The sequence below is a fragment of the Lepeophtheirus salmonis genome, chromosome 3, assembly GCF_016086655.4.
Source record: "Lepeophtheirus salmonis chromosome 3, UVic_Lsal_1.4, whole genome shotgun sequence".
In the NCBI taxonomy this organism is placed as follows: Eukaryota; Metazoa; Arthropoda; class Copepoda; order Siphonostomatoida; family Caligidae; genus Lepeophtheirus; species Lepeophtheirus salmonis.
In genome coordinates, this window is record NC_052133.2 from 40,321,292 (window position 1) to 40,465,470 (window position 144,179).

At 31.7% G+C, this 144,179-nt stretch overlaps 1 protein-coding gene and 1 long non-coding RNA gene across 2 annotated transcripts; one reads left to right on the top strand and one right to left on the bottom strand.

Annotated features, from left to right (window-relative positions):
• Window positions 1–26,011: 26,011 nt before the first annotated feature.
• Window positions 26,012–64,545, bottom strand: LOC121115111 (tetraspanin-18). The gene is made up of 7 exons (XM_040709276.2): window positions 64,385–64,545; window positions 36,932–37,178; window positions 29,657–29,758; window positions 29,541–29,570; window positions 29,165–29,476; window positions 28,265–28,465; window positions 26,012–26,999 (listed from the first exon to the last, which is right to left on the bottom strand). Exons 2-7 carry the CDS (start codon window positions 36,995–36,997, stop codon window positions 26,835–26,837), a joined length of 876 nt encoding a protein of 291 aa, XP_040565210.1. The 5' UTR covers window positions 36,998–37,178; window positions 64,385–64,545; the 3' UTR covers window positions 26,012–26,834.
• A 2,225-nt stretch (window positions 64,546–66,770) lies between these two features.
• LOC121115494 (uncharacterized) lies at window positions 66,771–67,306 on the top strand. Its single transcript, XR_005863544.2, has 2 exons — window positions 66,771–66,956; window positions 67,009–67,306. It is a non-coding gene; the product is annotated as an uncharacterized lncRNA (long non-coding RNA).
• Window positions 67,307–144,179: the final 76,873 nt, after the last annotated feature.

Below are 144,179 nucleotides of genomic sequence, written 5' to 3' on the forward strand. Positions count from 1 at the left end.
GAGGTTATGTTTTTGCCTCTGTTTGTATGTTAACAATGTTAACTTGGTCAAGCCTGACGAGACAAAATCATTTGGTGAACGATTTTTTTTTTAATGAAGAAGACGAAACTCCGACGAAGATGAGACGAAGACAAAATAAAAAACGACGAAACAATGACGATGTCTATAAGGATAAAATGACACTGACAAAACTCAAACTTAAACTTATAACATACCATTACGAAGACAAAAATATAAATTATATTACTGATGGTTCTTGCAACCTACCCTAATGGCCTTACAACAAACTCATAACTCAAAACTTTTGTTAATGCAGATAAAATTTAATTAATAATTAAGTGACAGTGTGTTTATGTATATATTTCATCAGCCTACAAGTTGTGCAATATGTCAGTATGACCCGGAGTAGGTTCATAACCCACCGTCAAATCATTTTAATTGACCAAGGAACCCCTTATTCGAGACTACAGGTTGTGCAATATACCAGCAAGGTGCGTAGTGGGCTCCTTACCCAAATCCAATTCACTATTTTTTGTTATGAGCTCTAGAGTATAAGAAACTTTTTACTTATATGATCCATTAGACTTCCTAGTTCTAATATGAAAAGGCTGTCAGTATTCAGAATGGGGGACTCAGCCTTAGAAACTTCTATATACCATAACTATAAATTGCAAAATAGCACTTGCTCTAGTTAAAAAGTAAGATATTCAAAATCTGTTAAATTTTAGTACCCTGCGAATCATTTATGAATATGTGAGAAAAAATATTGGTTAAGACTAATGACTGACGATGACTATTTGTTGATGAAGAGACGAGACGGAACTGAAAAGAGCTGACGAAGTTAACACTGTATATTAGTCACTATGATTATTCCAAAAGTTCGGCTCGATTTAGCTTAAACTTGGTACGAGGATTATATATGGTCATAGTAGGAGAAATCCAGGTCAAGGTAACACAAAACGTAAAAAAATGCATAATCAACCATAACTTTGAAACTTTGATAATTGAGATCCTTAACTCAATTTTGATTTTAAGCGGAGGTTTTGCACTCTGCCGAGTGCCCATTTTAGTTTAAGTTATTGTGTTTGCATATTTAATTATTTAGAACTAAGCTCGGCACTTTTTTTAATACTCTACCTATTTTGATCGGATACCAAATTGCAATACATTAATTCTAGATTATGAAACAGGAAAATTTATGATAATATATTATATACTATTGAGATGTCAGAATATTGCTTGTATCAATATTTAATTATGAATATTAATTTAAAAACATATTCAGTATAGCCATATTTTGCCCTAACAACAAGCCTGAACTTCTTGAAGGCACTAGTGTATTTGGACCTCATCTTTTCTTACATGATACCTCAGCCAAGGTCATCTACTGATACTTATTGTCCCCATGAATGCACCATACTTTACATTGCAAAATCCAAGGGATTACAGTCTCGTAATAAAGGAGGCCAAAAGTCCTTAAATTTGTCAGCTGCCATTTATTCCTTTTTGAAAGGTTTATGAAGCGTTTTATGTAGTGGTAAAACTCTTAATTTAATTGATGAGCATAATCAGCCAATAATTTTATAAAGACAAAAATACATGTGCATCAAAATTTCGAATTGGACTCCAACCAATTTGATTTTTGAACTCATTTAATTATAATCAATTATTTAAATGTAATCTATTTTTTATTTTCTAAGTGTATTGTATGAAATTGTGATTTGAAAGAGTTTACTCATATATTTAATATTTAAAGAATAAGTGAAGTTCTTTTTTTTTACATTGAATGTATTGTGAAATATTAACTTTTTAAGTGAATTCTTAATAAATATAATAAAACCAAATATTAGCAGTTATTTAATTAAAAAAATAACAATTTGAAGTCACTAATGAACGATACCTACCAATCGGTACAATAAGTATATAAGGAACTTATTTATTCACCTTTAATTAATGTTGCTGATGTTAATTTTTTGTCGGTGCACTTTTCCATTTTAGGGCTTTAGTATTCTGTATCTATCTTATGAATAAAATTTAATTTTATAGCCTGATATAATTATATCTTAGGATTTAATATGGAAAAAAATAAACTAAAGGTTTTTTCACATACAAAAATAATATTGAAAGGTTTTGTTGTAATTAATACTATACACAACCAAAAAAAAAAAAAAAAATCAAATGCTATAACAGATTAGTAAGATCCATATAAATTTTCTAAATGTTTAATACAAGGTACAAACATATGTAGTCAGTTACTTACGAGTAGTAGCCAGATAAAATAGGTCAAGTGTGGTGTGGAGAAATATGGCACAATCCTACAGAACTAATTCATTATTTATATGAATAAACATGAAGGGTGGGAACAAATGTGCCCACTCGGCGTTAACATAATGCTGCAGCTAAAATTCGTGTTTTGTTTTACATCATAGTTACTATTCTTGTGAACTCGTTATTGATGTTGTACCAATTTATTGTTTTGAGGAATATATGTGGCGAATAATAAGTATCGATAATTTTGAGTGCCTTTTATTTTATTAAATTTTTTGAGATTGTCTTTGGAAGAAATACAATCTTTGCTTCAAGAAGAAGATTTTGACTGTGAAACTGATTGCACTCAAGTTTTAACCATTGAAGAAGCATCAGCAGACTCCGAATATGACTCTGATTTTTCTGACAATGAGGTGACATGTAATCCAGATCATTTTCCAAGAAGAATTTTGTTTTCTAAAGTCGTACCAAATTAAATTGAATCAGAAACATCTTATGATCATTTATTATATAGTAAAAATGATATTTTTCTAGTTAAAATTCACTGTTATGTGATAAATTCAATATTTGTTATCTTATTCCCGAGTGGGAACATATATACTGGCCAATATTTCTTTAGTTATGAGTAAATTTTGAAATTTTATAGTTTTAATATCATCAATAATATATATATACCTTAGAAAATAGATATAGAAAAAAGAAGATACATCAGGAAAAAATTATTGTGAATATCGAAAAAAAACATACGGGTTTTTGAATATTGGGGGTTCCAAATACCCCAAAAGGGGAATTATTATTTTTTATTCTGACATCTATTAATGAGATAATGAATCAATCTTGGTCCTAAAGGGACATTTGCCCCAGTCCTGTGGGAAATTATATTATTCATAAAATATTCGAATAAAAAAATATTCAAATTTAAAAAGAGGAAAGAAAGGGCCTTACACATGTATCTTTACCCTAAGCCCTCTTCACGGTAAAGACAACTCTCCACGTGGTTTTGACTTTTGAACAAAATTTTGGTATTTCATATAACCAAAATATAAATTTCGGGGTGCATAGTTTGATAAACGTTGATGTAGACCAATAGTTCCGTATGTGGTCTATATTGACTCCTAGCTGTCAAGATATTACTGCCAGGATTCTATGGTAGGAAAATAAACATTTTTTGGATATATCCATATTAATGCAAGTCACGAAATTACATAAAATGCAATTGTTTTCGTTCATAATTATAATAATAAATTAATATTCTGCCTATTTATCATAAATATTAATAACGAATAATAAAATTATTGAAATGCCTAAAGTATTTGTGATGGCTTACGTGGCAGCCTTTCTTGGTCAAATTGATTTGACGAAGCAAAAAATAGAGAATACCTTAATTCCCCAACTTATTGTAGACAAGCGTTGAGTATGATAAAGTTTTGATCTATATCCAAACTTTCATTATCCTTCATGCAGATTTTAAAACCAGGTTTTGGTGATGTTTTTCCATACGATGAAATTGAAATTTTTTCTTAATAAAAAACAAAATCAATGACTTGAGAATAAATCTAAATAATTTGAAGTCAATTCTTGTGAGATCATTTTTTTCTTGTAATTATATATATATAGAACAATCTCCGCCAACGAAGGTCACAAAAAGGGGCCATTGAATTTTTAGGGATCATTATCAAAGGTCAAGGTAGCACAAAATGCTAAAAGTACCTAATGGACAATGACTTTGCAACATATAGAAATACAGAGCTCCAATTGATGTCATTATTAGTGATGGAACGATTCCAAAAATAATCCCGATGCCAATTCTCATTCTTTAATATTTTAAATAATAGTGAAAAAATACAATTTTGCTATAAATTTCAAAGAATTAATATTTGATAAAATACAATAGCCTTCATATATTTATTGTAAATAATACTCACATTAAAGAAAGGAAAGTGATTCCTTTGTCCGACCAGCTTTTTCCAAGGCGAGTTTTTCCAAGGCGAGTAATCCCACGGCAAACTTTCCAAATGTAAATTTTGCAAAGGTGAGCTTTCCTAGATCCCTTTACAAAACTTAGTCTACTAAAATAATAATATCTGCACCAACCACATGTGTTTAGAATACTTTTGTTCACGTTTAGTTTGTGTTCAATTTGTTTTTACTCAATTTATACCTTGACGGATATATTTAATATCTTTTTATAACTTAGAAAAGTAATAAATAATAATACATAAGAATTGGAATCGCAAATTAAACATTATTTTCTTGATGCCGATTCCAGAAGAAACACCCGATTCTCCGATTCCGATCAATATCCCCATTACTAGTCATTATGTAAGTTTAATAATAAAAAATGAAGGTCAAAGACACAAATAAGGTCAAAAACGCATAATCGACCATCACTTTTGATCAAATGAGATACAGAGAGGAAATCATACCTTGAACAAAGAAATGGTGCTGACTCAGCATGCTGTCATCATCACAACAACAAAGGAATACTCTCATCATCCCTAAAGTAAATTGTTATTGTTATAAATAAGTTTGAATAAAATTCATATGGTTAAAAAATAATTATGAACTTCTTTGGACTTTGTGGGAGACAATACATATATAACACATACCAAAGTATGAATGCAATAGATGTTATAAACTTATAAAACTACTTATAAAAAATTGGCAAAACAAAACTTTTTAAAATTTATATTTCCCGCTTCCAGATCCATTTTTAACTTTTATTTAACCTAATTAAGTTTTCTATTATCTTTTTAAATTAAATTAGACTTTTTGTTTGCATATTTTTGTATATATCACTAATGAAAAGTTAATTAAAGAATATTCATTGCCTTAATAAATTTCAAGTAAATAAATACTGTACTTTTGCAAGTGACTTATTCCTAATACATAAATAAAGGCTCTTCACGAGGAAAAATACTCAAATCACGACCAAAAAAAATGGTTAGAGCAAAGTAAGTTTACATCATGAAAAAGATATTTGTGTAACATTAAGCCATTAACACACCCTTGATTCATACATAGGGAGGAACTAACAAATTTGACTTGAGATTAGGGTTTTGCTGGAATGTACGATTCTAAAAGTCTGTTTCTATTTAAGTAATATGTTTGTAAAATATAATCCGTAGTAAGGGTGATCAGGGGTAGTTGCAACACGGGACAGTTGCACAAAATGTAAAATGAAATCGAAGTAGGTAGTTCAATGATGCCAGCTCAATAGCCCACAGCGCAGTGCGGGTTAAGGACGGAGAGATAGTCGAAGATGGCGCTTTGCTAAGGAAACCTGTATGAACGTACAGTTGAAAACACTCAAAGAAGTAGTGAAGAGATGTAATGAATGTAATTCAATAGACCCTGAAACTAAGAAAAGAGACAAGAGATCGCTATCAGTAGATATGAATTGGAGAAGACTTGCGGTGGACAATACCCACGTAGAAACGAAAAAGTTTCCCACTATTGTTGATTGTGGGCCAAGTAGATTTGCCACATGGAGGAAGTTGTGAAGTGAAAGCAAAGAGGAAGTGTGTCAAAAGATGGGAGAACTATTTAGTCAAATGTTTCCCCCAGAATAATTACTTTGTGAAAATGGAAAGACTTTTAGATCAAGAAAATTTAGTACAACCCTCAGTCATTGGTGTATAACACTCAAATTTCGATGTGGCTACAGACCATCAGACAACGGAATCGTGGAACGAAACCATCGTACAATCAAGGCTATGGCCGCATGGACAAGGAAATCAGTTAACTAATGCGCCAACATGTGTCCTCGAAGTGAAGATGGCGGGATCAATAGAGTCATATATCCTTTTGGTTACCTATATTAGGTTGGGAAAAAAGTAATTTCGTATTTCTCGCCTTTTTTTAAAACTAAATATAACTTCTTGAATTGCATCGGATCATCCCATAAATTGTTGTCAAGGTGTGAGTGTATACTAAAAACGCTTTTCAAACAAAATTGCCCTTTGCCGGCTGAGTAGTAAATTATCGTATTATTGATATGGAGGTCTCAAAGAAAGAAATTCGCCATATTTTATTTTTTTACTACTTGAAATTTAAAAACGCGTTGAAAGCCACCAAGAAAATTTGCAAAGTATACGGGGCCGATACTCTTTCTTTTGTAGTTGCAATAATAAAGTTTTGCAGGCGTGTGCATATAGCATCAAGTGTGTATACTGTAATTAATGTAATGAGTGATGTAAATCATAAAAATATTTTTGATATAAGAAATAATCATGTAGTCGTATTAATAAAATATTGCAGAGATTTAAATAAAATAAAAACATTGGCATGTTAAAATGAATTTTGTTTGTTTTTATTAGTGAGCGCTCGGAAGCCTAAAGTACTCATCAGTTATCCCAACATGTTTTTTTTTGTTTGTTTTTTTCGAACTCTTATCGCTATTTTTGAGGCAAAACACGTCATAAGAATAGATGTAATATTATTGTATTAAGTACTTACGGGTGAGTTTACTCATAAAGGACGGAGGATTTCTTGGGGGGGGTTAACTTCAATAATATTAAAGAAAAAATTGTCTCTTAGCCGACACCTAATTACTTAGGACAATGCCGGGACCCACCACTAATGTTATGACAAGTGTCAATTTGACAGATTTAAGTTTTTGTGTTTTACCAAATGAGTATCATTATTTTTATAAGAGTTTTTTGACTTTTCCTTATCTAGCCTCATGTTCTTTGAACACTCTGAAAAGTAGTAATTGGCTGTGCATTATTTGTGCACAAATATTTTTTTATGGATCTACGACATAACAAAAAATACAGTTGCAGCAACAGTTTCATTTTTAAGAAGGTTTACCAAATCTACCGTGCGTGTGGACGTAAACGTGTATATATATTATATTGGGAGAAGAATTGCTCTGAAGGAGACTTCCTTTAATCAACTAATAAGAATTAATATTAGTGTTGACACTCGGTCCAGCACCGATTTTTTTTTTTCGATTCAGTCTTAAGTGATTTTTATACACCAATTTGGACCGAATTTTCGGTCCAGACCGCGGTCTCAGACCGCAGAAAGATTTTTGTTGGTCTCGCTTTGTAGACCGATTTTGATTGGATCTCACTTTATTGGCCGATTTTTTTTTCGGTCTCAATTTATTGACCATTTTTTTTCTGTCTCATATATCATGAGAGACCATACTAATTCGGTCCAACAAAAAATATAACAGTCTCAGACCGGTCTAGGATTTCTAGACCGAAACCCAACACTAGTTAATATATATATATATACTTTACGTCTACACTCACGATAGATGTGGTAACCCTCCTTTATTTCATATTATTACACAGCCCATCTAGCATGTTTTTAGCCCGAGCAGGACCTTGAAGAGTTATTCAAGGGTGTATTTATCCGATCAATAATAGTAATCAGTGCTCTATAATATAAATCGGATTATTACATGTTAATATACTAAAATACATTGGACCTTAATAACTTAAATACATAAAAAGTATAATTATTTATTCAAAAAATATAGAAGGGATATGTTGCGATATAAGAGTTGGAAAAACTAAAATGTCTCTCAAAATTTCTCAATTGTTTAGATTGCGACTTTTTAAAGTATACAAACGAGGCCCTTTATAAAAAAATAAACACCTTTTGCCAGAAAAATGTATTTTCAAGAGATAGATAGAAATATTACTTATTTACAAGGCTCATGTGGATTCAAGACTCAGGGACTTGCCATGTTGTCAAAACAGTCATGCATTACCTCAACAGCCAGTTCCACGTTGTTATTAAAGCTGATGAGTGGCCTTCCAACAGCCTTGACCTTAACCCGTGGGATTTCTATTTGTAATCAGAGCCTCCGCACAGCTCTTTGAGATCCCTGAAGCTCTCTGAGAAGAAGAACATGTCCCGATTCAACAAGAAAGATATAATAAAGGCCAGCTCAGCCTTTATGTCCCGTTTATAGTTGGTGATCAATGCGAAAGTTATCATATTGAATAGTACAACAGCTAATTTAAATTTCATAAGTACTAAATTTTTCTTAAAAGGCCATCTACTACTATTTAAACTCACTAGTTGCCCGGATAATTATGTGTCTAAGTTTAACCAACTTGGAGAAATTGTTTTAAAAGCAAAAGATCCTGCAACTATTCCGGTCTCCCCTACGGAATAATTGCTACTATGGAGATATGTTCCAATTTAAAGTTGCAAGTATATATTTTTTTCATCAATGGTAATTTATTCGGGGAAAAAAGTCTTGTTTTTTTCTAATTGTCAATTGCAACATTTGAATACTCGCTTTAACTTTTATTTTAGTTTTAAAGTTGTGCTAGGTTATAAATATATGCATACATACATAAATTCATTTTATCCATTTTCAAATATTAACATTGTTTTGTTTTTCCCATCCCTTTTTTAATGGTCTTAAGTCATGCAATGTTATTTTTAAAATAAACAAAAAATCTAATTTCATGCAGTATAAACTTTTTTCAAAACATTGCAATAATTAATGAGTAAGTAATTTATTCAATTACAGTAATACCCTGAGAAACGAGTTCCTCAACATACGAGGTTTTTTTAGATACAAGCTGGGATTTGAGCCCAAAAATTGTTTTTTCAGACGATTTTTTTTTCATGCAAGAGCCGAAAAAAGGGCAATTTTATATTTTTATTTATTGTTGGATCAATAGTGCATGAGCAGAGTTGGGATTTTTGTAGAAGTGCGAGGTCAAGGAGGGAGCGACGCATATGGTATTACTGAATTAGACTCATGTTAATATCAGCTGTCTGTTATATATGATTTTGAAGGAAGGAAATGAATTAATTCATTAAAGAGGAGAACCCTCTACATTTAAATTAGCATTCGTGAAGGAAACATATTATAATTATGTTTAAATTCATATCTACTTATTTAATTTTGCCTTTTTTAGACCATTTACACCAAAGAAAGGCAGGAATTCTTACTTCAGAGGGATATGTTAACACATCCACGACATAATAAAATAATGAACAAAAAAAGAAACAACATGCAACAACTTTTTTTCCTTTTACTTAATCATTAAACTTTTTTTTTATCTTTACACAAATCCCTTCTTTAGGCATGAGTAGTAATGAAAGAGTTTGTATTGTTTCTCTCATTAGGCTAAGCTGTCGTCATTATTATTTAACTCCTAAGTGGTCAACGTCCTTTTCTACTTCACTACATTCTATTCAAAAATAGACTGAACATTTGTGGATACTCATAAAAGACGGAAAGTAACCTTGATGTTTTGTTACTGAGGTATAATTGTAAGTCCTGCTGGACATCCGAGTAATTCTGGCCTATGTCCTTGTTTATTTCCTTCTCCACCTCCTTCATCTTCACAACTGATTGACGCTGATCTAATTAAATATCTTGAAATCTAAGCTACTCTCCTTCAAAACATTCTTCAAATTATCAGGGTTACCATTTTAATTTGGTATTTCTTTTCATTTTTTAATATGCCAAAAATACACAAAATTTTCGACAATAGGTATAAGCGATGTTTAATTATATAAATTTGTAAGGAAAGCGACAAAGAGTGGCGTCGCCTTGCGGCAAAATAATACAACTTCCTAAATGAAAATACAAAAAATAGGTCTGCTACATTAAAAATTACGAAGGAGTTATCTGCTTGATTTATATATGTTACGAGCCAAAGTTGCAAACAGACCCCCTAGCGGAAATAAATGTTTGATTTTTTTACTTTTGCTCATGCCCTATTGCCTATTACTTACGAGCTCCGACCAGGAACGAATTGAACTTGTATCTATTTATTAACAGTAAGTGCACATACCTTTGAAATTATTTAATAAATTCCATAACGCCTCAAGGTATTTCCTCTTCAGTTTGCATCAGTGTGGATAAATGTCTTTTTTCACGGTTGAGATTTTACTCTGCATTACATGACAAACAATAAGAACTTTTGTTGTTGTTTTTTTTTGCACCTTTGATGCCGTGTTTGATCAATTGATTTAATTTTTTTAATTAAGAGTATTGTTTTTTATTACTTACGATTTTTGCTTATAATTTAGCAAATACATATACGGATATTTTGCATCGAAAAAAAAACTTAAAGTATTTTAAGATAATCCAATTTTGACTTCCTTATAGGAAGTGAAGTGCTTCTTGGACGGGCCAAAAGTAATAAATATGGACAAGTTATAATATCGCATTGGCTGAAAAGTTCACACATAGATGGCGATATTTATGTTTTTAATTCACCTCATTTTCAGTGTGTACCAACCTTCAAAAGACAGTTGTCACAATTTCATAAGAATCTGTTCTTTAGTGTGTGAGTTATTGTGCCAAGAACGATTTTGTTAATTCCAAAACAATGGATCAAAAAAACATCGTGGTTTAATTTTACACTGCTCCTTGAGGGGAAAAATACTGTTTAAGCTAAGCAATGGCTTGAAAAGTGTTATGGGAACTCCGCTCCATAAAGCGAATAAAAAATAAATAAGTAATTATAATAATTAAAAAAAACAATTTTGAACAGAAAAATCAAACATGTTTTATTCTTTTAAAGCCCGAGACTTTTCAGCCCATGCGTCAATCCGAATGAAATATGATTTTTTTTTACCTTTATACAATTATATTGATTATTTTTATAAAAAGTCATATAGATCACTTTTTTTCTAAAATGCATACTTTTTGAGTGAACTTCAATATAAAAAGGCACGTCTTTTCATTATCTTTATTAATAAAAGACATTTTACTCAATATTCTAAAATTTTGACAACGACCGGTATCTTTAGAACATTAAATTTAATTTTTTGACTAACATTTCCATGTAAGGGTGCCCCATCGGTATGGGCCTGATCAAAAAAGGACAGTATATTGTCAATAGATAATGTTGCATAGGATAGGGGTACCCACTCAAGCACCTAAAGCATGTTTATGACGATTTTAATATTATGGTTGATTAAAACTGTTGTACTTGGAGATGTTGGAGGTAATACAGACAGTAATCACATAGGAGTCTTCATTTTTGAAGAAGCTAAAAGGTTTCTTAATATAGATGGATAAAAAAATATTTTAGACTATTTTCATAATATATATTTTTAAATATTAAAATACAATTTTTTTTTTTTTCAACAAAAAAAAAAATCTGATTTGTTGTGAGATAAGAACGGTATCTTTCTTCAAAAATTATTTTTTTAGTTTTAGCTTTATCAAAAGATTATTCAAGGTTGTACTACAGTCCCAAACGTGATCAATGTATACATTAATTGGTCTAAGTCTGATGGATGCATACACTATAATGTATATAAAGTAATGATACTGTTTTAAAATCTTTATGGCTTGTCAAATTGTGAAGTACACTTCCTATGTAAGGTGTGCAACAACTCCTGGTATTAAAATATTTTCAATAAATATCCATCTTTTAAAAAGATATTGAAAATTCCCTTTTTATTTGGTAGGAGTGCAAGCAAAAAGTTTGAGAAGCATCGGCATATGCTAAGGACCAAAGGTATATTTATACTAAAAGTCCAAGTTGATTCTCAAGTATTTGCTTCCAAATCATATCCAAGTATTTGAATACTTTCCTCGAGTCGAGTTCGAGTCCTCAGAAAAAAATACTGTAAAGAGTATTAAATGTCAATTAAAAAAATGGAATCGACTATGAGAAAAAATTTCTGTTGGAAAAATATATTCTAAGTATTTACAATTCCAACTTTATATACGAAGTTTTCGACCTAACAAAGATACAAGGCATTTTTTCTGAATTTTAATGTTCAACATAGTCCCTTGGTAGCCCTACAAACTTCCCCAAGAGATCTCTGTAATCCCTCCAAATTAGTATTCGGTGTGTTTTTTTTCTGCAAAATAACTGTTGACGTAGGTGAAAGACTCTTCATATGACGAAAATATTTTACTCCACGATTTGGACTATTTTTTTTTTTTTTTTCGAGCGTACAATAGTGTATCCAAGTTTCATTTAAAGTAACTAATTGGCGCCAAAACTTGAATTTATTACGCCTAACCGTGCCAACAGAGTGATAATCGATTTTTTCCATTTTTCACAATAGCACTCACATCAACTTAATCAAATTATTGTTACATAGCAACTGTGCGTTCAAAATGGCTGAAACTTTGGTGAGTAAATGTCAACAGATGCTAGATAGATGTGACTAGTGTATATTTACGAGCCCTGTCATCATGAGTTGAAGTAGGAAACTTTGCAAACCACCTTCGTATATATATATATACGAAAAATATAGGGAAAAAAAGGGAATGAAAAAAATAAAAAAATCGAAATTATCCGTAAGGTGGTGTGCCATTATATAGCTTGTTGTTTAAAAAAAGCGAATGCTCATTATTTTCCCATAAAACACCTTTGTTTACAAAGGCATATTTGTAACTAACGCTCATCCTCCATTAAAAAAAACGTGAGAAAATTAGTTAAAAAAATGTTTTGAAATCTATTTTAGTCCTCCAACAAGAAAAAAAGCAAAGTGTCCGAAATTTCTTAACTCTAAACGTCCTATCTTTTGAGTGCCAGTTTTGTGCTCGAGTCTTTGATTCGGATATTTAGTCAATTTACATGTCTTCAAAACATGACTCAATTGTAAGCCCAGTTGCAAGTCTCGATCTTAAACTAATCTTAAGAATCAATTTTTAACTTTTTGCAGACTATCAAGTTTGGATTCAAATCACACAGTATACTCGAAAAAACAATTACCCGGACGAGTTTTTGGGATATTGCTATATTTAAAATCGTATTTTTTCTCCTCGACTACCTACACAAATGGTTATGTTCATATTTGTAGCTTTTACATCTTTATATCATCGATGGCTGAAAGGGTTAGTGACTCCTATATTTATAGATATATAGCGAGTAAGGCTGAAGGTCACAAAAGAAATAGAAACAAAGATATAATTAATCACACTAATAAACTTATAAAATGCATAAATAATTGACTCGAAGTCAAAGGTGGATTTTTTGGTTAATGACTATAATTAATTTCTATGGAGAGTATATTGACGAGAAAAGATAAAGAGGGGGAAGTTGTTGTATCAACTAAACATAATTTTGATTGTACTTGCATTTATAACTTTTATCATTTTGTTTTATCTTTATTCATATCATACTTGTAGATATATACAAAACATAAAATAATAGTATATAACTTGCTTGAAGGAATTTCGCTACAATAACATGAATAAGCATTATGGCATAAAATTAAACATCTTATCCAAAACCTACAACTAAAAAGAATCATACATTTCAATACTATGAGCAAATAATTATATAAAACAATTACATACTAAATATTTCGAAACAAAGTAATAAAACCATACCTATGAAAGCGTTCATACCTCCAAACAGTTCTAGTCATGTGTCTAGCTGAATCTGACGGTTTATATTTGACAATGTTAATAACATGATCCCCGGAATAACCACCGTTTCATGGTATTTTAATGAAAAAATAGCATATATAGCTGTAGAGGACAAAACTATTGACCTCAAGTTGTCTCTATAAATTGACTCTCTACACTTCAATTTATTGACAATAAGAGATTTGGAACTCAAAAGAGTGAAATGTATTGCCCGTATTTTAGAGCTTTTTCGTCTTTCCTTTGTCGGCAAGCCGAAAAAAGTAGTTGTCTTTAAGGTATTAAGGGCACTCGACAAAAACATGCAAGATATTATTAAAAACTTATATATTAAATATAAATAATGACGAAGTCTCTAAAGAAATCCTAATTAAATACATTGTATATGAACCATTTTAAATTGGGCCTAATCTCTGAGCCTCTAAGCGGTGGTAGGGAAACATTGGTAAATTGCCCTACATGGGGTAATTTAGAAATTTTTGGAGTAATATTTCCTGTTGTTAAATGAAATAAACAATATACCACTATAGGCAGGGGCTGGAAGGGCTATACCCCACCCCAAAAAAAAAAAAAAATAATAAAGGAATTTTTGTTGTTTTACTAGAATTTTTTTGGACAAGATGAAAAATTTTTAAGCAAAACTAGTTGTAAAAATTATGGCTTTTTGAAGTTTTTTCACAAAATTTAACTTTTTGTCAATAGCTGAGGATTTTTGTAAAAAACTTTCAAAAAATGTAATATAACAAATTTAATTTTTGAAATTTTGTTCCAAAAAAATGAAATATTTTGCTAACAGATGTGGAATTTTGAAATTTTCCCCTCCAAAAAATAAAAATTTTTGCTAACTGATGTGGAATTTTGAAATTTTCCCCTCAAAAAAATGTAATCATGCGCACGCCCTTGCGCTAGTTTGGAGTAAATTTAGTTTTACTACAAGCTCTTTTGGGGTAAGCTAAAAAAAGTTACCCGACCTCTACTTAGGTATTGATTATTTATTACAGTTAGTCAAATAATGATATTTAATTTCTGAACAATTATCACGCAACCTTACATTACTTATTTGTTTAACATTATATAAGAAAATTAAAAGTTAAACAATAAAAAAAACAAGCCAAATCGACGTTGTAATATAAGGTATATTCCTTAGTTTTAGCTATAATATTAAGCAATTGAAAAAAATACTAAAAAATAGTCTCTTCCAAATAAAATCCTTGATATTCCTTGCATGATTAGACACATTTTAGGAATTGTAATCAAGATACCAATAAATAAACAATCTTGTATATTATGCAATGTTTTTATCAACTGATTTTAACTTTTATATCCATCAATATATATTTATTTTGCCTCGAACTATGGGTCTGAATTGAAATTATATCATAAAAACTTGATTTTTTTAAAAGACTGATAAGGGTAAATCTATGAAGTTTTAAGGGTTATTTTGTTTTACGGCTTAAATAACAATAGTAATAGTAAGTTTCAGGCGTCAGGTAAAATTTTGTTGCACAGTAGCTTCAGTTTAATTTAGTTATACATAGGGCCCAGGAAGATGAGCTCATTCTTTATCATGCTAGACAATCAAGCTGTTAATGTAGTAGCTGGAAGGGGTGTAGTTTCATCAAGATGATAAATTATAAAGTTTTCTTCATAAACCATTCAGTTTCTTTCGTGCGTTAGAGAAGTGAGGAACGTGTGCTTGCCGTCAAAAATAAATGTATAAATATTGCCAAAAAATGATTTAATAGAACAGGGGCGTCCGCATGATTATATATATATATATATATTGTTTTCGGGGGAAAAGGGATAGGTTTTTGAATTTTTTTTGAAAAAAAATTCAAAAATTAAATTTTTACAGAACAAATTTGAAAAGTTAACAATAAATAGTAAACTATTTTAAGAAAATACTAAATTTTTTGGATAAAAATTTTCAACCCTAAACTTTTTGCATAAAAATTTAAAAATCCACAGCTGCTCAAAAAAAATTAATTATATGGAAACAATTTGAAAAATTTAATATATGGAAACAATGTCAAAAATTGAATTTTTCCTAAAAAAATTCAAAAACCCACAACTACAAACAAAATTTTTTTTTTTTTTCAATATTCAGATATTAAATTTTTGTGAAAAAAATTCAAATATTACATTTTAAGGAGAAGAATTTCATAAAACTAGAGTTATTTAAAGGATATTTAAAAAATTAAATAATTTAATTTAAGATATAAAAAAATATTAATTTTTATAGCAAAAAAAAAAAAAATAATATATAAAATTGCTGTAGCTCATGGACAACGCGCTCAAGAGATGTTATTCCCTTAAAATTAATGTGTGTATGTTCGCTCTCCAGTCATTCCTAGATAAAGAAATGTACATTATGTATATGTACTTCAAAGAAGATTCCTGGGTCAGATAGAGTAAATGTTATAATATAATATTTACTTATACTCAATCAGTGCAACTCCATCTAACTAATTAAAGGAACATGAACAAAAATAATTGTAAGAGTTAATTCTTCAATTTCTAAAATACGAAAAACGATTTTTTTAATTAATTTTCAAAATTTTATATTGCCAATAATTTCATGGATAATGATGCTAAAGAGCTAAATTTAGTGCCATCCGATCAGGTGTCATACAAGGATTCTATTTTAGGAGTGTACAAATGAAGTAATTGGATCCAAATTTGTTTAAAAAAACAATAGCACTTTTTATACATTAAAAAACTGTCAATAACTAATTATGCAATCAGCTAATCATGCACAATTATGAAATAAGATATGTAATTAATTGAATTGTGCATTTTTTCCATAAAAAATTTATCCCTTTAAAACCTCCTAATCAAAAGTAATTTAAAGAGAAACAAAAAGTTAAAAAATTACGGGTATTAAAATATCACTGAGTGGTCCATTAAAATCTGGACAATTTGAATTTTAAAATATTCATTAAAAATAGAATTTCAATAGAATTAATACTAAAAATAGAAGTTTATCTGTACTATATTATCATTAATGTAGCTACCCTTATTTGCTATGATGGCTTCTTTGGAGCGTCGGAAGTCTTGGCAGGATGTAGTCATCTGCCATGGCGTCCCAGACTAGCTTACAGTGGCTTTAAGGACCAAGATGTCTGGAAGAAGGACACTGCAGGCCTTCTCCTCGACATCAAATCAAAAGGTGTAGTAAAGGGGGTTGACAAAAAATAATTCAAAAGAGTTTTGTAACGGAAGAGATTTCTTTCATTTCTGGTGTCAAAAGTGGCTTCTCCACCCCGACAAGGATATTTCCACCACCTTTTTGGTATCTCTGTGGAGATTTTGGTGTAACACCCCCAAATCTCTTGCATGATACCCTCATGGACATGAGATTGTTTTTTTTTTACTCCTCAAGATCCAGTTTGACCTTTTGACATAGCCCTTCTTCCTCTACAATGTTTTGGACTTGCTGAAGATATCAATGGAGGCATCGAATGGAAATTCACCAATCACGTTAAAGTGTGATTTTCTCAACTTGTATATCAGTTAGCGAGTGCATTTTTTTTGTTTTGTAACAAATTCTGTATGCTTTAATATATCGGAATATGAAGGAATTTCAATTTCTGAACTTGCATTAAATATTGAATGAGTATGTGTTTGTATTTCAATGGGCCATCCGCTACCGGCAGTGGGAGGCGTCACCTATCTGATATGATTTTTAAGACTTTGTAAAACAATACTTTAAAGGTGTGGTATATTTATGCAACAAAGCATAAGTTTTCTGATTTATAAAATTTGTGTTTTCTTTTACAAAAAGGAGTTGATGTTGCTACTACCTGTATATTTCTAAAGAAATTACCCTATTTTTTTTTAAATCTTTTATTTTTTTGCGAGCGGGATTGTGTTATGGAATATAAAAAAGCTCTTAGGAAACAATCAGGGGAATATTCATTGGTGTCCACAGGAAGATATATTTTATATTTGGGGGAGGGGGCTTGTTTTTAAGAATTTTTTTGGAAAAAAAAGTTCAAAAATTTAAAAATCATACAAACATATTAAATTTTGTGGAAAAAAATTCAAAAAACCATAATTACTCACAAAAAAATTTCAAAATCCATCACTGTTCACAAAAAAACTAAATTTAAAAAAAAAAAAAAATTCAAATATTATCATTTTAAAATCTATAGATATTCACAGAAAGTTAATTTAAAAAAAAATCAATGATCTAAAGTTGGTAACAAAAAATTATTTTTTTTGGAAAAAAAAATTCAAACTTTAAATTTTTTGGAACTTTTTTTTTTCAAAAATCCATAACTATGAACAAAAAATTAGTTTTTTTTGGAAAAGAAATGTAAATATTATATTTTTGCTCTTCTATATAATTTTTTGATCCATAACTATGAAAAAAATTAGTTTTTTTTAAAAAAAATAAATTTTTTCTTTGCATAATTTAATCTTTTTTAAAGAAAATAAATCTTTTTAAAAAAATTACCCCTATTTTCGCGAAATTTTTATATCCTGACACAAAAAATTTCTAGTCAAATAGAAAAAATCCTTAACTTGGGGGAGGGGGGCTATAGCCCTCCAAACCACCCTCTGCATACGCCCCTGCCGTTATTAACAACTATAAAAAAGAACATGAGAATTGAGAATATATTATTGGTTGAAATCCAGGATATTTTAATGTATATTTTCCTAAAATGTATTGTTCATACATAAATTATATCGTATACACCATTTTTGTTGTTTATGAATAGAATTCCTATAGTATAATTCTTCCTAATGAGGTCGGATTGAAGTTAATCCTTAGAACGTGCCCCACTCATTGATATTTTTTATCATCATATTGTTATGGTTACTATGGTACAGAAGAGTTTATCTCCTGATATCCCATTTTACCGGGATTTATAGGGGTTTACACCACTGGGAAATTCCCGGGATATCCAGTATTTAATTATTTCGTAACATAAGCATAATTTAAGTATCAAAAAATGTCCTTGAAAGTCGGAATAGTTTTTACAAGTTGGCAATCTCAAAAGTTTTTATTTTTAATTTACAATGCTTCTATTATTAAATTTATGCGAAAGGAACATCGAAGTATAAAGTAATGACTAGTACGTGTGTTCATGAATGATAGAGAGTAACAATAAGGCTTTGCTCATGAGTTATAAGTCCTTGTTAGACTTGGAGTAGAATTGAGTATCCACATCCGAGTAATCAGGATGACCACGTTCATTTTCGGTTCTCTTTTATTTTTAAGTAATGGGAGGACATGTTTTATACATCACTATTAATTATGCAGTCAAATACAGTCTAAGGGTCACCTATTTCTGCGTGTCACTGCACTAAGTGGCCATATCCTGTTTTTAAATTATTTTATCCACTATTTTCAAATATAAAATTGTTCCAAACCCTTTTTCAAAAGGGCACCTCCACTAGGCAGTCACTTGTTCTGTTACCCTTAATATAGGTCTGACTGTAATTCATTTAATTAAACGTTTAAACGTTGAATAAAATGATTAAATGAAGAATCCCTCGGTTTATAGTTTTTGCAGTTTATGTTTTGCAAATGATGTAGTGCGAGCATCGATAATTAGCACATTCATCACTTAATATTTAAGTTTTTGTATAGCGGGTCGCTTCGGATTACAGAATTCAAAAAAGCATGACTCTAAAAACAACCTATGCACTAAAAGTTACAATGATAAAGTGAAGTAAATGATTGAAAATACATGGGTACTTGTTTAAAATTTATTCTTTGTTCCTAAAATAAAATAAAAAATATTTAAGTTTCACAGTAATTGTTATTTACTAATGGTATCTCGGTAAATAAGAGGCCATGGTTTGGGTTTTCTATATACATATGTATATATATTGTGTATTTCGAACATATAATTTGCAAATCCTTATGTTGGAAATATATGCACGAGGGAATTAAAGAATATTATATAAATATTTAATATTCTTAAGATAATTTCAATAGGACTAATCTTCATTGTATCTCACAACCAATGAAATGAAAAGAAAAAACAGTTTGAAATTATTTAATATTTAGATTAATTCTTTCATTATAATCAATCTATTATTTGGTTAGTGGTGTGTCAGTTAATATTTATTCGGTCCAGTCTTAGGACCGGTCCTATAAGTCTTTTGGACCGTTACTTAAGACCGTCATTCCTTCTTACAGTCATTACTAGAACTTATTAAAAAATAAAGTTAAGAGACGTCATCAAGGACCAAACGTTATAAGTTTTAGGACTGATTTGCAAGACTGAACTGGACAAGAATGAGACTGAACTCTACGGGACTGGAGTGTTCAGTCCAAAATGAAGATCAACACAACACTAATTAGTAGAGTCACTGTTTAGCAAATATAATTATAATTCGTCAGATCGCCATTCGGGATTAGAGGTGTATAAAAACATGTTTTGGAAAGCGGAAGCATGGTTGTACTCAGAGTAGAACTGAAGATGGATATCGAAGTAATAATTGTCCATGTCTTTGTTAAATACGGATTGGGGTTTGTATTTATTTATTTTCTCTCACGACTGCAGGCGGTTGATCTAATGGAACGGCATTACACCTAAGATGCTCTCCTCCCAAGACATTATTCAAATTGCCAAGGTGACCACGTTAAATTTCTGTTGCTTTCATCTTTTATACCTAGGTTGACACTTAAATATAAACTGTTGGATGCCTCCCACATTGTAGGGGTTGTTCTCAGAAATGTTTAGCATTATAAATTGTCGTAAATGAAATTAAAGTTGTCAAAAAAAAAAAAATTGACAAGAAAATATATCTTATATAAAAACAAAAATACCATCACCATGAAATTACTTTACAAGACATTCTCTCGAAAATGTCAAATTTCACATTCAAATAATAAAAACCCTAATTTAATGTTTATTCTAACAAAAAATTAATCAATTTTTTTAAAATCATAAAATGGATCATAATATCCATTTATTTCACCTATTCTTCACACGTCGTTATTTTGATTATATCTCGCAGCCTTTCTTTAAAAAAATAAAAAAGACCCAAAATCAGTTGGTAGCTATGAAATTCTTCTCAACAATGGAACTATTATTCAAAAATTGTTATGAATTGTTCACAGCTAAACAAGAGCTAATTCAAATTCAACCATCAACGTTCAAAACACGGATAAGGCGGGAGAAAACCAACACATTCAACAGTTGTCAATCAAATAAACTGTTAATGTTTTGGGTATGTGAGATAACGCCGTGATATCGATTCCTTAATATTTATCAGTAGAGAATATTAAAAAGAGAGCACTTTCTTTCTTACCTTTATTGTATTTGTATCTTGTAACCCTTTCTCAAAAACTTCGATAGCTGACAACAAAATACAGAGTACATGTATTTTTTTGTTACAAAGTAACACCATGATTGATTATATCGTTAACTTCATTGCATCACGTAACATTTCATACAAAAAGATACAGAAAAAAGGCCCAATATCAGTTAGTAGTAAGCCAATTTTTCCCTAGTATGAAATATTGATTCAATAATTGTAGAGAATTCTTCACTGTTGAAAAAGAGCTTATTCAACCAGTCATCAACGTTTTTGTAAACGGATAAGAATTAGAAAGATCGACAGCTGACCATAAATTACAATGTAAATTTTAAATAATATTAAAGTAATGACAATTGTATTTACATATATTATATAAGACACTATGGTTCCTAAACAAAACATCTATGACTTCTCCACCAATAGGGATCATAGATTTTTGAATTAATATTCAAGTGAAGACAACGAGTCGTAATGTATTCAAAAATCACTCTGTAAGTTAATATTTATAACTCTAATCATCTCGTAGTAAATTGTAATGTAAATATGATTATTTTAATATGTCATTGCCTATAAGTATAATTATATTACAATGCATTTTGTGAATAACTTTCATACAAAAAATTACTTTGCTCCACTTTTTATGTTAAATATTAATTTATATTGGATTTAAATATACTCAAATAAATAATTTGATTTTTCTTCAATTTGAAATAATTACATCTTGAATTTGAAATTGAAGGTAAATCCTAAATAATAAGATCATATAATTATAGTAAACCTAATTGATTCATAGTATTAAAATTGAGAGGATTTGAGATTCCAAAGAATCTTTAATCGGAATCGATTCCAAATTAGATTAAATCTTCTACACAAGAATCGATGTCAACGTCCGACAGAGGTTGTGTCTTCTATTCGACTTGGACATGATTCAATATTTTGAAGACTTGAGAATCGACTTGATCTCACAATCAAGAACTAATGACTTAACTTGGATTCGATAATTAAGACTACTGACTAGACTTTGACAAGGAAGTTAGTTCATACTGAACTCAAGAAAGCCTTAATAGGTGTAATATTTTATAATTATGGATTTGAAAGGAGATCAACCAAATTTGAGAACTCGAATGGGACTTTATGAAATATACAAGGACTCGAACTAGACTTGATGAAAATATTCAAATACTTGGTTGGACTTGTGACCAAAGACTTGAGACTCGAGTTGGATTTGCAGTATAAGAACTTTTTCTCACCTCTGATGGTAGATGAATTGATTTCAAATTTGAGTAAATTCATATTGTGACTGAGAAGATTCACGATCCTAAAAAATAATTTATCGAAACCGATTTCAAATTTGAGTACACTTTCAACACAATACTGAAGAATTGATCCCAATGTTAGAAGAACCGATTTCATGAATCTGTTAAATCTATTTTTTAGATTAATAATTTATAGCTATTGACACAATTTATAATTTAAATATTAGCACATGGGTCAACCATTAAAATTATTTTCTTAAAATACAAATGTGTATGAGTAACATTCATCAAAATTGTCTTAGCAAATAGGTTAAATATTATAAAAGTAGATAATTCTTATAGTTTTAAGATAAAACAAAATGACGGTACGATATCACATGATGGATTCTGTTACTTCCAACACTTTAACAACTTTCTTAAAAAAAATTATGCATAAAGAAAACAAAGAATGATCCAAAAATATAATTTATAAATAAATGTAGCCAAATAACTCGACTTTAATATGGATTTAATATTTTTAAAGGGAACAGGACACCTATGTCCTGGATGACTACCCATCAACCTTATGATTATTATTGAAAAGTACAGTTAGCAAATGATAGAAGGCCAAACTCATAAACTAATGTCATAGTTGTTTGGTGCAGTTGTTGGACGATGCAACGTTCAAGTTCGAATCGAAAACAAATTATGAGTTCTATAAATCATCAAAGTTTTAATACTAAAACATTTTTCAATAAAAATAGATATCTAGCCTGATTGTTTCGCCATAGGCATGACATATAGGCTTCAATAAATATTTCTACTTAGACCCGTTACAAAAAATTGGCAAAATATTGTATTTTATTTGGTTATTTTATACGATAAATTTAGGGATCCATTTCTGAAGGAGTATGTACATTATGTTATAATAACATATTTGAGAAGAGATTTTCGGATAACTCCTTAAATACACGGAAATTAAGTCTTGAATATCAAAAATAAATATTTAAAAAGCTTAGTTATAACTAATTTTTAATATAGGTATCATTTCAAAATCACAAAAGTCAAACTTGTAAAATTCAATATCATGTTAAATCAAAAATCGTTTCAAATATACAGAAAATTAAATTTTTTTGTAAAAAAATTTGAAAAATTGTATTAAATTTCTTGAAGAAAGAAATTCAAATATTTTAATTTTTAGTAAAGGCAAAAATTTTCTATTTTTTTTTTTTTTTTCTTTGGGGGAGGAGCTCCTCCAGACCACCACTTGCGGACGCCTCTGGTAATTGGAGGCAAAATACTGGGGGGGAGTGATAGTTCAGAGGGTAAATGTCTAAGGGAGTGAATTGCTAGGGGGAACAAGGACTGGGAGTACTCGCTCGGAGATGAAATAACGGGGGTAGTCCCTAGGGGGCACCATTTTTAAATTTGGCTTATGAATAATAAATGTTTCATCACCCAAAAAAATTGCAAGTGCACGAACTCAACCGGTATACCCTACGAGTATAATGTGAAAAAAATATATATTTATAATTAATTATTTTTAGAGTCTTACTGTTTTTTTTTTTAAATAGGATGGAACACATGGTACTTACAAACTCAATTATAAACGAGTGAGAGAAAAAGGCAAGTAAGTTGTAAGAATCTGGAAGAAAGCCAAAATGAGACTAAGTACATGGATTTTCTATTAAACTAGGAATTCATTTTGGGGTTTGTAGTAAAGAGATGTGATAATTAACAGCTATTTTTTTAAATCCATAAAAATATACTTATATATTTACCGCCTACAACTTTCATGACATAAATCATATAACTATGCATAATTAGGTGTAACACTTTCCCTCTAAAAAACAATAGTTAATTAGCCATTTAAATCATTTTTCCCAATTGTTGAACTATTAATGATCTATTCAACACGACATTATTTTGATTGTATTTCTCAAACTTTTCTCCTTCAAAAATGCCTAAAAACAGTTGTAAGCAATAGGTCAATTTGTCCCAAGGTTAATAATTTTAATAAACTAAACTACTTTCAAGCCATAAAATAAGTCCATTGGGCAGACATTTACGAGAATCTAATTTTACAGAATATAAATGTTCTTTAACTCTCTCTTTTCAATAAATGTTGAGGAATTATGTATAGCTCAACCAAAGCTCATTTGGATACAACCAATCAATGTGAAGAACACTTCTAAGGACCATAAACAGCAGAAAAATCGACATCTGACAAAAAGTAGGGGGTAAAGATGGGTTTCCCATTTCTATCAAAAGTGTATCATTCTGGAACGAACCAAGGTAAAATTTATTCATTAGAAATACTTTGGACATGTAGAATCCAAAACAGTTGAGCAGATTTTTAAGATATGAACTCCTTAGATCACTTTGCTTATGACAGACAGCATTATTGTCCTCCACACTGTTTAATACAATGTTTTTCTAATTATAGTTCTTACCTGAAATTTATGGGGTTTAGCTTGAAAAATGAGATCACTAGGCCTTAATGAGTGCTTTGGTCAGGGATTCATGGCAAAACAGGGCTAGATACAGTATTTAATAATGGAATAAAAATTGTTTAGCCTATTGTTTCACTCAGAATAGATGATTGATTCTCCCTGCCCCAAGCGCCAGGGCGTTTATAAATCCAATATTTGTGTACAACACAAATTTTTTTAGTAAAATCTCACAGATAATACATTAATTTGTATAATAACTTAATTTACAGATGGACCAAAGATTATTGTGTGATTGAGCCAATATTCCATTGGAAATCTATTATTTTTTTTAATTTTTTTTTTTGCACCTGAAAAAAAGGTGCAGTTTTCGCCCATTTCTTTTAGTTCCAATAACTTTTTGGTTTTAAATATATTTAGAAAACATCTTTATTCGTATAGTTGCTTTTTGGGACGACAGTCACTTTTTGATTTATAAGTCAACTACCTATCTAGTCACTTTGAGCTCCTCCAAAAAAAAAACAGTTTTGGTGCCAGGGCATTTATGAAGCCAACATATAAACACCACACAATTTTTATAGTAAAACCTAAGAGGTACTGCATAAATTTGTATAAAAACTGGACTTACATACAGCCTAAAGTTTATCGGGCGTATGTAAATAATAGTTTAAATATAAATTATCCTTTTAAATAGATAAAATACACCAAAAAAGTTTTTATAAATCAATTTTATACAAAAGAATATAAAGAGCTCAGTTAGTTATAGATAAACCAACAGGTAATAAGAAAATACATGTCTAATCTTCAGTTCCTAGGCAATGGAATAAGTGCACAAATGCCGATCCAACTCTGACGATTTCCGTTATTTTACATACATTTTCGACATCCATATTACCAGAACAGAATCGTTGGAACCACCACTTTTCTGTTGCATTCGATACTGTATTAGGCCCATAAACAGGACAACTTATTTTTAGCGACCTGCTCTGCCTTTTCACCTTGGTTGTAGTTATACTGAAGAATATATCAAATTTTCTCTTTTTTTTACTTCCATTTTGGAAGGCTAAAACACACAATTGGCTTCACCAAATACAACTGTGAGTGAGTCTTTTTTAAAGTGCACGCTTAACCTTTAAGCATACTTAAAGCTTCTTTTGATGGAATGTATGAATCGTGAGATATGGCTCACTAAAGACATTTTTATCTAACCTAATATAAAAGGGGACCTATTCGAAAGCAGTATTGAGTATCAAATCAAAGCAACTGAAATATAATTCATATAAATTTTCTTTGCTTTCTCAGAATCAATGTTGGAAGAAGAAGAAAAAATGCCCCCATTTTATCTTTTTTTCTTAGCTCTAAGTCTTAAAGAAATACTCTCTAAAAAGGGGCACAATAATATTTATGTACAATAGACATAAATAAATCCACTCAATAATAATAATTCTTCGTTTAATATAGGTACATATATTTATTAATATTTTTACATCTCAAGTTTCGTACACGATAATAATAATAATTATAAAAAAAAATACATGGATTTTGCCAATAAAAGGATTTTTAAAATTATAATTAATAATAAAACTGTTCTATAAAATAATGATTTTTTTGTACATCTATTTTATGTCGTATATGAATAAATATATATATATATTTATTTATTTTAAATTTGTTACTTATTGAATACAAAATGATTTGCAAATTTTCTATATATCTCTCTCCATACAAAGAACCACCAAATGATGTGAGAGAAAATATATAGTTATAAAAATTCAATAGGCAAAAATGCTTAAATAAAATCTTTTTACATTTGATAAAAATCCAAATAGTATCAAACTACCCTAGTAGAATCATTTCTTTTAAATAAAATATTTTACAACATTCGCTCATGCAGTAGTATTATTATCGATAGCAACGTACGTAAATGCCCAAATCCTTGTCGTCGGTAATGAATTTAAAAACTTTTGGCTACAATAAGTATTGCTCATGGATGAAGTCAGTGATGACACAACAACTTTCCGGTATTTTTATATCAACCAAATGTTCTCCAATTTATAGCACACAGCTACTAGAGTGTCTCTCTATGACATAAATGAATTTAATACGGGGATTCCATATAATAATTTATGATGATTATTACAAATATAATCTGGTTGTTCCGGAACTTTCCTTACACAATAGTTTGTTTTGTCTTCTGTATATATATTTTGAAAAAAAAATTGGAATGTTGTTTATGAGTGAATTGTGAAAAGTTTATCATATCCAATAGTATGATTATTTGTGAGGATATTCTGAATAGTCTGCAAAGTGTCCAACAGCTTTACAAAGGCAGAACGCAAAAATAATTCCGATTAGTTGCACTCCCAAAATACCTATTGCCACTCCTATAACTATCCGTAGATTCGACGAGATCCAGTCATTAATCACGTTGAAGCAGCCCTATTGAAAGAAAATAAAAGATATTTTAGTTTTTTGGTGTTTTTTTTTGCTAAAAACAACAATTAATACTCATGTTGACTAAAAATAATCTAAGGGAAGGAGGGGGGAGATTTAGTGGTGTATCGGTGCTTATTTAGGACTGAAGACTCTAGTACGGTCCAGTTCAGTCCCAAAACATATAATATTCGGTCATTGAATACGTCACTCCACTTGATTTCTATAGTTATACTACTAACAAGTCATCATTTATTCGATCCAGTCCAGTCTTAGGACCGATTCTATCGGTCCTTCGATCATTGGGACCATTGAATTTTTGATAAAATTATGAATGGTTTATTAAGCCAAATAAGACATATGAAATATGTATTAAGATTATTGCACATATCTTGCAAAAAATATGATGTTTTTCATTATAATACAATATGATACGAACATATATATATGTGTACCTTAGTTGTATAAATTATTCAATTATATAACAGAATAATTAAAAAAAGGAAAAACAGAAGAACACCCTCATTGACATCACGAGTGATCGATTTTACCTTCTTTAAGGACCAACAAATGCGATTGGACTGGACCGTAGTCCTAAATAAGATCCGACACATCATTAGTACCTGACATTCCGAAGGGAATGGTCCAAAGGACTGATAGGTCCGATCTCAAGACTGGACTGGGCCAAAAAATATGGACTGACACAACACTAGCAACAAGGATATCAATGGAGAGAGAAAAAATTACATTGAATTATGATAGGTTTAAAAATGTTTACTGTGCTAGGTTCATCTGTTGCCTCGTGTGTCATTGTTAGGGATAGGATTATTATAGAGAAAAAATTTAATTTTATGGAAAATAAAACTATAATTTTGCACTCAGCAACTAAGGTTTATTCCAAGTGATTATTATTCGATTTATTGATCGATATTACGTGAATGGGTGAACATGGTTTGGAAAAATAGATGCTTCTTGTTTAATTATTATTTTAAATGTTTTGCAGACTTTTCATTGGAGTCTCTTTAATATAGTGTGACCGTATTTTGACACAATCAGTGTCGGTCTTAGGGATGGGGTATTTTGATATAAATAATGTTGTTTTTCCCTTTTTTTTCAAATTAAAAAAAAATACTATTTTTATTCGTCTATATTTTTATTGAATGCCTTTTCATTGTGGACTCCCGACTCTTTTCTCCATAACACCGGACATTTCATAAATATATATATAAACATGGGCAAAAGAGTGTCACCCTACTGTAATGCTGACTTACTTGTTTCATGTAGGAATTAAGAGGGGTTGGATCAAGAGTACATTGATCATCTGCAGGTTTGAAAAATGCAACATCAACATTTGGATCCAATTTGCAACAGGACTCTGGAATGACTTGTTTATTTCCATTAGCATTCACCATTTGCATGAATTTGACCGCAGAGCGGAAATCCTCGGAATTATCAACACCACAGCAATGAAGCTAAAAAATAACCAGAAAACTAACCATAAAAATCATGCAAATAGATTGTTGTATAAAATATGACAATGCAGTACGCTTAAAAATATCGAAAAATAATATGGTAACTCTGATAATTTGAAGAAAGTTTGAGAGTAAAAGTTTGTCAAATTTGTCGAAAAGAAAACGTATTTTATCAATTTGTTGTGACAATTTTTTAATTTTAATTTTTAATTTGCCTTAGTTTTAAAAATATATAGAGATATTCGATCAAATTTTGTCTCATTCAAAAATATTTAACCCTTTAAAAGTTTCTCAAAAAGTTAATGTATTTTCTAATAAAAAAGTTACTTGTCAAAATTAATCTTTCCTCACTTTTCTGTAATTTTATTTTCAAATTTGGCATGTTTTAAATAAACATTTTCTGAAAAGATTTGTCAAAAATCTCTCCCCCTACAAAATAAAAAATCATAGTAATTTGCCTGAGAGGTCGAGACGTTTAATTGCTCCTCAATTATATTCCAAGTCCAACAAGGAAACAAATCGTCAATGTTACTCTCAATCATTCCCCAATGCCTTAAATCTTTTCTCATTAATAATTACAGAATAGTTACCACAGCTTTTTAAAATTAAAAGAAAATGGTTTAGGTTGCAACTACAAATAACAATCGAGCATACATTTTGATCATATTTTCTACAACACTACAAATAGATATTCATTACCTCTGCCATCATAAAGTCCCAAGTGATGGTGACAGCGTCCCTTTGACCTTTAACAGTGTAATATTTTTGAATTGTATGTTTGAAGAATTTTTTTGTGTGATCCTCGGCATGATTCTTATAGAGAACAACCAATACAATGGCTGCAATCTGAAGTAGTGTAATGATGATGATAAAGATACCATAGGCAGTTAAAAGGACCTTTGACTCTTTGATTGCTCCACAATACCCCAAGAAACTAATGATGAATATAAATGCACCAGCAGCTATGAGTATATAAGCTCCTTGTTCGATTACTGTTGGTTCCGTTAGTTCCTAGTTAAATATAGTTAAATGAATTAGTAATGGTTAGGCCGGAAAATGGAGATGCAAAACTTACTCTAATGATACCCCTAACCTCTTCTTGAGTCTGAAATTATAAAAAGAAAAAAATGATGCGACAAACGTAGAATAATAATTGATTTTTTTTTTTTTTTTGCCTTGATTTTTCCTTACCTCAAACTCATTGTTTAATTGACTGAACTTGGTTAACTGAATGAATGAAGTCTTGTCAATTGCTAGCCATACTCCAATACAAATGACGGCTGAGCCAACAATCTAAATAAAAAAATAAGAAAGAAAAGTTATGGAAATTTGTAAAAAAATGTGGAACCAAATGAAAATATGTTTAATATATATGGATGTAAAACTTCAATTTTGAGCGTAAGGAAATGTATGGACTTTTAGTGGGAGCTCTGAACTAACACCTTTTAAATTAATTCTCTTTTTTTCTTTCTCCTTTTCTAATTTATCGACTCCAGCCAAGAGTTACTTTATGATTCAAATTAAGCCGATACGGCACCAGGAGCGTTGGTAGATGTTTTTATTGGGAGGCTTGGCCCCAAAAATTATGAACTCTATTAATAATTACTTATATAAACAGGTTTATTTTATCTATATACCAGCAGAGGGTGACCGCGTTGCAGGATGAATAGAAACAAAGAATGAAGGTAGAAGGAAAGAGAAAATGAGAGAGAAGAGGGAACAGGCAAGGAGAAGGAAAGAGACATAGAAAGATAGAAGGAAAAAGAGATTTTATTTTGGTATAAAAAAAAGACTTCGGAGGCCCAAAAAAATATCAGAGAAACACGCTTGTTCATTTTATTTGTCTACATTCAAATTTCCGACTGATTAGTTCGACCATATAAAATAATATAATACTTGTATGTTATTCCGCTCATAAAAACACATAACCAGGGTATTTATTTCAAAAACAGAGAGAGATAGATGCCTTAGACACGAAATCAATGTTGTTCAGAATTCTGAGTTACGTACAAACGGATATGTTTCATTCTGATCAGACCAGATTCCTCGGCTCTGTAAAGCAAGTTTGATTTTTCGCTAATAAGTCGATCTTTTTTCACAAAAAAAGATCGATTCTCCGTACCTCAGAGTTTTTTAAGGTATAGGTTGTAGATTCGACAATGAACCCAAAAAAGTTAAAATTCAAAAAAATGAATTAATATATCGGAAAAAAGGAGAACGTATATTAAATACGATTTAAAAAACGGAATTAGGAAGAGGATTAGCAGGTTTGTCTTAGTACATATCTTCATTATGGTTGAAGAAGGAACAAACTTCTAATTACTCTAATTATAAAGGTCGAAGGGATAGAAGAACTTCGAGTGTTTTATATTGACAAGTTTTACTAAATTCTGGAGTTATTTAAAGCATTAATAAAATATACAATACGGGTACATCCTAGTATATGTAAGATATGATCCCACCCCCCAACAACAATATAACCTAAAAGAATAAGTACATGAAATGTTTTAGGGATGAAAATCACGTGCTCCTCATAAATACAATGTATACCCATCTTCCCGATTGAATGCAATATTTGTTTGTATTAACCTGGATAGAAATAATGAAAAAAAAATCCCCAAAAAAGACCCGGTTGTTTATGTTGTATCAGTAAAGAGAATTAACCTTGAAGATAGATGTACACACACTTTTTATCTTCCTAAATAATAGCATTGTTTTGAACTTTTGCAAAGTTTATCCATATAATTAATACAAGGAAATCTGTGTCTTTAAGCAAAAAACGTTATGCCAAAGGTACAGTTATACTTATCTATAACTTGCCAAAGGAAGTGTATATTGTACACAAAAGACTTGTGACTAATTGCGTGTATAAACTTTGCACCTTAATGCATTTTATATTGGCTGTATACATATGCAGGAGAGTCTGCAAGATTACATATATATAAATATTTTTTTGAAAAAAAAATCCAATAATCCACAGTTATTCACAAAAAATTATTCGAAAAAAAGTTTCAAATAATAAATTTTTGGAAAACAAAATTCCAAAAATACACAGTTGTTCACAAATAATTAAATTTTTATGGAAAAAAAAATTAAAAATCCATAGTTAATTAATGCAAATTACTTTTTTGTTCGGAATCCACAGCTGTTTAGAAAAAATTAAATTTTTTGAGAAATATTTCAAAAATCAATAGATATTCACAGAAAATTAATTTTTTTGAAAAAAAAATTGAAAAATATAAATTATATTTCAAATATTAAATTTTCTAGTAAAAAGTAACAATTCCTTAACTTTTTTTTTCGGTTGGGGGGGGGGGGGATACAAATCCTCTAGCAATGGATTTTTTAACTTTTTGTGAAAGCAAAGGATTTTTAATATTTTGTGAAAATCCAAAGTTAATAGAAGTACATGGTTGGACCATCATATAATTGGCTTGCTTGAATTTTCAATTTGATGTACTGTAGAGACTGCTGTTTAATATAGGCAGATTTTGACAAAACACGCAACCACTCATAGTTTATGACATCACTACTGCTAGAATTTTCAATTTTATTTATGGTACTGACTGATGAAAGAAAAACAGATTTTGAGAAATCACACAAGCACTAATACACTATGACGTCACTAATAAACAGATGGTGGAAGTCAAACATTAGTCGTACACGCGTTATGGTATAAACTTATACTTCTATTAACCTTGGTGAAAATCTAACGATTTAAAAAAAAATCGAAAAATTTAATATTTTAAATGTTTTTCTAAATATATAGGTGTGGATTTTTCAAATATTTTTCCAAAAATATAGAATTCGGAAATGTTTTCCAAAAAATATAATATTTGAATTTTTTTCCAAAACATTAAATTTTTTGTTAACAGCTGTAAATTTTTGAAATTTTTTTCCAATAAATTTAATTATTTTAGAATAGAATGGATTTTTAATTTTTTTTGTGAAAAGCTGAGGATAAAAAATTCAAAAAAATTATATTTTAAATTTTTTTGAAAAAAACTAGCAGTGGATTTTTGAATTTATTTCCTAAATAAATTAATTTTTTGTGAATACGAGTAAATTTTTAAAAATCTACAAAATAATTTCATTTTATAATTTATAAATTTATTTTAGGGTGGGGGCCCCCCACCCTAAAATAAAAATGGCTAATCCTGCAGATGCCCCGATATTTACATCATGTATATTTTTCTACTACTAGAATCCCTTGACTCAAATTACCCGTAAAGTACAACATTATTTCGTACAAAAAACCCCAAAATATCACTTAATTAATATAGTAACTTCATTAGAGAAGGCTTATTAAATAGTTGTTGATGCCTACATAACTTCTAATAAGAATAAAGTAAGAAACTTAATATTCCAATATATTGATATAAATATTATTTTTCAAAACATTATATGTTGAACGATAACAAAAATTGTTATAACATATATAGATATTATATTCTGTATGTTATGTAACTCAATATAAGTAGATAAAATGCAAAAAAAAACAAAAAAACTCTTTGCAAACAGGTTAAATATGTGTTATTGATATTAATGTAGAAACTCGGTCCGAGACCGAATTTTTTTGTTAAGTATATTTTTGCATAAAAAATAAAACTTTATGAACAGTAGTGAATATTAGAAAAAAAAAAATTTAATATTTCAAATTTTTTTCTATAAAATTTAATTTAATGTGAACAGCTGTGGATTTTATCATTTTTTTCCAAAAACTTTAAAATTTTGAGAGAGCAGTGGATTTTATAATTAATTTTTTTCCAAAAATTTAATTTTTTGTTAATAGCAAAGTATTTTTTATATTTTTTTTCAAAAAATATAATTTTTTTTAAACAGATGTGGATTTTTGAAATGTTTTCCCAAAAAATGTAATATTTTGGTAACAATTCTGGATTTAAAAAAAAAATCCCAAAAATTTAATATTTTAAAATTGTTTCCATAAAAGAGATATGGATTTTCGAACTTTTTTAGAATATTTTTTGAGAACAGCTATGGAGTTTTGAAATTTACTTCCAAAAAATAAAATATTTTCAGAATAGCCATGGATTTCACAATTTTTTTTGTATGATTAGCTAAGAATGATTTTAATTATTTTCCAAAAAATTTAATTTTTCTTAATTGCTAAGTATATTTGAAATTTTTTGGAAGAAAATTAAATATTTTAATGAAAGTTATCTTTTCGGAGTAGAATTGAAAATCAACATTGGAGAAATTATTGACAATGCCCTTGTTTATTTCTTTCTCTCCTTCGTCCCTAGTCACAGCTGATTGTAGCTGATTTTTTATCAGATGAGGGAAATAAATACAAATTCCACTCTGTATCTTACAATGATATCGGCAAGAATTACAACAATGTTGATCCTCAATTCTACTCCAAGTACAACAAGGATTGGGATTTATGTTTATTTTCTTTCCTCTCATGCTTGCTTGCAGCTGATGTAATGTAACGTCATGGCAGCTCAGCTGTTTTCCTCCCAAGCATTCTTCAAATTGTCAGAGTTACACCACGTTCATTTTCAGTTGAACATGTTGTATGCTTAACTAATTATAGTTCGTGTTCTCAATTTCAAAATTCTTACTCTCCTACATGCCAACGTTCATCATCAGAGATGAAAATCCAGTGTAGAATGGGCATGTTAAAAAAGAAATCGAAAATCAACATGGTAACCCCGACGATTTGAAGAATGTTTTGGAGGAGAGAAAGAATCATGCTCATGACTTTTCATTAGATCAGCTGTGACAATAGAAAAGAGAGAAAAGTATATAAACAAGGACATATGATCGAATTACTACAATGTCGATCCCCAATTACACTCTGAGTCCAACAAGTACTTAAAATTATAACTCTTCTACAATTCCTCAGGGTTATGTTCCGTCTTTTATGAGCATACACGAACGTTAAAACAGGTTTTGAATAGAATTGAATCTATTTATAAAAGGATGTTCACTACTCAGGAATTGAATAATAATGACAAAAGCTGCTAAGGAAAAGAAAATTCCTTCTTTATATTACCAATTCCAAAAAAAAAAAAAACTTACCAGCTGAAAAATACAAGGGTTTTCATTATTGATTATTGTACATGGCCCCTTTAATAAGTGATTTTTTATACAGATCCAGAACAAAATTCAGATAGTGCACCAAAATTAAAATCATAAACCAAAACTTCCTTTCTAAAAAAATGTCGCACGTAAAAGAAAATCACTTTAGACGCGGTAACATGATGAAGAGCGGTTTTTTTTTCATAGAACAAATTTAACTACAGATCGGTCCAAACCGAAATTCGACCAAATAAGTTAAAATTATAATGCTTTCAGACTGCTCTAGGATTTTCGGACCAAGACAAATCCCTAGTGTGCATTTAATAGATATTTGACTCGTCTAAAAATATAAAGAGAAACACAGATCGAATTTTACAACAAGATCAGTCCAGACAAAAGTTGGACCGAGTTATTATTTTTTAAATTACAACAGATCTCATACTGCTATAAGATTTCAAGACAAAACCCCAATGCAAGTAGATATACTGTATGCTGAATATCGTAGATCTTCATAAATAATAATTTTTTTGTGTTATGCCTTTGATAATATATATTAATGAATAGGTACAATGTTGATATAATCAAAATAAAATTATCTAATATCATCTAAGAGAAATAAAATAACATTTCTTCCTATCTTTCTCATTCTATACAAAAATATGTATACCTATATATGTTAGCCTGTCCCTATAATCTTAGACTGATGCTATATTAAAATAATATTTAAAAAAAAGGATACTATTGATGTGATATCTTTTATGGAATAAATCCAACTTATTTAAAGATTAATTATTTAAATGGTTGAATATAAATTAAACGGATTTATTATATATTTAAATTTCCCATTTTTGGTATATATTGTTTTTTTTTTCTGCAAAAGGATTTTTTTTTTTTTGGAAACCATTATAAAACTTACTTTGGCAAAGTTTGAGGCCGCTCAGGACATTTTTCGTGAAGTAAAGGCCATTTAAGTTGGAATAAAATGTGATTGCTAAGTAGAAATGGGGCATTGTTTAGCTTCTTCTGACATCTTTCTAAGTCTGACGATGCTTTAAATCCAAAATTGTACTTTTTATATTTAAAAGTATTTAGTGTAAGACTAACAACTTTTCTACACCCTGTTTTATTAATTTAAAGGATCTACTAATATGTGCTCAATGATTAGCGGTTAACCATGTTACATCAAACATAAAATAGCAAGGGCCTATTGTTTGAAGTGATATTAGTTGAACAAAAAGATGGAATATTATATTTGATAGAGGCATATAAATGGCCAATCTTGAACCAAAAATTTGGGGTTTTATTTTTTTTTTTTTCAAATTATACTTGCTTATAACATTCGTTAAACAACCTTGTATGCCTCAAATTTGATCAAAATTAGTTTTTTCATTATCCCGAGAAGAATAGATCCATGTATATGAGAGAACAATGTTAATCCGAAAACGGGACAATCTACAGTAGTGTTGTCACGGCAGTTATATTTCAGTTCTGGTTCCGGTACAAAAATAGGTATCGGTATTTAAGTACACTTTGATACTTTTTCGACTAAAATAATTTAAACATAAATGTCGTTGATTGCCATTTATAGGCACTTATAGGAACGTCAATATAATTTTTGTTTGGGGCGAAGGTTAAGCTTAGAAATTAGAGGACCTTTCGTATAAAAGACAATTTTGTTTGAGGCGGGGGCTCATTTTTGAGTGTGCTCTTCCTATCTTAGAAATTGCTTAACAAATTGATCTAAGAAATAATAATGTAGCAACGAGCGTGAGTAACTAAAGCTCAGTGCAACATATAAAAAAGAAAAGAAAAAAGAATACATGTAATCTATATTACTTAAGCAAAATTTGATTTGTCTTAAAGCATAATAACTCCGAGCAATACCGGGTACTTCAGAGAGTGTTTGATAAAATAAAGAGACGGCAATTATTAGTTGAGTGCGTCTTAGAGCACCCTTTATATGATTAAAAACAAGGGGCATCATATTTTTTTACTCAGATATAATATCGATATAAGTACAATATTTGAGTCATGGCATCATATTTGGGAAGACTGTACAAGAGGGTAAAAATTGTCAATGTGGGCCCAAAAATCCCTTCCCTTTAAGATAAAATGACCTATACCATGTCAAAAGTTGCACTAGAGGCCTCAAACTTTGGCAAGGTGATTTTTTGTTCTTTTGAGCGGGAAAGTTCTTTGTGTAGGGAAAAAATATATTCACTCAAAAACGGAACAGTCTAATGGATATAAGTATATTATATACAATCCTATATTTATTTACCATACACCACCACAGTGTAAAACAAAACAAGAAATTATGTCTCCATCTTAGTTCTACTTTCTCAACACTCCCCCCCCCCCTCCAAATTAAAATAAAAACCAACTTAATAAAGAACTAAAAAAAAAAAAAAGAAGACTTACAAAGAATATAAAATTAAAAAGACAAAGAAGGTATTTAGCGAACGTTGCTCCACAGTCTGCCACCATTTTTATCTTTTCATATGATGAGGATAGAATGAGTAATGATGCTACAAAATAATACAATAAGCACGGCTCACGACTATTTTTGGATATGTGTATATGAATGTATTTGTTTCTTCAATCGTTTGATAAGTCGGGGGATTTAACAACAAAAGAATGTTAAATGCTCATCCTTTTCTTGAATAGCCTGAAAAATAAAATGGATGATTCATTAATTAAGAAGTACATGATAAATATTGTAATTAAAATTTATTGAGGTAAAAGCACGCCAAAATTAAATATCTAATTAATATCGAACACTCCTTTGAAACAGGTTTTTACTTACATCCCAGCTTTAAACCGCAAAACACTCCTGATAGCTAATTGTGTAGATGTTCTTGGCTACGTGAGCACTAATCACCACCCCCTGCAAGAAAATATGTCGCTTTTATGATGCAATCTCACAGATGAGTTCATCACTCATTGAATTTCCCCTATTGACGTACGCAATTTTGTCTTCCCTTGGCAAAATTCATATTGTTAATTCAATTAGAAGGGTGAATTCATGGAGGTTGCATATAGTTAGTTATAGAGTAATATTCATGGCAATTACATTAATCCACAGCTATTCACAAAAACCATAGCTACAAACTAAAATTAATTTTTTTTGGAAAAAAATTTCAAAAATCCCCAACTCTTGAAAAATAAAAAAAATCCATATACTTGTGCCGTACGATTTTTACTAACCATGCATACCTTATAATAATTCAAATGATTTGTTTAATTAAAATATGTCTTTCAAGAAATGTTTTTGTTTTTTTTTAAAGTTTGGGAACCAGTGTCTTAGGGGACAGGTATTTACCAAGTTTCGTGCAGTATCATCCAGTCAAGCCTGATAGTTAGCTTGAGCTTCAACAAAGGTTTCTCATGTTTTTAAACATAGGCTTGCGTGAGATTTTGACATCTTATGTTAATTGACTACATTTAAATATAAGAAAATCGTATTTCAGTTAGGAAAATTCCTTTACAAAAAATAAAGATATATGTTCGAACGGTATTTCCACAAAGGAAGGAGCTGACCGTGTCTCTGGGAAAAAATATATCGAAGTCTTCTTAAAGTGGTCAATTACATGAGAGGCAAACTCGTGACCCGAAAACGCACAGATACAGCATGGGGAAAAAAATCTAGCTTATCTTGAGATATTACTTCAACTGTCTATTCTTGCAATCTTTAAAATGATTCTTTATTTTTCAAATCAAATTTGATGTTATCTCATAAGAGGTAGAAACAGTAAAAGTACATAATACATACAAACTTATATAAATGCACGAAAATTTGAGTGAAGTTATCGCTCTTCCAAAATAATACGCGCACTCTCGCTCTTTGTTTAAGATAATGAGCGCGCTCCCTCTCAAGAATTTTAAGCGCCGTTCACTAATGCTTTCCCTATATATTATTAAAGCTAAGTTTGTCCGTTCGTTGACACCGAAAAACTCCGAGTAATGTCGGATATTACTGCTAGTACAAATATATATATATATATGATATTTACGGCCGATAATTATTATCTAACCCGTCTTTGTCATGGTTCAATCATTCGCCTTTCAGTGAAAAAAGCTTGATCACTCCTGTCCTAGAGGAATTAGGAATTGTGTTGTCCTAAGGGTTTTTTTTTTGTAGATATGTATTGTTGATGAAAAGATGTTTCAAAAGATACAACCTTAACAATGGGCACAAAGCAATCAAATTGTAAATTAAATTTATCTTTCATTGTCAATATTTGCACTACCTACATATAAATAAAATAAGAAATAATTCTCAAGAGACTTTCATTTAATCTAATTTTTTTTAATGGAAAAAATTGAAGAAAAGATTTTATAAATAGTTTCTTCTACAAAATTACAAAAAAAATAAAGCGAATGACAGGAATGGATTTGCAACATTACTTAGAATTATTGCTCTGCTAACAGATTCCCATAATACAAAACCTTAGGAGGACCCAAGCAATTCAATGATAAAGTAGGTATGCAGTTACTTAAATACCCACATGAAACCCCTAGTAGCAAACGCATGTTACAACAATTACACGAACATACAAAAAATCATTATTCAAGAAAAGATCTGTAAAAAAATCTCGATAACAGTTCATCATTTACATTGAGAGAGGATTTGACAGACATGCAATATGATGATTTATAATTGTGCCTACTTTTCAATTTTAAGTACCAACAAAGGTATGTATACTAGTGTTGAGACTCGTTTCGGGACGGGAGTTTTCCTGGTTCACTCTTAGATGGATTTTAATAATCCAATTTGAATGTATATTTAATCCATGTCAAATAGTGTACGGATTTTCTACTCATCACAGTGATTCAAATTGTGAATCTACAATTTATTGTATCTCGCAACCTTGCATACGAAAAAAAGGACATCAAATCCGTTGGACGATAGCAAATTCTTCCACACGAAGTAATTATTAGTCAGTAGTGTTGTGTCGATGATTATATAAGGCTGCAGTCCTGTACAGTTCAGTATCAGTCCGGTCCAGGTCAGTCTAGCATATCAGTCCTAAAACTTATAAAGTTCGGGTTTTGACGACATCAGCGAACTATTCATAACTGAGCAAGAACTCATTCTAATTCCACCAATCAACGTTGAGAACACTGATTAATGGAAAATAAGTAAAAACATCGATAGTTCACAACAAAATACAATATTTTTGTCAGTAAAGGAACGCTAGCGGGATTCATAAAAATAAAAGAAACTAAAAATGAACGTGGTAACCCTGACAATTTGAATAAACAAAAATCCTTATTTTTATACACGGCTCCCTTATTGAAGTAAACAAAGATTTTCCTTTATGCTGTTTTCTTAAGTTGACTCTTGTATGATTCAAAGCAGCTGGTTCTACGTATTAGGAACTCAGAAACTATTAAGATAGAATTTAGATTTTTATATCAATCAAGGGCATTCGTGTAGAATTCGCATCATTTCATACTCGAGTCATAGATACTGATTTGGATAAAATTATGAATTCTATATAAATAGTAACTAATGACTATTCCTAACTTATTAATTAACCGTGGGCAACAAGAAAAATACAGAAGACTAGCTACCATATGTTATTTTTCTAATTTTTCCTTTTCCTTCTGACAGTCGAGGCTGAGAATAGATAAAAAAGATGGTCGTGCTATAGAAAAACATATATTCATAAAGCCCAATATTTCATAGACAAATTTCAGTCAATTATAGGTTTATTATTCAAACTTATGGCATGAGTTGAGATATTCATGAGCAGTGATGAAAATCCTGTGTATCATGAGCATGTTAAAAGAAGGAAACCGAAAATCTAACCCTGGCAATTTGACAAATGCTTTGGAGGAGATCAGATAAACTCAGTTGTGACAAGGAAGGGGGGCAAAGAAAGAAATAAAGAAGGACATTGACAAGAATGACTCAAATGTCGATTCTCAATTCTACTCTGAGTCCAACAAGGACTTACCATTATAACTCTGCAACAAATCTTCAAGGTTACTCTCTATCTTTTATGAACGAACACGTGTATTTTGAATAAACCGTCCCAACCACGTCTTCCTCAAGGCCCTAGTCTTCTACCCTATGACCTTCTAGGACAATCCTGCGCGGAAGACCTCTGCTATCTCTATCCTCTTCTCGTGTTGTGTGCTCATGGTAGCGACTAAGACAATGTTTATCTTAGCAATCGACAGCTAATTATGTGTTCTACAGCATTGCTTATAGGAAAATTGTAAAAAAAAAAATACTCTTAAACTCTCCAAATTTGCATTATAGAGATTACTCAATAATAAATAAGTTCTCTACTCAGGCATTAAATAATAATGACAACTGCGAAGGAAAAGAAAATTCATTATTCTGATTACCAATTCCAAAAAAACGGGCAGTTAAAAAATTCACAGGATTTACATCACTGTGTTACTACTGTTTAAAACCTTCATTTGATTTATTAGACCTAATTTGTCCCTCCGGTACGTCTTTTCAAAATAAAATACATATCAATTTCTTTCATTAAATCAATGAATATTTGCAGCTTCAAGTATAAGCTGGATCATCTTCAAAGGATTAATTCAAAGGACAGAAATTGTCGATAATTCGCGGAAGAATACAAATACAATCTACTATCAATTTGAGAAAAATCCTTGTAGCTTGTTTTTGTGTTGATATTATGTGTTACAGTAAAATGAATCATATAGATCTATTTGCACCAACCCAATCTAAATTTCAACTAGGAACTTAATCCAAGCTGCATTGAAACTGAATCAAATTTAAGTCGAGTTGGTGCAACAGGGCCCAAATGAACTTCTTTATCACAGTGGGGAACTCTCAATTATGGATAACGTTTATGTAGTAATGATGACTATTTGAGTGAGTTTGAGGAATATGTATTTCCTTCATTTGAAGAATGATCAATCATCTTCTTTTTTCTTTTTTATCCTATGATGAGATTTATGTAGATTTAGGTATATACATACATAAATAAGTGATCCAACATCGTCAGGCAGTACTATATAAATAACTTTTTCCCAAAACAAAAAAAACAGGGTACTCGTAGTAACACACTTTTAAAAAACTAAGTCTACCCCGACATGTAAAAAAATGGCCGGTAGCAAACGAATGAAAAAAACAAAGCCTAGATATATACATATATGTACATACAATAAGTACGATTTCCTTGTCTCTGACAACAAAAAAACCTAAGGGGATATAGACTGAAAGAGTTTTTTAACGCTCTTTTAATTATTGTATCATTATTACACATAGAAAGAAGTATATTAAATCGTTCCCAAAGTTACATGAATCTAGAATGCATTTTGATATATGTATGTCTACATATGCAAGTGGTAATTCAACACAAAAACAGTCTTGAACAAAAGTCAAGAAAAGGAGATATATATCCTTTTTTACATAATAAATAGTAAATAACGGGCGCGGAGACATTTGCCGAAACGCCATTTTCCCAGAAAAATTATTAAAATTATATGTTATGATTTATGTTACAATACTATTAGGCTTGTTACGGTACGGGGGGTTAACGTGGTTTTACCCTCGTTGCCGTTTACAAATTTATAATCACATATTACATAATTGATATTGTACAATTTTGGTTATTATTTTTTTTATTCATAGATTTAGATAGTGAGGTAAGATTTTAATGCATAAGCATTCATTTATATTAAAAATAACTTAGGTATTTGCTTATACAAAAAGAAATATTGACTTACAAAATGATGAAAAACATCCCATTTGACAAAAACCCAGTGGTATGGTGAAGGAATAATAATTTAAATAAGTTTCCCAATGTTTCCAAGTTAGGAAACGATACCTCACAACTTCAGGTACATCTGTATCAAGTGAAATATTTTTTTTGACGCCTCGCCATAATGTGACTACTCATCCGTCTTGTTTATTACCAGAAAAGGTAGACAAATCATTTTTTTTGCAAAGAAAATAAATAAATTCACGAATAATTGTATTTTATAGCCTATGTATATATTTTATATCAACCTCTGTTCTTTTTTAGAAAGGGTAAGTATATTTAGGAATAATTTATTTGTACAGAAAATACATAATTAAATAATAAAATATCAAAAAACATGAAAAACTCCATTAATTCTATTTTTTTAAATATTACACCGTACCAAACCGCATACCCTGAAGGGTGTACAACGGTTTGTACCGAACCTTGGGGTTATTGTTCCATCCCAGCCCTAAATACTAAGTAATTATGATTCCCATATTCATATCTTAGTAAACATACTTTGAAGTCATATACGACTAGTATAGAGGTGTATCGGGTAGAACATATTTGCAATTTCTAATGACTCAATTGATTGATCGATTCTCTGGTTTTTCTTCCTTCAACATTTTTTTCTCCTTCTAGTTTATTTATAGAGGGGCTGTCATTATTTTTGTTACAGCGATTATAATAGCGGTTCGAGTCAGATTTTAAAACAACCTTATAATTAAATGAGTCAGCACTTAATCATTGCTATACGTGGCAAATAATTTATCCTTTAAAATTGGAGTAACATGAATGGGAATCATATTAATTATCGCCCACGGAAAACTGCCCGGGAGAAAATTGCCAGTTAGGAAAACTGCCCGTATTTTGTTCAAATTTCATGATGTATAATAAAACACTATACATTCGCTTAATATCATTTATGTATTTTTAAAAGATTTAACACATAATTTGTATCTATTTTGGGTATTTTAAAGTTATTATAAGACATTTATTGTATTATTTTATATAATATATATATTTGTTTGAACAAAATTATAATTACTAAAATTTTATATTATTTACAATTAGCTCACAGGATTATATAAATGATTTCCTACAGAAATCAGTTAGATACTCATCTCTTAACGTAGCATCCATTAGAAAAAAGAGTTAAATGGCGTAGAAACACAGAAAAAAAATGCAGTTTTCAATTTGCAAACCAAGGACTTAAACTATTTGTTGGTATTACTGGGGTTTCTTGGATGTATTGGCGATGGTTTTTTAGCAATCCCACACGACCTTTGAGGCAATCCGAGGGGGAGGGTATTCAACCATATTTCAAGAGGCCCTAATTTATAAATTACACCTCTCCTTACCAATCCTCTCAATCCAATTCTTAAAAGAATGGATTGAATATAAAAAATTGCAATGAAATTGTATTGCAATAATATTGCTCACACTTGAAGGTACTCCCTTGGGGGATGGAACAAAAAAATATGCTTAGATATTTGTCATGAATAATAATAAGGGAATTTGATATGTGTTATCATTCATCATGAAGTTTGAACAAAATACGAGATATTTTCCTCCATGGCAATTTTCTCCAATGCAGTTTTCCTAGTACCTTAATTATGTATCGCAGTATGAATCATCATAAAATATATTTACTATATATTTCTCAGCGAAAAGTGTTTCGTTAAAGTCTCCTAGAAACCCATAAATACATATTCCCTATTATTTCATACACATATTCCTACTGTCAATTATAGGAAAATTCTGTAATGAGTTAAAATATCCAACAATGTTATCAATAGTTCAGAGCCAATATTTGACTCTCGTAATCTAGGCCGAATAATATAGCTCGTTTACAAATAAAATACTTTAATTTCCAATTAGCTTTAATTATGACGATGAATTTTTGCTATTTTAATTAATGCATTTTGCAGCACCTCAAAACGATTCATTAGACTACTTTGTAGATAGAAATTGACGATACTAGTTAGAGTTGGGTTTTGGACTATGTTCGGTCTGGACCGTTCTCGTAGTAAAATTTAGGACCGTAGTACATTCCAATTCGGTCCCATGAACTCCATCGTTCTCAGTCCTAAAATTGATCACTCGTGACGTCATTGAGGGTTTTTCTTTTCTTTCCTTTTTTATATTACTCTTGTATGTATATAATTGAATAAATTATATAAATAAGTAAGAATATAATTAAGCTTTATAAACTATCAACATTTCTTAGGAAAAAATGTATAGACTAACAGTCCTAAGGACCTTGGGACACACGGTTTTTAACACCAGTACTAAAAAAAGAAAGGCCCAAATTCATTAGTTTTGATTGGTTCCACAAAAAATGACTTATTTAAATTTCGATTCACAGTTTTAGAGCGCAGTTTAAGGAGAAATATAGATTCAGGTGGGCCTAGAAACCAATTCAGACCTAAGCGGCAAAAAATCTGTCTTGGACCAAGTATCAACACTAATAATAATTCGTCAAAGAATACAGTTGTAATAAAGAACTCAATCAGGAGAAAAGTCATTCTAGCTTGTTTTTGTGTTGACTGGCCCCAGTTATGTACATGCAGTACTTAACCAAAGCAATAAAAAGAAGGCTATGATATCAACACTACAACTAAAAAGAAAATTAACTAGTAATAATCATTCGATTGTTGTATGAAACATTTTATATCACTAGTATTGGGGTTCGTTCTGGACATCCTAGACCGGTTTTTGAAGATGGAACTAATTCAGTCCAAGTTTGGTCTGGAGCGATCTTGTAGTAAAATTAGATCTTGCTCTATCTAGGAAAAATCCCTTAAGACCGAACCGGAGGAAAAAATCAGCCTCAACACGAGTTACATATATGTATATAGTTCTGTCAAGAATTGTATTATATTTTAAACACATTATAGTAATTTATAGATATGAATACGTATTCTTCTTCTTCTGATTTAATAGTACAACTTCCGGATCATGTCAATGATTGATATGTTTGGATTATATATTTATATATAAATTGTTTACTGGGTGGGTAGTTGAAATTTGGACACTTATATAAGAGAGATGTATATGAAAAATACATGAGAGGAATGGATAGTTCATCTCATCAGCTAACAAACTGTTTGTATTGACATCTCCTTCAAATAGATTAACATAATCAATCAAAAAATTGTCTCAGAAAGAGACAAAATAAAATTAAGATCACTGCTCTACTTCGCGCAGAACAAACACCAACAGAGATCCGTAACTTGACTAAGGCAAGCAGGCATCGAGATGAACTTCAACAAAATAGGTACACATAGCAAAGGTTCTTTATGGAGACCAAATATCGATCCTGGCTGAAAACAATGTTCCACCATATTTTCCTGATGCCAACCCGCTCGACTTTTCCTTCTCTCCACATGTCGATCCTAGGAACTGACGGATAAACTTAAAGCTTCTGTTGATGAGCATTGAAACTCAGTGAGGCCCAATTACATTATTGCCACATGTCAGACTTTGCAGAGGTGAATAAAGACCATTATCAAATTCAATGGAGAATACATTGAAGATTATAAATGGCAATACATGTATAAAGTTTAGTTAGAGTAGGTCCCCTATTTTCCGATATTAAACTTTTTCAAATTCCTGATTCAAAATGTATAGTTTTCAATTACGCACCCTGTATTGTAGACGTGTCAAATGATCTTCTCATTTTATTATATATCATAATATCACATTCATAAATGGACATAAATATTACGTTTATACATGTTTTGTTCTCGAATAATAGAAGAAAATCTATCATTTTCTGATGACGACATGTATATTATTTTAAAAAAAAGATTTTGGATTGACTGAAAATCTCACGGTCCAAAGGTCTGTAATATATCTCTCAAACTTTTCTCCTCCAAAAAGACGGCAAAATAATAAAGTGGTTAGCCCATAGGGCAGGGGTGATCAACTGTTTTTGAGTGTTGGACAAAATGTGATAAATAAATCATTTTGTGGGACACACTAATGAATCAAATTGACGTTTGAATACTTATACTCATAACACTGGGCTGAAAAGTTCAGGGCTTAACAAAAAAGAAAATATGTTTTTTAAGTCGTTCAAAATTGAACTGAAGAACAGAGTGTCATAAAATTGTCACAACTGTCTTGTAAAGGTTGGTATTAACTAAAAATGAGGGTAATAAAAAAATAGTGCCTTCTATCTGTGAAGCTCTAAAGATTGTGGAAATCCTCAGTATCTGATCAAAGTGCTCATGAGTGAGTTAAATACAATATTTTTTTCCACCAAAATGATTGATAAACCTAGGCATTCCATATATCATTGGGCAGAGATGAAAATTGGGCAGTTGAAATGCATTATCACAACTATTGAAGTTTTGAAATCTTCTCAATCATATTCTCAGATCAATCCTTCAATAAGTTATTTTTATTTTATCAGCCCGCGGGTCACCTGTTAGAATACTTGCCGTAAGGTTTTCTTCCCTGGAATCTCACTGGTACGGAATTTTATACTACAATACATTCCTGAGAGAAAAATATTTCCCGGAGAGTCTCCATTTCATTATTTCATAATAATCTAAGCTTCCTCTAAGTAATTCATTCAATGAAATGTTAAATAGTACATACTGAAGATTCATTTGAGATAAAGTTTTTAAAGATGTGTGCTACAGCGCAAATGATGTGTAATGAACAAAAAATGATGCTCAACAAAGGACTGATAATATGCCAACAAATGAATATTTAATGATAAAGGGGTGGAAATAATCTTAATTTGATCAAAACTCTCATAAACAGCACCAACCCCACTCAAATGAAAATGAACACTCTATTTTGCATATCAACGGTCGATTTATTATTGACTTCTCATATCCAGAGACAAAGTAATAAATGTACTGTACAACCCCAAAATTTAAACAGAATGGTTCAATCCTCTCACTCGTCAATTTGAAGAGTGTTTGGTTGGAGTGCAGCTCAGCTGTCATTAAGTTTGATTAGATATGCTACAAGCAGCTGGGAAAGGAAAGAAAATAAACACCAATCCCACTTTGTATGTAACAAGGGGTATAGATAAAAATAATACTATAATGAAAAAGGGTCCCTCCTTTTTGTAGTTGCTACGTGAATATATCGTTGTTTATTTTTATTTTCTAAAGCTGTTCTCATTATCCTTTCGCTCTTGAGGAGAGAACATTGATAGATGTATAAACTATCAAGTGTAACCACGAATATGTTTGTTCATGAATGACGGAGAGTGAGTAGTCATAAGTGTAAGTCCTTGTTGGACTCGGAGTAGAATAGAAGATCGACATCGCTCTAATTCCTGCCTATATCATTGCTAGATACGGAGTGGAGGTGTGTGTTTATTTGATTTATCTCATAGCTGCTCGCAAGGAAATTTAATGAAACGTCATGACAGTTAAGCTGCTCTCCTCCTAAACATTATTTAAATTGCCTGTGTGGCCATTTTGATTTCCTTCTTTTTTTAACATACTGGTAGATAGTATGCGCTTTTCGTCTATGGCAAGGACAATGCTGGAATTTATCTTCAATTCTTTTTCGGGGCTTATAACTCCGGAGGAGCAAACCCTCATTGTAACTCTTTATCTTTTATGAGCACACACACCCACACTAGCTATTACTTTATACGTAGATATTCCCTTCTCAAAAATTAAATAAAAATAATAATCTGTTCAGATTGATAACTACTAAAAGCCTCCCTTGCTGTCAAGGACATGTTTTATGCACCTCTAATGATAAGTAAGTGAGAGATTCTTACATATCATTCAAAAAAGAAAGTGATGATATGATGAAGTCTTACAATGGGGTGGTGGAGGAGGAGAAGGAATGAACCAAACCAGAGAGTACCTTCTCTTAAAAACAAGGTGGAGCAAGAATTGATAATGAAGTAGTATTAGTAGTAGATGTTCTAGATTAGGGGCCTAATTATTATAAATTACAAGCACAAAAAGAAGATAAAAAAATATTTAAGAGTCATATATATATATAGGGTGGACCATAAATACTGTAAAATGAATAATCCCATAATATTTTTTGTTCCTATAATTAGAAATCTAAAATTGTGTATGAATACTACTGTATATGATATCATTTGGACGCAAAAAAATTTTCAAAATGGTCGCCCGTTGCAATAACTACCACTACTCCAATAGTTGTCAACCTGAAGAGGGAATTTTCTTTTTCTAATTTCCCATCATTATTATTTAATTCCCGAGGAATGAACTTCTTTTTTATTGCATACAATAATATTTCTTTAATATATACAAAACCGGATAAAACCTATGTTTGTGTGTGTGTACATAAATGACGCAGAGTAGGATTTGCTGAGAAGTTACAAGAGTAAGTTCTTGTTGGACTCTGAGTAGAATTAAGGATCGAAGTCGGAGTAATTATTGCCGATGTTCTTGTTTATTATTTCTCTCCCACCTCATCACAGTAAAATTGCAGCTGATCTAATTAAACGTCATAGCAGCTAAGAAGCTCTTCTCCGAAACATTCTTCAAATTGTCAGGGTTAACATGTTGATTTTCATTTTATTTTGCTCAAAAATGCTACCGATTAGCATCATTGTCCATAGGAATATTTAAGTACCTCCCAAATGTGGATGGGGCCTCTTCCAGACACTGTGCTCCAAAATGTGTCAGATTTAAAAATCCATGGGATTCAAATTCGGACTAGGTGGAACTAAAAGTTGTTGCTCCAAAAGCTAGAGAAATGTGTCTCAAACATCTTTTGCGTCGTAACTGACGTGTAAGAGGGAGCGACCTTATTGTTGAAAGGTCCAAGCGTCATCCTTGAATTAGAATTGGCCCCTGGCAGGAGACCTTTCTTTAGGATGGTGCTCACATACGTATTACTGTTAATGTTTACCTCCAGGGGCACAAAGATAGAGAGTGCCTTACTCGACTGGCTGACTCTGGTTTTTGCTTCCAGTCTATACTACGGGTGAATCATTTTTTTAATTATATTTATGGTCCACCCTGTAGCTTATAGATAGCTAGTACACTACACATATGTATATACAAAGAACAATTTCCCTCTTTTTAATTTATACCCCACATTTACAACTTTCTATTTTTATTTCATATTTTTAACACACCGCCAGAGTCCTCATCAATATCACATATGAATGTCGGAAGGAAAACCACCTTTTGAAATACATACATACACATCAAAGTTATGAAGAAAAGAATAATCCGTTTTGAGTTACTTACAAGTTACAACTTATAAAAGCATAAATATCCCTAGCTTGGAAGGAAGTTCGACCCCCCCCCATTGTGATTTGCACAAGTGCATTATGAGAAGCTTGCAAAAAAAAAACGTATTGGCACAAATGAAAGGATTCAAAACCATCAGAACATGAACATATATATTTCCTTTCCATCAAAAAGAACCCGGAAGAAAAAAACAAAAAATCAGTTGGTACTTGCCCAATTCTTCCCAACTAAAGGGACTGTTTGATCTACAAAAATAGCCGCTAGGGCACCCTCTATCCAATCAAAACCTGATAGGCTCTCAAATTTAAAACACTAATTTTTTGTATAGAAGTTTTCTATCGAAAAATTATAATTACCCGTGACATCATTTTCCTGCAATATAAACTTTGCTTTGAGCTTGTATTTTTCACATTTAATAATATTTTCAGTTAGAATTAATGTTTAAAATCTAATTGAGTTTTGCTGCAATAATCTGCTTATCTGTTCATCTGCTGATAAGTCGTGCCGGACGTTAAAAACCCCACTGATTGGTTAATAAATAGTAGGGAATTTTTCACAGCTTATAAATAGCTAATTCACATTCAACCAATCAACATTGTTATGAACACTCACTACGTGAAAAGAAGCAGAAACCACGACAGCTGACAATAAAATGCAGTGTATATTAAGGATGTTAAATGTTAAGTTGTCAAATGAAGTTCCTATAACCCTTTTCCGTTGCCAAATAATTACCCTTGGGATAACAGGAGCGATTCATCACTTTGTTTTAAAGCTTTGGACGCGAGTAACTTTAAGAGTCATGAATTGACTAGGACTCGTAAAAACCTCGTAAAGAGCTCAAGAATTGAGTATATGTACACTAAATATATATAGAAGACATGCTATAAAAATAATAGATTTATGGGTATTTTGGTTTATTAATCGAGATTAACACCTCATCAACGATTAAGGACAGTTAAAGCTATTTATCTTGATTATATATTTTTTGTGAAATAAGTACATTTTTAAACAAATATAATTTAATTCAATACATATATACATAAAAACAAAACAGAATGATTTTTCTCAAAAATGAACATGGATTAACATTTAATTAATAAAAGAAATGTTTGTTCATTTTGTTCTAATTGATCCTTTAGAAAACATTGCAAGTAGCAAAAATCAATCGTCAAAATGAAAAAAATAGAAATTGATAGACTTTATGTACTTGAAATGTGCCATATCGGAGCCTAATTAAGCCACATAAATCTAATAAAGACTACAAACTATAGATAACATTCTAGGGTATCTCAATTCATCCCAGAAATTGGAATATAAAGGTCACAATTGACTGAAATAGGACTGTGAAATATTGGGTTGTAAAAAATAAATTGAACATTTCTTTTTATTCGATTTTTGTTGTATGTATTTTTCTATGTTGAGCACCACATGTGTATTTATATAACAATATATAAATTACTTAAAAGATGCTAAAAATTCTTGGCTACACTTCATAAAAATAAAGTAAACAGTGGTTATGACGACTTCAAAACCAGTTTTATATGCGTGCAAAAAAAAAAAAAATTGAAGCCGAACTTCCCTGTAAAGTTCTATGATTCTAAGAATCAACATACATCTATTAGTTTTTATTCAACATGTGGTTGGTGGTTCTCTTTCCGAAAGATGAACAAATAACAACTATGAGCCTCAATCAAAAGTGAAAGTACGTGTGTACATACATATATATATATATATATATATATACAAACAAGGAAAAGAAACTTCGTCTTTTAAAAGTACATAAATAAATACTTTTATATAGACCACTATAAACCACCTGCCTATTGAATTTCCTACTTTTAAGTTTCTAATAGAACTTTTGCAAATCATGTAAAATAATAATAGCTCTCAACTATTATTTTAAAATATTCCTTACAAATAATTATTAGAGTCCCATTAAAAAAATTAAATTACTCGCAGGTTATTAGAATAATATGCATTCATACAGGTTGTCCTACGAATATACATGGTATTACAGAAAAATCCAGAGCTTTTGATTCAGTTACTTTACATTAGCATGAAATGGTCATTTTTTTAAGATTAAAAAAAATAAGCAGCAGATACAATAATTGAAAATGTATCTAACTCAATATAGCCTCCGTTGACGTCATTAACAACTTCGATTGGGGTCCTGAATCATGTGTAGTAAGTTTCAGTGGTGCAAGGACATCTTTTGATCTTTGACTCAAGGTAGCTCTAGACAATATAATCCATCGGACTCAGATCGGGGGAACTAGGAGGCTAAATATCCTTTGACAATCAGTCGTAGCAGTCCTTGTGATTACTCTCATTGGTGTCCAATAAAGCCTTTCTCAAATCCGTAATCTTGGAGTGAATCTTGAGTCTTTTTGGATGTGTGTCAGCGGGTAGAGTCCTATTGCCAGACCTCCTGTCATATTTGAGACCTCAGCAATGCTAAGTAATATTATTTAGGTTTTTCTTCACTTGAAATCTTCCGTTGTTGACTATATGTCGTTGTTTTGGCTACTACGTGAAATTTATATATATATATTTCACCACAAAAAAAAGATAGTACAATTTCGTAATGACATATGCTGGAAAAATCCGGTAATCTAAAGCCGCGGATTTCGTTGTTACACTCTGTATCGTTGAATATGCTCTTTTTGGTTGAAAAAAACTTGGCGGAGAAGCCTCCTAACTGACTTGCAGCTTGTACGCTGAAAGTCTACCAGACTTTTTGCCTACGCAAAAGGGGTGAAGAGTCTTTAGTTTCTAAAGTCCTCAAAATTGGCTTTGTATCATTGTTGCACTTTTTTTTTTTTTTGCAGTGTGTACTCTGGGAAACGCAATATTTATGAAATCTCTACAAACATCACTACTAATTAAGTAGTATTAAAGTTAATGGGGCTCTAATTCTGGAGCACCCTGTACTAATCTCAAGACTCCATCCACGACTAAAAGTAAAATTAACAAATAGTAGTATAAACACACTAGAACGTCGAGCAGCTCCCTTCCCGGACTTCCGGCATTCAAAATGGATTCCAACAAAGTTTCAAAATATACTGACCAACAAAAGAAAGATGTTTGCGTCTGTTCTGATTAATGTGGTTACAACAATATTAACTAGTCGTAAAACATCAAACGAAGGAATTCCGACATGTCTGAGTACATGTCAAATCAAATAAGAATCGGTGGATTCAAAATGACTGTTTTAGGGATCATTAAAAAGACAGTGGCTCCAAAACATTGTCTATACGTAGTATTCACAAGTTTAATAAAATATATATATTTTTTTTTTAAGGCTAGGATTTGAATATTATATAATATTCTACGGCTAAGTCAAAATGGTATTAAAAATGATACCATGTAGTCATTCTATTGTTCGATCGTAGACCAAAATTTATTTTTCTAAGAATAAAAAACACTATCTAGAACGATTTTTAGTAGACCGAATTTGACTTCACAAGTGGCCATACTCGTATATGGATCGAATTAGTTCAAAATTAAAACAGTCTCAGAAGGATAAAGGATTTGACGATCGGAATGCAACACCAATATATACCTATATAAATTTGCATCTGTTGATCATATGTAAATTCATAATGAGTTGATAATACATATTTTCACTAGAAAAATGAATGAGAGCTTTTTACACATCAGGCCAATATTTTGAAGGGATATTTTGCTTTGTTTACATAAGAAAATGCATTGATGGGAAAGAATAAAAATACAGTCGATTCCCTTTGTAACGAGAGTACAGTCATCTCGAAGGAACTAGGTTTTCGCATTTCCTGGGAATATTGTCCTTCACTGAACATGTCAGAAAATTCTCGGATAAGAGTAATTACTATTTTTTAAATACTGTGAAATTTAAGTATTTATATTTACCATGTTAGAGGGTGAAGAAGTCATATTTAAATAGCCATTTCTTGGGTTGTTATCAGATGTTGGCTCCATTGATCATCCTTTTTTTGTCGATCCTCATAATTTGCACCGTAGCATAAATTGTTAAAAAAAATCTATCATCCCAAGTGAATATTCAATAAATATTCAACTTTTTTATTGAATGAATTACCATAAAGGAAGCTATTATTATCAAATAATAAAATGCAAGATTTCCCGGAAATTTATCGTAGGTAGAAGCAACATACCAATATGACTTTTTTAGTACTTAAAGGTACATTTATCAAAATAAATGCTAACTGAATGAAAATAAGAATAAAAAACATTCAGAGAGCATTGATTAATGATCTTTGTCTGAAAAATAACTTATCCTTCTTACTGTTTCTACCTTAAAATATCGTTAAAAATACGAACACAAAAATTATTTTCCCTAGGACCAGTATGTGTGTTGCTTAAAAGCATTTTCTCATTACTCAATAACTTGATATTGACTTCTTCAGTTCTCTATCTGCGAGCAAACTATACATATGTGTAGTTTGTTGATTTTACCACAATTGAGTCCGAATTACATTTGTATTCTCTCCGACAAATTATTATCGTCCATTTCCATCAACAAATTATCATTAACAACGGCGAGAGCCTCTACAGGAAGACAGGAACTCGAAGACACAAAAAGATTGTCACTGAAGACTTCTGGATCGGTATGCCCTTTGAAAATGAATCTTCGCCAATCACCAGAAAGAAAACGTTGCAAAGGACCTCAATGACAGTCAGGGGACTATCAGGAATACAGTAAAGAACCTGGGGGCCTATTCTTTAATTCATAGATGGCGTAAGGTTATAACAACTCAAGCTTGGTGCAAGCAAAACCTCAGCAATTTATGGCCTCCAAACTACTTGTGCACCCCCTCTCATCAATAGTCTGTTCTCCACTGGACTATGGCATATGGGACTTCGTGGAGAGCAAGGCCTCAGTGTTGACTCCCAGAAGGCCTCCGTTGAGAAGAAGTAAGGTAATACGTCCAATAACTACACCATCAAGATGTGCAAGGCCTACAGGTCTACACTGGAGGCCACAGAAGGAGGTCATCTTGAGAAATCTATCATAACAAAATACCCTGATACTATGTACATGTTATTATAGATCAAGTTGATTTAAATCTTACTATGAAAAAGGGTACGTTTTGCCTTCTCACACAATAGCATGGATACCCAACCTTTTAATATAGTGGGCCGTATTGCCACTTAAAATAGTTTCATGGGCCACAATACCTATTAAATTAAGTTTCATTAAAAATGCCTTCATAAAACTAAACTATTAAGGCCAAATATAAATCAATGCTGAATATAACTTTTCATGGACAAACTGCTTCAAAAAATGTCAATCTGACAATCCTACTAAGTGGCATTCGAAGGACAATATATATACACATAATGTTTGCTCCCCTTGATCTTATGACCTTTATTTGGGGTGATAATTTTGGCCAAAAAATACTACATAAAGCAAGAATGAGTAACACATGGAACTTTCATGTAATTTTATGGAAATTTTATTAGAACCAACTTCGTTAAGAGAGAAAATTGACAGTAAAAAACAAGGATACACACTGTAGATTAAATGAAATATGATAAATAAAAAAACACTTTGTTCTAAGATTTCTTTTACTTTCTTTATAGCTAGATGCTATCAAAATAATAATTCTTTTTTTTCCTTCTAAGCACTCAAGGTCTAAGGGCAAACTTTTTAAAAGTGATAAGAATGACGATTATTATCCTTGATATGTACAACAGAATACTATTATTGAGGGTATCTACCTATGCAGCAGACCCGCTCTAGTTGTTCCTTGTTATTCCATTGAACCCAACAAGAACAACGGTAAACACACCCAACCACAATACAGTTTAGGTATAGGTAGGAAAAACCCCGTTACTTGTAGCATCACGCTCCGTCAATTTGCAAATAATTATTTTTTGCATAAATTATGATGATACTAATGGCATGCCCCTTCCTCATTTATTCCATCGATATTGGTCATTGTCAGGTAAAGGAGTAGATAGATGAACAAATGATCAGGAAGTAAGTGTAATAAGGGTATTCTCTGATGGTCCGTCCCCTTAAGGATCATAAGTATCATATCTGATACAAGAGTTTTGAAATCCTTTTGTGACAACCTGCAAATATAATGGTTGTCTCAATATCCTTCAAACACTTTGAAGCAAGAATAACTTCTCTATTCTTTAATTTATTCACAATAAAACATATGGAATGACTTGATAAATTAATATGGTCACCTACAGAATCAATCATAGCCTTCACAAGTCGCCGGAAGGCCATGCGAGAGTTGAGGAAGTGTAGGACTCTAGGAAACGAAATATTTCTGAAATCTCTACCGACAATACTTATAATTAAATTATATCAAAGTTAATGGGACTCTAATTATGAAGCAGCCTGTAGTAGTGCTTACTCAAACCAAGTAAGTTTCTTAAACTTGGGGTTTTAATTCATCCTGTGGGATTCGCAACCGATTCAAATCTATATATATTTATGAAGGATGTTTGCATTTTCTCCCTTAATTAGTAGACTATTTTGTTGATCAAATGGATTTGTTATGATTATGTATTTATTTTGATGTAAAAAGGGATTTGGTCAACAATACTTATGGTTATGAGATTTATATTATAAAATATTGTAAAATAACATATTTTTTTACTCCAAACAAACACTATTTAATACTTATTAGGATACGTTCTAAATAAATCCATATCCTCTTCTTAAATATCACTATGTATCTTCCCTACAACACAGATATTTATTATACTTACGTATGCCACATCTAGTCTCTTATTTTATTCCATTAGAATTGTAGTGTCTGAAAGAGGGGGTACAATTCTAGTAGAATAAAATAAGAGACTAGATGCAGCATATGTAAATATAATCATGTAAAAGATGAGGTATTATCAGAACATGAATATTACCTATACATTAGCAATAGTCGTAAAATTAAAATTTATTCAAAATATTGCCTTAAATGGTGAGACGAATTTTAAATTTATTTTCTTAGCCCTCTCCTCCATCGTCACAGTTGACTGCGGCTGATCTGATGAAACGTCATGACAGCTTAGCTGCTCTTCCCCAAAACATTCAGTTTCAAATTGTCAAGGGTTGTCATGTAATTTTTAGTTTTTTTTTTAAACGTACCCAAAATACACATGATTTTCATCACTACTTGGAGGTGCTGTATGGTTAAATATACCCAAGAATTATTATTTATTTATCAATGCAGATGACTTGGTAACTATGGTCATAATAGCCATCATTGTTGAGAAGATACGTAAGAAAAAAACTCTTCAAGGCTTCCTGACTGACCAAAAAAAAAAGAAAAAAAGTTAACAAATATTCATAAAACCGGTTTATTTTTTTCATTTCTTCAACCAACCATGCACCATTGTCGTCGTCGTCGTCTTTGTCGAGGAAGAGGTTGATGGTATTAATGATAAGAAAGGAACAAGGACATCCTTTGATGTCTAACAAAAATCACTAACAAGAAACTCAAAATATAGAAAAAATGTTACAGGTAAGGCGACTTCTAAATCAATTCATTCATTACTCACCCAGGAGGAAAAAAAAAGAAAGATAATAATGAGTTGACTATATATTATCTCTAACACAAAATATATCCATAGACATTGAGATAGTGATGTGTCGACTTGAGTTGATTGAGAAGAGTTCAACCGAATTTGTAATCATTTTCAACTATGAAATTATTGACATTTGTATTCCTTCAATGTTGTTTTAGTTTTGCATTGATGAAAAATGAGTTCATGAATAATAACCTGAGGATAGGTACTTACAAAGAGGATTCTAGAGGTTGACTTTTAAAAGTTGAAGAGGGGAGGGGCATAAAATGAATGGAATGAGTGTCTTGGATGAGAGAGAAGTCAAAAAATCCCTTAGAAATGGCATCTTATGGCGAGTAAAGGAAACATATTGAGTGTCTATTTTTATTAACATCTTATAATAGCTACCACGTGTGTAAAATTGCTAGAAAATGTCTTAAACTTCCTACTCTATACAATCTCATTTGAGCCGATAAATACATTACACTACCTCTATTTAAAAAACAAAACGATATATTTTTAAAATGGATTTTCTCCTAAGCTTATCATCCAATTTTAATGAAAGCTGAATATTTTTTTTTATTATAAGTATTCAGTATAATCCCCTTTGCCGTCAATAATAACCTCAACTCTACTTCGTAAACGGAAGCAGGTATTGATGATAGTCTCCTTTGGCATATTACGAAATTATACACGAAACCTGAACATCAGCTTGGATTTTATATTGCAGGAGGATCTGTTGGTGTGCCACTCAACTCCGCCATGCACTGGGTCAAAAAAATTTTAAAAAATATTATGACAACCAAGTGAACGCTTTCTTTGCAGTGTGGCATGAACTGTTATGAAATCGATTCGGGTTTTTTTCGAATCAGAATATCTGACTCACTATCTGAATTGACCCCAAAAAATCATAAACTCAAGTCGAGTACCATCAAGTTGATAATTGTTTGAGTCGTCACACCACTAATATGAGATAAAGACCTCCAAATAATACTATTAATAAAACAAAAACCTTTCAGGAAGATATATATATTAAAAGGTAAGATGCAGTTAACCAAATACAAAATTAATTTTCAGGTAACAAGAATTGATAAGACATATATGGACTTTATCAATTTAATCTTCAAAATTTTGTAGATAGGAATCTTATTTACATTTAATTGACCATAATTTACAAAAAAAAAAAAAATTTAAAAAATAGCCCTTATAAGAGTTGAAGGTTACATCATAATTGTAAAATTCAGAGATGGAACCGAGTATACTCAAACTCGAAAAAAATCAACTTTACTTATAAAGCTGATAGTCTTCTTCCGAAAATAAGTCGAACTCGTCCGAATTAATATTTTTGGGGAAATTGGACTTTACTTGAAGTCGAATTATAATAAATAAACCAAGCATTCGAGCAATCATTATTAGCTTTATTTTAATATCACTCAAAACGACAATATAAAAAACTACAACAAACAACGTTCATTTATTATTTAATAATGAGTTGATCAATTATTAAAAAGATGAGACACATATTATATGGATATTTTCAAAAACTCAAACTAGACCGAACTCAAAATTGGTTTATTGCCCTAGCCCAAACTCGAACCAACTAGAAAATGTTAACTCTAATCCAACACTAGTAAATATCATTGATGGGAACTTGGACTCAAAACTTGCGATTCGATTTGGAATTGATGACACAAGAATCCACTTGATCCCACAATGAAAGACTCGCGACTTGACATTAATCGAAAGCTATTTTATACTTAACTCAAGACAAGCCTTAACACTATGGGACAGACCTTAAAAAATAAGAAATGTGAAAATAGCGCTATTTTGTTCATTGCTATCTGAACATATTTTATTATTTACCAAAATTATTATAACCCTATCTATGATTATTCTTTTACAAGAGAGAACAATAAGTATAAAATAATCACAAGTGCGGGAAAAACAAAGATTATTTGAGGATTTGTTGTGGAGTTATAAGTCCTTGTTATACTTGGAGTAGAATTGAGAATCGATATCGGAGTCATTCCTCCGTATGTTGTTGCTAGATACGGAGTAGGGTTTGTTTTTATTTCCTTCATATCATAGCTGCTTGTAGGTAATATAATGAAGTGTCATGACAGCTAAGCTGCTCTCTTTCTAAAAACCTTCTTCAAATTTTCAGGATGACCAGGTTTATTTTCGTTTTTGTTTTTCCTAAACATCCTGACATTTAAATTATTTGAATCTCTGCTATGTGCCATATTTTTATTAATGGAGTTCAAAAGAAATCTGAGGACTCAAACTGAACTCGATGAAAGTATTCCAGGACTTGGACTTGTGAGCAACACTTTGATTTGCAGCATAAGGACTTTTCCTAACTCTCTTAACAACTAAATGAATTGACTCTAATTCATGTCTGCTACTTTTGGAAAAACAAACAAACAAAAATTATCCAGACACTAAATAACGACCCCTTACGAGGATCAACAACTACTACTAGACATTTGTGTAAATACAGAGATAAGACAAAGAGGAACGGATCACTTTGGATTCTAGGTGGTGGAAGAGGGGTTGAATTTCAAAGATTATAATTCACATACACACATTTGATTAGATCCAAAACATTCATTACAAATACCTTCATCATAGCTGATATCCTAGATATGTACATAATTCAACTCCCTATAATTACTTCTTTTTTTGTGAGATTATCTTATATATACAAAAACTAAGACCACACATGATTTACCTCCGAGAAACATGTAGGCAGGTACATAGAGATTCATAAAAGTTACAACTTTACAAATAAGAATGTTCATGTTTTGATAAATTGCAACATCAAAAATTGCTTAAAGTATATATCTATTAACAAATATATACAATGGATGTAAACATAATTATATGTAGTTGAAAAGATGATTACTATCCATAATGATGATGGAAGGGAGAATAAGCAAATAATAAGATGTAAAAATGTTGCAAATTATTTTTTTTAATTTGAAGTACAATCCGAGCCTAAAACTTAGAGATCAACGACTTTTACGTACTCTTTGACGTCTGAAATAGTGGTCCAATAGAGCGATTCCACTCACGTCATAAATTGCATCATCATTGAAGGAGACGCCATCTTTGGAGCTCAAAGTTGATATTTTTACTAGATGAAATGGACAAATTTCCAATCAATCTTCAATAAACTTTATAACATGGCTTTAATAATGAAAAAAAGACGTAAGATCTGTATTGAATACTACTTGATGGCAATGATAAACACTGATATTTGGGTGTAATAAAATTAACATGTACTAAAAATCCCTCAAAACTGCTAGATTTGTTCAATTTTTGTTTTTGGATAATAGCAAGATAATTAGAGAAAAAAATATCTTATTTATTCCATTGTAGTTATTAATTCATTGTTTACAATATGGAATTAAGATTGTGGAACGATATAATAACATATTTTTAATATATTTTAGAGGCAGATATATAATAAAACAAGGTAATTGAGCGATAAAAATTTTATAGACTGTAAAGTTTAAGACCTTTTATTTGTTGTTCCTATATTAATATCCGCTAGAATAATATTCTCCTAAATAGTAATAAACTAGAATGGACACTCGGTAGAGTACAAACCTCCGCCTGTGGTCATTTTTCATGAATTGGATTTTTGTTACATGAAGCATCTTTATTAAACCTACATAAAAACACCAATTTGAGCTCTGTACCTCAATATTTGCCAAAGTTATGGTCAATTATGTTTTATAAGGTTTCCTGCTACAATGACCTTTGGATCTCTCAATATTTAATAGCCTCTTACTATAACCATATATAATCTTCGTATCAACTTTGGAGTAATAATCCTGGAGACTAACAAACTAACAAGAGAAAAAAACATAAACTCCGTAAAACTTCGTTGGCGTGGGTAAAAAAAGTGTTTTCCTTTCCAAAAAACTTGGTATGCCCTTAAAATATGGCCGACATCACATAGAAGAATCTTTGCTAAATGACGTCATCATAAATTTGAGTCAGTGAAGATAACATCAATCAATCTTTCAATATGTATATATAAATAATCAATACTTCAATTAGGCCTAAATGTAGAATAATGGCAACCTATTCATAAGAGATACTTATAGTTTTACTAAGATAAATTCAATTGGTAAAGTGATGTAGATACTTAACAATAATATTAGATAAAATGATGTAGAGGGCGTTTTCAAAATTTGGGACTTTTTTTAGTACTGATGAGTAATGAAGTTGAGACAGAACTGGACGGAACGGGAGATAAGACTTTAAAGATTTTAAGTCCCTTCATAAAGACAGATACAACCCTACAATTTGTACGTCTCACAACGTTTGAATACAATAATATCAGCCATTTTATTTATTAACTACAAATCGTTTCTAGCATTTCATTTTGATCTATAAATATTATATAATTATTATTCATTTACGAATAAATAGAAATGTGAATATATACAGGGGTGCCAAAAGTCTTAAACCTCTTAGATTTGGCGGGCAAAATTTTGGCAGTAAAGTATACTACCTGCAATTTGATTGGTTGCTATACAATCTGAGTTCAATCCCTCTCTTCTAATATAAAAAGAGGACCATTAAATATATTTTTATTAGTCAAGATGCATCCTCTAAGAAAAGTAGTAGGAGTCTTCATCCTGCTGGCAAATCATCCCTTCAAATTTATCAGATTTTTAGACTTTCAATCAGTCTCAGTTGAATAATTTATAAAATATTGAATAAAATTTAATACATTTTCTAAAATAGAGTATTTTTCTCTACGATCAATCTATCACTCAATATATAAAATGTAAAAAGGTTTAAAACCCTGTATATAATAAAAAAAACCTACAAAAATGTAACGCATAATCTATATATCAATTATTAATTTTCATCAAAAGAAAACTCCTTCAAGAATATATTAAAGATCTAACAGAAATTCAATCTTAGTATATCACTATCAAAATAACTGTCAATTATTTATTTAAAATTGCAACTTATACACAACATACAAATTGCGATTTCGTACAATTGTATCTTGTATAAGCATATAATACAACTCCCAATTACTAAATTTCTTAAGAACTAATTAAATTACAACATCAGTCATTTTAATTAGCAACTATTATTTGATGTCCTCATTTCAATCTGATACATTAAAAATACTTAGTAAATATGTACGTATTTACAAATAATATAACCCTTGGTATTTCACCTGTATAATGTGCCACAGGGTACTACTTATCAATTAGTCATTTTCATTTAAGAAGTCAAAAACTACACGTCTTTAATATATAGCAACCATACATGGAATATTAAATTATCATTGCAAGTAGTACATTTGTGATTTAAAATGTTGCAAGTTATAGCTAGTAGGCAACATAAATAGAGTTATTTCTCTCATTTAAAAAGTTAATTACACCACTTAATTAAATGATATTGAAGATAAGAAGATGTAATAACAAATGGATAAATTATACTACATACATTTCCGAACAATATTTCCATGAATAACCGATTAAAGGTTTTAAATACAGAACAAAGTTATCCATAAGGAAATTTGACTCACAACATCAGCATACATAAACTTATTTTCATCTTCCATGAAGGATTAGGTAGGCAGTGAACAAAAATACAAAATGCACGCATGCACACAAAAATAAAAGTGAGTAACCTCCTTGGGCTTGCTTACTTATGGAAATGCATTTTTTTTTTTTTTTCTCAAATCTTGTTTGAAAGAAACGTACATACTTATAGATCCACCATATCCACGTTCTAAGAGATAATGTGTTCTCAAAAAAAAAAAAAAAAACCTGCACCATCAATGCACTCTTTATGTGTCTTGAGGTGAAATAAAAATAATGAGCCCTTAATGGAGTCAGAAGTTACTGAATTGTTATGTTAAAGAAGAAGCGTTTTGTAAAGAAAGTAATTATTACCTAATGAACATAGGTGGAAAATTATTTGAGTCGAGACTCAACGGGGACTGGAGTCTATATTTTGAAGACGTACTACTTAACTTGATCACACAATCAAAGATTACAGACTTGTCTTGAACTAGAAAAGTAAGTCGAGTCGACTTAGACTCGAAAGCAGAGCTAATTTCGTTTTGTTTTGTCATATTTCGTATTTATTTCGTTAGAAAAATAAATACGAAATGTATTATTCAGAATCAGCATTACACAAAAAAGGACTTATTTCATTGTTCCGTGTTCGTCTCGGCATACAATAAACATTCCATGACGAATGCATTTCATTTAGTCATAACTGACAAAATGAACACTCCTCAAATCATTTTAATTTGTTCACTGGATAGTAAGTACTCCTTAAAATATATATTTCATGATTTGAGTATTGAACTGGACTCGATGAAGATACTCAAGGACTTGGACTCTACTCTGACTAGTGAAGAAATACTTGAGACTCTCCTTTTATTTGTAGTCAAATAACTTCCCTCCTCTTTATACTAATGAATGAATTTTTTAGGGTTAAGGGATATTTTGTAGGTAAGAATTGTAGCTTCTTATTTTCTATACGGATTTTTACTACCCCCTTTGCCATGTAGTATTAATTAATGTTGAATGAATTAGGTGACTACATAATAGAAAATGGCAGGAAATGAAAAAGTACAATTTATATTATTGTTAATAATTAAAATCTATTAACACCACAAAGGATTGTTAAAATAGATAACTCTGTTGAAAGAAAGATATAGTTTTTGTGTCTATTTAAACTAACTCTTTGCCTTTTAGTTGTTGATTGTCATAATGACATACTAAATATGAAATTATATTCTACAGAGATTTCCATCAACGAAAAAGAAATATATACACAATAGTACAAAAGTTATAAACATTTGATATCAAGAGGGGAATAAACTTGAAACACAAGCTTAATTTTGTCATACCTAAAAGATTTAAACCTATCAACAAAACAAAAGGAACTTTTGTCCCACATCTAACAAAACGGATGAACGGTCTTGCTCCTTGTGACAGGGGCGTGACGAGACGACTTGCAACTCGAATATGGACTTGAGTACATATTTTGAAGACTTGCAACCTTACTTCATCTCACAATTAAAGACTCCGAAACTCGACTTGGACTCAATAGCTATGGGCCCCATATTATTATAATGAATAATAATGCGACTTGAAATGAACTCAAAAGAAATCAGAGGACTCGAATTGGACTCCATGAAAACATTCAAAGACTTGAGTCTCGACTTTCATATGGACTTTTTCCCGCCATTGGTATATAGTTTAATTTACGTAATCTTAGGGGGGCGAATTGCCAATAATATCTAAGAGTCCATGACGTGAGCCATACATTGGAACTAATGTATTTATACAATATATATATTATTATAACTAAGAAATCAATATTAATATAAAAAATTAATTTCATACCTCGCCAAAGGAAAAGTCAATCAATCCTCGTCGAAAATAATTTAATACAATTTAAAACCCACAAAATTTGTATAAATATAATAACACAACGGCCTCAGTTCTACTTCAATAACAAACGTTAACTGGTACATCAGCAGTCTGAAGAAAGAAATAAAAACATCGAGCTATTGGTATGTGTGTAAATGTTTATGTAGTATGTCGTGTACGCGCTCACAAGTTCAAAAAAAGAGAGGGCGTCCCAACATCTACCTCATTCGTGTGATTTTTTATTTCAAAAGAATATATATAGAAGGAAAATAATAATAATAATAAAGGGGAAGAAGGAAGGAGGGCGCGTTTTTCTAACAAAAATGGAGTTCATCTCTTTTTACTCTGTATTCTGGACTTGGGGGATGCAAAGTCGCCATGGGAAAAAATTGTTTTTAATGGAGCATCAACTTTGTTTTAATTACAAAATTGCACTCACTTGGGAAATTATCCCGTCTCATCTCTAGCCCGTCGTGAACTACATAATATTACCTAAATACTATTTCTTTCATTCCCAGGATATTTATAGGATTTACAACTCAAGAGATAATCATTATATTCACGTTGGTCATAAATCATGGGTCGGGTCATCTATGAATTAAGTGAAAAAGAACTTGATTGAGTGAGGTGGACTCAATGTTTTCCACCCAGTATGTAAAACTGTTGTACCTACATCAGGAATGGAATGTTGACCCATCACAAACTAACAAAAGAAGCAAATCTATAATACATATGTGTCGCGTCAACAAAAAAGTAAGCTGGAGTTATTTTTCTCGAAATTGAGTCTGGAGTACAATTGTATTCTTTAACATACTATTGTCGTTCATTTCAATGAAGAAACTATTGTGATTCATCCTGTGACAGCGTCGCAAATTGCTCGTAAAGTGGGAAAAAATTAATCATCTCAATTGATAAATTTTACGTTTCGAAAGAGACTATATCGGGGTCAAATTAAGTACCATTAACCAAATGAAGGTTCTAAACTATGGCTAACTCTCTTGGGTATTTTAATTCATCCTCTAAATTTGAATGCAAAGCCTATAATTGACCAAAATATGTCTGAGTTCTTGGGCTCTATGTTAATGTACCCATATAAAGGGTCGCGCAATACAATTGTAATAAACTTTGACCTCATCAGGAGCATCTGCAGGAATATATAGGTAAATATGTATATACTTCTTTTTTTTTTTTTTAAGGGGGGAGCTTTGTTTTTAGAATTTTTTTTCAAAAATCAAAAAATTTCCACAAACAATTTCTGAAGTCCACAGTTGTTCACAAAGAAAGTGATAAATTAAATATTGGAAAAAAATTTAAAAAATGAAATTCAAAATATAAAATTTTTGAAAAAAAAATTCAAAGGTCCAGAGCTGATTAAAAAAAAATCAGTATACAGTACACAGCTGTTCACAAAAAAATTTAATTTTTTGAAAAAAAATAGAAAAATCCAGTTATTCTCAAAAAAATTTGAAAAATCAACAGCTGTTTACAAAAAAATTAATGTTTTGGAAAGAAAATTAAATTTGAAAGTTGAATTTTTTTGCAAATATATTTAAAAAATTCATAGTTATTCACAGAAAATTAGAATTTATCGAACTTTTTTTTCAAGAATTAATTTTTTTGCCGAAATTTGGGGCTACCCCCCTGCGGACACCTCTGAAGTTAGATGCCCAATGAAATACATTTCCATTTTATTTAATAATCAATCAGTTGTAGAGATGGAGAAACAAGATCCCTCACGAAATTGTGCTTTGCTAATTTGAAAATTATTTGTACGCGAATAACTCCAAAATTAATCACGCTAGAATGCTTTAATTGGTACTTTCTGATTTCCCGTCATTTAAGAATTGCAAATAGGTTCAATTAATCCGGATTGGATAATTGGAACAAATCTGAGACCATTTATGGTAGATTTAATTTTGAAATATGAATAAAATGGAAAGAATCGTTTTTACTTCATAAATTCATATAATTGCAAATATTAACATGTAAGGCTAAAATATGGGAAAAGGTCAGTAATACCCATGATTTCAATGGTACCATATGGTTTAATATAGTTTTGAAATGTTGATTTTTTTTTTCATTAACCGTCTATTCTTTAAAAAAGTGTTGAGAAAAATGGAAAACTAGGCCGGATAATGCAAAGCTTTGTTTTATATTTAAAACTCTGTTTATTCAAAAATCTACTAATACAAAAACCATCATTTTACTGTAGAATCAATAAATAAGAAACTCTGGAACCGTTTATGCAAGACTAATATTTTTCTTTATGAAGTAAAATGGTTATTCCCTTGGATAATAGAGTCAGTGATTGAGGCTCATATTGTAAAAATTAATATTATATTAAATAAAAGATAAAAAAAAATCGTCACTATACCTTCTTTCAATATCTGGATAAGGTCCAAGTTTGTTCCAATTGTAGTGCACGACCATGTATGATGTAAAAATATAAATTGGAATTTTTCTTCAATGGTTGATTTTTGTTTAAGATTTCTTTTTGTTTGGTTAACTCTACATATTATCCTTAAGATGAGATAACATTTCAAAGGTGATCACACTATTAAATTATAAAATACTGTTCCTTAACTTTGCCTCTCTAGTCTACAAAATCAGGTCAAAAGAACCTCACCATTTCTTTATTATTTCACAATTCCTTCTCATCGCTTCCTATAATCCAATTGTGTGCGTAAATCCTTAAATTTTTTTAAAAAAGAAGAAAAAAACTTTGTCCTAGATGAATTAATCCACCAACTCGGAGATGCCTGCCTCTAAGTACCTAAGTCTGGCAACCACTTTCATTTAATAATATGTTTATAATAATTATTATATATTTTTTTCTTATGCAAAGCTTGAAACTCCCAAATAACGTTGTGAAACTTAATAAACATGTTTACATAATGCATAGGCTACTTGACTATCTTTGGTTTATTATAAGGAAACAAAAAAAATATATATAAAGTGCTCTTCACTTTTAAATCTTTATTCAATTTTTACAGAATATAAAATAACATTGATTATTCATTACAATACAATTATGTATGTATTAGGTGGGAACTAAAAAAGTACGCAGTTTCTATATTATTCATGGACACATATTTACCTGTATAACATCACGCAACCTTTTATCCGAAAAGAAAAAAGGGAACGGGCCCAAAATTAGTTGATAAGTTGTTCCGAGCTTAACAAAAGTTGCTACAAAGAATCAACGTTCTCAAGACTAATAAGGGAGAAAGAAGTAGAAACATCTGACGACAGAATAAAATGTAAATGTTTGTTGGAAGTACTCTGTACCTCACTTCCAACAAACTTAAAAAAACTTTCCTCAGTAAAGAAACAGAAAAAAGGCCTAAGTCAGTTGATAGTTGGCGCATTCTTTCCAAGTATGAAATTGTTATTCAATTGTTGTAAGGAATTGTTCACAGCTGAACAATATGTCTAGTTCAAATTCAACATATCAACGTTCAGAAGCCTGATAAGCTAGAAAGAAGTAGAAACATCGACAGCTGACAACAAAATATAGTATAAGTGTTTGTCTAACGCTCTGACAAAACGAAGACCACATTATCAATACCACAAAGCAATTTTTCTGTATGTATGTAATCCGTGCAGTCATTTTTGATATAGGAAACAACAGTGTAGTCATATTAATGATATCTTACAGGTGTTTTGCATGTAGCATCAAGCGTGCGCTTCATATCAAAAAAGACTCATATTTTATACAATTCTCTACCATAAAGTATGAACTCAAAACTTATTTTTAACAATAAGCATGTGTAGGTAAAAAAAAAGAAAAAAATATTAGTACAATATATAAAATTATAAATGTCACTTAGGATGAGGTTTAGCAACGAGCGTCTGTTGCTAAAGTTAAGCCAGGTAGCGCTCTAGTGACTAAAGTACTCTCTGGCTCATCACATCTTATGAAACTTTTTTTTAAAGCTGTTTTTGTCCTAATTATTTTATTAGTGAGGAGAAAAGTATTGTGTAATTATGTTTGAGAATGCTCATGAAAAATGGAGATGCAATGCAGGGTACTCCCAAAGGGATCCATCTTTGTTCAAATATGTCGGCTCAGCGATAATTTTTTTGTCTGCTAGTGGTGTCGATTGTTCTTAAAATGTACTCTTTGACCAACTAGGGAACCTCCATGAATTTACATTTTCAACTGAATCAAAAAGATAAATTCCTTAAAGAAAAAAAAAATTGTTTACGTCATGAGGAAAAAGGACAAAATGGCTTGATCTTTGATATTATAAAAAGCGACACCTTGTATGAGAAAAAAGGAAACTATTTATATAAGGAATTTACTCAAGCTTACAAGTGTGTTTACACAAAACTATCTCCAATATTGTCAGCTATTTCTATATTCAATTACGTCACAATTGGCTGTTACTATGGGAGTCATTCTAATTGAGTCTTGTGTCCCACTCTAATGCCATTATTAGTTATATAAAAAATGTTTCCGTGAGCTGATATTTCGTAGATACCATATGCAACTTACAACCAATGAATTTTGAATTGTGTGAGTGTGTAAATTTTGCGTGTGTCCCTGGTATGTATATCTCAGAAGAAGAATTTCAAACCCGCATAAAATACCCATTATAATTAAAAGTTGCTTGAATGCAAAGCAAGTTTTCTATTAGTATATAACATAGTAATGTTTTGAAATATGACACCAAGATGTGAAGTTAAAAAAATTAGGTTAAAAAATCTAACATATTCATCATTTATTTTTTATAATTTGTATTTTCCCATAAAACTAATTTATTCAATATTAATAATATCTTCACTATATGGTGAGAGATTGTCTTTCAATATTTCATACTATGTATACCATACGTGTGACTGAGTTTTCTTAAGCAATTAATAGACCTTGTTAATTTTTTCATATCTTCGATATGTTATGTGTGTATTTTTAGTAAACAGGTTTTGATTCTCTTATTTGGGCGCTTAACAAGCAAGAGTGCTCCTGGAGTTGACAGGTAATGTATAGGTTAGATTAAAGCATGTTTTTATACGTTGTTGAGTATTCTTAATTTAGAATCACATGCTTCAGTTGTTCCTACCTCTGTATGCTAACCAAGTATCATGGCCGTTCGCAGGACTAGATATATATTTCTTTTTTGGGGGTGGGGGTTCTTGGTTATTGGAATTTAAAAAAAACACAAAAATTAAAACTTCTTGAATTAAAAAAAAAATCCATATTTATTCACAAAAAACAATTCAAAAATCACAGCAGCTCACAAAAACAAATTCAAAAATTTAATTTTTTTTTTAAATTTCAGATTTTCAATTTCTGGGAAATAAATTTTGTTAATCCATGACTATTCAGAGAGAATAAATATTTTAAGAAAAAAATTTGAAAAATTAAATTTTTTGGAATTAAAAATTTCTAAAATTAAATTTCAAATATTACACTTTTGGAATTTTTTTGTTCTCAAAAATCCACAGTTATTCACAGTATATTAATTTTTGGAAAAATCAAGGCTTTTGAAAAGAATTCGGCTTGAGACGCCACATCACTTGTGTTATGACGTTATAAATACAACTGTGCCTCTCAATTTTTTAAATAGGTTATGCAATAAATAAAGAATAATTCATGCATGCAAAAATATATATTGATTTAATATTAAACATTCAACAAAACGTGTGACTTGTTTTGAGGCCTTTATGGAAGGGTAATAAATAAAATAGTTAAACTGTTTTGATTGATGATGCGTAGAGATGGGATTTTGTAAGCACGCGAGGAGAAGGTGGAAACCGAGACATATTGTATTACTGAATTAAGACCTTGTTAATATTAGCTCTCTGTAATGATTGTTTATTTATCCTTTTGTTATTATTATTGTGGGGGGATGGGATTGGGGGGGGGTAAAATGAATTACTTCTATAAAGAGCAACATTTAAAATGACATTAGTGTAAGGAAAACATAAAAATTAGGTTCAAATTCTCAATATATTTTATTATGGATATTTACAACAATTTACACCAAAAATAGGCGAAAATGCTTACTTCAGATGGAGAAGTCATCATCACAACAACCTATTAATAATGAACAAAACAAGAAAAAAGGGTAGAAGGAACAACCATTTTTCTATTTCTAATATCTAAACTTAGTTTTTTCTGTACACAGAGCTCTTCTTTAATTATGCATGAGAAATGACTCTGTTGCCAAAAAAATTAACTCTGTTATTTACATATTTATAAAAACAAAAACATCAAATCAAAAAATCCCAACGGCCCTGCCCCACCCCCGCTTACAGTTAGACAATAGCGTCCGTGTTCCTTCTATGTATATGGTGCTGAGTCAAGTCCGAGCACCTTAATACTAACGCATGAATAAAATAATAGCTGTCCTTTCGATTCTTTCTTGACAAATAAACAATAAAATCACGTACATTCTGTAAAATTTATAAGAAACCACACAGACATTCTAGAAAGGAATTGAAAAGATAGCATGGTCGGGAAAAAGAGGATAATTGGTCATTAGACATGTTCAAATGTTACTTTTTTTTCTTTCAAACCTTTTAATATTTGATTTTTCCCGTTCTCCAATGTCTATATAAACTAAATATAGCAATCCTTTGGATTTTGGACTGCGGCTATGCCTGTCGCATGGATCTTGAAGATTTATTATTAGTGGCTCTAAAAAAAAGGCAAAACACGTGATGGTTTGTATTCTTTTGACCATTGCTTCGCAATGGCTCATGGTAAGCCAATAAACTTTGCTTCAATTTGTATAAGTATGTTATTCGCCCTTTATTTGTTCCTATGGGGAAATTTTACCACAGATATTAAACAATGCGGGTATGGCCTCAGTTTGAAATCCAAATGACGGGTATATTTATTTTTTTATAGACCTTGGAAAAATAGGAAAAAGTCAAATATTAAAAGGTTTGAAAAAAAAAGAAGTCAAAATTTGAACATCTCTAATGACCAATTATCGTCTTTGTTTCGAAAAAAAATAATATTTGAAAGAGAAAATTAATCTTAAACTATAATGTTTATTTATGTTTAATTCTAAATACAAATTTTCTTTTATTTATTTTTCAGATGTGTCTTTTATGTGATGTGTATTTATATATAATCTTGCGGACGCCCCTGATTATGTACCTAATCTATTCATATCGATCTCTATGACTATAAAAAGGGTAGTAGATACACCATCACCCCTCACCCCTTAATAAATTCTACAACATTATGAAAATGAATGGGCTCGTCAAGAACTAAAGAGACGTGTTTGTCCCTTGATAGATCCTTCCACCGTATGTCACTTAAATATGTATGTAATTTCAAGTGTTCTATCAAGATCTCATGTCAAAGCGAACACGAAGATTTCATTTTTGTTTGTTTCCATAAATAAATCATAATGACTGGTCTATGTTAATTAGTCATTCCATTTCACAGGGTGTTTCAGAACTAGAGTCCCATTAACTTGAACATCTATAGTTAAAAGTATTGTGGGGAGAGATTTTGATATCTTAAGTCAGAAATACTGCAACGGACAACACTGCAAATTATGTTAAAGAATTGTACTAAGACGATTATGATCACCTGTGGAACTCACTAAGCACTCTATGTGATAAACGCACGGGTAGCTCTTGTGCATACTAGCTGCAAGTGAGTGAGGATGAGTCTCCGCCAAGTTGTACAGAATAAGGACTAGGACATTGAATGATATATTGGTGTAATAGCCGTAGTTTCTTGCATTACCTGGAGTAATTAAGCGTTGGCTAAAAGACAAATTTTGCTTTAATAGTATATAAGATAACTCCTCACAAAAATTATCAGTGTTACTTTCCATTTTTCATGAGCAAACTCACACGTAACTACTCAATACTTATATGTGTTCTCTCTTCAGCAATGAAAAATGATTTAGTACTAATAGTTTGGGAAAAATAATTTATCATGGCTTGGATTGATGAGTACTTTAATTTCTGGAGGGCTCACTAACAAGAACAAACAAAAAAGTGAGCCTCATTAGCTAAATAAAAACGCTCTAGAGAGTTAATTAACTTTTACGTAGCGGCGTTTTATATTTTATTCAAACCTTAGTATATACTGCAAATGCATATTAATTAGAATTATGATATACATACGAGAGTAATACCCGCACAAGCCTGTAATATTTTATTAATACGACTACGTTGTTATTTCCTAGATCAAAAATATGTACATGGTATACATCAGGGAGTGCTATAAAAGTACACCCGGTATACACGTTCCATGCTATATTTACACGCCTGCAATAGTTCATTAACACAACTACGTTGTTATTTCTTTTTATCAAAATATGTTTATGCTATACATCATATTCAAATATACCGTTCATCCGGTGACTCTTTTTCAGACACTCAGACATACATGTTCATTTCTTCCTTGATGCCTATCCTTGTCGGAGGCTTAGAATGCATTTTGAGCAACTTCTAATTAATTCAAGAAGATACCCCGAAGAATAAATATTAGTGAAAGCTTAAGAGAAAAGGATCTATTCATAACAAAATGTACTTTATTAGTAAAGATTGCAAAACAAACAATATTACACCTGTATAAAAGAAATATACATACTTGCAGTGTCTAACAGATCAATCCAAACAATGTTTGACTTCATCAAGATCAATAACATGAGATACATGCTCTACGGTCTTAGTTTAAAAATATATGTTATTCGATTCATCCGCTGTCAGCCGCCACCAAGTCCACGATCCTGTACCTGAAGCTGCCATAGATATTTCATACTTGAGCAGGATACAACTTCTTGGCTTCACACCCGATCCTGGATTTTAAAGCCTTCACCGAGGGTTGGGACTTGGCACTACTCTAATGTATGAATGCATATTCTAATACAAACCATATTCTTTGATGTATATATTTTTTTTATGGGACCCCCCTGGTCATATATCTTGACGAAATAACCGCGTAAACCTCCTTAGAAGATATTTCACATTTTTGTGACATTATTTATTATGTGTGTGTGTTTTTTTTTGGTTGACTATGAGGAAACATAATGATAATTACATTGTTCCAATTCATTAATCACTTCAACCTCAACGAAGATTAGATGTATGAATGTACGAGTACCTTATACAGTATATATACGTAAAACACGTTGTTATCTTTATTGTATATTGCAACCTCTCTTTAGAAAATAAACTAAGACAAATGTCTCAAAATCAGTTTGTACATGGGCAATTGCAATAATTATTAGGAATTGTTTATAAGCTAGCAAAAGTTGATTCTTATTCAATCATTTAATTTTCAGAACACTAATTAAGAGAAAAGAAGAAAAAATCGACAGCTCACATCAAAATGCAGGGTATTTTTTTTTCTTAGTGAGGTAAGACCGTGATAATCATCATATTGGATATTTAAACGTCAATTATTTGCTTTTATGGCATCAACTTGAATGTAAAATTTCCGTGGTTTTCCTTACAAGTGTCTCCTCACCTTTGTTTGAAGAAAAATAGAGAGAGAGAGGTTGTTTGACATACTTTCATTTCCTAGAAAGTTTCTTAGAGCTGTACTCCAGCAATTTTGTGAAATAACCCCTATCAGGTCAACAAACACCGTGAACCCTATCCTCTAAATTTTTTTGCATAAGTCGTATTTATCGTTCTATTTATGGTAAGTCATCCCAGTTACTCAAACAGAAATGCATATTAGTAACTATACCCAATTCTAAGCTGTGACATATTGTCTGAATTAACAACCTTGGTCTAATTTGTTTCATGTTCATTAATTTTCTTGTGAAATTCAAATACTTTCTTAAACCTTTTTTATTTAATGAAAATATAATTATTTGTGGTTAGTACAAGAGTTAAAAGTTATTACCAGGTTAAGTATTCATTGATAAATATAGTTGTATAAAGTAAAATAATATATCAGGGGCAAGCTGATACATTCTAATTAAGACAATTTGAGACATAGAGGTGCGGCCACTATTTAACAACCAAAATGATTATTTTTTTTTAAATAGATTTTTTCCTAAACTAATCATCCAATTTTAATAAAAAACAATGCCAAATTAAAAAAAAAAAATATTACAACCAGGTCGATTTTTGTCTTTTCTTTCAGAAGTTGAGCTCATCGCATCTTGTATGATTTGTAACCCAAATGATCTGCCACACACTTCCTTATCAACCTTTTAGAACATTTGAGATTCATGACAATGACACTAATTGATTTGAATGGCTCATCATCAATATTTTTTTTTTTTTTTTCAAATTTGGAATTGAAATCCTGATCTCTCAGGCAGTCTCACATTATATTGTGATCAGCACGCTTTGCTGTTGATTTATAATCACCTCCAGAATCTTCAGTTCTTTTCTAACTTTCTAGACAAAGGATCTCCCAGACTTAAGAAATTACCAATCACAACCTTGTCTCACCCAGGGAAGATAGCAAAAGTACACTCTGCCTTTTCCACAATTGTGGAATAATTATCGGGCCGTGCAAAATTATTTACCGATGATGTAAATATACTTTTTAAGAGGTTTTGTGGCAACCAATCTGATTGTTTCGTATTTTTACTGTTAAAATAAACAAAAATCCTTTCTGTGAGAGCGTAACAACTTCCACACGTGAGACCATGTCCAATCAGGAAACAAAGAGGATCGAAATTGCAGCCCTCCTCCGAGCGGGAGTGCCTCATAACAACATTAAGGAACAGGTTGGGGCCTCGTTGAAGACAATGTACAACGTTTCCAAGCGCTTGGAGGCTGGGGGTGATCTCAAGCATTCCCCTGGGGCTGGCAGGAAGCCCAATGTTTCATCAAGGCAAGTAAAGGCAGTGTTCAAGAGGACTCCCAACAGGTCCATTGCCGACATGGCCAGAAAGATGGGAACGTCGAGATCAACTGTTTCAAGGGCATTGAAAAGGGTTGGAGGAAAGCGAGAAGTCAGACTTGAGCGTGCCAAGAAAATCTTGAATGATATCAAGAGCTCATCTGGACGCATCATCATTTTTTCAGATGAGAAAACTTTTACGGTCGATCCTGTTTTCAACAGGCAAAATGACCGTGTTGTGAGCTTTGGAGATGTGCAAGATAAGCACCGCTATGTGGCAACAACAAAGCACCCTGCTTCGGTGATGATGTTGGGTCTCGTGGCCTTCAACGGAAAGGCCATGAAGCCGGTATGGTTCCCCACTGGCTACAAATTAACAGCGGAGGATTATGTGAAGATTCTGGCGTCCAAGGTCCTTCCATGGATCAAATCCATAGTCGGCAACTCTCCTTGGATTTTTCAACAAGATGGAGCACCCGCCCAAGCTTCCAAGAAAGTTCAGGAGTGGCTCAAGGACACCATGAACTTTTGGCCAAGGACTACTGGCCCCCTCACAGCCCAGATCTGAACCCACTAGATTCCCTATCTAGGCGCACGTGGAGACTAAGGTCTGCTAAAAACGGCACAAGAACATAAATGCCTTAAACGCTGCTGTCAACAAGGCCTAGGCCTCCATGGACGCCGATTACATCCAGCAAGTCTGTGGCAGCTTCAGACGTCGCCTGACCAGTGTCATTGAGTCAAATGGTGGCTACATTGATTAAATTTGATCACAAACTATTTTATTATTCTAAAATGTATGAATAAATTGTTTCTCAAGTCATTCGAAATGTCATTATTGTCCGCAATATGTTCTGAACAAAAATCGGTAAATAATTCTGCACGGCCCGGTACTTCGTTGATCGATTCCATTTTATTTAACGGACGCTAAACACTTTTGGTAGGCCGCCAAAACAACAAACAACGACCTACATGCGCAGCTGAAGCAGGCTCACAAAATTCGTTGATAAACAACAGTCGCACACTGTATTTGGATCCAGTTCTGAAACAGTAAACCAAAATTTATTTTTCCTTATTTAAGAAAAAAAATTATATAATTAAACTTTAAATATTATACATTTTGGAATTTTTTTGCAAAAATTCACAACTGTTCAAAAAAATTGAGTTTTAGAAAATAATTTACAAAATTAAATTTTTTCTCAAAAACACCTATTCACAAAAAAAATTTCAAAAATTATATTTCAAATATTAATTTTTTTTCAAAAATCTATAGCTGTTTACAAAAATTTTATAAATAAAAATTTCAGAGTAAATACAACTTTTTAATTTTTTTTTGAAAAATTAAATCTTCCAGAAAAAAGCAAAAAATCCTTCATTTGAAGGGGGAAGGGGGTACTGCCCGTCCAGCCCAACCTCTGCTGAAGACCCTGCTGTAGGACCGAGCAAGACTGATTCTACGTGTAGACATTGAATTTTACTAGTAAATTAGTCAAATTTAGAATTTGTAATTATCAGACTGAAACCCCAATGCTAACATATTTACCTGTTTTTTTAGTCAATAATTCTTTAAAGAAAAATATAATGTGTTTTTGTAGAGTATTTTGCTTTATTGTGGCTGTAAAAGTTGTTGTTTAAAAATATATATATTTTAGCTGAATGAAAAAAAACAAAACAAAAAAACTAGTCTTACTACAATGTTGTATTTGATGAGAGTAAGTTTCTTGTTTTTTTCTTGAGCTTGTTTATTGTATTTTTACATCTCTTTATTCTAGGACTATTTACTAACAGTCTACGTTGAAGAAAAAATAAGAGATTCATTATACATTTACATATAAAGTGTTGAAACTAAATGCACCAAGGTGATGAATGATGAACCTACTTAATAATGTAAATGAGAAAACCTCGTTACCTTGATTCTATCACGCAACCTTTCTAAAAAAATAGGGGGGAAAAGGACGAAATCAGTTAGTAATAGTTAACCAATTCTTCCCAACATATATGAGTTTTAACTACACACACTCGTTGTTAAAAATGAGTTCTCAACTCATTTTTAATACAAATAGAGTTGGATAAAATAAGAACTGAACCCAAAACGCCTGCCAATTTCATTCATTTTTGGATATCACTCTTATACAACTCTATACATATAAACTCAATTTGCTTTTCTTTTTTAATATGATGCCCCCGCTTGATGCTACATGCAAAACACCTTCAAGATTTCATTAATAGGACTACACTATTGTTTCTTATATCAAAAATGACTGCACGGACTACATACATATAGACATAGGGATAGATTTTGCTTTATTAATATAGATTCTTGTTGACGGCTTGTCAAGAGCTAACTCAAGTTCTAACACTCAAGATTCAATACATTGATTGGGAGAAAAGATGCATTAAAATAAATAGCAGACAACAAAATACATGTACCTTTTTGTATTAATAAGATAATCCTGTAAGAAAGGTACAATTTCCAATAGATACTAACTAAACTAGAAAAAATATATTAAGATTGAACCAAAATAAAAATTTGGTTGAGGATTTAGTTGACTTTGCGCTCGAGAGAATTTATTCTTCTTGAACTCATTGTACATAGGTTTGCGACCCGGTTGTTCCTCTAGAAGGAAATATACTTTATCTATTTGGACATCATAAATTAATTAGTAATTATTTTAAATATAATTTTACTTCACAAATTTCAAACGTGCTCTATAGTCCATAAAATCATAATTCCCAAACATCTCTCAAGTATAAATTGTTGTGTTGGGTAGAGCATAGCCAATAGCCATGCTAGTTTATTACATAGTCTGCTAAATAGGCAATGTTACCAGAGTAAAGTATAACGCTGCAGTAAGAGGTTGTTTGTATTGTTGTTCCTCGGTTACGAGTACATAAATTGTTTTCATAAACTTATGAATGTATTTGCAATTGATAGATTTGGAATCATTTCATTTTTTGTTCATCTTGTTAAATATCTTACATTCCAAATATTTTCTTTTATCAATCATCTACTACATACAGCTAATCATTACAATGGAATTAGAATTCCGTATAACTACCTATAGCTATAAATTAAATCTATATTTGTTATCTCTAGATTCAAATGACTCAATAGTAACTATATACGCTCTAAAATATATTATTAAAAAATTGTGTTTGGGTCGGAGTCGGTGACATTCAGAGTACTGGAGTGAAAGTCGTGCATTTTATGTACCGACTTCACAGATGGTAGGGACCTTTATTTTCAATAAACAGTTTGGGGCTGGGTCAATGAACCCAAACTCCCCTCTAATTTTGATTTCGTCGATTCTGCTCCGGTAGTTTTGATGTCAAGGATGCACAACGCGTTGGAAGGCAAATTGTCTAAAATGTAAATAAAATAATGAAAATTGACAACAAATTTTGAATATTTAAAAAAAAAAATGTTAAATTCTCATTTTTTATATATATAGGAAATTCAATGCAAGCCCTATTAATGTTGTTTTTTTTTTTTTTTTATCAACATATCTTTTTAACAGAAAATATTTACTAATTTATTCAAAATCTACTCCTTGCAATGCCCTTATTTTTAATTATTAAGGTTGGGCCGGGTAAATGACCCCAAAGATCCACCCTAAAACGATTTGTGGCCGTCAATGTGTTTTATGAAAAATGTTCTTTATAACATTTTCATTATATATAATGTTATTTTTTCCCTTGAAGGGTAAATAAAAAGAAAAGTATTTAAATATTATTTAAAGATATTTGTTTTCAAATTTTTCAAAAAATATACGTATATATTTCTGTATCTTTTTCAGAATTGGAGTAAATGCCTTGTAAGTACATCAAAAATGGACCCTTTCAGTAGAAGTCTAATAGATTTATTATTTTTGATCACAATCATAAAAATCATGAGTTTTTGTAAAGTAAAGACATGCAACAACAAATCTTAATAAAATATCCCTATAAAAAAATTTATATTTTTAATATTATTTTTTGGTTGAAAAAATATTTTTCAATAAATATTAAACTATGAATACTTGTTGATAGACACGCTCTGTAGAGTACAAAAATCAGGTTATGAAGGTCATTTTCATGTTTCTTGAGGTAAAAATAATGAGGGACTCACCATCTCAATGAAAGGAGGAAAATTTGTTGACTAGTGTAGGGAATACTTTATTCATGAAACACCTTTTTTTCTCCTCATTTTGAACAACTAAAGACAATTTTTTAGAGTGGAATCATGTGCATTAAATGATTAGGGTATAAGTTTGAAACCTGGTTGCTCTTAGAGAAGGAAATATCCATTTAATTGTTAGCATTTTTGCCGAATTGCATTTTGCCGAAGTACAATTTGCCGCACGTACATTTCACCGAAAAACAATTTGCTAAATGTCCATTTTGCCGAACATACATTTTGCGGAAGGGTCATTTGGGACATTAGTCCGAAAAATGATAATTAATATATTGATATATACGATTGTATATTTTAATTCAATTTAAAGTGATAGCAGTCCTGTGTAATATTTTCAGTAAAAAGATTATTGCCATAGTCAAGGCCGTCGGAAAAGATCAAACCATTTTCAATAAAGTCTGTAAATTATTTCATCTCATATTTGTTTTTAAAAGTAATAGTTATTTCTATTTTCTAAGAAGGTCTTTACAAAAAAATTGTTCGACTCAAATAAGGATCACTTTTTTTTTCATATAATTGCATTAATAGTCAACAAATTTCGGACTGATATCCCATTTTTCCAACTTTAGTAATCCATGACATCAGTGGATGGTACCAGAATTGAATAGAGAAATAAATGACAAGTTTGAAGAGAGTTGTATATAATAATATTTTGTCATATATATTATAAAACATATAAATTAAGCAAAGTTTGTCTGTATATCTGTTTTTCTTTCTCGTTTATTTATTTGTGGGTCGTATGAGGACTCATTTTTACATAGATTTCATATTAAAAATAGAAAAGGAAAATAAATACAATATAAAATAATGAATATGTCTCTCTAGATGAGGTTTAGCAATTATCGTGTGAAGCTAAAACACAGGCTGTGAGTGCTCTAGAAGCTAAAGTCTTATTTAAAAAAATCATCTATTACTATTATTATATCATTATTTGATTCTCAAGGAGAGGAGACCTCCACACATTGAGTAGCTACATTTGAATGTGCTCAGGAAAAAGAGAAAATAGTACTGAGGATTTCTTGGGAGTTCCCTTGTATATTAATACAGCGAAGTTTGTCTATTTGTTGACGCTTATTGACTCTGGTGGTCAAAAGATGCCACTAGTTCAATAATAATAATAGAACATCAACACTTAGACAGGCTATAACTTTTTTCTCTAAATTGAGTGTGGATGTGATTTGTATTCTTTAATAAAATTCGTCAATTTATATCAAACATTGATTCTTATTGACCTTCTGGGTTTGCGTTAAATTGCGCACCTGAAGACGCCACAATAAAAGAATAAGAAATTGATCCATTTTATGTATTTGAAAGGAGATGTTTTGGGGTCAATATAAGTCTTTTAAATCAAATGAAGGCTCTAAACTGTAGCCAAAATTCTTAATTATCTTACATCATCCCACAAAAATGAATACAAAGCCGATAATTGACTCAAATTTGTCTATTTAATATAAAGCTTTATTTACAATATATAAAGTAAAAATATTTACATTTTTCTTGATTTTTGTTCAAGATTATTTTATGTTGACACACCACATATGCTAACAATCTATATATTTAGTTTTCATTTGGTACCAACATAATTGTATTCGACGGCTTTCGCCTTTGTTCAAACTTGGAAAAACTATTCAAATGTCAAATTTTATGAGGTCATAAATTTATGGTTCTTAACTGGCTTCGATTGGATTCAACTTTTTGAGCGTGTTATGTAATATAATTTCATTATTTTTGTTAACATCTTTTGCAAATCAGATAATAATATGACAAGTCACATAATTCTCATATCTACACCAAATATATAAAGACTTGATCACAACTAATAACATCGCCTTTACAAAAATCTTTACATCAATGCAGTTCCCATATTTGGAATAATCTCTAATATTTAATAGTAAGGATTTACTTTTATGTCTAGAATATATTTTATTTCTCATTTTCTGGTTCCTAAAGAGGCATCACACTCTGGTCCCCTCCATCCCAATCCCACTTGTTGGTCATTAAACAAGGTAAAAATCGGTGCCTCGTGACGTCGTTGAAGTTGTTTTTCCTTCTTTAAGTATTCAGTTATATATAATTGAATAAATTATTTGATTACGTAAAAATAACATAGGTATGTTTGTATTATTAAAAAAAAGAACATGAATATCTTTCGCAAGATATGTGAAATGATCTTAATACATATCTTATTCGGCTTAATAAACCAACAACATTTTTAAGGGACATTCAAGGAACGATAGGACTGGAATAGAGAAAATAAATTGGGAACGACACAACACTGATAACTAGTGTTGTGTCGGTACTTATTTTTTCGGTCCAGTCCAGTCTAAAGACCGGTTGTTCAGACAGTCAGTCCTAGGGATCGGTCCTTGGATTTTTTTCTAAAAATGTAAATGGTTTATTGAGCCAGATAAGATGTATGAGATATGTATTTAGATTATTGCAAATATCTTGCTAAAAATATTCATATTTTAATTATAAATTGAGTATATAGTATTTTTAATTATTTTTATAATTTTTCTTCATATTTTATAACGGAATAATAATAAAATAAGGAAAAACAGTAGTTGAACTCCTGAACTAGAGTACTCCAATTAAAGTATGGACTGAAAGGGTGCTAAGTGTGGTTTTAAAATAGGGGAAACCGTTTATGAAATATATGCATATTAGTATTGGGTTTTATTTGGTATGTGACAGTTTTAATTTTATAAACTATTTCATCCCATTATAGTAGTTTGGTCTGGACCTTATGTTGTGTTGGTCCTTTTTTATTCAGACCAGTCCCAGCATAGGAGTGGTTGTATGTATCTTTAGGACTGTCGGTCCTTATGGTCCTTGGAATATTTCAGAAAACTGTCGATGGTGTATTATGTCAAATAAGATATATCATAAATGTATTAAGAGCATTGCACATATCTAGCAAAAAATATTCATATTTAGTATTTTTTATGTAATATAATACAAACACAAATGTATTTTTTTACTTAGTTATATAATTTATTCCATTAAATAACAGAATAATTAAAAATAGGAAAAACCTTCTGACATGTGGGACTGGATAGTACTAAACCGGACAAGATTAGAATGCTGTCCTTGGTACTAAATATGGACCGACACAACACTATTCTGGACCGATGCCATGGAACATTTCAATCTAGATCGGTCTTGAACCGAGTCTCAACACTGATAAATATATATAAGGGATGTGTCTACAGAAAATATTGAAATACCAAGTTAAACTTGAGACCAAAATCACATCACAACTTATGTTAAACCATAACCTGTAATAGATAAAAATAAAATACACACGATTTACATCACTATGTATGTCATATACATGTTTTGATGTACAAATAACAATGTAGTCATAATAATGAAATCTTGCTGGCGTTTTGGATGTAGCTTCGAGGCTGTGTAGCTAAGGGTCTGCCAGGTAGTATTCTATAGACTAAAGTACTCCATAGGCTCATCAGTCGTATTATTTTGTTCCAAGCTGATATTATTATTATTCTGTAATTCTTGAGGAGAGAACATATACGTATTAAGTAACAATGTGTGAGTGTGCTCATAAAAATGCGGAGCAACACTGAAGATTTTTTTTTAGGAAGTTATCTTCTACAGGTATTATTAAAGCAAAATTTGTCTTTTTGTTGATGGTTAATTACTCCAAGTAGTGCCGGCTAATACCGCTAGTCTTTGATAAAAACTGCAAATAATTGAGAACATCTTAGTAGACCCCTTAAATGATTAAAAATATATGAGTACAATATTTTTTTACTCGTACACCAAATACTCAAAAATATATAAAGTTATATTTTTTTGACTCATAGTATCATTTTTAGGACGGTACAAGAGGGTCTTAACCTACCATTTTATTTTTCAAAATAAAATGGCCTGTAACACTTCAAAAATGGCATGAAAAGCTTCAAACTTTGCAAAAGGGAGTTATTTTATTGTTCCCAGGAGAAAAAAGTGTTTCTTCCCGGGGGAAAAATTAGGTGTAAACAAAGAAATTAATTATTTTTAATGGATGATTTTTTTTTTTTCATTACTGTTTATCTCCTTATCAATCAAAAAAGTGTTACATAACAGTCGAACTCTACAATTTCCATTATTTTATCCCCATTTTCGACAATTGGCCTTTCAGAGCGTGGTGCATCTTTGATATCAAAATTGCACTTAATTGGGTATTAAAGTTTGAGAATTACAAACACTCTTCACATTTTCAGCCGTCTAGCTTGCTTTTTTGCTCTCATCGAAGAAAAACTAAGAAATATGGCGTATTTTCTCTTTGCCGGTGTGCATATTTGCACATGATCATTCATACTGGGTCAAACAATCACATGACTGTCGTAGAAGTTTTTTTTTTAGCAAGAAATCTTATATTTCTAACACAATTGCAATTATACAACACGAGATACACATCACTAAAGTCATCTAATGGGAAAATAATGGATTTCTTTCAGATACCTCAATTATTTTTAGCCTTAATACGCGACAGTCTAATATTTATTTTTATCACTTTGAAATTACTGTCGGCATTATTGGGTAATAATGACATTGAAAAGGGTTTATTTTTTGTACTTGTTCCTTGAATAACTAAGAAGGACGTGACAGAAACTCGCGTACAAATACTGGGTGGTCCATTAAAATCCTAACACTTTGTTTATATTTCAATATATTAAAGCATAGACAATTAATTAGAAAAACGAACAAATCTGAGCTGTCTAGCTTACGTACAAGTCGAGAAATTGACACATGAAATGACAAATTTCCATTCGTGTACTCCAGGTAGTTTGGCGTCTACAGGAACCCTGTCTACTCTGTCAGAAAGTCTGAAACGCTGGAGAGGAAGAAGGGCTCTGTAAAAAGCCCAAACTAGCCCGGAGGAGTTAAAGAAAACAGCCCCGGCCAAACCCCTCAATTCTACGAGGGACCATGCAAAAGATCTTTGGATTTCACATCAGCTGTGAATCAATTTATTGAGTTCTGTTGAACTCTTTTTTGACACTTTTGGCTCCCCTACATCCTTGATGCCAACTCCTTGATTACACCTTTTGAGTGCATGTGGAGGGGAAGGCCCGTAGAGTTAGTCATCCAAACAACAAGACCCTTGAAGCCACTGTCAGCCAGAACTGGAACGCCATGACAGAGGACTGCATTTGCAACGGATGCCACTTCTTTTGCCACCTCCTGGAAGCCATCACTACCGCTAAGGGGTCCTACATGAATGATAAAGAGAGCTCAGACACACATCTATTTATGATATTAATTTTGTTGAAATTTTATAGTTAATTAATAAATTATATCTTGAGGAAACTTAAAAATTGAAAGGGTTCAGATTTTACTGGACCACTCGGGAGATATAGGTACGAGTGCATACGTACACATAAAATATTTAACAAAGTAGGAAGTTGTCCTTCTATATTTAAACTAAAGAATATGTGGGGATTTCAATAAAGTTTCATGTTGCTTTTATGTGATTGTATGTCTGCAAAATATAGAACTTCCGAAAAAGGACTCCATATGCTTATTTGCATCAAGGAAAGGTCAGCAATTAAGCGTGTAGTTGTTGATTCGTGGAATCAAAGGAATATTTCTACAATTTGCACACAAAAAAAGAAACGATTAGTATCTTCTAGGAATAGAAAAAAATAAATCATTGAATACAAAAAAAAAAATGATGTGTCAATGCATTTAAACTAAAGCAATTATATTTGGATCTTCATTTTGCAAATAACATTTGATTATTTTACATAATTCGTTTTGCTTTTCCATACACGGGGTGTGTAATGGAAAAGTAGACACTTTGAATGTGAAATTTTAACAAATTTTACTTCAGAAACTAGGGAAGCTATATTATTTAAACTTTATACAGATGTTGGCACATGTGTTGCCGTTTCTAACCTGCAGTGTAGCTTCCATCAACTTTGATACTGACATTGATGCGTCGTTGGAAGCTATGACTGGTGATAATGTTGTGATTGTGGTTCATGGGGTTCCAATGCTCATCAACAGAAGCGTTGAGAGCTTCAAGATTCGATGTCCTGTTACAACAGGCCCTGGTCATGACATGCGTATAGAAGGAAAAGTCGAGTGGGTTGCCATTTGGAGAGTATGACGGCCACATTATTGGTGGACTGTATAAACGTTTGCTGTGTCTCCTAGGGCAGCATCATGTTGAAGCTCGTTTAGATACCAATAGCGTTATTAATGGACTTTTTGACGTTGTACATAGTTTGTATGCAGGTAAAATTCAAGTTTTAGATCTTTGTTGTTGTTTTTTTATGCAGGAAGTTGAGCAGCTATCTGGATTCTTTTGTCGCATTATGAGACCACTTTTCGATAAATTGTGTTAATTTTTTTTGGAAGGAATGTAAAAACACACTGCTTCTTGGCTGATAGGAGGAATTATCAATCTTTTCTTATTCTTTACTTTCGTAAATGCCCAGATTTCAACTACAGAGTCAAATATGTTCTCTCTAATTGGTCATTGATCCTTGGAAATATGATGTACACGATGCATATGATTTATTATTGCTCAAGAGATTCTAATAACGTCAATACCTTAATTGTATAACTCAACCTTTCACATGAAAATAAACTATTCACAACTATTATAATTCTGTTCTCATCAATGAACATTCAGAACACTGATTAGGAGAATAAAAACCGGAAAATCGACAGCTGACAAAAAAAAATCCGTGTATATTTTTGAGTTGTTATAAAAAAACATTTATCTAAATTAAGCTACCACATTCATGGAACCTCGCTTCAAAAAGACTAAGAATTGTACAGGGAGCGGGGATCAAATTGTCGCCAAAATATTTTTCTACAAAAAACGACACAAAATATACATTTTGTAACTTTTTTATAGAAAATCAAAGCTAAGGCGAGCATATGGGTATAGAGTAGCCATTCATTCGATATAATCACCCTTTGCATCAATAACAGCCTCAATACGGCCTCTGAAACGACCGCAGGCTCTTCTGACCATCTCATTGTCCATGTTGCCGAATACCTCCTTGATGGAGTCCATCAGGATGGCCTTGGTGCTATGGGGATGTCTGTTGGTATGTCTCTCGACATAGCCCCAGACAAAATAGTCCAAAGGATTAAGGTCGGGAGAGTTAGGAGGCCACAAATCCCTGAATACGAAATCATAACTGTTCTCAGTTAACCACTGAATCGAGATTTTGGACACATGGCAGGGTGCTGAGTCCTGTTGCCACACCCAGGGCCTGTCTACGGCCACACCTTGGATTCAAAGCAGAAATGCCTTCTCCATAACATCCAGGTAGACCTCTGTATTGACGTTTAGACCCGTTTCAAACATGTGGGGAGGCATAACATGACCTTCACTGCTGACCACTCCGAACACCATGAACATTGCAGGGAACTTGGTCTTCATTACCTTCCTCACATGGCTGGTGCAGGTGGCTATCCACCTGTTGTTCTGCTTGTTGACCTTCTGATCTTGACAGAAATTCTTTTCATCAGAGAAAAACCACAGCATCCCGGGCTGCTTTGGGTGCTTGAGCTTGTTGAGCAATTTTGTTGAATTCATGAGCCTGTTGTCCTTTGCCTTCTGGGTCAAGATCTGGACCACCTGCATCTTGTAGCTCCTGCACCTTAAATCATCAGATACACAGTCCCTTATTGTTTTCTCATGGCAACCCAGATCCCTCGCCATGGCCTTCATGGACCTGGTAGGGTCATCCTCAACCATCTTCTTCACCTTGTCGACAAAGTCGGTGTCCCTGACCTTCCTGTCGGCGCCCTCCTCCTTGGGTGCCCTCTTTATGGTGGCATCAACATCCCAGGTGTCCTCTAGCTTCTTACGGATACGCTGAACAGTCCGTAAATTCACTCCTAAGGTTGAAGCAATCGTTAAATTGGAGATTTCACCTCCATTATTAACCAATACCATAACTACGGCGGACCTCGAAAGCTCCTCGTTCCACTTATAGCTCTTTATCTCCTCATATGATAACGGCATGATGCTAACTGAACTACGTATCGTCAGCTGACGAGAATACATTTACTATTTGGTAACGGGTTTTTTATTTGATAATGTCGTCTTCAAGTTATCAAGGTTTAAAGTAGGAGACAATTTGATCCCCGCTCCCTGTACTTTTGGTAAGAAAATACAACTCCAAGTTTTTTTTACATAAATATCATCCGTCACAATGATGAGAGTGAAAGATGAAAATAAAATTTAAAACTTATCAGAACTCAAGCTACACTTTTTTTTAATTTGATATGTATACCGCCTTAGAACAGTGATTTCCAACCGGGGTTACGTTGATTTGAAGTTACAGTACATTGTCTAGGGCTCTGCAAGGTCATTAATAAGTGTATATAACAAATATTTAAAGTACAGAAAATCCTAGACCCAAATTTTGGCCCGCCAAAATATTAAATATGCTCCCTCAAAAAAAAAAAAAAAAAAAAAAAAAAAAAGATACGCCTAAGGGCTTTGCAGTGATAAAAAGGTTAGGAATCATTGCCTTAGAGTATCTTTAATTTCTAACAGGCTTGAATCCTATTAGCGAAAAAAAAATGAAAAATTAGCGACTCAATACTTTATTTATTTTCTCTCATATTTCATGATGTCAAATATTAAGTTAGCTACGGCAAAACTTTTCTTTTTATGTCTTTAGAATTCAATTGCAATCGTTAAATAAGGGTGATAGCGTACTTAGTTATAGAGCGATTTTGGTACTCTGAGTACCTCCAATGGGCAAACATAAAGATCTCAATTTATATATAAATTGATCATATGTTTGTCGGTTCACCACTTGGTTTTAGCTTAGGTCTTGGGGTAAAAGTTGGAGGAGAGTAAAATGGAAGCAAAGAAATATTGGCTAAACAAAGGGCGTCCAAAGATTTTCCCGTTCGTCGTGCATTTTTTAACCGCTTCTCTTCAGTCTCTAAGCTTATATGTGTAGTATTTGCCACATTGATTTTATAATTTTTATTTTCTATAAAATTAGAGCATTTTTAATTTCAAGTCTTTTAGTCCTTAGTACACTTTTTCTCTTTGTAGTCCATCAACACGAAAATACGCTAAAACTATTTTTCTCCTAATTGAGTCTGGATTACATTAGTATTCTCAGACAAATGATTAATTTACTATTTGGAGCAATTCAAATTGCACTTTAAGTAGTATTATTCATCACCACAATGAAAAAAATAAACATTTATAGTTTAAATTTGAAAGGGTACATCGGATACAACTTAAGTCTCATAAATAGAATAAAGGTTTTAAAGTTTAGATAACACTATTGAGTATCTCAACTCATACCAGAAATTTGAATACAATGCTTATTATTGATCGAAATATGCCTATGAAATATTGGGTTGTATGTATGAAGGGTCATCCACAGTGCATGGGATGAAGGGAATACAGCCCTCCCCCCATTAAAGATTTTTTGTTTAAACTAGAAACTTAATATTTAAAATTTAATTAAATTTTCTAATTTTTTTCCAAAAAATAAATCAGACATTTCTCCTTTTCTAGATTTTGTGTTCAAGATAGTTTTTGAATTAATTCACTACATATAGGTATACTTCTAGAATGATCCATCTCAGTTTTATAAATCCAATCTCCGCCCTTCCTTCAGCACCATTTGCCCATCCCAAGAAAAGATGAACGTTAAGGTCAAAACGTCTTTTGTTTAGTAGAATTTCATAGCAATAAACGAAGCCATGTTTTTTTTTTTATCTTTTCAAGGGCAAAAGGGACTTGTTTTAAACAATATGATCTTCGATTGAAAAAACTTTTAAGTTGATTTTTAGGTTCTTATTCAGTAGACATATTGATTTGATTGCATTTCTTTTTTCAGGGAAAAATAACTCAAGGGTGATATTCATCTATCAAAAATGGTATATTTTCCAGTCATGGTAACACACTTAGAGCATGTATATTCCAACTTTTCCGACCCCATGGATCCCTTGAAATATACAAAAGAGATATAAGATTTTTTTTTTTGTTAAATTCGTCACATGGTGAACCTGTTTTATGATGCTCGTATATTTAATATTCATATAATTATTCACCTTGACAAATCGGCACCTTTATTAACCAAACATAAAGTAATACCATACCTCTGCAGAGGCTATAGGGCTGGTTAGAGAGTGAATGGGACACTTTTTTTTTAAATTTGAATTTAATGAAGAATGAGTATTGATGTAAATCGAGATTTTTTTAGTTGGTCTATTTTTTTATTGGAATGGGTAATCTGAATTTTCTCTTCTTCTGCTATAGTCCTGATTATTAAACTCCAGATCAGTAAACTTTTTCTTCTAATAGATTCAAAACCTGATTGAACATTCGTGAGTAGTCATAAAAGATGGAGAATAGCATTGAGAATTTGTTGCAGAAGTATAATTGTAAGTCCTTGCTGGACTCAGAGTAGAGTTGATGATCGATATCGGAATAATTGTTTCAAACGTCCTTCTTTATTTCCCTCTACCTTGTCACAGCTGATTATAGCAGATTTAATTAAACGTAATGACAGCTAATCTATTATCCTCCAAAACATTCTTCAAATTGTCAGTGTTACCATCTTGATCTTTGTTTTCTTTTTTAACATGCCCAAAATACACGCGATTTTCATCACAAGGCAAGAGCGTTGTTTACTTATTACCGACTCGGTGCAACAGCACTATCGTATTCATTTGTACAAAAGTATTAAAATCTTATGCATGTATTGCTATTAGTGTTGTGCTCAAAATAACCTGAGATCAACACAAGACCAAGAATTTGGGGGATCGAGCCCAAGAGAAACACATTGATCTTTTGGTTTCAAAAAGAACAAGTTTTATTTTCTAATAGGTCTTAGTAATGTATTTTAAGCATACAAATCATGATGTCATTAAAAGAGTTGGAATGGGGGTATGAAAAGTAATGCACAATATATGTCCTGCTGGTATGCAAAAATAAATTTAATCGAATAGTAACTGGGTATCCCTAACCATTTGAATAAGGTTTGGTAGGAGAGTAACTTAGCTATCATAAAGTTTTATTTGATTCGCTGTGAGCGGCCCTGAAAGGGTTGGAAAGGAGGATTTGATGAGTCAGGGAGTAATTTAGCTCGTTTCCAAACCTGATCTAAAATCACACTCCTTTTTTTTAAATTTTATAGAAAGTTCTTCTTGTTTTCTTTTCTTTTTTATGAGTTGAACTAAGCGCCTTCAATATGTAATTCATTTTATACAGTGCTCTCTTTATATTATACTCCTTTTTTTCTTCTTTATACTTTATATATGAAGCAGGGAGTATTATACACACTATACGGTGCACCCGGGGACGTCTTTTCATAAAATCATATATTCTTTTTTACTTGTTTGGTGGCTCTTAAGTTGAGTCATTGTTACTTTTTAGAATTTTCACGACAACTAGCAAGAACAAAAGAACAGACGCAATTTAGTCAACTTGTATCAACTCACTAATTACCCAAATGATATCTCATAGTTACATAATGAAATGCAATAATTCCCATAATAGAATATTAATGAAAGACCTCTCAGAGCTCTTCTTGTTTATACCAATAATATGTCTCATAGAAGGAATCTAATATAGTTAGTTGAAGTCTACACCAACCTGAATAGACTTCTTTATTGGTGACCCCAACATTTGAACACAATGGCAATCACTAGATCAAGGGAACTTCCTTCAGAGCTCTCTAGTGTGGAGGAGGCAAATGCTTCAATCCTCCAACGCAGCTCGTCCCAGATGTACCGGCGTCGGTACGATTTCGAATCACAGGTATTCACCTTCCTCAGTTCGATGAAGAGGACGTGGAAGTCTAGTTCGCTAGAGTGGATTCAATCTTCAGGACACACGGGATTGTAGAAGACGAAGAGAAGGCAAATATAATGATAGCAACACTACCCTGCCATATCCTCATAAACTTTCCAACAGAAGATTTGGGGGAGGGGGTTCTTACGCGGAGATCATGGATTTTCTTTATTAAGAAGTACGGCACTTCTCCCCAAGAACGGATTCGGACAGTCCTGGATCTTCTTAAGGACAAATGTATTTCCCCAAGTAAGGTAATGTTAAAGGTTCACCGACTCCTCGACCCGGTGTTCGTACCTGACTCGAGGAATTCCTTATGCAGGGAGATGGTGATATGATCCGTCCCGGAGTTACACAAACCCATGGTTTGTAATGGTTTAAAGGAATCTGCTACAGCTGGGATATCATAATTTAATTCTCCTTACTCGAGCCCGGGTGAAATATATGAAGCGTCTATGGCGAGAAGGAAAAGATATGAGAATTGGAAAGAAAAGAAGAAACATACTTCCATTTGCTATAAACACAGGACTTACTGCGCTGAGGCAAAGACGTACACCGAACCCCTATGGTCCTTCTTTTCTTTCATCTCAAAAAACGAAGTAGTCCTCATCTCCGAAGAGATGAGGTATTAAACCCAGACAAAGATCTAATTTACGGGATGGACACTAAAAACAAAATTAAGTTCCTTATCGATTCAGGAGCTAAATTCTCTGTTTTAACAAAAAATTGGCACTTAAAGGCTTTAGAAAGACAAAGCTACCGTCCTTGGTCGCCTACGTAGGACAAAGATTTGTTCTTTTGGGGATGGTGTCCTTGGATATCGTCCTTGACGGAAAAACTACTCTTGGATTTTTATGTAGTAGACAAGGCTCCTCTAATTTTGAGAGTTGATTTTTTACAACGTCACGATTTAAGCATTGACGTCACGAGTGGCTCCCTCTTCAAAAGACCGGCATACCTTAACCTCAACAAAATCACACTTGAGGAAGAGTTCATGGAGCAGTTCCCTTTGCTCTTCTCTTCCCGGGATTCTCACACACCTGTTCTGCACTCGGTGAAAAAGTCGAAAGTTACTTCAGGGATACCCTGCTTTGCTAGGGCTTGGAGATTTTAGTGAACCTAAATTGGCTTTTCTGAAGAAAGAATTGTGCAAGCTCCTGGAGCTTGGAGTTCTGCTAGTGTCCTGATCCTCCTTCTCATCAGTAGTGCACATCGTACAGAAGCCAAGTGGAGTATTCCACCTCTGTGGGGACTTCCACCGCCTGAATCGCATCTCTTAGCGGGATTTATATCCCCTTCCCAATATGAGGGACTGTTCTCATGGCCTTGGAGGATCCAAAGTATACATTAAGGTGGATTTATGCAGGGCATACCATCAGATCCCTGTAGAGGATCAAGACGCTCACAAGACAGAAATTATTACTCCAGTTGGCCTCTTTGAGTATACTCGAATGCATTTTGGGCTCAAAATGCAGTACAGTCTTTCCAAAGGCTCATGGATTCCTTGTATAGAAATATGGCGGAAGTTTTTATTATTTAGACGATATCCTTATCGCGTCCAAGTCCACGGAAGAACATTGAGGATTACTCTTCGATATGATGTTGAAGCTCAAAGAAGCAGGTCTCCGTCTCTGGGTAGATAAAAGTAAATGGGCAGTACACTTCTTTAGATTTCCTGGGCCACCATGTCTCAGCAGAGGGAGTTAACCCTCTTTCAAGTAGAGTCGAGGTTATTCGAGTATTAGCTCCTCCCAAGTCTCGTAAAGAACTTCAGGCCTTTTTGGGGATGGTTCAATATTATGCAAGGTTCATACCGACCCTCTCTAACTACACAGGAACTATGCATACCCTCTTGCGAAAGCATGCCAAGTTCGATTGGCAAGAAAAGCAGCAGGAAGCCTTTCAAAAAATTAAAAAGACTCTTTCTGAACGGACTCTCTTGGGCTTCCGAGAGGACAGTTGCCCTTTGGCACTGACAACAGACGCGTCGTTGATTTCGATGGAAGCTTCCTTAGAGCAATGGACAGGAAGTTTATTGACACCATTGGCTTTTTGTTCCAAATCGTTGGCTCTTGCTCAACAAAAGTACTCAGCATTTGATAGAGAGCTGCTTGCAATTAAGGAGGCCCTGGGACATTTCAGCAGGTCACTGGAAGGAGTTGAATTTACAATATTTTCTTACCAAACGCCCTTGAGTTCGGCATTGGAATCGAGGAACCCCTCGTGGACGGCAAGACAGTTTAGATATTTCTCCTTTATATCTGAGTTTCATATTCAGATTAAACTCAAATCAGGGAAAGAGAACGTCGTGGCTAACACCTTGTCGAGAGTGGTAGCTCCAGTCAGATCTAAAATATCCTCCCCCCCCTTGAAGTGGTATTACAGACCAGTTTTCAAACGATCAACGTAGTTTGGATTTTAAAGCCAGGTCTTTTGTCTCTAAGAAGTTTGGAAGTGGTGTTCTGGTCGGTTTTGGGACGGCTAAAATTTCATAGCTATAGTGTCGTCAAACAAGTTGCGTAAAAAAATATTTCATTTATTTCACGGTCATTCACACCCAGGGTTTTAAGCTACTTTGTGTGAGGTATCCAAGTCATTTGAGTGGCCTAATTTGAGACAACGGTGCAAAATGGACCCAGGAGTGTCGATCTTGTCAGAAGAACAAAGCAGTAACTCACCCAAGGCCGTCTGGTCCTCCTCCGGTTTCTACAGACCCTCCAAGATTTTGTGCACTTCACATAGATATTCTTGGGCCCTTACCTCCGTCAAATGGTTACAGGTATATTTTAACAGTTTTGGATAGGGCCACCGGATGGACTGAATTTATTCCTATGTGTGATACTAAAGATGAGACTACATATTGTAGAGTCTTTCTTTTTTTTTTTTTTGGGGGGGATTTCAAGATTAGGCGTGCTGGTTTCTGTTCACTCGGACAGAGGAGCTCAATTTACTGGATGACTTTGGAAGAGACGGGGAGAAGTCCTTGGGATCATTCAGTTTGTTCGCTACGGCTTATCATCAAATGGAATACTGGAAAGGTTCCATAGAACTCAATACAATATATTCAACTCAAAGACAATATGAGAAGCTCTTTAAGTGCGGGTTATATCGTATGTGGCAAGGTTTTATTTGTGGAAAATATTGTTAAAAATTTGCCCAAGACACGCCTCCCTTCTAAAACAGGCACTGTTGTAACTTAGAACTATAGTACATACACTATTGGTAGAGATGTAATCCCTAGCATTATTTAAGCATGTGGTGTTTTTGATAGTTTGGAATCTTAGTTATATTTTCCAAATGTGTTTCTTTGGGATAGTTCAACTCAGTAAAAACTGATTTTAAAATAGGGGGGAAAAATAAAGAATGTAATTTGCCATGAGATTTAGCAACGAGCATGTGTAGCTACAGACCGGTGCTTCAATTAAAAGAAGAAAATAAAAGTACACATATTTAGAGTTATAACTCCTAACTACTTTTTAGCTTGGAATTTTCTTGTTTCTATTTCTATTTTCTCAAGCTGTTATTATTATTATTTTATTATTGAGGAAGGAACATTCAAGTATTGAGTAACTAAGTATGAGTATGCTCAATAAAGACGTAAACTAACAATGAGGATTTGTGGGAGAGTTATCTTCTATAATATTAAAATAAAGTTTGTTTGTTCTCCCATGCCTGATAACTCCAGGCATTTCTGGTAAATAAATAAAGTTACTTTAGTTCAAGTTCTATTTAATGTCTATATTAGTAGGCATTTCTTATACACACGATTTTTTTAATTCAGTTCCCTGTATCATGCGTGTCCATACCAAATATTTCTAAGAACTTGGAAAATGATAGGGATATTTGTTGAGGTTTGTAGATTATAACGTGCAAAGTTTTCAGAAATAAATTGTCTTTACCCGACGAGCAAAATACAAAGTAAAAAATATCTTGCCATAACAAATTCTGAATATTAGTCTAACGTACAGTGTGGGGATTTTAAATCCCATCAAATATAAGGATAATTTACAATTTATTTCCGAAGATAAATTTAGCAATTTAATTTAATTTTTTTTTGCTCTTACTTGACGGGATCCATAGAGAAGTCATTCTCTCAAACCAACTACCTCCAACTTTAACCACGGCCTCCAACCTGTCCCTGAATCTGGCAAGACCTTGATGAGAAAGTCGTATCCCATGTTGGCCACTATCTCGTGATTGGAAGCCCACAAGGAACCAACAGTATTATGTAGACGTTTATTGTACTCTTTCTCCAATATGTCCTGTACATAGTAGTCCAACGGGTTAACATCTGAGGGGCTAGGAGGCCACATTTACATTCCCTAAAACATAAAAGTCTAAAAATGTTTCCGGAATGAATCCGGTTCCAATAGCTGATTTGAATAAACTTCACTAGTTTAAAACTCTAGCATGACACCGGATCTTATGACATTAAATTGAGCTCTCGAGCATCATTACCTATGGAGTTATTTGTGTCCTTGAGGTGTGTTCCCAATATGGAGACACACAATGATGAGTGCACGACTTTCCTTTTCGGAGGACATTTTAAGTATCTTTACTTACACAATTTTGTCAGTTGAATCTGATGAGCAAACTTTCATTAACAATGATGTCAGGATCGCCAATATATTGAGGTCTAAACTTGTTCCGGTCTTGAAACCCCCACTCTGTATAACATATCAATGACTTAATTTACTTGCAATAGATGAGAATCATTTATTTTAATTAGACTTTTGAGGAGGAGTGGAACAATGAAGTTTATTTAAAATACAATACATTCATGTCATTTGCTACAGATGTAGCAACAACTATTTAAAAACTATAATATCAAAATGTTATTTGTTAAATGACAAGCATTTTCTACTTATTCATACACATTTTGAAGGGAAGATACTCTCTGCCCTAGTTTCAAACCCTCTTCCAACTCACTCCTTAATTCATTTATTTATTATAATTGTATAACATATATTATATTATAATAATAAACATTTAATTGTCACACATGACGAAATAAATTTTAATCCAACAATAAATGAAATATAAATGATTTGTGATATTTTTATATGTAATATACTCGTAGTATATACAAAACATAAGTAATTGAGACAATCATTGTTAAGAAAAGCAATCTATGTTCATCACTGTGAAACTCGTGCTTGCTTCCTTTTTGCATGGTTTAATTATATATTATATATCAAGGATCTTTTTCGAAATTGACAAATCCTATTTATATTTAAAAGTCTGTGTTTAGTGTTATCAGACATGGAATCCAAAAGGGTCTTAAATTTAACAAGCAGACCTATAATATAACCAAGCATGTTCTAGGATATTTTTTGGGCTTCCAAGGTCATTTAAAGGCTGTTTTTGACTGAAATAAAACCTCGTTTCCCTTCTTCTTTTTTTTTTTTTTTTGTATATCTCCCTCTTTCTCTTTTCTTCTACCTTCATTCTTTGTTTCTATTCTCCTCAATTCAGCCATGCAATGCGGCCAACCTCCGTTAATAACTTATATTAATACAGAATCAATACCATTGTTAATATCAGCTGCCTTTTATATGATTTGGGGGGAGGGGGGGAAAGGAATTACATATATAAAGAGGAGATCTTTCTATATTTAACATAGTTTTAGTGCACCGAGAATATTATTATTATATTGCTAAATCCAGATATAATCATTTATTTAGGGATTTTTAAATCAATTGACACCAAAGATAGGGGATCATTCTTCTTTTAATGGGAGATGTTAACACAACCATGAACAAAAAAAGAAAGAAGAACACACAGAACAACCGTTTTTCCTTTTCTAATCGGTAAACTTAGTTTTTTTCTTTACACAGATCCCCTCTTTAAACATAGTACATACTAGGGGTTCTGTCTCGGGATCCTGGGATTTCTTTGAGTTTTTTACCGAAAAGAAATTCCCAGCAATATTTAATTTTATCATAATATAAGATTCATACATATATATTTATATATAGTAGTTTATTACATTAAACGAAAAATCTTACATAATTAAGAATCAATCGGTTGACAGTTTTTACTAAGCAAAATATCTTCTAAGGATAAAGTCCTTTTTTTCTTTCATATATGCAGTCAACAATATATATGCATATATATTTTTTTAAAGTTACAATGATTCTAGGGATTAAAAATCAATGCCATTAACGCTATAGATGACTGTCCAGAAAGAGTTGCTTGTATTGCTAAATTAGACTAAAATTTCAGAATGCTTACATGTAGTAGCAACAGATATGTAGAAGATACCAAACCTACGTAAGAGAAAGGTAATGTAATAGTGAGTCTACCTGAGTAGCTGTGAAGATTATCACTTTGTAGATAATGGATCTACATTTGATTTGTTTATTTTGGACTTTGGTCATTAAAAAAGAAAAATAATCTAGTATTGATGTAATTGATGTGAACCAAAATTTATGAAATTTCAACAAAAAAAAAAATTTCATGAGAAAAACACTCTTCCTATACCACTATAACGAAATGAAAACATTTTTTAAATCATGGGGCGTTTGATGCACCCTAGCCTCGGTGTTTGGGAGAGAGACACTGCAGGCCTTATACCCTTCAACATTCGTCCAAAAGGTGTAGTCAAGGGGATTGGCATCCGGGCTGTAGGGGCCAAAAGTGTCAAAAAATAGTTCAAAAAACCCAAAAGAGTCTTGCGGGTGAGGATATGGCTTTCTTTCATTGCTGGTGTGAAAAGTCGCCTCTCCACCATCACAAGGCTCTTTCTACTCACTTTTTTGATAGCTCTATCGACAATTTGGTATGAAACCACGAGATCTTTGACATGAGCCCTCATGGACTTGAGGGGATTGGCCTGGACTGTTTTCTTTAACTCCTCAGGATCCAGTTTGGCATTTTTGGCAGAGTCATTCTTCCTCTTTAACGTTTTGGACTTGCTGAAGGCGAAGACGGTGGTCTGGGAGACGCCCAACTGCTTTGCATGCGTGAATGGTAATTCGTGAATCACGTTCAAGTGTTATTTTCTTGTCTTGTTCGTAAGCTAGGGAGCTCAAGTCTGTTTTATTTTGTAACTAATTGGTTATACTTTAATGCATCGAAATATGAATCACTCAACCTTTATCAATTATTCAAATAGTCAGTGCTCAGATTTCAATGGACCATCAGGTATATTATGGGTAAGACTATCTTAAAAGCCATTCTTTATCCTTAAAATATAAAAAGAAATACGTTAATTTCACAGTATTTATTATTTACTATGGAGATCCAGATATTTTCCGGGATTATATAATTTACAAATTTGTTTTCTCAAGAAATGAGAAGCCCTTGTATATATATATAATGATTTACTAGAATCATTTGGTTGTAAAATGTTTAAACGCCATTTCCGTTCTTAAAACGATATATATTTAATTACGGATTTTTTACGGCTTCATAAAGTGAAAGGTACAATATTATGAATTTGAAAATATATACATGCACCTATGTAATCGTGGGATTTTTTGTGTAAAAAAAAAGGTACAATAAAGTTCATAAAAACAAAATGTATTTTTTCCTCAAAGTTATTCTAGTCCTATTTTATTAATTTTATGGTTGCTTTTTGAACTTTCAATAACTTGTTCTTGTCTTATTGGTTAGTCATCGTTTGAAACGTGTGCATTTGAGTGCGTTGATGTATTTTGTGATTAATATTTGGGAGAGCTCAGACACGCATCCAACCATTGATAGTATTCATTTTACTGAAATCCCTTTTTAATTAATAAATTATATCCTATTGAAGTTAAAAAAATCAAAGTATCCAGATTCTAATGGATTAAATACCATTTTTGTTGTCCTGATATGTATTTTTTACATCCTGCCCAAAGGCCCAGGGGACTTTTAGATAAATTCTTGATATGTCTGGTATTAGTGGATTAAAGTATTTTCATTCCACTGAAAATCAAATCAAAAATAAGGAAAAACCTAAAAATATATACATATATATACTTTTTTTTGTTGTTAAAGATATTGCTTATATCTTTAAAAACAATCACTGATCGAGCAATGTGTCCTTTTTTTGGAAATAAAAATATTTGCATCCTATATAGACCAGTAATGTATCAAATACTTGAATCCGGGGATTGTCCACATTTCACCTATATCTGCGAAACCCTTTAATGTTGCCATAATTGTTGTTACGATACCGATAATTTTCTACATACATATATATAGGGTATATTAAACATTTCCTGTCAGTATCTAAAAATAGACCAAAAATGAACTTGTTAATCCTGAAGGGTTGAAGATTGTTTTGGAGGAAAACAGCTTAGCTGTCAAGACGTTTCATTCAATTATTTGCATGAAGCCTTGTAGATTAATGAAATAAACAATAATCCCACTCCTTATTTAGCAAGGCATATATGTTTTAATTACTCTGATTTTGATCTTCAATTTGACTCTGTGTTCAATGTTCAACAAGGACTTATAACTCTCCAGCATACCCTTATTGTTGACCCATCCTCTTTCCATGAGCAGCCACTCTTGTTTTGACTTTATACTTAGATCTTCCCTTCTGAAGAATTAAATAATAATGATAACAGCTTTAGATAATACATATCAAATCATGTTCAGATCGCTCTTCCTTTCGAAGCATATTTCATACACCTTCATCAATATAGGTCGCAATGTGTACGTACCTTTCAATGCTTTTTTTGACTAAAAATATATAACAAAACTATTTTTAATAGAAATTCACAAGCACTTACTTGCAGGAAATTTGTTTTGTGTTGGAGAAGAGGAATGGCTCCAAAAGGAAATTTGATGGGGCTACACAAAAAATATATTCTTTGGAGATTACATCATCGGAAAAACAAGTTGTTTGTTTTAATGGTGATGCAAGTATTGGTTCTTACATCTATTTAGTATAGTATAAATGCGTCAGTACCACTATAGTGCCGATTTACCAAATATTATAACTAAGTATACCATTTCTGTATGAAATACTCTCAGTTGGGGATTGTATAAGTCAACAAACAAAATATCTTTTAAACTCCATATTCAATTCTAGAATAGGGTGGTCCAGGTAAATTGGCAAAATCTTTAAAGGCTTATAACGAACGAACAATATAAACAGAACCATATATATTTTTTATTTATTTGAAACCTAGTATTAATGAAATTAAATTATATATAATAATATTGCCTCTCTTCATAACCTCGGCCACACGGTGCTGGAAGCTTTAACAGGACCAGGTGACCTCGTGCAGATCTGGCTATTCTATCGTACGGGTAATTGACTTCTTCAGGGCATCCACAGACCTCTTCTACTTGGCAAAGGCATCATGTTCGACCCTTTTGTATATATAGAAATCGAAAGGATTCAGGTCCGAGATGTTTGCAGACCAAAAATCTGGGCTCCAAAAGTGTAGACATTTTGTGGTCAAGACATCCTGGAACTTCACGTTATCAATAGAGGAGGGTCTTATTATAAATAATTGAATCAAGAGAGGAGATCTTATTATAAATAATTGAATGTCATTGAATAATAATTTTCAAATAATAAAAAAATTAGGGTTCTACTTAATCTAATTTGTTCGTTATAAGACTTTAAAATTTTCCCAAATTATCTGGATCACCCTGTAGTACTTGCCAAGCTAGTTATGAATCTGTTATGAGTTTTTTCGTATAAAATAGTAGAAATTTTGAGGAATATCAATTTGAAAATTTCGATTATTTTTATCGTTCTTATAGGTTTGAGTCAACTTTTCAGTATGAAAAAATCAATAATCCACATACATATTAGTGAGTTTATTTTTTGCAAGATTTTATTCTTAAAAATCATCATAATTTAAGGGTTTCGTTTGAAAACAAATGCTGCCTCGGTTTTTCGACTGTTTTTACACCAAAGGAACTTATTTGAAGCATAAATAATTAGGGTAATATTTAAAAGAGATAATTTGGTTCTAAAAGGTCTCGTTCAGCTGCAATATGGATTAGATTTTAACTTTATTGAGGAAATAATATTTTAGAAGTTGAATAAATAATATATAAAACTAAATTGTTTTCATATTTATATTTCTGTTTTAGAAATTTTAATGCTTTACCTCGAGAAATTTCTGCCTAAAAAAATCCAAATCATTAATATAGCTGAAATAGGCCTTCTAGAACAAAATACTCTTTTTTAAGTGAACCCATAATTATTTGCAGTTTATATAAGTTTCTGTTACGTTAAAAACAATTAAAAATCCAATGCATTATCCCTTTTCAAACAAAACCTTCAATATATGGTGGTTAAATTGTATTTTCTAAAAATTAGATGATCACATATAAAAGACAAGAATGGTCACTTTGTTGAGCGCAAAATATCTCCCTAAAATTAAATTGAGTTATTTATCTTAATTTGTTACAAAATGATAAAATTTACGTTTTTTTACTTATAAATGGACATCTAAAATTTAATAGTCTCTTACCGTGACCATATATAATGTTCTTACCAAGTTTGATGAAAATCGATCAGTAACTTTTGGCTTAATTTTTGGTCCCCAAAAAATTACAGATAAACGAAAAATACTCAAAAAAATTCAAATAAAAAATCATCAAAAACCAAATTTTATACCAAAAAATAATTACAGATTCGACTTTAAACTATCCAAGTACATACATAATTGAAGCTGGAATTGAAAATATTTTAGAAAAAGTAGAATTTTGATTACTTGTATTAACTGCATTTTTAAAATATTAAAATCTTCGCCAATTTCTTACTGTTGATATTCACACACGTACATTACCGTTGAGTTCGATCAAGGGGATCTGCAGGATTCTATTTTGGAAGGGGGATTGGTTTTGAAAAAAAAAAGCCCCAAAATTATTTTATTCGTAGAAAATTAAATTTTTTTAATATTAAATTTGAAGAATTACATTTTTTGGATATTAAATTTGAAGAATTTTTGGATATTAAATTTGAAGAATTAAACATTTTAATAAACTAAATTTGAAGAATTACATTTTTTAGGAAATTTTGATATTTGGGGGTGGGGAACGGTCCATCCAGCTCACCCCTGCAGATGCCTCTGTTGATACATTACAAATATGTATGCTTGTACGTACAATTTACATATTAGTAAAAGATAGTCATAAATGTCGTCTCCTACAAGTTCAATATTTCATATGTCTTAAACAGCTTCGGATAATACACACATATACACACCGAGGGGGAAGTAACTGAACCGAATCAAAATATAATATAATATATAAGCAAATCTTATAAATCATCTAGATGTTCGACAATAATCATAAAAATAAAAATGTGTTAGTTAGCTCGTTAGTAGCTATATCTAATAATAATAATAATTTTAATATATATTTTTTTGAAGGTCGTTGTAGGCAATAGCTTCAAGTTTAAATGGCTTTACTAAAAAAAGAGTCAAAATAATATACTTTGAATATGTAGATGATATATTATTATATTATTAGAAACACGGGTTCATTCATTGTAACGAGGAGCATAATTTATGTATATACATTGGGGTGTCCCAAAAAACTTAAAGTAAAGTTTTTGAAGTTATTATCAAAGCACTAAAAATAAGTTGGAATATCCAGTCCCATAATTAGGGAGGCCATTGAGGAGTTGTGCCTATCTAATAAAATATTTGTGCCCCCTGACTAATTTAAACTTTATTCTGCTAACACTGCAGAATTTTGACCTAATTCTTATGCTTAATAATCTTTAATTTTTACTGTGTGGTACGTCAACATAAAAACAATTTTGAACAAAAGTCAAGAGAAGGATAAAATCCTAATTTATTATTATAACTCATATACCGGGTGCACAATTATTATTTACCCATTTTAACACACAAAGTATTGAAGTCCATGGCAAGATCCTGGATGAATTAGGAAACAAGTTTATTAATTATTAATTAAAAACCGAAAAACATGTTTTAATCAATGTATCCGCCCACAGAATTGATGGACAGCTCTGGGCGGTGGCTGAAGCTGATGCAGACCCTCTGGAAGTACTCAGAGCTCATGAAAATCCCAAGTTGTGTTGACAGATGTCTTCAGGGCACAGGTGCTGTTGTGGCGTCTCCTGCAGGCCTTGGATTCCACCTGAGTCTAGATGGAAATGTCTATTGGATTGAGGTCTGGGCTCTGCGGTAGACAAAAGTCATCTACCCAGAAGTGCATGTTTGACTGGAGTCTTTCTTTAAGGTGCGAGCTAGTGCTCCATCCTGCTGGAGCACCCGGGGTGAATTGCCAACGATGAATTTGATACATGGGTTAACTTTTGTGTCCAGAATTTTTGACGTACTCATCAGCCTTCAGCCTGTATCCTAAAGGGAACCTTACGGGATTAATGGCCTTCCTATTGGATGCAACCAGGCCTAAGATCATCGCCGAAGTAAGGTGTTTGTCGGTTTCAGCTGCTACATTCCGTCTCGATCCATTTTGTCTACTTTAATATTACAATTTACGACCCACCCCAAAAGATCAATAAGAATAATTTATTGATAGAAATGGTCGAATATTTGTAGATGAATATAAATTTAATCCCCACTCATTTTCGAGAAAAAACATTCTAACTTTCTTTGTGGCGACAGGTCCAACCTAAATATATAGTTTTTGAGATGTACTTATTTTGCTCTCAGTTGCTTTGTTTATTTTAATTGCTGTGTATAAAGATACGTTTTGAGATTTGAACTTTAATTTGCTGATTTCCGGATGCACTTTTCACTATTTTGCATATTGTATAGACTTTTGAATATAGGAAGCATATATACTTGTCAGTTGTTGAAATGTTTACTTTGATTGTATCAGTAAACCTCTTTTCTTTGAAAATTAAATAGTATTTCCAATATATTTGCATTTAAAATTGCATTAACTACTGTTGATTAGGGGTTGTGTTTCTTCCTATTTATTCAGTCCAGTCCAATCTTAGGACCGGTTCTACTCTTGGTCCTTGGCACCTTTACACACTTAATTTTGAGAAAGGTCATTCTAGGTTGCTTTTGTATTGACGCGCTACATGTCAGACCTCTGACCTGGTGTTAAAATTACATAACTATCAAATAAATTGTCTTTTCCATACTAAAAAAAAGGCCGCATTATTATATTTTTTGGGATTTCATATAAAATAGTCAACCCGCAAAGAAAAATCATAGTCACCCCTCTGGCTCCGGTTGAAATTTTAAGTGCCCGTCCTTGGATATAGGTTAAGCTACAGGACTTTTAATATCCCTTTCTTTCAAAAAAACTATACTTAGATAATTAGGAAACTATTTGGTAAATCATCAATGTCTTGAAAATAGACTCATTCTAATCTTTTCCGTAATATTCGAACTGTTTTTAATAATTAAAGACTACCTACAATACACTCAACATCATTTCTATATATTCGTAATATTGTAAAAGTCATAAGAGATCGGAAACAAATGAAACTTTTTGTTAATTTACTCTGGAATAATTCGGATTAGACTCAATAAATTATCACATTATAAATTAACATATTTTTACCGAACACTTATGAGGAGTACTTTTTTTTAAATTTGCATTTAAGCATGAAATGCTCCGGTCCTCCTTACACTCAAGTAATATTTAAAGTCTAAGCTTAAACCAGCACCTGTTATCCTTGTTCTAGATAAATAATTTTTCATATTTGAAGAGCTTTTTTGAATAAGAAAAACATTACTTCATATGCCTAGGAGATACATGATGTAGATAGCTAGTAGAAGCAGGGATTTGTAGACAACAATTTGTATCTAATTAAAAACTTACTTTGACTAGTCTTGTCTCGACTTGAGCCAATTTAGTGGAGTCGAGTTATTAAAGATCAACTCGAATATTTTAATTATAAATTTACAAGATGCCTACTGCAAATTTAACAGTTAAAAAATAAGTATTTAAGTAGAATGGGCCCTTGGTACAGCACAAACTACACCTAAAATTATTTTCCCTAAAAATTAACAACAAATAACACTAATTTGAGCTATGATCCACAATTATTTATTGCGCTAACTTTAACTTTAACCCTGACCTCTCAAAATTTAATTTGATTAATATATTTTCAAAACATATGGTCAATTTTGCGCTTTTAACATTTTATGTGACTTTGAACTTTGACCTCTCAAAATTAAAAACCCTCTTACTGTTAATATATATAACCTTCAACAAATTTTCTCCAAAATTAATTTATAACTTTATCCATAATTTTTCTTTAAAAATACCGCTATGCGTGACCTCGACCTTTGACTATTACCTCTCAAAATTTAATAACCTCCTACTGTTAACATAAATAACCTTTCTATAAAGTTTCACCGCAAAAAATCAGTAACTGTTTCCGTACTACTGGTTGCAATTATACCAACAAACCAAAGCGAAAAAATAACCTCTGTTATACTTCGTTGCCCGATGTAATTAGTGCATACCTTGATTAAAAAAAAAGATAATTACTATCGTAGTATTATTCATTAATGAGTTACACTGAAATTATATGAAGAGTTTGACGAGAATTATAGTCAGATCCATAAATGTGCATTGTACAGTTTAGGAATTATGGCCAATAAAATAAAGTATGCATGGACTACACATTTTAATATATTAAATGCATATTATACTTTCATATATTATACAGTATAAATCTTTCTTATAAATAATATTTGTATACGTCCATCTGTCTGGCTCTTATCTATAGACCCCAAAACAAATAACTGGTGCATTCCACCTCAGTTCACCCAGGGGTAGTAACCCTACCCTCTCCAATTTTGATGAAACTTGGCACAATTGATGCCTGTGGGTAGAAACTTATATAACAATCAATTGAGATAGTAGTTAGTCCCTAAGTATTTTATTTTTATTTTCTATTTATTCATATGATCTCAATTGATTGTATATAAGTTATAAAATTTGAACTTCAACTCTAAATAACACGAGAATAAGGATTAATGCACCTCAATTTTTTTGATATGTCATAGTTAAATTGGCACACAAATTTGAGTTATGTATCTCAATTTGTTTTGTGTGACCTCGACCTCTCAAAACTTAATTTTAATATTGTATCTCATTTTTTTTCATGAGATCTTGACCTCTCAAAATTTATTTTTAATTGTGCATATCAATTTATTCAAAAGTTATGGTCGATTTTGTGTTTTAAACATTTTATTGAACTTTGTATTTGACCTGTAAAGCTCAAAATTTAATGACCTCTTACTGTTTACATATATAACCTTCCTATAAAAGTTCACCAAAATCCTTTTGTAACATTATGCGTAGTCTTGCTTTAAAGATAAAAAACTAAGGCTTTGTGCTACATTGATCTTGGACCTCTAACTCTCAAAATTATATATATTTTTACTACAAAGTTTTACTAAAATCTATCACTAACTTTTTCCTTACTAATATTTACAAACAAACTGAGGCAAAACATAACTTCCTTGGTTGAAATATTTACAATTTAAAAAAATAAAAAACAGATGAAGCTTGACCTTAATTATTATTTAAAGATTAAGACAATATTAATACGATTTTGAAACCTTTAATGAATTATTATTCATATTTTTTTTGTGAGGTTGAGTAATTAAAAATTGAATCGAAATTGACTTTTTAATTTTTAGAATTAAAATACCTAAATGTACTAGGGTTTTGTACAATTTAAAGATAGACTCAAAGTCAACTTGAGTCGAGTCAAAAAATACATTACTCCAGTTGAGTGACTAAAGGCAATAATTTCTCTCGTTGACTGAACACTAAAATAGAATAGGTTTAAAAATGTACAATACATTTTGGTATTTTTTACAAACTTACCCATACGCCATAGTTTATCTTTCTGTCTCGAACTTGTGGAGAGCGTTGTGTTTTTAATGTCAAAAGTTGAAATTCTATTATATAAACTTTTGGGAGATACAAGAAAGAGGCATGAGATGTGATCCTCTTCCGAATTCATACCCTCAGACAACGAATCGAGTCCGAGTCCCCCATATACACGTTAATTCCAGGCCTCCTCAAAATGAGGAGACATTAAATTTACTTTTAAGATCTTCACCAGAGCTAATTGTCGAAATAACTCGGAAGAGAGTAGATTTTACTCCTATTGCAAGAGCCGGATATCATATTAGTGTCAAGATATCTAGATAAAAGGTATATCAGAGGCACTTTTTTTATGAAAGAAAAAAAAAGATTGAAAAGCCACCCCCATGTTTTTTTTATTTTTAGGTAACAATTATAAATCTTCCAAACTTGAAGAGAAGGACTACATACATATATAGCCCACCATCGGCCACTCTACTCAGGGATGAAGATATATCAAATATATATTCTTTACTTTGAGTCTATCTGGCGTGGTAGAAAAAATTATAACTGATGATCAGTGTATGACGGCAACCGATTTAACTTAATCCCTCTTTGTTTTTGATTATTTCTAGTTCAAAAGGTTGCGATCATTAATTTCATTTTTAGGTATTGAAACTTCAACAATGTCCGCAGTATCGAGATAGAAACATAAGCTATGACGAATGAGGTAAGATTTTAAACGGTACCTGTACATTTATGTTGTTATTGTCTGGAGAACTATTGTATTAAAGTTGCAAGTGGATACTACAAACATACATTTCATAAATGCAAATCATGCATTTAAACAAGAGCTTTGATAATTTGCTACATTGCTTCTTTACGTAATATCTAGGTATAACATTGATGATTACATTTTGTTCTCAATTTGATAAGTTGCTTTTAAGGATCGCTGACAATTAAGACTAAGAATCCTACCTCCAGGAAGAGTGCTACATAAATAACGGTCCTTTTGTGTACCTACTCGAAATCATATTTAATTCCCTCTTAATAACTATGTACATATATTGTATATAGTCAAGTCACTAGTCAGGATCTCTGTTATTTAAAATAATTATGTATTTCATATTACTCTGTCTTTAAACGTGACTCATAACGTCTTAAACTTAATCTTATACTTTACAAATCACTGAAGAAAAATTGTAATGAATTTGATGTTTTTTTAGGAGTAAATAGTTAAAAATAGTACAGGAGAAAAAACCCGGAACCCGACCACCAAATGATGCGAAAACTTTGACTCCGAGTTCGAACGAAAGTCTGTCACATCTCTCTTGTTTGAAAATTGATTCTGAACTCGACTGCATTATTTTCTTGAGTCTTTTTCTGCAACAAATAAGCGTGGAGTACTATTAGATTCAATACTAAGGTTCAGTCCCGAAACCAGACATAACATATATCCAAGAAAACACTCCTAGACACTTCTAAAAGGGGCCATAAACAGAATTTTTCTTTTTGGTAGAGGCAGGGGACAGACCAGACAAGAAATTTCAAGTTTTTGATTTTGTTTTTTAAGATTTTGAAATGGTTATTATAAAAGTCCCAAAAAAAAAAATGGAAATACATTTCTGTCAAAGTAACAAAATTTGAAATTATTATCTGACATGTATTAAGTGACCCATCAACAGAAACTGACAAAGCGACCACTTACTCCAGGTGACCCCAACATCCAATTTTTCTGTTTTGTAATAATACTATAATATTAAAAAAGCTGTTTGACCAGGTTTTACTGTAATTAATTTTGTTTTGTTATTTTGAGAAACAACCAGTACATATTACTCCCACCTTCTAGTCTAGTTTTGAATTGTTAATAATAAATTATTTAGGTACTAACTACAAGCGGCCCTCCATTCTCATTAATATTTTGCTACTTCTTCCACCTTGAATTAAGTTTTTTTCCCCCTTAGAGAGTGTATTCTGAAGAGTATTGACTTTACATTTATAGAAGTAATTATAATGATTGTAAAAAAAACTGACTATAAAATAGATACAAGTCCTAAAAAGTCTCATATGTAGGTAAATAAATATCTAGACGTGACAGGATGCGCGAATGATTGAACTGACACAAAGGGTATGACGTCATATTTGGTTGTTTTTCTTACATTAATAGATATAATATAATCGTCCATTTCAACAAGGGAAATGATAGTTGATTCTGATGGTGAAATAAAGAGTTAACGAATCAACTTGTTTAAATAGCTGACGTTGAAATTATAATGCACTTTATATCCAGAGATAAACTAATATACAGTAATACCTTGACATACGAATTTAATTCGTTTATGAAATAATGAGTAAAAATTGTTTACTCCTTTGTAGAGTGCAGGAGTAATATGAAAAAAAACTTGTTATAAAAACTAGAAAACGAAAAACGGTTGTTCCCTCTGCTCTTTCTTCTTTTTTGTTCATTACTTCATAGGTCCTTGTGGAATAACTTCTCCCTCTGAAGTAAGCATTCTCGCCTATTTTTGGTATACATCAATTTAATATTACATAATAAAATAATTATAAATTAATTTAAATACAATGAAAATATTTTCCCTGTACTAATGCTAGTTTAAATGTAGAAGATTATCCGTTGTATAGCACTAATTCATTTTATAGGCAGCTGATATTCACGGTGTTTTTTTTTCTACAAACATTTCAATTTTACTCATTAGTAGTTTTTTTTTTTATATAACCGTAGAAAGGGGCACCATCGTGCGATTATTATTGTTAATTAGTATGTAGTTTGTATACTTTACTTATTTGTTTAGTACATCAGCGCCATCCTGCAGATATTGATGTTTTTTTTAAATTTATTCATTCTCTATTTATACTACAAGACATATTACTCTACTATATCCTTACTATGCCGAACTGATGATCGTAATCCTTTTGTCGTCTCAATATACTATTTTCTCACTGCTCTCGAGTCTTCCAGTCCATGTCTCTTTTAAACGGAACTGACAATTTTGGGGACCTAGACTAGACTACTATACTTATATCACATCATATGTAATATATGATTTTGACTGACCACATATGTGTGCAGCTTTATGGTCAAAATGAACATAATATATGAATTGAAAATATCCATGCATTCATTTTAGAGAATATCAATTAAATTGACAACATGTCAATTAGGTCCTTGTCACAAGTCTATTCTATCAATAGTTATTTATTTAACCTCAAAAAATGAAGTGTGAATCAACATAAAAAAAACATTAACAAAAATCAAGCAAAACAGAAAATACAAACTATTTTTTTTTACTTCAGATATACTGAGTATTCCATTAAAATCAGACCAATTTTAATTTTAAAGTTCAACAAGGTATAATTTATTAATTAACAATAGAATTTCAACAAAATTAATACTATCAATAGATGATTCTATGAGCTCTCTTAATCATTAATGTAACCGCCCTTAGCAGCAATGATAGCTTCTAGGTGGAGGCGGATGGTCAGGCACCCACTGTGGATGTAGTCCTCTGTCATTACGTCCCAGCTCTGGCTGACAGTGGCTCTAAGGGCTTCAGTGTTTGGAAAACAGACACTGCAGCCCTTCAGGCTGTAGAGGGGCCAAAAGTGAGAAAAATTATTCCAGCTTGCTTTTGTTTTCACAAAAAACATACATATACTTCCTGATTTTAAATATATTTTTCTACAATATTTTAGCATTATAATGCATATATACGAATATGAATGGAAGACCTAGGACAGTAGCAACAAGTGACGGTTGCAATATTCATCATTTATAGCCAAAACAGATTTTTTAACTGTTGCAACTGTCCCTCACAGGGTTTTAATTTAACGATTCATGTTCAAATACAATTTGTGGAAACACTACTAAATTGTATTATCTTTAATAATGTTGTCAATATACTAATATTTTCGTTCCAGTTCCCCAACAAATATAGGTATCAGTATTTTGGTACTTGTCGATTCTCTTTCCGACTAAAAATTTGAAACAAAATCATCGTTAAGGTTAATTGGCATTCACTTACAGGGGCTATCGCAAATTTTTTATATGGGATTAACTTTAGATCAAAATTTTGTTGATTTTTTATAATAAAACCTTTTATTCTTAATTTTTTTCATAAATGAAATCTATTTGTCGCCATAATTCCTGCAGAAATCAAAGGGTTTACGTCATTTGAAGAGAATTTTTCTATTACGTAGTGAACCTGTTATTATAAGTTTTAATATCAGTTTGGTATAGTACTCTATTAAATGCGTCAGTATCCTGGTATAATTATAGAACCCATATACTGAACGACAGAAGCCTTTAAATAAATTAAAATAAAAACAAACATATGTAGGTATGTTGTATTTAATTTTGGCGCGTCTCAGTCAAACCAACTTCTTAGCAGAAGCAATGAGTGTTGAAACATTTCTTGGTCTCTCCCTGTATGATGCAATTATAATGTACAAAAATAGCCGTTAAAAACCAAGAATTTGAAGATTGTTTTTCCAAGAAAAGTATAAAGAATCTTTGCGACCAAAAATCATAGGTATATATTCCTGGAAGGAAGAAACAAGTTGTATAATGTAAAAAAATTAACAAAGGAATATTTGCAAACATTATAAGATGGGCAATGTTTTTTTATCCCTGACTACATAACTGGTTGTAGCGCATATGGGGACTGGGGTAATAAAAATGTGCAGGGGCCTTTTCTTTCTTTAAAAAAATATTTAAATGCAATTTGTGAAGAAACTACATAATTGTATTATCTTTAAAAGGGTTGTCATGATATCAATATATTATATATACTTTTATTTATTATATTTTTCAAATGACTTATTTACGAAAAGAATGTTTTATTTTATTTTTAGAATAAACTTTTTTTAGATAAGGTCAAGCCTTGTTACCTCCTTTTTAATTAATTGTAAGAAGTGAAAAGTAGGACATGAACTCATCCTTAGGCCTTAGAGTTAAAAGCTAAATAATTTGAGCCTACGAAGTTTTTATTATGAAGAAAATAATTAATATAAATTTTTACAATTTTTCAAAGTGAGTGCAATCAAATACCTGCAAAAACTACATAAAAAATTCTACCATTTTGAATATGTTTCCAATATGATTAAGTATGATGAAATAAAAGTTTTTTGAAGAATATCTGGTTGAAACTGAGAAAGAGAACAGTAGTGGAGTGTCAAAGGGGGGGGGGCATAAGGCCCACCTCTCAATTTTTATATGGCAACAAAAATTAGAGGGAGTGCGAAATTAGGAAAAAATTAAATTGACAAAAAAGTTCATTGAGTAAAAATTTTATAAAATAATCCAAAATAAAAGACTTAACTTTAGAAAAAAGGTAATTTAAAAAGAGTAAATTAGGGTTTTTTTCAAAAAATTAAATCATTAAGTGAAACATGGTTACCATTTATAAAAAAAATCAGTCAGAGAAGAAAAAAATCCTTTCCAAAAAAGGAAAGAAAGAAAATATGCTATCAAATGGTCTGAAATGTCTTTTTCTAAAACATGCTCAACATATGAAATCTTCCAAACGAAGAACTGTTTAAAAAAATATATAAACTTTGGATAATCTGTAACGTAGAAACCTTAAATTGACACACGAAAAGAGATAATCAAGTTTTTTATCGAAGGTTTCCAGGGGTTTTATGTGTATTTTCATTAACTTGTCGAATCTGCATGACATCTCTGAATCATAGCATCGAGCTTTGTAATTTGAGCTCAACGTTCCTAAGATAAATTATATAATTGTACTCCTCGCTATTTTTTGTACGTGAGTACAACCACATATATTTTACTTAAAATTATTCATACATATTTTATAATTGGACTCATTGCTAATTGATGAGTCCGCCCGAAGGTCTCCTGGAGGAGAAAGCTGGTCGGTTGGTGTTGATTATATGTACTTGTTTTAACAAATATTCAGGAATAAAATGGACGATTAGTTTCCTCTATTTCTTCATAACAGAATGTATTTAATTTATATTCTGGCTTCTTTCTGGATTTACTTACAAGCCACATTGCCATGTAATATCTAAACCACTTTAGTTATTGAGTCATGAAGGATTTTTTCATAACAGACCTGGGTTTTTTATTTAATAATTACTAGCAGTAGTACACGGGATTTCCCAGAGTAATTAGGCGATAACTAAATGACAAATTTTTCTTTTACAATATAATAATAGATAACTCCCCGATAACTATTATGTGCGTTACCCATCGTTTTTCATGAGCACACTTACACGTGGATATTAAGATATGATGAGCCAGAGAGTACTTTAATCTCTAGAGCGCTACATAGTAGAGCCCTAGCTACACATGCTCAATGTTACATGCAACACACCAGTCAAATTTCATTTATGTTACTACATTCTTATGTCTTAGATTACAAATATCCGTATGATGTACATCATGGAGCACTATATACTGTGCACCCTGTATACATGCTCGATGCTACATTCAAAACGTCTGTGAGATTTCATTATTATGACTATATTGTTATTTCTTAGATAAAAAATAAGTGTATTTCATTCCAAAATACAATTATATATCCAAACAGATACACTTTGATTCCTTAATATTGATTAATACAATTTTGATTTCGTCAATAATTACGCTTACAAATTGAAATTTCATAACGTTTTCCGTAGTTATGAATCATCATTTTTTTACAGCATTAACCTGTCGTGAGAAGGAAGACTGGGTTTTAGTAATAGGGTTGGGTTAAGAAGGGAGGAAATAATTTTTTATGGAAATTAAATAACAAATTGAGAGTGGGAGGTAGACTTCCCAAAGCCTCTTAAAAACAAAGAATTACTGCATTTATAATGAAGTTATTGTATTAAGGAGCCATGTACAAAAGTACAGGGTGGGGATTTTAAATCTGGAATATGTAAGGATAATGTTTATTAGTATTTATTTTCCAAAATTAATTCAGCAACTCACAAATCTTTTGCTCTTACAAGTAGGGTTCCATAGTTTTGAAGAAGTCAATCAACCCTACATGGAGTTAACAGTGTCATGTACATGTTTATTGGGCTCTCTCTTGAAGACTCCGTCCTCATAGTAGCCCAAGGGATGCAGATCAGCGTAGCTAAGAACCCACATTTTCTTTGCCCCACAAAAAGTTCTTAAAAATGTTGGTTTTCAGAATAAATCTTGTTCCAAATACCAAATTGGACAAACTGCTCTAATTTAAAATTATAGCATCTGCTAACATCAATTTAAGATCTCCAGCATCATTATCTATAGAGTTATTTGCGTGAACCCGTCATAGAAGTACAGAATAAGGAACTGTTAAACATCAATTTAATCTTTATAGTATCATTATAAATATATGGGGTGTTATTTACATCCTTGGGCGTGCGCTCGGCACAGAGACAAACAATGATGGCTGTTGTACGGTATTGGTATTTAGAGGGCATCTAAAGGATTTTGTTTTGTTGTCAGCTGAATCTGGCATACTTTAATATACATAGATTACGGGGTTGCTTCGATATTGAGGTCTAAACTTGTTAAAGATTTAAGATCCCACCATGTATGTATGTATGCACCTTTCTGGCATTTTCTACTCACCCCACATAAGCATTTTGTGCTCAATTATTTAATACCCTCTCCTTATAAATTAGGCACACTATACCGTGTGCTTGTAACTTCAAAACACTTTCCGTACTTGCTTTGTACATAGCCCTAACATGACATGACATGCTGCATTTATTTGTCAGCTACTGTTTTTACTACTTTTACCCCTTATTTGTACTCTCAACATTGATTGGCTCTACTCAAATGAACCTTTGTAATTAATTCCCAACTATCATTATTGGAGAATAATTTCAGAGTTGCAAACAATTGACAAAATAACAACTGTTTTTAGGCCTTTTTATCATTAATACTTTTAAAAGAATGATCGTGAGATATACATTAAAGATTACATCATGCTATAGGAACTATTTAATCTACAATAATGGCCACTAGGGTGCCCTATACCTTTAAAACAGCTCATACCATCTGTAATTCTTCCACCACTTCTGTAGTTAACAATCTTTCAATACAAATTAGAGATATTATTCAAAAGTACAATTACTTTTGTCAAGGTATCATTGTTATTTGTCATATTATAACTTTTTAATTAATTTCATTGTCACTGGGATATTTCCCTTTTATTCGCGGGAAAAAATAATTTATGACATGTGCAATACTAAAAATAATTTAATTCACTGCGTCGATCACTGAGTTCCCTAAACAAATCAATATTTTCTTTTGTGTTCCACCAAAGCACATACTAAGTTACTTCATATTGGGCATCCAACGAATATTGGAAAATATTTGATGCTCTCTTCTCATTGATGTCAAAGTGTCAAATCAGGATAAAAAATTGATTAGTCTTCAATTGCATCCCAAATAAATCAATCTCCTCTTGTATATTAAGGGTAGATTTACATGAAAGCATATCATTTAGCTGCTTGAAACAGTATTTAGAAAAAAGAAAAGTTATTCAAAAAACAGCTCGGGATGTCTGCTCATAAACTAAGGCACATTTAAATAAACTTGAAGCTGGATGGAAGACATCATTTCTTTAAAGGAAATAACATATAGTTAAAACCAAAATCAATAAACAATTATAAATGGATAGAGGGCGCCCTAGTGGCAATTCTTACACATCAAGCAGTTCCTATAGGATTTAAATTCTCAATAGATAATTACGACCTCTTCCAGGTCTGATAACCTAACTAGTCCACCAGTTAAAAAAAAGATGAAAATATATAATATTTATTATAATCAAGCATATTAAAGTTGCTCCTTAAAAATCCCTATTTCCTACATCTATGCCCCCTTTTTACGACACGACAGCTCTATAATTAGAACTTCTGTGAACCACTAATGAACAATGAGGATTAGAAATCAATATACTTAAGTGTATACTGCACAGTATACAGGTAGTATGATTAATATCTATAAATATTACATTTATGTTGTATTGGGTAGACTTGAGTCGATTGGAACCGTGTCATTAAGGATCGACAAGAGTCGATAAATAAGAAGAAGAGGAAAAAAAAGTATATTTAATAGAATACTTTTCGTGTATTACTAAACCACTTTTCATGTGGTACTATTGCGGCGAATCTTTTTTGCTTTATGAACAATAATGAGGTAATATACAGTTTAAGCAACTGTGAGATCGTGCAACTCGTTACAAAACGATGAATTATATCAAAATACTCTATTTCCTGAGAAATTAGAAGAACCTCAGCAGAAATATTGATTGACTAGAAATATTACCCCGCATTGCTTAGGGCTATAAGGCGTCGATGAGCCGACACACTTTGACTTTATAATATAGAAAATGACTTCACAAGAAATCTCCAGTATTTTTCTACGTTTTTTTTAATGAGAACACAAACACGTAGCTTCTAAATACTTAAATGTTCTCTCCTCAAGAATAAAATACTAATAATAATAACAACTTGAGAAAATTAAAAAAACAGACATATTTTTTGATTAACAACGACCAGAGAAAACTCACACAATTAGAAATGCTTCGGATTTATAACCTTAAATGGATGTAATTCATTTTTCTGTTCTTTTTTTATTTGACGTGCTGAGCTTCAGCCACACACCCTCGATGATTAACATAATCTAATGTCACATTCATTATTATATATTTTAACAAATGTATATTCCATTTCTTTACAATTTTATTGGGAAGTGCTGAGCTTTAGCAACTCATGCTCCTTTTTAAAAATGAGTCATCCCCAGACAAATCAAGAGACAGACAAACTTTAATGCTTAATTTATATAGATTTGAAAATGCCTTTGTAAAGCAACGCCAAAAAAAACTGAAAACGTTATTTGATTAGTTCTAGTGATACAAATCAAATCAACTCAGTTAAATATGAAGTAGAATAGGGATTTTTCGAATTTCAAAATCGAGTCACTACCATTTGATTCCAGTAAAACCTAGTTGATAATTGTTAGAGTCAACACAACGTGCCAATGGTATTATAACAATAATTCTAATACCTAGGGGTCTATTAAAATATGAAAACTTTGAATTTTAAAATTCAACAGGATAAAATTTACAAATTAACGATACAATTTCAACAAAATTAATAGTATAAATGGATGTGTGTCAGAGCTATCTTAATCATTAATGTAGCAGTCCTTAGTGGCAATGATAATTTCTAGGGGGCAGCAGAAGGCCTGGCACCCACTATGGATGTAGTCCTCTGTCATAACGTCCCAGTGCTGGCTGACAGTGGCTCTTACGGCTTCAGTGTTTGGAAAATGGACACTGCAGGCTTTGAGGGCTGTAGAGGGGCCAAAAGTGAGAAAAATTATTCCAGCATATACGTCCTGTCATAGTGTTCCGATGCTAGCTTTGAAGGCCTCGATGATTGTATGAGGAGACACTGCAGGCCTTCCCCTCCACATGCACACAAAGGCGTAGTCGAGGGAGTTGGCATCAAAAAAGAGTTCAAAAGCACACAAAAGATTCATTCAAAAGAGTCTTGCAATGGAGAAGATAGAAGATAGGTTTCTTTTATTGGTGGTGGCAAACGTGGACTCACCAACCTCATAAGGTTATTTCTTCCCACTTTTTTGATAGCTTTCTGGACAGTTTGGTGTGATATCTCTTGCATGGGCCCTTGTGGACTTGAGGAGATTGGCTTGGGCTCTTTTCTTTAACTCCCCTGGGTCCAGTTTGACATTTTTGACAGAGCCCTTCTTCCTCGTCAAACTTTTGGACTTGTTGACGGCATAGAAGTTGGTCCTGGAGACCCTCAACTGATTCGATTCCACGAATGGAAATTCGTCAATTACATTCAAGTGTCATTTTCTCAACTTGTACGTAGGCTAGAGAGCTCAAATTTGTTATTTTTTCAAAGTAATTGTTTATGCTATAATATATTGAAATATAAATTAATTTCAATCACTCAAACTTCATTAATTATTGAATTAGTAAGTGTTCAGATTTCAATTTATTGTTTCGACATCAGTAATCAGTAAAAATGTAACCTTAATCCTCATTTTATTATATTTCTTTCCGAACTTTTTGTAAAATGCTTATAAAATTAGAGCCAGATATCCATATAATTTTGTGTTTGGATCTGGATTTGAATGTTTGTGTACCCTAAAACTACCCAAATATTTACGTCTAAAATCTGAACCGACTCATTTCCGAGAAAATGGGAATCTGTCGTATTTTTAAAGAACACTACTTTTATGTCTACAAATATAGGACACCATAATTGATTAAAGCGCAACTCAAATCAAAAATATGGCGTAATTATCTCTTTCCTATATTTCCTTTAACGATGGAAATGAATGATTCAAAGATTAGGCTTTAGGGTAGGGCCTTCATTAAAGCATCAAACATTTTCATTATTTATTTTCCTGTAATTAGAGGATTTAACAAACAAAAAAAAAAGAATAATAATAGGATATTAATTATAAAATTACATTTTCTTTCTAAAAAGGAATGTAAAATTGTATAAATAAATATAAGGGTATACGGATTGACTTTTGAATAAAGATTTCGCAATTATATTTGTGCATCGATGACTATGCAGACAAAATACAAATAGTACATCAAAACATAATAAATGTTTCGAGGACTGGGAAAAACGTTGACATATGTGTATTGCATCCAATGGAGATTACTTTGAAGGTAACAAAATAAAGTTTTATCATTAAATGTGAAATTTGTGTATTATTTAACAATTTCCGGTACTTTTTTGACAGAATATATAACTAGAATGATCACTCTGTAAAGCGAAAACCTCAAACTATGGTCCTTTTTCCTGAATTAAATTTTTTGCTTTATGAATCATCTTTATTAAACCTACATAAGGACACCAATTAGAGCTCTCTACCTTAATATATTATCTAAAGTTATGGTCGATTTTGTATTTTTAAAACTATGTGCTACCTTGACCTCTAAAAATTTAATGGCCTGTTATTGTGATCATATATAATCTTCGTATAAAGTTTGATCAAAAATCAATTTGTAACTTTTGCCGTAATCTTTGTGACCAACAGACAAACCAATAGATGACAAAAACTTTATTTGTAGATTAAATTATGGAAGTAGGTAAAAAAATAACCTGATGAAATGTCGACCGACAGAACGTTGACCGACAAATTGTCGAATAGACAAAACGTCGAATGGATAAAACGATGTATGGACAAAACGTCCACCGATAGAACGTCAACCGGAAAATATTAAATTTCAAAATATGAAAAACTGTTTCAAAGATATTTCACTCCAGACATTTCTAGCCCGAGATATTTACCCTACTACCCCCTACATAAACTAATAGTAAAGAACCCTCACAAACTCCCATTTATACCTAGAAATTTAGGGCTATTTCGGGTACCGCCAGGCCTCATAATGGGGCACGGCGGTGACTGAAAACTTCCCTAACATGTATAAGGACGATTGGGAGGGCCCCTTACAGGTAGTTTATATAGAAATAATGCTGTCTTTTGTCTATTCGACGTTTAGTCTATTTGACATTTAGTATATTCTACGTTCTGTTGGTCGACGTTTTGTTCAAGCACCGAGTTAAACTAAATGACTGAGAGATTTTTTCATTTTATACAGCGATCCTTCTATATTAACCTCCTTCTTTGGTATAGGTACATGATATACATCAGGGAACAATATATACAGTGTACCCTGTGAATATTTTTCACACATAATGATAAAATTTGCTTTATATATATAAGGATGACTTCAAATAAGCATTACACCATAACCACGCAACTCCACAAAAATGGACTGTGGTAATAGACCCTTGGCCTCTCCTATTCCTGTGTCTGAGCATAAATCAAATTAATGATGTACCTTGGCATTTAACATTTTTATGTATCCTATTCAACCCATCCCAAATAAAAATGGAACATAAAGTACATAAATTACCGAAATACATAGGTACTATAACAATTAAATATTGGGGCGTTCCTAATGAGAAGTAAAAAAAAACAACATACATTGGGAATTTGGTGTACTTTACAAAATAACTTGTACATCAAAATTCCACCAATTATGAACATCTTCTTTGATCAACGTTCCATGTATGAGGATTGACCTACTAAATAGTACATACTACCTACATATATACAATTTCATGACTAAGCTTCAATTTTTAATAATATGGTGATTTGAATTATAACATGTTTTATTTGGAAGAAGATACTCTGGGAATCCATTCAAATGAGTACTCAAGGCATATGTTTTAATTCCTTATTTGAACACCTACTTACTAATTATGGGCATACAAGTAATTAAAATACATAAACATGATATGGAGTTCCTTTCTTCAAAGGTTAGATATAATTAATCTAATTGGTTAGGTTAGATATTTTGCATATCTTCTTCCAATAATGTTTCTGAACCTCTAATCAACTCTTTACTTTCGGGAGGTTTTTTTCTCCATCTATGTGTAGAGTATACCCTGGACGGTGCTAGGTGATTTTATTCCTAGTAAATTAATTCCTTGTCTTTTCATTCCTAGTAAATTCATTCCATGTAAAATTCATCCCTGGACATTTCATTCCCACTTTGAACATGGATATTTAGTGACATCATACGGTTTATAGAAATAGAAGAAGAAGAAGAAAAGTGTAATGACAGGATTTATTTCTAATTCCCAAAATATAAAAAATTTCCACTGATCGAGATTCCATTTCTACTCACTATTAAGATTTAGCATGACGTCATTTCTAATCCATAAGCATGATAAATCATTCATAGCCGTCTCCCATCGATCACTAGTCATCACTCATCTCTAGTCCCGACTGCCCAGGCCCCCTTTAGAGCCCTACATAAAAACTGATTGATAGTTCAGAAATATAAAACGTATTATGTCACTAAATATCCCTCTTAAATATGGACATGAAATGTGCGGGGATAAATTTTACGCGGAATAAGTTTACTAGTCACTACCCCGTACAGTTGCAAGACTATTTGTTTCTGACTCAATTACTCGGAATTGTTATAACCTTTAAAAGGTATTAACAGTCAATAACATTCTCACTAACTACATCTAATGGTGGCATGAAATATCGATTTGGGCTGGAAATTTAAAATAATAGACTTAATAATATTTTGCATACTTTTCTCGAGTAAACTTTGGTTTCCTTTTTTCTTGAATGTGTTTCTCTTCATGTGGATTGGCACAATTATAGGCAACCATTTTGGCTTGCCGACAAAGTAAATGGGACAAAGCTCTGAAAATTGGGCAATATATTTTTCTCTTTTGAGCAATAAGTTTGTTTGTGAAGAGCCAATTCATAGAGAAAAAACTTTAGGACAATAGTTTTGTCCCATTGACTTAGATATATTGATTTTTCTTTAAAAATATCAAGGATGTGTGGGGATTCCCGGAATATTTGTCAAATACAAACTGTCCGATTCAGTTAGTTACAATTTGAGTAATCAGTGAGTTTATACACTTGACTGAAACATCTGTTCTTTTGCAAAAAAATCTTTCTAATTGTCGTGAAAAAGAATTTAAAAAGTAACATTGATTCAACTTAAAAGCCGTTTTGCAAGTAAAAAACTATTTATGAATGTATGAAGAGACTCCCCGGTGCAGAGCATATAATGCTCTCTGATTCATATACCAATACAACAGTGGTTCCTAAAGTGGGAGCCATGACCCCTGTAGGGGTCGTAGGCCACAAAGGAGACTTAAACCACAGCTAATTATCGGTCGTTTGACATGAAAGATGCACTTATTTAACTTTCATGTGACCAAACAATAAATATAACTTTTGATTCTACAATACTTGACGAATTCTGGATTCCTGTCATGAATGAGTACCCAATACTGGCTAAAGCAGCTTCAGATTTACTTATATAATAAGGCTCAACTTATTTATGTAAGAGAGCCTTTTCCATATTAACTTATACCCAAAATAAATATAGATCGCAGCTAAACGTAGAGTATTATCTTTGAGTTGTTTTGTCCAAAATTATACCTGTTTTTCTCAATGCAGAGTGCACATCCGTTAAATTAAGACCTTGCTTCGTTTATAAAAACATATTTGTATATCCACAGCCTGTAATATTATTTGTTTGTGAGTCTTAATTTTGACTTTATTTACTGCAAAAAGAGAATTGATATACATATGTAAATGACTTCAAGGAATAAAAGTAGTACTGATATTATATTTACCAAAAATACCATTATTATTTCGTTGTTTTTTTATTTTTTTCAATATAGTTATGTAGAATTCTATCTTTATTTGTGATCAATATAGTCAATTAACTTATATTATTTGCCTTTGGGTTGAACTTTATAGGGGTTATATGGTCTTTAGGTAATCTATTTGCAAAAAATGCAGGGCAAATTTTATATTCATACCTCAATGAGAGGTGTAGGGATCGCACATTGTCAAGTAACATATTTAAAGGGTCAAATACAGAAAAGTTTGGGAACCACTGCTCTTCAGAATAAATGAAGAAAAAAGGGAAAATATTAAACATGGAGCACAGTATAAAATAAATGAAATCTCGCAGGCGTTTAGTTCAACTCATATAAAAAAAGAAAAAAATGTGGGAAGTACTTTTTATAAAATATCAATATGACTGTAGATGAGGTTTTGCAACGATCTAAAGTACTGTTCCTGGATTAGCAAATCATAGAACTTTTTTTTTCTCAATCTGTTATTATATATTTTTTATTCTTGAGGAGAGAATTTCTAAGTATTGAGTGAGTAGCTACATCTAAGTGTGCTCATAAAAACGGAGAGTACCCCCTAGGAAATCTTGGGAAGTTATCTTCTATATTAGTAAAGCAGAAATTATAATTTTTGCATCGACGCTCAATAACACCACTAGTATAAAATAAAAAATACTGCATGTGAAAAGTTGTATTAAATTATTGAGGGTTTTTTTTTCAGAATAATCTACATTCAATTATAAAATAATTGATGTAAATTTTATGATTGTAGCTTTTTCTTCCCGGTCTTCCCTAAAGGTTTTATTAATAACATTACTACATAATAATTGCTTTATAATTAACTTCATACTCAAACATATACATACATATATATATTAAATTAAATTAAATTAAAAAGTATTCGTGTGGGCTGTTCGTAGACTTTTAAAAGCAATACGCCATAACAAAGTGTAAAGATATCAAGTATCCCTCAAACAAATCCTTTGATATAGGAGTACATAATTATTATGTATGTAAGATGACCTTGCCATTTCTGAGAAATTCGGGAATGTTATACCTATAAACTCCCTCTCGATGATGAAGCAATACATCTACCTATTACGATGCAAATATATACCTCCATCAACAAGGCCTGGGCCCCATGATCCCTGAGTACATCCATAGGGTCTGTAGCAGCTTCCTACACCGCCTGGAGCTCAGCATCAATTCTGAGGGCGGATACATTGATTTAAACATGTTCTTTGGATTTCAATTCATAGTAAATTAACTTGCCCAGGATTCCGCCATAGACTTCAATACTTTGTGTGTTAAAATGGATAAATAATAACGGATGACTCCGTTATTACAACTTTTGTTCGATCAACGATTGTAATACGTTACCATAGGAGGTACTGGGCGTAGAAAAGATCAGGATGATGTTGTACATAGAAAGTTTTATTTTATAATATTTTTTCCAATTACAATGCACATTAATTATGAATCTGGCCACCATCAGCCACAATGACAGCCTCCAACTGCCTCCAGAATCCCTTGCACACATTGGCAACGTAGTCCTTTTCCATGATCCTCCACTGCTGGTTAACGGTGGTCTTAAGGGCATCAATATTCGGCTGGCGGACTTTGCAGGCCTTCTTCTCAATTTTCCACCAAATGGAGTAATCCAGTGCATTCAGATATAGGCTCTGAGGGGGCAAAAGGTTCATGGACCAGAAGTTCATGTCGCTACCCGTACACTCTTATACAATATTGGCAGTATGGGCTGGAGCCTCGTTCCGCTGAAATACGTACGTGGCCTTTTTTGGACTTTTCATGGTCTTGGTGATCTATGGGACCACATTTTCTTCAACTACCATCAAGTAGTCGGCCGTAGGTAACCGGTTTCCAACAGGAAACCAAATTGGGGGCATTTTTTCTCCAGTTGATGCCACAACCCCCAACATCATCACAGAGGCCGGATGTTTGATCTTGGTGACTGTCCTGATGCTGTTGTCAGCACTGCCAAAGCATACCACCCGATAATTTTGCTTGTTGTAGACGGAGTCAACGGTAAATGTCTTTTCATCAGAAGCAAAACGATTTCTAACCCAACAGACTGTGACCTTACTGATGTTTGAGGCCTTCATGTTGTCCGAGTGGGTCCTCCCGGCGAAGATTAAATTGCTTATGAAGGCTCTTCTTGCCTCCATCACGACATATACATAATTTTTGTTTAAAATATATACATCGATCAAACGCATAGAATCGAAGCATTTCAAAAATAATCGGAACTTTAAGATTTAATCAACAACACCTATTCAAAACTGTATTTTTAGAAGGTGTCATTACTTTTTCTACACCCTGTATATATAAAAATATAACTTTCATAACCCAAACCATTTCTTTCTCTATTGGCAAGCAATAAAACGTTTGTTGTTGAACTTGTTTGTGGTTGTAACTAGGATGCCAAAATCTGCTTCAAATTTTGTATGGACTCTCACAGAGATCTGTTTGAGTAAAGTTTATCAGTTGTTGCCTGATGTTAATGCATGCAAGGACAAACCGTCCTAAAATTCAATGAGGAACAAAATTACAGAAAAGATGATTGAGACTGGGAACAGATTCTGCACGATGATCTTAGTCTTGTAAAATGACCTCCAAAATCGTTGCCAAATCATTTGACTGAAGCTCACAAAGTGGAGATAAATCGATATGTAAAGGATTTCAAAAACGCCTACTTTCACAAGGGGAAATGATTTTATGACTTCATCGTCAATATTTATGCTACCAAATAGGTTTTTTATACACCATAGATAAAAGAAGACAAAAAAAAAAACAATCAATAAAAAAGAGTACAAGGGCCCAATTAAGTTTAATGTGCAAGAAAGTCGAAAAAAAAACAAAAAAAAGATGGCCATCACTTAGTTGGACAACAAGGTGTTGTCAAGTTTCAATACCAAAATATCTATCGAGGCCTAGTAGGAGTTGGACAGTTGTAGGATGCAATTATACTGCAAGAAAAACTATGAAGTTTTTGACTCCCAGGTACATCAAATTGATTTACCACCTATCATACTTTCCCAACCTTACTTGTGCAAAATTCTGCTTGTTTCCAAGGCCAAATGAGCCCGGCTTGGAACCTCCATCCCTATCAATACTGTCAAGATTTAGTTGGAGGGTGTGTGCAACACCATCACCATGGATGACTAAAAGGCAGCTTTAGCAAGTGGATGGCGCACTGGGGCAAGGTTATCGAGATAAGTAATGATTATTTAGAAAAACAATATAAAATAAAATTATTTATAAATTTTGTTGTTGGGCCTCTGTAAATTAATTGGCACATATATGTCGACTATTCCTTGGTACTTAGGATTGTATCAATCTCTGCTATTGGTATTTGTAAAAGTGACAAATTTTAGAACGGCCTCTTCAAGGCATCATTTTCAGTAATATTACAGTAAAGTACTCAATTCAGTTTACCAATATTGTAACTTTCATACATGTAAATAGTTTGCCAGTATTCTTAATTTAGATCTAATTAAAGTAGAGTGACCAATTGTGTTCTTTTGTCTAGACACGTCCTCTTTTAAATCTTGTTCAGGGACTTTTTATAAATTAAAGAAATATCTGTTTTTATGGCGTTAACTAGATTTGAAAATTGATTTTAAATAAGTCGACTTAAAAAGTCATTAAATGACTATACTTTAATGTATGTATCTTGCAACCTTTCCCGGAAAAGAAACCGAAAAAACAGGCAAAAATAGTAGGTAGTTCTCCCAAACACTAGAGTTATTGTTCGAGAATTGTGTTGTGAATTGTATACAGCTTAATAAGAACTAATTCAAATTAAACTAATCAATGTTCAGAACACTGATAAGAGGAAATGAATGGAAAAAATCAACAAAAGATGGTAAAAAATTTTCCATTTATGGGATAATGCTGTAGGTACAAGTACAATCAAATATTTGTTCATTAAAAAAAATAAAAAAAATATTGTAATCTAAAATTTATTAATATTTTATTCTTGAATTGTTCCTCAATTATAAGTATTAAACTTTCTGCCTAAAACTGACAATGATCGTCCAACATGTCTTCTTTTTTGAAAATCAAAATATGGTCATCCTAAATCAAAGTCGATATTTATTATTCTTATAAAAATTGGTGAAGATTGATATGAGAATATTTATTTAGAAAGGATGGTTCTGAGGGACGGGTTTTAGGCCCGACACGTCCTAAAGGTTTAGGTCTTACATCCCTACTACCCATGTTAGTTAGAGTATTTATTTTGGGAACCAATTCATCTACTATAGCAGGTGCAGGATTAAGGCTAGAGGGGATGTAGCCCCCCCCCTTTCACGAATTTTTGCTTCTTACTAGAAAATTTAAATTTTGAATTTTTTTTTCCAAAAATTAAATTTTTGAAATTTTATTCCAAAAAATTTTATATTCGAAATTTTGTACAAAAATATAATTTTTTCTGAGCAACCGTAGATTTAGGATATTTTTTACAAAAAAAAAATAATTTTATGTGAACAGTTGGGAATTTTTGAATTTTTTTTTAGAAAAAAAGTAAGTTTTTTTGTGAATAGCTATAAGTTTTTGAAATTTTTTTCTGCAAAAATTTAATTTTATAAATTTTTTTCCCAAAAAAATTATTTTTTGTGAACAGTAGTGGATTTTAGATAATTTTTTAAAATTATTTATAAAAAAAATTAAACATTTTAAATTTTTTTTCAAAAAATTTAATATTTCGTGAATAACTGGGGATTTTTGAAATTTGTTTCGAAAAAATTGAATGTTTAAAAAAATTAATATCTGAAATTTAATTTATCAAATTTTTTCCTAAAAGTTTTTATTATTGGATTTTTTTTCTAAATAATTCGCAAAACTTCCCCCACCCCCTCCCTGTATAGGTGGCTAGCAACGTTCATGTCCTTCATTCACTCATATTTACTTCCTGTAACAACAAGGAGGGAAATATGATGATTGGACAACAACACACTCCTCTTATCTTGGCTTCTTCACATAAGGATACAATATGCCATTTCATTGTCCTTACACATCTCTGGAGATGACTTTTAATTAAACATTCTCTTCATTTACCTCACAAATTGATTTTAATAAAAACAGTATAAAAATATTTATATGTAGTCTGTCATCACAAAAGCCAGCTAGAATAATTTCATTAATGAAACGAAGGTTTTAAGCTATAGTAAACACTCTTGCGTAGCTTAACTTATCCCAGACATTTGATTACATGCCTTATAATTGAGCAAAATATATCTATGAGTTATATAGGACTGTATGTATTTTTTTTTTCTACCCTAGTACGACTTTATTTTTGTATTATGAATAGACATAATGAAGAGGTAAACTCATACCTAACACATAAAAAAATCACATTCTCATAAAAATCTTATTACACATCAATAAGTTTGACAAAAATTATGAAGTTCTAATAGATATGAGATTCTATAAGATGCTCTGAACTTTTGTGTTAATAAAATAATTTTCTTTATGATTAAATATGTACAATCTTAAATATTTTAAGATTAAAAAATAAAAGACGTTTACCTTGATGTCTGACAAACAAAGCGTCATTAGTCTTCTTATACAGAATAACCAGAGACGGGGTGTCGGTAACTGTTTTATATTTCATTGAAAAATGTGATTGATGTAAACAAAGGTTCTCCAGAATCTGGAATCGAAGCATCTAACTCGAACCCAGTTTTTCTTCTTTTGATTTGATTCAAAAAGTGTTGTACAAAAATACTGTGATACTTTACATAAACACTTGTCCAGGACAGGCAAATCGTTCTGTTGGAACGGTTAATACATTATACTGTTCCAATGTGTATGTGGTCCCAATTCATGTAAGCTTACTTCGTTTTGACATGTGACACAGACGTATAATCATTGGTTACTGTATTATTTTAACAAATTTACATCGACAGTCATTATTTCATGCTGACAAATCTTGCATATGCGTCAAGTACAACTTTTCCAACTGAAGGGAAGGTTTTTCCCCTACAGAACAGTTTAGGAAAGAAATTAATGTACCGCAGTGGTCCGTTGAAATCTGAACACTCTAAATTTTCAACTTCAACAATGTAAAATTTATTAACTAACAATATCAACAAAGTTAATTCTATAAATAGATGTGTATCTGAGATCTCTTAATCATTAATGTAGTCGGTATTAACGGCAATGATGGCCTCAAGACAGTGGCGGAAGGCCTATTACCCGCTGCGGATGTAGTCTTCTGTTATGGTGTCCCAGTAATGGCTGACAGTAGCTTTGAGGGCCTCGCTTTTTGGATGACACATACTTCAAGTATTCCCCTTGATATGCCCACAAAAAGTGTAGTCGAGAGGGTTAGCATTAAGGCTGAAGGGGGGTTAAAAGTGTAAATAAAGAGTTCAAAAGAACTGAAGACTCATTACAAAGAGGATATAGGTTTCTTTCATTACTGGTACCAAAACTGGCCTCTCCATCCTCACAAGGCTCTTTCCACCCACTTTTTTTATAGCTCTTGGAACAGTCAGATGCAAAACCCTGAGATCTCTTGCATTGTCCCTCATGGACTTGAGGGAATATGCCTTGGCTGTTTTCTTTAACTCCTCCGAATCCAGTTTGACCTTTTTGACAGAGCTTTGTTTTCCTCTCCAACCTTTCAGACTTGCTAACAGCTTAGACGGTGGTCCTGGAGACGCTCAACAGCTTAGAGTACACGAACGGAAATTCATCGATTACGTTCAAGGGTTTTTTCTCGACTTGTTCGTAAGTTACAAAGCTCATATTTGTTCTGTTTTGTGACTAATTGTTTATGCTTTAAAATATCGAAATATGAATTAATTTTAATCAATCCGCCTTAATTAATTATTGTATTAGTAAGTGTTCAGAATTCAATAGAGGTGAATAGAAACAAAGAATGAAGGTAGAAGAAAATAGACTGAGAGAGGGATGTAGAAAGACACAGAGGCACAGAGGGAGAAGGGAATGGGATATTATTTCGGTCAAAAACAACCCCTTAATGACGATGCAAAAAAAAAAAAAAAAAAAAAATAGGAAGATGCTTGGTTATTTTATACTCCTACTTGATAAATTTCAGACTGATATATTCGACTGTTTTGGATTCCATTTATGATAACACCAATAACAGACTTTTAAATATAGATAAGATGCAAAAAAAGATTAATCGGACATTTATGTTTTTCTTGATTTTTGTTCAAGATTTTTCTTTTTTTGTTAAGTTACCACATGGGTACATATGCATGCATCGTGTCACAGTACATTAGAACCATTATTACTAAGTAATAAGTATGTAGGTAGGTAGGAAATGCAATCCCTGGCTGGCTACTCTCCCTACCTGATTGTCCGCCCATGTATGTTTCAGAACAAAGTGACTTTCTTATATAAATATATAAGTACAATTGAACACCTACACTTTATTCGTGTTGTTCTAAATATTTTTTACTTTGATTATATGGCAATCAAGCAATATCACTAAACTCAATCCAAGGTCCTATGCTTCTCCCTTGGCATTGACGGGGACGACGCAGGCAAGAAAACAAGATATACCACTTTTTGCAATCCAATGACTTATAGGATGGGTCTTATCTATTAATACATAATATTTCTACCCTTCTTACATATGCACATATAAGTACTAATCCGTACTGTAAGCAGATTAGATATAATGGTATGAATCTCTCCTTTATTTCCCTTCAAACCCATATACGAATACTTCCCTGGGGTGTATAATTAGATTTTAGCAACATAAAACTGGATTCGTTCATAGTAGTTCCAAGATTTACGTATCTGAAAACAAATTGGCATCATATTTTATACCTGGTAACTCATAATCTACAATAGTAGTTGGATTAAAAAGTTATTTCACTTTGTAGACTGTTGTGAGTATATATCATTTTTATAATAATATAAAATTAATACCAAAATTGTCCCGGAGAAAATTGCCATTGTATTTTTACGTGCAATAAATTAGTCTTTATAATAATTCATTCAAATATTCTACGCACTGACAAAGGATCTAAAGCAGCTCATCCGGGTTATGAAAAAGCCAAACATATATTATGTTGACGTTGAATCTCAAGGGGGATAAATAAATATCGGTCATCAAAAAAGTTAGGGCCCATTAGACTTATACTTCAAAAACCAAGAAATCTCTCATACTGAATTCCTTAAAATATTTAATAGACAAAGCATTAGTGAGTGGTGCTCTTTTGAGTGCCGCTCAAAATTCTTGAGCGAGAAAGGGTGTGCTCAAACTAATTATCAGGCTTAACTGGAGAAAATTACAAGATACCTCGTCATTACATGCCTAAGACACAGTGGTTCTCAAACTTTTTGTGCCCAATGCACGCCCAATGACATAAAAACATTTCTTGACACACCTATTTCAATTAAACCAATCATATTGATTATTATAAGCTATTGAAAATAATGTATGTCTGTCATAATCGTATGGCATACTTGAACTTATCTCAAGATGCACTGTTTTGGAACCACTGTCCATTAGTATTTAATATTATCTGGTCTGCTTGTGGTAATATTAATTCTATCAATTTAATCATTGTTCTGAATAGTAATTTGAATATTTGGGATAATTGCCGTTAGATCTAATCAAGCACAAAATATTCTTTTCTGATTTATACATACATTCGTCTGAATAATAGATAATATTTAAATTTATTTATTATCGTTTTAAGGTTAGAAAATATTTCACAAAACTGATATCAGAATAAAATCTAATTCATTTTCTCTTATGGTTTTAGACGTATTTTCCAAGAGCATCATCCTTGAGCATTGGGAAGAGAAGAAAAGCAACTACACAACGTATATATTGAAAATATGTACTACATGAATTCTTCATCACTTTTTACATAATTAAAGATATATGCTTATATCAATTTGTGAATAAATTAATTGAAATGGCTGTACACCAATTCATCTGAACAAACAAATACAAGAAAATCCCTTCACAAGGACGCCAACAAAATCATTTAAACTTTTCTATTGTACTAATAAAGTACTTTGTAATAAAGAAAATAATTGATAAGGTGTAATGGACTTTAAAACATTTATTTTTCTAGAATCTTGTAAAGTTTCCAAAAATCTGTTGATGCGACGTTCACCAATTTCAACCCGAAATAACGCATTCAATCTTTATTACTGCGCAATCTGAAAGTACTTTTGTTTTAATTTTGAACCTCTCCTTTTTTTCAATAAGTATCACTAATTGTCACGAGCACGTGGGAAGATATTCCTATACTTAATTTTCATATTATACCATTCAATTGCAGGTATTTAAAAATATCATCTTTTGCACAATACTGTAATCTGTAATTCATGAAAATTTCATTCAATTCTCTTGATGGTTAAGACAATTGTGTTGTTTAAAAGAAATATCAGATTTAATTAGAGCACAGATTTTGGTGTAGATTATAAAATTCCCTTAATATTGAAGCTAGAGACATTATTTTGGTATCAAATGTTTGTTTTACCAGTATCTATTAGATAAAACAGGTTTATAAGAAAAAAAAAAATTTAATTTGTTGTAACATTCCTATATAAAGAGTTCTCAAGTTCAAATACTAGTGAAAAAAATGAGCCCCGCTCATTTTTCATTGAGCAGGAGCGCACTCAGGATTTCTTGAGTCGACTATTGCTCTGCACCATCAGAAATGTTATATTTAATAGTATCTATTTTGTAAGCAATTCATTAGAAGACATTTGGAAAAAACCATATCCTCCGAAAATTAATTATAAATTCAGAAAGGAATCCATTTTTATTTTCTGCTGTCACAACTCAGCAAATGGAGGAATAAGACTATATATGTAAATATAATATCAAAAAAAAATGCAGATTTGGTCATAGTTTTCCTAAAAAAAGTAAACGTAGTTGCCAGGAAAATACTCTCTGTATTCATGATATATTTTGTTACTGAAAAGAGGGATCATGCTTGGCAAAGTAATAAGGGGGAAAACTTTTATTACGAAAGATTGTGCTATGGGGCGGACCCTAAATACTGTAAAAAATTAACTTCAAACTAAAATTATATAAATTTGGAGATAGCCTTCTCAATTTTTTTGTAATAAATCAATTGTCCAGAAAGTTTGGTTATTTTTTTGTGGGGATTAACCTTCAGTTACGAGAGAAGAGACAGTAAACAGAAGCATGAAATTTCTCAATTAGTTTAAGTCTGGCTCGCCTCTCCAAAAACTCTAAAGTTTTTTCTGTTGAGATTCTATTCAACTACTCTAAATGATCGAATTTTGGTCAAAAAAAGATTTAATTAGCCTTTTAGGATCTATTAGATGACAAACCAGAGTCAGTTTTGGTATGGAGTTCCATCAGCTGCTACAGTAATGTGTTCATTATCTTTGTGCCCCCGGGGGATAAATAATAACCGTATTGAGTAAGTGGGCACCATTCTGGGGAAAAACCTTCACCCATAATCCCATTTTCACTTCTAGTAAGATAATTCGACTTTTTAACAAGATTGTTCTCACTCTTACACATCCAAAAAAAGTAAAAGTGCAAAATGAAAGTGCTAAGAGACTCATTTCCTTAAGTTTTGGAGTAACAACTTTTAGCCAATATCCATTCAGAATTTGAATCCAATGGATTTTGAAATCTGTCCATTTTGGAAGAAATGTCTTCAAGAAGCCCGTCCTAATATTTACGTACTGAAATCCTTCCTAATTAGGAAATTGGGCCACATTCACATGGGAGTTGGGAGTGCCTACAGTGATGCCTTCCCTAAAGACTCAAACCTGTAGACCCTTTTTAATAACTTTTTTGTCATCTTATACTTTAATATTTATTAGTATTGATGCAAAAAATTTGTTACTAATTATAGAAATAAAAAAATTATAATGGGTTATTCATTTTACAGTATTTAAAGTCCATCCTGTACTGACTTAAGAATTAAAAAAACTCTTTGAGGGGGATGGCGTTCAAAAACTTACATCGATGGGTCTTGGTGGAGTAGGATCTTTAAAAAATGATGCAACTCATTCTCGTTGTGAATATTATGAACGAATACCTTTAATTTATGGGTCATTTAATTACCTTTTTTTGGGTAATAATGACTCAAATTGAAGGCCGTTCCTAAAGGGGATTAAAAACTTATGAATTTTGTATTTTTTTTTTATAAAAGAAATATTTTGAACTAAACTTTTTTTTATAAAAAGGCATATTTTTAATATTTTTTTCATAAAGACCTGATTTCATTTTTTTTTATTTATTAAGTATTCTAAATTTTTTGCAACCATCACTGTGTTTTGCACAAACAATTTGCAAATTGTGCTTAAATTTCAGAGTGAAGTCCCAAAACTTGCAGCAGCATGACTTAATTACGAAGGATGTGATTATTATGGAATCAAGGAAAGGGAACTCAAAACCAATTTGGGACATGTGTAAATACTATATTTAACTATATCTTTTATTCAATAGGTCTTCCTCCTTGACAAGGTTTTTGACACGCATAATCATGGCCTTTGTTCTTACTGTTCCTTCCTACCTTTTCCAGACTTTCGAGGGACTGTTACTTGGGTTTCAAATTGCTTTTTAATGCCATAAATGGACGTCCTGCTAATTTTCAGGTCAGTTGGGAGACTCTGGCGTGTGAGTATTTCCAGTGCAACAATTCGTTTGACTTCCATTTTATCGTCTTTGAGGATAATTAAAATTGCAAATTATTAACAGAATGTTGCAGAACCTTATTTTTGCTAAAACTCTTATAAAATCTCGAGCTGTGAACATTTATATAAGAGTAAGTTCAGTATGAGGTATTGGGTATATTCAAGACTTTTATATATGTATATTGCAAATTTATGCAGAATATAGCATTTAATCTAGGTACTATTATATTAGATGTAGAGAGAGAAAAATTTAAAAATACAATGAAACCATGTATATTAATGTTAATTATGGATGTAGTAATATACCTTAACGTTATAAAAGACGCTTTAATTTATAGTTAAATAATATGTAATAATAAAATTAAATTTTCTTTGCTAAGGCAAATTAATTTAATGATAGATTAATCAAATTAAATTATCCTCATTAATATTTTTTATTGTTATCGTAAACAAGGGTCGGCTTTTACAAAAGGCATGTCCGTTCCAGCACTACGTGACTAGTTTATTAATTCATTCTTTCATTTCACAAAAAGAATATCCTTTCTATTCAATAATATAGTAGAGAGTAGACCTGATGTGATTGAAAGATAAACATTGAAACATCTTTATTAACTATGTAGGTATTTCCAGCAATTTATTCAGTTATAATTAAGAGAAATACAAAAAAGGGATCGTTAGCTGTTGATAATTGGGCAACAACATAAACCTTCCTACCTAAACCTTTGCGTCTTATACATTAGTCGTCACAATATTCTATTCAGATTTTCTTTAACTTGATATACTTATATACAATATAACACACGCAGTGGAAATTCTAAGGCTTCATCTTAGTAACATTTATTTCAGCGATGATTTATTTGGTGGACTACTTTTCAGTGACAATTTCATATAATAAATATTACAAGATAAATTACGTCATTACTGATGCAACTGAGGCTCTTGTCAGATTTCATATAATAAATATTACAAGATAAATGACGTCATTACTGATTTAACTCAGGCTCTTGTTCGATTTCCTCTCAACTCCGTATGTTTCTGTGAAGAAAATTATTTAAAGTAAATGTATGGAGTGTAACAGCGTTCAAACCCTTCAATCGACGGTTCTTCGAGGAGTAAGATCTTGAAAAAGGATGCAACTTCTCCCATCATTCTCGTTGTGATTACTATGAACGTTAACCTTTGATTCATGAGCCGTTTTGTTTCTTTTTTGTCTAATAATGACGTCATTCATCTTATAATTTATGTCATATTAAAATGTCGCTGAAATTAACCTAGCCGAAAAATAAGTTTCACAAATAAATCATCACTCAAATGATTGTCGCTGAAAATAACCTCGCTCAAATCAATGAACGCTACTAAAAGTGAGTTTTACATCTAAAAAAAAGACCAATTTCATATTCAATGCTCAACAATTTGAAGGAATAAAATATAATATCGTACTCTAATGACGACACTTGGATAAAAAGTGGGGAAGGATCATTGATAAGGAATGTATTACACAAAATAGTATTTTTGGGGTGATAAATACTTACTATTAAACCCATGTTTATCCTAAGAATACTAAAAATTAAAAAAATATTTCCAACTTCATACTCCAATGACGTCATAATTTAGTAGCACTGCTAGGAATTACAGTTATATTTTCTACTTATTGATAGAATATAAACAATTGCTTTGGCACGTGATGCGTATTAAATTAGAATAGTTCAAATTTGTTCAAAATTCAAGTATTGTTTATTTGTGCTTTAATGGGAGGAAATGTTTTCAACTACGTCATATGTGTTTACATCGCACAATATTCTACATGTACATTGAGAAATTTAGATAAGAGCCTTCTCCATTATAATACGAACTGGAAAAACTATCGGAAAACATGTTTTAATTAGATAAATGAGACATGTATTGGGACTCTGCCCCTTAGTTTTTTCCAATAAATCCTTAGTATAGAAATTTTTAAAACTTTTGTTTCTTTTCAAACAACAGCTGATGAACGATCTTGTATTTTATTTCTAAAACTTTACAACTATATATACAAACAAGAAAAAGATGTAAGATGTTAAATTTAGTTGTTTACCTTGATAACAGATTTGAGGTCAACTCTATTCCCCATAACTTGATATACCTATTATGCAATAGAGATAATATGTACAACTTACATTGTAAAACCTTGAAATACAAGTTCACTAAAATAGGAGTTTTGTCTTTTTGCATTTACATGAGAGTTATTATATAAGAGGCGGGTGTGTAACGAGACACATGCGTAGATTGGTCGGGAGGAACTGAGGATGAAGCCGTATCGTCTACAAAAGCAGCAGCTAAGGCCACAATAGCCAAATACTGACCCAGGCGAAGGTGCTTCTGAAATTCCTCAATTTTTGTACGCAGATTTCAATCATTTGACCTGACGAGAAGATCTTTACCGTGGAGCTAGCTTACAACAGCCACAACGACTGGGTGTTTAGTTGAAGCATCGAGGACATTCCCTTGAACTGGTGCAGTATGTTCAGGGCCCAAAAGCCGGCCTCGGTGATTGTCTGGGCGGGTTCACCTCCTACAAGATGAAAACGTCCTTGATCATCATTCCTGAGGTTTTGAAGGTCAATCAACGTGTCTATTTGTACATGTTATATTCCCAGTACTTTCCTGGATCCAGGAAAAGCACTGGGAAGGGTCTTGCTGCTTTCAGACTGCTTGTCTGACAGCTGTAGTTGGCGCAAATGGTAGCCATGTGGAATGAACTGGCACTCATTTTGAAGGAAATTTCACGTTGAATAAAATGGTGGAAAAATATATATATTTTTACAGAAATAAATAAATATTTGTATACTTTCTTGGCTGTTGAAGTTGTCCTAAGATCTATGGGGCACCCTGTAGATAGGAACAGGTCGAGAGTTGGCAACAGTGAGCGAGAGCTATTTTGAGCTTCATTGAATTTACTTACAAGTTTTTGTGGACTAACAAGCAGTGTTAATTTCTGTTCTAGGACACTTGTGGAAAACTGTATTGCTGAAAGCCAATTTGCCGAAACGAATAATATATCTTTTTGATGAGGATTCATGTTATAATACTATATAACTATCTATTTGACTACTCCAACGAAGAACACATCTTGATAATTATAAGGCCATAAACAACCTTGGGACAGAGGAGTGTCAATCAGGACTTGACCAGATACGTAGTAGCTCTAATACATTCGATATAAACGATTGATTCATTTGCATTGTCCATTGAATCTCAATCATTAAATTCTTCTCTTCTTTAAACATTTTTCTCTTTTAAATAGTTTGTTTAGTTCATTATTGGACAGTTGTCTTGATTTTTGTTCTAATAGCGGGTTGAGACAACTGTTGAAGCATCCTTATAACGAAAGTAACCGACTATTATCATTGCAATTCTAGGCAAATGATTGAATATTTTATCTTTTAAAGTTGGTTTAACAAGAATGGGAACCATAACTACAACTAATGTAGCTTTAATAATTATCAAATATATTTATTATTTGTTTCGGCAAAGTGGCTGTTCGGCAAAATGGGATTCGTCAAAGTGGCTGTCGGGAATAAGGTTTTCGGCAAAGTGTTCCGCACATTTGATTTCACCATTTCTTCGCTGAGGGCGTTGTTCACTTATCTACGTTAATTCTTTATTCAAAATATTTCATCTAATTTTTTGGTTGTAAATTTTACAATGTATAAATTCCAAATACAAGTTACAGTTTGTATAAAATTGCGACTAGTGATGCAACATATTTGGTGTAAAAACAATCTTGAACAATAATCAAGAAAATGGGGGAACCTCAATTTATTTTTTTACTTTAGATATATAAACAGGCCAATATTTCATAAACATGTTTGAGTCAATTTTAGACTTTGTATTCAAATTTGTGGGATGGAATGAGAAACCCAAGAATTGTATCTATAGTTTAACCCTTTATTTGATTTAAGAGACTTATATTGGCTCCAAATATGGCCTTTTAAATAAAATATTTCAACTTATCATTCGTTTATTGTGAAGATCAATTTTGGCAACTTTAAGTGGAATTTGCAGCGCTTCAAAAGAATTAATAAAAATAATTTGTTGATAGAAATTGACAATAATTCGTCAAAGAATACAAATATACTCACTTTTGAGAAAAATCATTCAAACTCGCCTTTGTGCTGACAGGTTTTTTTGCTTAGTTGTTTTGTATGTTTTAACTGCCAAGTTTAAACTACACTTCGACATTTGAACTCTAATTTGCTATTTTAAAGATGCACTTTGTGTCATTTTGCATATTGTATAGACTTATGAAATAGGAAGAATATATCCTTTTGAGTTATCAAAATGGCCACTTGATTGTATCTCTAAACCTCTCTCTCTCTTTGAAAATATATTCCATTATATTTACATTTAAAATTGTATTGTGGGTTGCATTGTCTACTCTTGATTAGTGTTGTAATGGTTCTTATTTATTTGGTCCAGTCCAGTCTTAGGACCGGTTCTATTGGCTCGAAGACTTTTGATCCTTGGGACCGTTCCTTGGGACTGTCAGTGTCTGGGACCATCCTTAACTGTTTGTCCTTGGAATGTCTTCAAAAATGTGGCTAGTATATGAACCCCATTGTATATATGAGATATTTATTTAGAACATTACACATATCTTGCAAAACATTTTACTATTTTCATTATACCGCCATAATATACGAACATATGATATTTTAATTAGTTATACGAGAGTCGTCTGAAGAGTTTTCAACCTTAACATGAATATAGTAGCTATCGTAAATAATAGCTAGTCATCTGTAACTAGAAGTTTTGACATTCAGTCGCCACAGTTTCAGCCATTTTGGACGAGCAGTTGTTATGTAACAACCTTTTAAGTGAGTTGATGGGATAGTTTTTGTGGAAATGGACAAAATCGAGTATCGAGATGCCATTAAATATTTGTTGTGCAAAATGGTTGAACAGCTAGTCATATCTATCGAGCATCTGTTAAATGTTACTCACCAATGCTTCATACCACCCATGTATAATTTAAAAAAAAAAGGAAAAACATGATTAATGACGTCACAAGGGACCAATTTTACCTTCTTGAAGGACCAACACGTGATATGTGTTTGCGGTCTTTGCCTTAAATAAGGACCGATACAATACTACTGTTGATCTGTCGTCTCTTGCCTCCTGTTAGTGTTTTTAAATTAGATCTACTGAATTTGGATTAAATCTTATTAACATATGAATATTCTTAGAATTTGAAAAAAAATAAAAAACTGTTCACAAATGTAATAATAATTTGCATACTATCATCTAATTCGACCTGTTTCCTTTAATTTTGTTGTCTAAAAAATTGCAAATGAGATCTAAAGAAGATTATATACAGAAAAAAAAATCCTGAAATCAGTTGTTAGGCAACAACTTCAAAATAATGTGTTTAAAATATAAAATACTCCTATATGTTTTTGTCCTCTCATGTTTCACGGGAGATTATTCGACTAACATATACATTTACAGTCGATTTATCTACATATTGACTAGTGTTCTCAAGTTCATTAGCAAAACTCGAATTAGCTCTTGTTAAGCTGTGGACAGGTTCCTGTTATTAAATAAAGATTAATCAAAAATTGGGGTAGAATTAGCTAACAACGTGTATATTTTGCTTTCACTTTTTGGAGATGAAAAGGCTTTGGGGTTCAATAAAGGTTGTAATGTTTTTATTTCTTCAGACTAATATTATATTCTACATTTAATAATAATAGTAAAAATAAACCATGATTTTGGAACGCTCAGACTCGAAGATTTTCATTATTTAATCCACTTTTTCGACAGCTCGATTCACATTACTAAAAATTACAGTAAAGAAACCAAAATTAGGCTTCATTGGCTGCTAGAGTATCAGGACCATAAACATTATCCAGATTTTCAGCCTCCTGGCTTGGGGTTTCCCCTTGTTCGAAGAAAAATCTTTCGAATAGCATCTATTGTAAACTGATCCTAATTATACAACGCAAGATACACATTACTAAAGCCATCTATATTAAAAATATTTGTTTCTTTTTACAACACCTATTATATAAACGTAGCATATAAACCATTGGACCACGTATAAGCATATACACTTATTTACAAAACAAAAAATCCTATGTAAAAATAAGTGGAGAAATAGAAGTTAAAAATATGCTCCAAAGGTACATTTCAATGTTGTTTATGCACTAAGGAATTAGCTACTAACAGGATACAAAGGAATGTTATTTCGTAACACAATTTATTTGTTTGTTTTTTATATGAATCGGTTGATTCATAAATATGTCATCGACTTTATTATGAATCATGATTTGATGTGGAAGACATCTTGTAAATAAACATAAATGAGAACCCCATGAAAACATAAACTGATGGCATACATATGGATCCTATGGACACAGGTGGATACATGGAGTAAATTGTCTGGTGTTATAAGAGTTAGACTAATCAAAGAATATTAGAGAAAAGGAAAGCAAACCAAAATTGCAAATATACAAACTCAGGCCTATATTTAAAAAAAGGAGAGGGACAATAAAAAAAAGAAGAGTAGTAATGTTATAAATCTATAATTTTTTCAACGTACTTTTAAATTAACGTTTCATGTACTATATAAATTGACTGGCTTGCCCACGTGATTTAATACCCAAGTGTAAAATGAATAAAAAGGCAAATTTCAATCGAATAATTATTTTTTATTATAATTTGGAGACAACAAAGAAAGATATGTAATGAATTTTTATAAACACAAATGTAATAGGAGAAATTACAAAGTCTGAAAAAAGTCAAAATATGATTTTGAAAAGGGACTCTTACGTTGTGTATGGTGGTCCACTTCCCATAAATACCTCAATTATTACAATCTATTGGATATTCACTGAGAAATCCGTTGATTCATGGTCGAAAATTAAATAGTCTTCTCCTTGAATCGCACGTACTATGTAAGAACTGGTTTCTTAAGACTGGAGTATTAAATATGACGCACGTAGTTTTTCATTATTATCTCACTCAAATTATGTCCTTCTTTATTTAGGACTGTTGTAGTTTGAATCACGAAATCTACATTTTCCTAAATGTGAATTGTACGAGGTTCAGTGATCGGAAAAGAATGAGCATAACACAAACATGACACTCCTTTCATAGTTTATAAACGCCTACAAATTAGTTCATCAACTGATGCTCTCAATCAATTTATATATTCTTTTCACTAATGAATAGAAAATGTCGTTTAAAAAAAGTTATCTATTAATTAGACGGATCATTTGTGGCCTAAAACGTCGAAGCCAATTTGAAGATAAAGAAATAGTCCTATTATTTATTAGCGACAACAAACTTCTTAATCTCATAAAAACGGATTCCGTCATCAATTTTTATTTTTTTCATTAATGAATAGATAAATATTAAAGCTTTGTTAATTATTTTTGAAAATTTTATCTGTCAACTGGATGGGGTAGTTATTTGCTCCAAACTGCCGAGCAAATTTGCAGTTTATTATATCCTCTATTCATTAGTGACTACAAACTTTTTCATCGCATAAAAACTGATGCTCTCAATCAACTTTTATATTTTTTCCCCTAATGAATAGAAAAATGTTCAACATTTCTTACGTTTATAAAAAAATCTCTATTAATTAGAAGGGTAATTATTGGCCCAAGATGTCGAAGCCATTTTCATTGAAATTAACTATAATTGGCTACAAAATGTATATTTACATGTAAGAGAAGTCGATATGATTGAATCACAACGGTCATAGCTATTCTAATAAAATATTGATATTTTTGGTCGGCTATTAGTGTTCTGAACTTGAGTTTAATTAATTTTTTGTATGATTCCCACAGACATTTTAGACTAAAAAAGCTTTGGTGCACCAGGCATACATGAAAGCGTTCTCATTTTTCTACATTCGATATAATTTAGCAATCTCATTTGGAGTATCCGACTTTTTTATGCCTAAAAAACTAGAGCTTCATTTAACTAGCGCGCTAGTGCCTGGTACTACCTGATAATTGGAACGCTGAACGGAACAAAAATAATGACTGAACGATGAATGCTGAACGACAAAAGAAAAATTGAACGGAACCCCAAAATAGCAGAACGTTTACAAGCCTGGGATTCTCCGATTTAGAAGATACCAAACGGTTTTTTGTATAATCTTCAGTTCCAAAGCAGTAGCATAAGTTCTCACATACTGGTCGTCCAGCTCTACGATTTCCATGATTATATTGACACTTTCGACGTCCAGAACGGAATTGTTGTAACCACCGCTTTGTATAGCATTCAATACTGAGTTGGATCCATAAACAGTATAATTTTTTTGCCCGCCTGTTCCACCTTTTCATCTTGGTCAAAGTGATACTGCAGAATTCATCAAATTTTCTCTGTTTTTACTTCCGTTTTGAAATCCTGTAACACAAAACTCTGGCTACACCAAACACAAAACTATAAATTAACTTTTCCAATGTGTACGTTTAAACTTTAAGCCTACTCTTTTTTTTTTATATACAATGTATTAATTGTAAGATATAGCTCACTAAAGACATCTAGCGAAAAACCCTCAGAACTTTTTACTTAACCTAATATAAATATTAAATTATTAAATACCGTGTCTCCCAGAAAAGTTGACACATTTCACTGTTATAACTAATAGATACATTATAATTGGGAGTGCTATGCCATGCTCCTCCATAAAGAAATGTCTAACGCCGGGCTGAGCAGAGGCCAAGGAGTAAAATTTAATATGTTATACCCTTTTTTCGAGTTTCGTCTCTGAAGAGATAACGATGAGGCATTTGGTGGAAGAATGAAATATGTGGACGCATGAAGAAATGCTTACTCGTCTTCTTACGTGCAATCCCATTGTTGATCCTTCAAAATTGATGTAATATAATGAATTCGAATTCTTCCTTAATTATACCAAGTGGTTTTATCTTCCAAATTTCCAGCACATAATTATTAATAATGATAACCACCCAATTCTCAACGCACTCAATCAAACGTAATAAGAATCAAAGAAAAAAAAACAGCAATAATGTAGTTTTGGCCTGAGATAGTAGAAATACTTATAAAAAAGGACGAATGTTTGTCTTTAATATTGTTCATGGACTAATAAATTGTATCAAAGGAATAGAACAAAATTAATATGTTAATATATCAAACAAACATCGAAAATCAAACCTTTTTTAACGACCAAGACACTACAATCCAATCTTCAACATGAAGCCACTCAGTGCACTTTATTATAGCCATATACCTCAGAGGCGTCCCCATATTATGATCCCCATAATTAAATTTTAAATTTTTTGCCAAAAAAAATTCACAGCTTTTCGCAAAAAATACATATTTTTTGCTCCTCTGCGTAATTTACACGAATGACCATTTTTTTTAAAGATAATAAATCATTAAAAAAAATTACATCTATTTTTTTCGTAAAATTATTTCATTTTGACAAAAAAGATTTACTTTAAAAAGTAGAAGTTCTATATTTTTGGGGTGGGAGCTACAGCCCCTCCAGCCTACCCCCTGTGAACGCTCCAGTGCCTATGCTTTATGGATGCTGATTACATATTCAAGGACTTTAAAATATGAATATTTACGCAATCAAGCAATAAATGAATTATGGATTATAATAATTAATGATTTAACAATTTAACAGGAATACAGAAGAACTTAACAGTTGTATGTACTTAATTAGAAACTAGTACCCTAATTAAACTTGCAATGTCATCTAGAAAAATATGATTGATTTCTAATTATGACTTACGACTAATATGTCGCAATGTCGTTAATTAAATTAAATAATTTGTTTAGCTCTAATTTCATCCTTCATACTACAATTTTTATAACAATGTCATTTTAAGAGCAAGTTAGTGATAAATGATGATATATCGTTGTTCAACCAAAGGCCTTAGTTAAATGTCTCTTCAAAGAAAAACTAGGTCACGCCGGAAGTTAAGTAACCAAGTATTCCTTACTTCCGCTATTGATCTCCTCCCCATCGATCATTGCAACAGAGACAGGCAATGCGTAACAAGCACATAGATTATGATCAACATAATATGTAAAAACAAATCACATGTCTGCGTTTCAGCTAAAGTTGTAGAAAAAATGAACTTCAGATGTGCTTAAAAAAAGAAAGTGAAATGTTTGGGGGAAAGCAGCTTAGCTGTCATGACGTTTTATTAGATTAGCTGCTAGTAGCAATGAGATGTAGAAATAAAACAAATCCAACTTCGTGTCTTGCAAGGATATAGACAGGAACAGGGGTGTCTGTAGGATTTATATTTGGGAGGGGGGTGGTGATTTTTAATACTAAATTTTGTGGACAAAAATTCACAAATCAACAGCTATTTACAAAAAATTAATTTTTTTGGAAAAAGTTTCAAAAATTCATAGTTATTCACAAAAAATTTGATTTAAATTATTAATTTTTTTCTAA

Coding starts and splice junctions, on each gene's coding strand:
- LOC121115111 (XM_040709276.2), bottom strand. CDS start 36,997: ATGGTGGCAGACTGTGGAGCAACGTTCGCTAAATACCTTCTTTGTCTT. Junction 29,477..29,540: donor AGGTTAGGGGTATCATTAGA/GTAAGTTTTGCA, acceptor ATATTTAACTAG/GAACTAACGGAACCAACAGT. Junction 28,466..29,164: donor GGGACTTTATGATGGCAGAG/GTAATGAATATC, acceptor GTTATTTTTTAG/CTTCATTGCTGTGGTGTTGA.